Source organism: Aphelocoma coerulescens (assembly GCF_041296385.1).
Source record: "Aphelocoma coerulescens isolate FSJ_1873_10779 chromosome Z unlocalized genomic scaffold, UR_Acoe_1.0 ChrZ, whole genome shotgun sequence".
In the NCBI taxonomy this organism is placed as follows: domain Eukaryota; kingdom Metazoa; phylum Chordata; class Aves; order Passeriformes; family Corvidae; genus Aphelocoma; species Aphelocoma coerulescens.
The window spans coordinates 9,700,130-9,823,534 of record NW_027184085.1 but is presented as its reverse complement, the minus strand read 5'-3'; the positions used below and the strand labels follow the sequence as shown (position 1 = coordinate 9,823,534).

General features: G+C 53.3%; 6 protein-coding genes across 22 annotated transcripts in view; 5 read left to right on the top strand and 1 right to left on the bottom strand.

Moving 5' to 3' along the window:
* Positions 1-3,292: 3,292 nt before the first annotated feature.
* Positions 3,293-42,051, top strand: ATOSB (atos homolog B). 8 transcript variants are annotated; one of them, XM_069002088.1, is made up of 12 exons: positions 3,417-3,485; positions 8,650-8,746; positions 30,277-30,341; positions 32,519-32,611; positions 33,203-33,404; positions 35,038-36,303; positions 37,874-37,932; positions 38,241-38,337; positions 38,766-38,924; positions 39,298-39,366; positions 39,831-40,036; positions 40,261-42,051. In XM_069002088.1, the coding sequence occupies exons 6-12, from the start codon at positions 35,203-35,205 to the stop codon at positions 40,412-40,414; spliced, it is 1,845 nt and encodes a 614-aa protein (XP_068858189.1). In that variant the 5' UTR covers positions 3,417-3,485; positions 8,650-8,746; positions 30,277-30,341; positions 32,519-32,611; positions 33,203-33,404; positions 35,038-35,202; the 3' UTR covers positions 40,415-42,051. The 8 variants fall into 8 exon arrangements, with proteins under 8 accessions (XP_068858191.1, XP_068858188.1, XP_068858193.1 ...); XM_069002087.1 differs by lacking the exons at positions 3,417-3,485; positions 30,277-30,341 and adding an exon at positions 3,308-3,348; XM_069002090.1 differs by lacking the exons at positions 3,417-3,485; positions 8,650-8,746; positions 30,277-30,341 and adding an exon at positions 3,293-3,348.
* A 152-nt stretch (positions 42,052-42,203) lies between these two features.
* STOML2 (stomatin like 2) lies at positions 42,204-49,713 on the top strand. Its single transcript, XM_069000829.1, has 10 exons — positions 42,204-42,309; positions 44,057-44,209; positions 44,486-44,585; positions 45,561-45,619; positions 45,874-45,975; positions 46,603-46,737; positions 47,857-48,001; positions 48,331-48,410; positions 48,612-48,740; positions 49,444-49,713. Exons 1-10 carry the CDS (start codon positions 42,259-42,261, stop codon positions 49,573-49,575), a joined length of 1,086 nt encoding a protein of 361 aa, XP_068856930.1. The 5' UTR covers positions 42,204-42,258; the 3' UTR covers positions 49,576-49,713.
* Positions 49,714-50,335: 622 nt separating this feature from the next.
* Positions 50,336-67,292, top strand: PIGO (phosphatidylinositol glycan anchor biosynthesis class O). Of its 3 annotated transcripts, none has more exons than XM_069000825.1 (11): positions 50,341-50,431; positions 50,858-51,351; positions 53,240-53,383; positions 54,459-54,582; positions 55,556-55,715; positions 56,882-57,055; positions 58,882-60,451; positions 60,954-61,157; positions 61,429-61,631; positions 62,416-62,486; positions 63,085-67,292. In XM_069000825.1, the coding sequence occupies exons 2-11, from the start codon at positions 50,859-50,861 to the stop codon at positions 63,203-63,205; spliced, it is 3,264 nt and encodes a 1,087-aa protein (XP_068856926.1). In that variant the 5' UTR covers positions 50,341-50,431; position 50,858; the 3' UTR covers positions 63,206-67,292. The 3 variants fall into 3 exon arrangements, with proteins under 3 accessions (XP_068856928.1, XP_068856926.1, XP_068856927.1); XM_069000826.1 differs by having other exon boundaries at positions 50,355-50,391; XM_069000827.1 differs by lacking the exons at positions 62,416-62,486; positions 63,085-67,292 and having other exon boundaries at positions 50,336-50,431; positions 61,425-61,561.
* Positions 67,293-67,834: 542 nt separating this feature from the next.
* On the top strand, positions 67,835-78,020 carry FANCG (FA complementation group G). Of its 2 annotated transcripts, XM_069001390.1 has the most exons (14): positions 67,835-67,945; positions 68,045-68,126; positions 69,703-69,834; positions 70,614-70,807; positions 71,416-71,569; positions 72,735-72,865; positions 73,218-73,364; positions 74,149-74,309; positions 74,543-74,609; positions 75,094-75,431; positions 75,585-75,640; positions 76,204-76,341; positions 77,194-77,326; positions 77,609-78,020. In XM_069001390.1, exons 1-14 carry the CDS (start codon positions 67,835-67,837, stop codon positions 77,724-77,726), a joined length of 1,962 nt encoding a protein of 653 aa, XP_068857491.1. In that variant the 3' UTR covers positions 77,727-78,020. The 2 variants fall into 2 exon arrangements, with proteins under 2 accessions (XP_068857491.1, XP_068857492.1); XM_069001391.1 differs by lacking the exons at positions 67,835-67,945; positions 68,045-68,126 and having other exon boundaries at positions 69,752-69,834; positions 70,271-70,807.
* Positions 78,021-79,548: 1,528 nt separating this feature from the next.
* On the top strand, positions 79,549-102,168 carry VCP (valosin containing protein). The gene is made up of 17 exons (XM_069001185.1): positions 79,549-79,641; positions 84,513-84,624; positions 84,999-85,171; positions 86,979-87,121; positions 90,212-90,342; positions 92,021-92,152; positions 92,612-92,714; positions 94,437-94,570; positions 94,824-94,959; positions 95,977-96,089; positions 96,706-96,870; positions 96,978-97,100; positions 98,166-98,378; positions 99,515-99,823; positions 100,680-100,835; positions 101,162-101,316; positions 101,712-102,168. The coding sequence occupies exons 1-17, from the start codon at positions 79,625-79,627 to the stop codon at positions 101,815-101,817; spliced, it is 2,421 nt and encodes an 806-aa protein (XP_068857286.1). The 5' UTR covers positions 79,549-79,624; the 3' UTR covers positions 101,818-102,168.
* A 6,854-nt stretch (positions 102,169-109,022) lies between these two features.
* The window catches only part of DNAJB5 (DnaJ heat shock protein family (Hsp40) member B5), a 15,670-nt gene continuing 1,287 nt past the window's right edge, over positions 109,023-123,405 (bottom strand). Inside the window, exons 1-4 of one of the 7 annotated variants that reach the window (XM_069001423.1) lie at positions 120,967-122,325; positions 117,699-117,943; positions 114,853-115,451; positions 109,023-110,726 (exon numbers count right to left, since the gene is read on the bottom strand). In XM_069001423.1, the coding sequence (XP_068857524.1) occupies positions 110,493-110,726; positions 114,853-115,451; positions 117,699-117,943; positions 120,967-121,034 (1,146 nt within the window). In that variant the 5' untranslated portion in view covers positions 121,035-122,325 and the 3' untranslated portion in view covers positions 109,023-110,492. The other 6 variants (XM_069001424.1, XM_069001426.1, XM_069001429.1 and 3 more) reach the window with 6 other exon arrangements.

Genomic DNA, 123,405 nt, shown 5'->3' with positions numbered 1-123,405 from the left:
GCAACGTGACAGCTGATTTCCACCAGTTTCCTCCAAAGTCCTTTTAAAATTCCCTACAATCTCTCCCTGGCGGAACTACAGGTCTTTCCAGGCTCACTTCTGCACATGAGTCCTTTATTGCTTTACCTACCTACGGACTTGGATCAGGCATGCATAGTGTGGCACAGCCTGCTGTCAGGGGTACATACAGGTGGTGCAGGGGTAGCATCACCCCTGTGGAGGCACATCCTGCCCCATCAGCTTCTTTCTCAAAGGCGTTTTTGCGACTGCAAAACCTGCCCACACCAACAAAACGAGTATGTGCATGGGGATGTCACTCTTCCATGATGAAAACCATTAAATTAAATTAAACTGGGGCAGGAGCCTTGCTTGTGTCAGCTCTTAAGCACCCTGGAGCTTGGCACCTGACGGCCTTTCCGGTGGGAGCAGCCAGCCTGGAAAACAGGCTGAACAGCCCTAGCCCGCTGCCGGCAGGTTGGGGCAGTGCTGGCAGCTCCAGGAGGGAGCTAACCCAGGGATGAACTCACCTCCACTCAGTCACCTCACCAGGGCACCCTTCAAAGGGAAGCCCTGCAGGCAGAAGGGCTCACGAAGGAAGGACATCATTCCACCATGCACTGCTTGGGACACCTCATCTTCCTGGGGAAACACCCTTCTCCCACCCCTCTGGAAGGCGAGCCTCTGGAAGGTGGCCAGCCATGGTGCAGAGCCATGCCTAATGTGCTTAAACCCCCCAGTTTGCCTTCACCAAGCCCTGTAAAGCCTTTTTCAAGCCCCCAGGGCGTGTAAGGAATAGATGAAGCCTACTCCTGGCAAGGGCTAGGATGGGCTGCCCTCTGCAAAGGAGTAGTACAGCTTGTGCAGTAAGTCTACCCCTTCCCCAACCCTCCCAAGCCTCTGGAAGTTTTTCCAGATGCTCTGCGAAGCACCACAGTGTGCGTTACTGTTCCCATCAAATCACCATGGCTGAGGTTCTGCCCCATGGGAAGAGGAGTGGGAGCACCTTCACCCCATCAGACTGCTAAGAGGGACTTTTATGTCCTGCTCCTTAATCCTAATTCTGGAGCAAGAACATGTTTCAAAAATCAGGGGAGGTTGCTAAGGGATGGTGGGCTCAGCAGGGACATCCCTCACAAACCCTCAGCACTCAAAAGCAGGAGGTAAATAACTTGGGATATTATTAATCTTTCACTGCCCACACAATAAACAGAAATGTATTATTCTTGTCAAGGACAAAGGAGCCCATATTTCCCCACTGCCAAGGAGCTGAACCAGCAAATTTTTTGGATTCAGCTCCATGGTGGGTTCAGCCTCGACTGAAGTTGTTCCAGTTGAGTTCCTGTTCAGACCAATAAGGGTTCATTAACTATCTTTTAACTGTGAGCTCATTTCAGCCAGTTCACACTGGAAAACACAGCTTGTGGAAGCAGCTGTGTGATGGAGACTGAGCCTTTTTCAGCCAATGCCTGGTTTCCATGGCCTCCGCTGCCTTCCTGGTTGGACTCCAGAGCTTCTTGCCAGCCCAGCAGAGATGACACATAGGGTCAAAAGCTAAAGTTTGCCCTGGAAGTCTGTAGGAAACCCGCACTGTGAAGGACAAGCAGGCATGTGGGGGAACTGAGCTTCCTCAGCTCTTCCTGACACCAGCACCTGCACACACGAAGTTTGAGGCAGCAGCTCTTAAGTCACCAGGAACACCAGAGGATCGCACGTTCCTGTCATTACACTCAGAAATTAAAATATTCCATATATTAAATACACTTTAGCGGTCCGCAAGCTGAATTTGGGGGCAGCCAGGGGTTATTTAGCAAGAAATCTCCTACAGCAGCAACCTGAGGCCCAGGAGGAGATGAGGTCCTGTGTTGGCAGCTGCTCCGTGGCCACGTAGCAGAACACTGAGCTGCCATCTCTCCCTGCAGAGAGGCACGTGCAGGGCACGGCTGTCAGAGGACCGTCTGTCCTGCTGCCCCTGCTCACTGCTATTCCCAGACAGCACCAGCACAGCTTTATCCATGACGGCACCTCCGAAAATAATGCCCCAGGATCAGCCGCAAGGCGAGGGGGGTGTTGGGACTCGGCAGCCGGTGTGCTGCAGGTTCATACCCAGCTCACTGCATGGTAGCACAGTCAGAAGACGAGATCTTGGTTATATTTATCATTTGACGATACTGGTCCCCACTATTTTTAGAGTGGTGTTGCAGCTGCAGCTCTCTGAGGAGCGGGGTGAGTCAGCTGGGGGACCGATCTTTACCGAGCTTCACCCAAAATCGATGAAGTCAAGGCATCTCTTCCCTGTCCTGAATGGCCTGTGGTCAGCCTGGTGAGCTGCGAGCCGCTTCCCCTCAGGGCAGTGGGTCCTGCTGGGGTCCCCACGAGCGGGTGGTAGAGCCCCGGTGCCCCACGGCTGCTGGGTGTTTTGGTATCTCTGAGCAGCCATGTCCCGGGGGGCAGCTGCCCCCTCGGGCCCGGCATCCACTGTGGGTTCTGGCACAGGCTAGTTCCCAGCCCAGCAGTGTGGGTGGATGGCAGACGGGGCCTGCAGGGCAGCGGCACCACCCGGGGAGTGGGGAACACCAGGGTGACCCCACTCAGGACATGGGGCAAGGGACACCTCGGGGGTGTCACCTGGGGGAGGCCATACTCATGGGGCCAGGGGAAGGCTGTCTTGGGGGCTGGCACATGTCGCACGCGTGGGGCTGGGGGAAGGGTGACTGTGAGGCTGGGACATGCTCTGCCCGTGGGTGTGTGCGCGATGTGGGACACGCCGTGGAGCCGGGGGCACCTATGGGGTGGGACGTGTTGGGGATGAGGGGTGCCTGTGGAGTGGGACACGCCGTGCCCGTGGGGCCTTGCCGTGTCCGTGGGTGGGACACGCCGTGTCCGTGGGGCCGTGCCCGTGGGCGGGACACGCCGTGCCCGTGGGGCCGTGCCCGTGGGCGGGACACGCCGTGCCCGTGGGGCCGTGTCGCAGCCCCGCCGCAGGCCGGGGGTCCCCGCTCAGCCCGCAGGGCCGAGGGGGCGACAGCCCCGCCCCGCGCCGAGAAGGCCCCGCCCCCAGCGCCGCCGCCAGCCAATGAGAAGCCGCTCCGCCTAGGCCCGCCCCTTCCCCGCTGTCATCACACTCCCGCACGTGGAGGGGGCGGGCCGTGGGCGGGGTCTCGGCGCGCTGCTTCGGCTCCCATTGGTCGCGCGGCCCCGCGGCTCGCCCCGCCCCGCGCCCTTCCCCGCCCAGCGCACCAATCAGCGCGCGGGAGGCGGGCGCGGGAGGCGTGTTCGCGGCGGCACCCGGAAGGAGCGGAGGAGCCGCGTACAGTCGGGGCCGCGGCGGCGGCGGCGGAGGGGGCGCTGGTGGGTCCGGCGGGGCCGCGGCGGGCAGGGCCGGGGGGCGCGGGGCACGACCGGGCTCCGGCGGGGACGGGCAGCCCGTGCTGCGTGCGAAGGGGTTCGTGCGCCCCATCTCCGCCGCCATCCCCCACTTCCAGAAGGTTCGGGGGGGGCCGTTGGGACCGGGGGCCCAGACCGCAGGGGCGAGCGGGAGCTGGGGGAGGCGCGACCGGGAGGGGCCGTGATCGGGTAGTACCGAGGAGGCCGTAACCGCGATGGGGGGCTATGAGCGGGGGGGGGGGGGGACCGTGACCGAGATGGGTTCTCTGAGCTGGGGGGATCATGACAGGGATGGGGATCTGTGAGTCTGGGGGATCGTGACCGGGGTGGGGGCTATAGCCGGGGCAGTTGGACCGGAGAGGGGCCTGGCACCGGGGGCGCTGTGGTAGGAGGTGCCGGGGTGGGGAGGGCAGGGGGCAGTGTGACCGCAGAGCGACTTTGGGCGGGGGGAGGGTGCCCGGGGGAACTGAGGCGTCGGGAGGGCTGTGTCTGGCAGAGGCAGGTGTGGGGGGGAGGCGGGAGGGACCGAAGCGGGGTGCAGGGTGTGCTGCGGGGTGTCCCCGATCCTGGCTCCCAATGCCCCGGCAGCTCAGGGAGGCTGCACTGTCCCTGGTCTCGCCCACCAGGGCCACGTCCTCTGCGCTGTGACATGGGCAGGGACAGCCTGTCCGCGGCTCTGCCCGCACGATGGGGCCTCCTCCTTCTTCTCCTCCTCCTCCTCCTCTTCTTCCTCCCGCGGGCATCAGCTCCTGCCCAGCTGGGACGTGGTGGGTTGTTGTCCCCCGGGACGGTCCGCGGCGGTGGGGCCGGGTCCGCCGGGGGCGCGGGAGTCGCGGCTCGGGCGGCACCTGCCCCGGGGGTCCCTCCCAGGCCCGGCGTGGGGCTGCGGGGTGGGCGCCGGGGCGGATGTGAACCCCGGCATCCGCCGCCCTCTGGTGACAGCCAGCCGCGGGCGGAAGGGCCCGTCGGGGACAGTCACCCACCCGAAATCAGCAGCTGCCGACCTAGCGAGGTTTTCAAGCGTTTTGCGGGTTTTATAAAGAAATCACGCAGGCGGCGTGCGCTCGGCAGCCCGGGTGTCATGTTTGGAAAGGTGGCCTGTGGTAGGGAAGGCAGAGGGAATGGCTGCGTGGTGGGTGCTGGGGAGGTGGGCTTGCTCACAGCCCGCCCGTGAACGAGATCCATCAGTGCGAGGGGCAGACACTCACCTCTGGGGTTTCCACTCTCCTTTTATTACTTTTCTTTTAAGGAAGGAGTGTGGAATTTGCAGCTGCTGCGGAAAGTGTATGGTAGAGGAATGTTGTGCGGTGTCTTAGGGTATTTTGAAAGGCATTTGCAATCACTGCCTTTTAAAAAACATCAGACAAGCAGAGATCTGCTTATGGACCTGTCCTCTCCCTGAATTGTGTCTGTTGGCATCAGCAAAAAGGGGAAGTTGGGAAATTGTGGAGTGTAGCAGGCTTGAACCCTGACACAAAGCAGTGTCTTGGCAAGCTTGGTAACACGAGGAGGTGAACAAGGTCCAGCAGGTGACAGAGGAGAAAACTCCCAATGTGATAGTGCTAGAGTTACTTTCGGCAGGGCTGGGCTTTAGGTTGAGGACTGGGAGAATGAAGTCATCCTGTAAAGTCTCGTCACCGCCTTGTTTCACTGCGGCAATTCCCATGGTGCGGGTCTCGGCGTGAGTGAGTGGCGGGGCCCTGGTAGGGACTCTGCATGTCTCAGCATGCAGTCCCCTGTGCTAGGGCAGGGCACTGGGGGGAGTTGGTAGGGCTGAGGGGTCCGGACAGGGGTGGTTCTGAGGGACGCTGCTGCCACAGTGTTTGTTGCCAGGGAGTCAACACTTGCCCTCGCCTGACCTCCAGCCCCTACTCCCATAACGCTTAACTGTAACACTGGATTCCTGCTGACTCCAGTGGGGCCTGGACACGTCCCTTGACATGGAGTCTGGGGTGGTCAGGATGTGTGGGGACAGCAGAGCCCTTGCTGTCACCCAGCTGTACAGCTGTGGCCCTTGGTGAGCTGGGCTTGTGGACCAAGGTCCAGCTGCAGTTGGAGCAGTGCTGGGGCTGTTTCAGCTCTGCCACTTGCCTGCCTTCTTTCTGTTCCTCATGTGAGAAGTTTCTTATCCACTGAAAGAAGGAAAGCTTGCGGGGTCACTTTGCACTGACTGTGGGAACTCTGCTCTTCAGAGGCACAGCTTGCTGAGGAGCTCTCTTGATTCCCTGCTTTTGCAGCAAGTCGTGCAGAGCAGCTCTCCATGCTCTATTTTTCATGTCTGCTCTCTCCAGAAGTGGTCTTTAGGGAACTATAGATAATTTAAATTTTACTGGTAGGGTTGCTCTTTCACTCCTGGTGGCTTATTCCAAATCTGATGAAGGCCACAGCCCCTAAATGCTCCCTTGGCTGGTGGTGCTGAGCTTTCTCAACCCCTCTGCCCTCAGCTGTCTTCTGAGGATACAGAGTAGGAGGAGGAAGTTCCCTCCCTGTGTTCAACGCACCTCTGAGGGCAGAGAAGCACATCTTTGCCCCTGGTCTTCCTTCTTGCTGTCTGCTACCAGCTGCTTGCCCTGGCACATTTCTGCATGACTGTGCTGAGTACCAGAGGCCAGAGATACCCAAACTTTGCTCTCTGAGTCTGAGGGTGATTGAAGGGGATGGTTATTGATCTGAGTCTTCAACATCAAAGGCTCTTGGCTCTTCCCAAGTCCTTTACATGCTCTTACTGCTCTGGGCCTGCCCACATTTGTCCTCTGCTAGACTTGGTTGGCACCATCATGTGCTGTGTGGAAATGTGTCATGCCTGGGGGCCAGGACACTTCCTGATGAAGAACAAGAAAACCTGTTGTTGGTAGGTATGTGACCACAGACATGAAAGAAGAAAGTGAAGCCATATGGTTAGAAAAGTGGTGTCCTCAGCACGCTGTCAATGGAGCTGTAATCAAATTATCAGAGGCTTTGGTAGCTGGAGGAATTAATGAGTCGAGTTTGAGACAGGACAGGTGTGAAGGGCAGCATGGGGGAAATCCTGAAAGGAGACATTTGTATGCTGGCAGATGGTTTGTTGCAGGTTACTTTGTGAGAGGCTTTTGCCTGGTGTCTCTCCACGTTGCATCATTCCCAGGGACCCCCTTCCTCCAGGGAGCTGTGTGGCTCTCTGTGTCCTGGTCATGCCATGTTACATTGTTTCTGAGCCTTCCGTCTTCAGTGCCTGGAACCTCTGCTCCCTGGAGCCTATTTTCTGACCAGCTCAGTTCCTTTGTTTTTTTGATTTTGGTTTTGCTCGTGAGCAGGTGAGCCAGGTGAATATAAACTCCAGAGAACTTGGTCTCACAAAGTTTGAGGCCTGCTTTAAAAATTATTTTCTTTGACAGGGAAGTGTCTCTGTTCATCCTCCCTTTGGCTTTGCCCCTCTCTTTCACAGTCTCCCTTGCTTGGCCTGTGAATGCCCAGCTGCCAATAAACATGTTTTCCCCCTGTTTCTGTCTGCATCTTCAGCTGGTTGTGAATCTTGAATGAAGAGCAGCTGGGCTCACATGCTCTGCATTTCAGAGAGCTTTTTCAGGACCGGCTAGTGGTTTGCAGTCATACTTGCCTGTGGCCTGGACAACCCCCCAGCTAAGCGGCATGATGCTAGAACAATACTTGGATGGGAAACCTTCAAAGGAGTCCTGTGTGCTGCAAAATGGGAAGTTAGTGATTCAGCTGGAAGTGCTTTTTAGTAACGAATGCATGTCCCGGGCCAGGGCTGATGTCAACCCTGTGATTCTTCTTGTTGGAAGTGAACAAAGATGCAAAGCCCTTTATGCAAGAGCTGAGGTGGTAATCCAGATCTGCTGGCCCCGGTCCATTTGGGGTAATTGCATTCTTCCTGGGTAGTGTTTTCAACCCATCCCTGTCAGATACATTGCCATCGCTTCCTGTGCTGCAGCAGTATGTGGGTGGCAGTACTTCAGCCATGTCCAAAGCAATTCTTGTCACGGCTCAGGCTTAGCACCTTTTGAGCCTTCTCTGAAAGTGTGCTAGAGCAGGGACTTGGTGGAGGGTTGTACATATATATATATTTACATACACTCATGCTGCACTTACTGGGGCTTGTTCTGCTTATAAGCTCTCCAAAAAGATAGCCTTTGTGCCTAGCTAGTGAGAATCCAGGTGGGACTTCTCCTGGGATGCCAATGCAGATGTCACTAAGCACAAACTTTCTGGGTGCCCTCAGGACTGTTTTAAGGGCTGGAGTTCCAGTAGGGTAGTGTGGACATGCCCCCCTGCACCATGGTGTAGAGGCTGTGCTGCTGGGGCACTGGCAGCCTGTCTGCCCACAGTGCTCTGCTCCCCGGCACGGTGGCTCTGGTCACAGCAGGGCTGTGCTGTGGTCATGCTGCGGGGTGGTTGTCTGTGTGGATGGTCAGGCTGGGGAGCAGGGACTGCCTCATAGCAGCTTTTGCCCATCATGCCTGAGGCCAGAGGAGGGTCAGACCTGATCCTGGGGAGGCTGATACTGTCCTGGTTTTCAGGATCTGCTATGCACGAGGACCTAGCCCCCACAAAATGTGATCTCCAGTGGTCTGTAATTAAAGCACTGGGAGCCTGGGGAGGAGACTTAAACATCTTTGTGATGGTGTTGGCAGGCCTCTTGGAGATTTCTATTAAGCAATTGTCGTTTTCTCCCTTCCCTGTAGCCTGGGAAACGCTGCGGCGTTGGATTTGTCTTGGTCTGTTTGGGTTGTTGGGAGGGGTGTCTCTCCAGCAGTGGAGTTTGTCCCTCCTTGCCCTGGCTCTGTGTTTCTGTGGGGTGGCTTAGCAGGTGGCCTGTGGAGACCACAGCCAGCACCTGTTCTTGCAGATAAACCATATGCCAGCGCACCCACTCGAGTACCAGCAAAGCCTGTGTGGTGAAGAAACCTACAGCTGCGGGGGTGGACAAGAACAAAGCCAAAGGCACAGAAAGGCCTTTATTTCCCACTGAAATCCAGGAAGCGAGATCGTGGCTGTGACCTTAGCAACTCTCTCTGGAGAACCAACTGTGTGCCCACCCGGAGTCATGCAGGGAACTGGGGTAGCTGGAACCCAGGAGGGAGTCAGGGCTGCAGCTGGAGGGGCAGCCTCAGCACTGGTAAAAGATGTGGTAGGATCTTCGAGCTGGTGGGGTGCTTGGGGTCTGTCACTTCTGTGCATGGGCCACTAACTCACTTGGCTTGGATGAGCAATTACTGCCCACCCAGTGTTCCAGCTGAACTTGTGCCTGTGCACTTGTCTTTCCAGGTGATCCAAGACAGCCAGAACAAGCAACCCTAAGGCCACACTGCGAGTACTGACAGCTGAGAGCTGCCTTCTCTGTCTGCTTCAGCCCTGCACCGAGGTTAGCAACATTCAGGCATCACTGGTTTCCCTTCCCTCATCAGGGCTGTGTGAAGAAACAGGGAACTCCGTGCTCTTCTCCCCTTGGCTCACAGGGATAACTCTGTAAAGTACGTGTCACCGAGGTGAGCTTCTCCCCCAGCCAAGGCTTTTTGGGTGCTCCTGCATTCCACCTGGCTGTCAGCATGGCAAAGGGAATCTGGATGTGTGCAACCAGTGCTGTTAAGACTGTTGAACCCTGCACACAGTTGTCAGGAGCTCAAGGGTGGTGTGTTCTAAACCCTTGGGAACTTGCAGTCTGTGCTGTTTGCCACCCTCCCCCTTCTCCATGCCAGCAGGATTGATGGGAGCATTTTTCAGCTTCAGGTCCCTGCTGTCCTTCACCTGAATCCAGCTGAGACTTTACCCAGAGCTTGTGGCAGACACCCTCATGTTCTCTATTAGAAGCACTTGGGTTTCCCCTGCATTTTCCCAGGACTTTTTAGCTTGGTCTTGGTGTATGAGGCTCAGACTGACAATGAAGTGTTTTAGGAGGACCAGCAGTTTTTGTGTTGCCACTGGCAAGAAATATTACCTGCTCTGAGGTAACCAGCCTGGAGCAGCCTGAGATGGCTGTGGGCTTCCTGCCCTGTCCCTGGATGCTTGTGTGCCTGCCTAGAATCCAGCAGTGCTTGCCCCACCTGCACAGTGTGCTCTTACCTGGAAGGGAGCCCTCATCAGGACTGTGCCTCCGGCAGGGCAGGCTGAACCCTTCTCTCACCCCAGAGCTCAGGTGTGATTTGGCCAGGAGAGATTATATGGGAACGATGTAGTTTAGGATGCATGGCTGCCCAGGCTCTGCAGCTCTTTCTCTGAAGTGTCTGCCAGGGAAGTTGGGACCAGACCAGAGGCAGCTGGAAACTGGGCCTCAGGCCATCTCATCCTGCAGCCTGATGCTGAAGTGGTACCCACAGCAGGTGAGGCAGGGATAGATTTACCTGTGAAGGTGAAAGGAAGGAAGGAAGAAGTCCTTTGCTCATGCTAGTGCTCTGTGCTGCAGATTCCCAATCACACAGTGCAGTGACAGCAGAGTGGCCCCTTTATCCAGCTGGGTTGTGGCATTCACTGATATCTGTTCCATGATGGGATTTTATATCTCTCTTAGTGATGAGAGACATGACAAAGACCATAGAAAAGGTTTTCCCTCAATTCTTCTGGAGCTGCTTGTAGGTCCCAGTCCACTAAGTTCACAGCATCTTCTCAGGGCTCTCCTGCCTTTTAACAAGGGGCATTTTAACACAGGGGTCACCACAGAATCATAGAAAGGCTTGGGTTGGAAAGGACCGTAAAGATCACATTCCAATCCTCCTGCCATGGGGAGGGGAGCCACACACTAGACCAAGTTGCTCAGGGCCCCATTCAGCCTGGCCTTGAACACTTCCAGGGATGGGGCATCCACAGCTTCTCTCAGCAACCTGTGCCAGTGCCTCACCTGCCTCTGGCACAGTATTTGGATCCACTTTTATACCACCCCTCCTTGCTAACCAGTTAGCTTAATATCTTCATGGACAGCAAATCTCCCATTTATGTGTAAAGCAGCAGCTTCTCCTGTTGCTTGGCCACAGCATGAACTTACTCTCTGGTTTGTATCACCTTACCCAGGTGATATCAGTAAGTTTATATTTGGGCTAAATTAACAATGTTGGTTCAGTTTAGTGCAGCTGGCAGTAGTCTGGAAACTGATACAGCTTGCAGACCCATGGACAGACTTGCAGGCTTCCTCTCTTGGGAATGGGATGGTTTCTCTTTGCTGGGAAACCTAACAACTGGGCAAAGTGGAGTTTATATCTTCAACAGAAAGCAGTCAGCCTAATGTCCTTCAGCCTTCCCTCAGTGTGTGTAGGTTGCCCTTGCCCCTGAGTCTGACCAGATGATGTAGCACTACGTCATCTTTCCACTGAAGACCATAAGAAAATCTGCCTTGTCCTTCAGAATAGGGGCTCTGGGTTCCTTGTGGGTATTGGCACTGGAGTTATGCAAGGAATTCCCTATTTGCCCTACCATCGCTGTTGCAAATAGGTTGGGTATTCGAAGATCCTGTGTTGGGACAGCTGGATCCTTGTTCAGTTCTTGCTGCTCCCAAGAATGGAGCAGAGGATCATCTGCTGAGGCTATTTTAGGTTTCTGGACATTGCTGGTGTGTCCTATTTGTGTGCAATCCTACAGCTTCCTGCTAAGATCTGTGTGAGAATCCTGTATCCTCATGTGTGAAGGTTTTGCTTGGGCACGGTGTCCCAGGGATTAGGAAGAACTTTGAATTCCTCACTTACCTCTAAGCCATATCAGCTGTATCTGTGACCCCTTTTTCTACCTTTAGCTCCAAACATCCCTTGGACCTTGCTTTGTGGATGCCCACGTGTTGCCTGGTGGGAAGCAGGCTGCAGCTTTCCAATCTTTTCCTGCCGAAAATGCAGCATCCTTCCTGTTTGCAGTAGTCGATTCCTTTTGTCTCAGATGGGAGCATGCATTGCAGAAAAGTCTTCCACGAAACCTCTAGGTGTGGAAATACTGCAAAGCCCACAGCTGAGTGAGATGAGAGCCTGGCTCTGGCCATCTCTGTATGGCTGTATGGCTACTTGCCGTCTTCCACCACCATCCTCCAGCACAGTGTGGCACAGGATGAGGCCTCCTGGCCTCTCCCTTCTTGGTACACCCAAGACTTTTGGCTTCCCTGCACTTTTTGGTTTCCACCTGCTCAGGTAATTTTTCAGCAGTGCTGAGCATTGCTAAGTTTCGTGTTGAGGCAAGATGTGGCTCTGCAGTTTTGGCCCATCTTTATTTTTAGCTGTGTAAGGCATGGTTGATGGTATCAGAAGGAAGTTGCACGGCCTCCGGAGCTCCATGACTCATCCTGGATCAGGACCGAGGCTTTGAGAGCTTCTGCTATAACCCTCAAGTGATGTAACTCATTGTGGGAGAGGACAGAACGGAGAGACAAGCAGAGCTTTTAGAAGTTCTTTTTTTTTTTTCTTGTCTGCAAAGTTGTTAAATTCACATATTGAAAGATATTGAGAGGTATCACTCCTGAGTGTGGTTCAACAGGGTCCTTTGTCTCTTCCCCTTCTGTCTTGTGCCTCTGTGAGAGGGGTGAAAGGGAGAAGAGCTCTGCTTACCACCCAGGCTGGGTAACTGTTTAGTGGCATGTAACAATGGTGGGGAAGAGTTTTTAGGGCAGGAAACAAAGCAAGATCCTCTCTCTGATTCATGCCACAGTGAGGTTTGGTGCAGCAAAACAGAACTACCTGAAGTGGAAACTCTCTGGAACTGGAGAACAGAGGCTTAGGAGGTGCCTGCCAGGATGCAGCAAGAGGAGTCTGAGACCCCCCCATTCCCATCAGATCTGGTGCTGCTGCGATGTAGAAAGAGCTCCTGGGGCTTTGTGACCTGCAGGCAGCTGTGTTGGGCTGGACTGGGCAGGGAGTGCATGTCACCCCCATGGAGCAGGCACTGTGGGACAGGTGAGGATGTTGAAGCATCCCTGCTTGCCACAGCATAAAGGAGATGCAGTTAAAAAGGCCTCTACTCCCCAAGTCTGGCAGCGTGGCTCTCCTGTGCCTTGCCTTGAGAATAGACAAGGTGGGGTGTGATGCACCTGGGCCCAGAGTAGGGTCCTTGCCCCTGAGGTGAGCAGGGATGATGGGTTGTGGGAGTGGGCTTACACCTCTGTCGCATTTCCTTCCTTGGTGAAGGTGCTGCCTTTTAGGAGCATGTTGAGGCTTTTGGGTGTTTTATGTGTGGGGCAGCAGGGAGAGGACAGCAAGGGGGAAAAGAGGCAGGGGAGCATGCTGGAGGGTACTGCTATGGCAACTTGCCACTGGCAGCATTGCTGACAAGGCAGAAGAGCAGTCAGGCAGATGTGCAAAGTGCCACAGCCCTCAATGCAGCCCAGTCTCAGCTATGCCATGGGCTTGGCACCCCTGGACTCCTGCCTTACAATCTGGCATCTGGAGCTGTTCTCCCCTGGCAGCAGCCTCAGGGTTTGTGGCGAGGGGTGTTTTGTCCATCTTCTCTCCTCTTTTGCCCCTCACTGGGACGTGGGCAGGCCTGCTTGCACACCTGTTTGGTTTGAAGCCCTGAGCTGCAGAGCAGGCCCAGCCAGGAACAAACCAGTCTCTTGATCCCTCTCTCTGTACCATGGAAGAAGGCAAGTCATTCTGCTGCCCTTGCTTATCCTCAGTTAATCAACCTAAGTGGCTCCAGCCATGACTGCACCTTCCCAGGATGCCTGGCCCTGTGCTGTGCTGTCCGCCTTGCACAGCCAGTTTGCCTTGCTCCAGGGTATCTGTACTCTGAGGGAGAGCAGACACTCTTGTGACCCCCTCCGACATGGTTTGAGACCATCCTCTGGGACAGGTAAAGGAGAAGTTAAACATTTTTGAAGCTGCTCTTGGCTAGATCCCTTACCAGATCCTGGTAAGAGAGCTGGCTCCTGTTGGTGAAGGGAGCAGGGAAAATCCTGCACTCACTAGCAGAGGGGATGGGTCAGGAAGCCATCTCCAGCCTGGCTATAATGTGAGTGTGACTGAGACCTGACCTGTCATCCATGATATGCCTAAAGGCCTGGATGTAAGCCAGGGAAAAGGACCTGCTGGCAGCGAGCACAGCTTGCCCGTGTCAACATGGATGGCTGTGTGAGCTGTAAACCTCTCTCATTACACCTCTCAAAGGTCACTGCTGGCAGCAAGCTACAATGCCCTGCCCACAGCTTTGCACCCAGCCCAGAGAGAGAGGGGAACAATGCTCTTGGAGATGTATGGAGGTTAAACGTGTGGGCTTGCCATGGGGTGGCACATGCTGCTCTAGTGCCTGTGGCCAGAGTTGCCTGGGACTAGGATGTTCAGTCAAAAATGGATGGGAAAGGATGCCTCTCTGTGAGCTACCCAAATAGCTCTGCACTCAAAATGTCATAATCCTTGCCTGAGCTGTGACCCCTCCTTTCCAGGATACAAGCCCTCATATATTCCCCTGAAAACCATTTCACCCTTTTCAATGTGTCATAGTGTCCTTCTGCAGTGTAGGGCTACTGTAAGATCTGTATGGACTGCCCACTTCTGTCCAGTGCTGCAGTTCCAGTCATCTTAAAACTCTCAAAGAGGCTAGACTTGTTTGCACAATGTTCCCTGGACTCCAGACCCTGGTGTTCCCAAGGGAGAGCAAACAAGGAGGTGGAAGCTGGAACATGGAGGCTCCGGGAAAGCCGCCCGTGGTAGGCAGCAGTCTGCTTCCTCCCTCTCACTTCCAACAGGTTCCTTCCCCTTTCAGAGGGGAGCAGCTTGCTCTGCACTGGTGGCTGGAGCTTCCTTCCCAGGGAGGAATCCGGGACTCTGACGCTGGTACCTGACACTGAAGGCAGTTTTGGGTCAGCGGCTCAAGCACTGCTTTCCATATATGTGACCTTCAGCACTTGGTGCGAGAGTTGGTGTTACAATATATTATGGGTGCAGGTGATGCCAGAGCATGGTAAGAATCCATTGAGCCACACTGTAGTGCCCTCTGACCTCACTTTCACAGCCTGCGGTTTGTCATCTTTCCTCTGGACAGAGGCCCCAAGATGTGCTATGAAATACCATGGAGTGATGCAGAGCCCAAGCAGATGAGTCTCTGGGTCATATGTGTGTTGGGGTGGGAATTGCTATTTTCTAGGGCAGAGGATGTTTTCTCTTTTATCATTTGTGAAGCACCTTGCCTGCCAAGATTGCTGCCCAAGGCTCAATCTCTTGGGCACTGTGTCCCCATGAGTTACAACCATGTCATCTTTGAAGTGCTGCCCCCTCTTTTTCTGTCTTACCTGTTCCTACTACACAGTTTCAAGCACAAAGGACCAGAAAAGCCCAAAGGTAGTGGGGTCACATATGCTGCTGCTGATTTGGGGAGGAGTTAAGACAGGCAGTCTGGGAATAAGCATTTAGGGAGAGGCAGCCAAGAGAGATTTCCTTCTGGCTGAGCCGTGGTGTTTAAGCTGGGAGAGTACCGTGTTGGTTACGTGCTGCTGTGCTTTGCTGCTGCCATTACCTGAGGCAAGTCCAGGACATGCATGCCTACTTGTAATCAGGTGGGGACACCATCCTGAGCAGTGTCACTCTGGAAAATTGGACAGTGCCCTGTGTGACATCAGGAGCAACCTAAATGCTGCTGCTGTGGGAAGAGTGGTGGGGATTTCAGCAGAGAGGTGACAGATCAGTGGGACCAGGTGGAAACTTTGACTCGGGGGGTGTTTCTACCTGTATTCCCTAAATTGTGAGAAGGTAGCCAAGTCCAGCTGTGCTGCACAGATTGCCCTGCCTGGAAGATGCATGAAGAATGGCTTGCAAGAGCAGACTCTTTGCTCCACTCAGGCCTGGAGAAAATGCCTGGATGCTGTGTACCGGGGTTTGCTTATTGCCAGTCAGCGCTGCTGGAGCTGTCAGGCCAACGATGCCACTCAGCCCTTTCTATACCAGCGTTTGCATTGCTGATGAGATTAGCATAGCTGGGCCAGCAGTGGACAAAGGGCGTAATTCTCAAGATCCTCTCTGCTGTGGCTGCCAGCAAAATAAAGCAGTTATGGCATCAAGTGGGGAGTCTGAGCTTTGCTTTCAATTCATCTTTTTAAAGCAGCAACAGCTAAAAATATAAGCTGTTTTTGAGGAATTAGAATATTCTCAGGCTTTTTTTCTAGGCCTGGTCTGCCAGCCTCTTTCCTAGGCTGACAGTCTGGGCTCTTAAGGTATTTGCAATGATCTGTTCTGGCCATGTGATAAATCTGGAGAAAGAGAACCAAAAAATTGCTGGCATCAATCTGCCACCCTGAAAGTGCTCCTCTTGCTGCTGTGCATGTTCCCTGTACCCAGAGGCTGTTTTGTGGCTTAGATTTGTTGAGAAAACAGACTTACAGCTCTCCTCTTTCTTCTGTGCAGCAATTTCCCTGGCAGCTCAGTAGGAATGATTTATTACAGATTTCAGCTGTTTAATTCTGTTTCCCTACAATATGACAGTGTTGGAGTAACTGAGTAAAATGTGGTGGTGTTTCCGGAGGAAGGCTGCTATCAGAGGCCACCCCTGTAGCAGAGGCTGGAAGCAAGGAGGAACAGTTTACCAGGAAATGCCTGTGTTCATGCACTGGGCACTTTTGGGAAGGAAAAGGCATCTCGCCGTTAAAGCTTCCTTGCTACAGGACTCCAAACATTGCTGGTGAAGCTCTTTGAGCAGCAGTGAGAATGCTGCCCTCCAGAGCCTGGGAAAGGTCTGACCAAAGTGGTGGTCTGGAGAGAAAAGGCAAAATCTGTCCTTAAGTGAACCTTCAAGTGTTATTTTTGGAGTGTGGGTTTCTTTTTTTTTTTTTTTTTTTTTTTTGGTTTGTGGTTTGGGCTTTTTTCGGTACTGAAAAGAAAAGGTATCACTTGTGCAAATCTGTGTAAGGAAAGAGGGAAAGAGAGAATTTCCTTTGGAGTGAGCTGGCCTGAAACTCGATATGTCTCTGATGTGTGCTAACAGAGAAATGAAAAGATAGTACCATAAAGTGATAGGGGATAATGAATTTCATCTAGTATTATGTTGTCCTGGGAGATAGGGCTGGGGCAAGGGTATTGCAATAATGTTATGCTTTGCATGACAATAACAGCAAATACCACCTTAACACACTTCCCTGGGGAGGGGTGAAAGGGTCAGTTTTCAGAGAGTCCCCAGGAAGGTGGAGCGAGGCAATCAAGAAGACAGGAGCCTGGGAAAAGATGCCAGGAGACTTAGAGATGAGCGGTGTGTAATAACTGTGCATTTTTTGCAGCTTGAGTTCTGCTTTCCCATTCCATGTCCCAGCTGAACTGGGCAATGCTGGGCTCTTAGCCTCACTGCAATCTTGAGAAACATACTAAAGAAACCCTAACTTTAATAACATTCATGAGATGTCTGACCCAGAGCCTGAATGGACAAATCTTTAAGTTCTCTGTCTACAAGGCAGATAGATGGGTGGTGGTTTGTTACTGCACCAGTCAGGGATTTTAAAGGGTTCTGCTGTGGGTGAACACTGCTGTAGACCTGGTCCCAGGAAGCTTAACTGGTTAGCAGGCCCTCAAAAGGGTTTCTGTAGGTGTGTGATAAAAACAGAGAGCCTGAGGTCGGTACCTGGAAACTTACCAGCTTCTAGAGCTGGACCAGAGTGTCAAGTCTTTACTCAAACACATGAATCTTTTAAGGTAAACAATGCCACAACTTGTTCTCAATGAAACAACCAGTCCCCTACCAGCCTTTTGAGATGTAGGGCACTCTTCTGATTTATAATGCTCTATCTGGATCTTTAATTTTTAAATTTTTTTTTTTCTGGGCTATGCTAAGTTACTGCATGTCCTGGTCCCCTCTGGTGGCAGAGAGCACGTGAGTCAGTTTGTGGGGCCAGATGTAGCCCAGCAGAGCTAGGTGCAGTCCATATGGCCAAGCAGCAGACTGAGGCCAACTTCTGCTTTAAGAGAGGTGGGAACAGAGGAGGCTCACAATCGGGAAAGCTGATGGATGTAGAACATGTGGGTACCTTTTTATCCCTCCCCATCGCTGGGGTTCTCAGAGGTCTCAGTACCACCTTTGCCCTACTCCACGCTGTGCCAGGGGCTGGGGGCTGCCCACCCACTCTCCTTCCTTGGGGCAGGGCCAGCATGCTGTGACTCAGTTTCCCTGAAGCCTGAGGAGAAGGAGAGGGGTGGAGCGGGACCGGAAAGGGGCAGAGGGGAAGTTACAGCAGCTAGTAGGAAATGGCATTTTGGGGTGCTGCAAGGTGGCCCTACCCAATCTTGTTTGCCAGGGTGGTGTTTTGGGGTACAAGCAGGCTCTGTCTGTCATGGAGCTGGTGTTTCAGGATGTTGCTGGGCAGCTCTGTTCCAGCTGCAAAGCTGGCATTTTTGGCAGCCCTTGCTCCATACTGCCTTTTCTTGTGCCAGGGATCATGCTAGGAAGGGAGAGCTGGCTGTACTTTCCATGTCCTCTGCATTCCCGTGTGCAGGGTGTATAATTATGCATAGTCCCATGGCACTGCTTCCCCTGGCATGTGACTTTGGGCTGCTGGTCAGGATGTGGGTCTGAGCTTATCTCAGACAAGGCAAGAATCAGCGTGCAGGCTGTGTAACAGCCTGATATCCCTCGCTGGCTCTGATTTGCTCCTGGTCATGGAGCAATGGCTGTACCTGGGGACGGGAGCAGAGGAATCCTTGCAAGACTGACAGTGGGGGTGCCCAGTCCCAGCTGCTTCCTTCCTCTTCCCTGTTCCTCTGTGTGACCCCAAAGCTGCGTGCTTGGAGCATGTATTGTAATGAACCTGCTGAACTGAGGGGAGGCAGAGCAAAACCAGGAGACTATAAAGAGGTGTAAGTCCAACCCCTGCCTGTGTTGCTGCAGCAGTGTGAGGTACAGTAGTTTGTAATGATGATGTGCATGGCCAGAGACATCCCTCCCACCCTGTTGTGAGTATCTGATGCATGGCACCAGCAGATTGTCAGTACAGCTCTTTTGTAAGTGGAGGGCAGGTCCAGCTTCCCATGGATGCTGCAAACCGCCTAGCTTCTGTGAAACTCTCTTCATTTGAGGCAGTGCCCTAAGGGTTAAGCCATGGTTGTGGGATAGGGTTTGTAACAGGAACAAAGAGGGCTTTTAAGGTCTGTGTTGGCCTAGGAATAGAGGGAATTGATTGAGCCTTTCCCAGTGTGTTGAATTACAAAGGTCATGGAGACCCTTTTGCTGGGAAGCAGCAGCCTTTGAGCTCCCTGCTGGAAGTGGGGCAGAGAGAAAAGAAATTGTGAAAGTCAGTGAGAGCAACTTAGTGGAGAGCTTTAAGACCAGGTGAAAACTAGAACTGTATCCTGGGATAAATAATTATTGAACACAATGCTGGGTACCTTCTGCCCTGGAATTTTTGGGTGCTTTGGTTTTGTTCTACCTTCTTCCCCCTATTGCATTTACAGCTGCCCCCACACATGGCACCGGAATTTACAGCATCACTGGTGTAGCCAGAACTTGAGCCTCTCCAACCTGCTCGGGGCTGGTGAAGGCAGCAGAGGGTAAAAGGCAGTGGCTGTAAGGGCAGATCTTTCCAAAATGCAGAAGAGGAGACAGGCCCTGGTGCCTACAGGCACATTTTGCCTTGACAGAAGAGGAAGCTTCATATGGGCCCAGGCTAAAACTGGATTTTTCATGGTAGTTGAGCAGGAAAGCCCAATTCTAGCTGGTTTCCAAGCCCCTCTTCTTAATGTTGTCTGTTCAGGATGTCCCATGGGGCACAGCAGCAGAGGGTCCAGGAAAAAGAGCTAGGGAGGGGATGGATGGCAGAAACCTCTGTTTCCCTTCCTGCGGCAAGAGGAAAAGTGGACACAGGTAGTTTCCATCTTAAGCTTTGGATGCATGAGCCATCCAGCTAACCTACCCAAGATAAGTATGCAAAAAAGTGGTTTAGTCCTTAAAACTCTCAGGTTTTAAGTACCAGCTTAGCAGGAATTTGGCCATTCACTGGCACAAGTGTGCTCCATGAGCTGATCTTTCATTTAAAGTAGTTCCACTTCTGGTCTTTATGTTGGATCAGATGACCTCAGATGTGATTTTTGGAGCAAAGGATTGTTTGGGCTCTGCCTGGGAGATGAAAGCTGGTTCGAGGGAATACCCCATGAGGGTCTGTGCAGCCAACACCTAAGTTAGCAGCCTAGAGGCTTCTCTACTTTTTCAAGCACTAGAAGGGCAGGACTGTGGGAGCACAGAGCTGCATGAGGAGGGGGGCTTGTTTTGGAACTCTCACAAACCAAAATATTTGCTCACCTTGGTAGCCAGCCTGTTATCAGAGTCATTCTCTGTGTCTGTCCCAGTAACCAGGAACTGTTTCAGCAGAAGCATCAACTTCATGGCCTCGTTGCTGCTTAGCATTGACATTGAGAAAGCCTGAATTCCTCCATCTATGGTTTCTCCAAATCCTCTCTCTCACCCTGTCCTTTGGTATCACCTGTGCTGCAGAAGCTTGCCACTGACATAAAGATGGGTGGACAGCTGGGCTCCTCTCTGCTGTTAGTTCCCAGGTTGCCGACTCAGCAATTTGAAGACAGCAGGGTCTACTCGCTGTATTTTGGGTGGACACTCTGCCACTCTTTTTGGCCACCCGGGCTGCAGAAGGAGAACATGAGGCACTTGGTTCCCCTTCGTGTGGGAGCGATGGCAGAATCAAGGGCTGCTTGGCTGCCTCTGCTCTGCTCCTTCTCCCAGATGGAGAGGGGTGTTGCAGATGGGATGTTACCCCTCTGTTAGTCACAAAGGAGGGTGTGGCAGGAAAGTCTGGATCAAAAGTCAGTCAGTCTGGTTCAAACTGGATCAGTCCCCAGCTGCTTAACTGGATGTAGGGCAGTTCCTCAGCTTCCTCTGTCCCTGGGGGCTGTGTCAGGGAGCTGATCATGTCCAAGAACTCATATAGGTTGTTGCTGCTCTCTCAGGGGCTCCCAGAGTTTGTAGACAAGCCCATCTTTTCAGTGGTGGCAGGCTGATTTAAGCATGTGCATTTAAATTGCTGGGTCTGTCCTGCTGGTGCCTGCTGAGTTTCATTCAGGAGCTTGCCTAGTTGCTGTGACCTTGGTGACACTGTGATGATGGTGTTGGCCCTGCTGACACATGGTGAGCACTATGGATCTCCCCCCTGCTTCCTTAAAAGAGACCCAAAGTACTGGAGCATCCTGATGAGAGGAGGGGTGGTGTGCAGGGGAAGCTGCTGGAGCTTATAAGGAAGCCATGGGACAAAAACTTATATTTCTTTGTCCTGAGAGAGAGAAGAGGCTCTGATACATGTAGTGAGGATCAAAAATTTAAAAGTCCAGGGAGAAGCAGCAGTTCTGGCATACAATCCTAAGCTTTGGCAGAAAATCGTTCTTTGTGCCTATTAATATGTGACATTCCAGTCCAAAGTGTTGTCCCTCGCTCCCTGGCCAAAGTGTGGTTTACTTTGGCCTTAATTCCTGGGTGTCAGGGTCTTCTGTCCCAGCTGGGGCTGCATGACCCTGCTGAAGATGTATTGCTTGACTGACTTGTTCTCTTGCAGTATCAGCAAGGCTTCTCCTGAGTATCCTGTGTGTGGCTGCAGGTAAAATGTTGCAGCTGGCCAAGTGCTCCTGGGTGGAAGGGACCAGAGCCCCTTGTCAGCATGACTCTGACCCATAGGATGTGGAGAGGAAAGGGTGAGAGAAGAGCCTGTATGATCCTAATGGTTTTCTGTTGTCAATAGGAAATGGATCAGAGGCAGACAGGCAGAGGCACAGGTCTGTGAATGGGTGTGCTGCACAGAGTATCATCTCCTGCTCACACCACAGCTCTCCTGTGCTCAGACACAGGTGGATGTGCAGCCCCTTGCTCTGCTGTCTGGGAGGTGTGCCACAGCTCTCACTGGGCTTGGCACAGCTGCACAGTGCCATCTTCCTCTGTCTGCTCTGGTCTCTCCCAGGAGACTGAGGTTACCTGGACAGCCCTCGGAAATGCTTAGCAGGTGGAAGCAATGTATGTGGCTTAGGAACAGGCCAGGGTATGGAAAAGAGGGGAGGGAAAGGATGTGGGACAAAGCCTGTTTGAGCCTCAACCCCAAGCATTAGGGAATCGCCTGCAGAGGATCTGTGTGTACGTAGATCATGTGCGTGACTTGCACTGTCCACACTCAGGAACTGGCCGAGCCTGTGGGCCCTGCATGCACCGTGGCATTAGCTGATGCCAACTGACCATAGCCATGCTTAGAAGTCATTTTGTGTCTCCCAGGAATCTGTCCACCTGGAGAGTGAAACTGGGAAGGGGCACAGCCTGGGGGGGGGGAATGTTTGACTGTACCCAAAGGCAGCTTAGCTGGCAGACATCTTGCTTGTGGGTCTGAGCTGTGGCAGTGCTGGGTAACCCTCCCACAGCCAGCAGTGGAGGGCTGATAAAGGGAATGGGTTTGCCTGGAAGGCAGCCTCAGAGCCTGGAGGAAGCCCTCCCCTAGCATTACTCCTTATCTTGGCAGTGCTGGCACAGGACAGCACTCCCAGCCTGCCTCTCTGCCCCTTCTCCCCACAATGGACTTGAGCCAGCGGTGTCACCTCTGCCCCTCTGGCTGCTGGGTGCTGCAGGGGGCGAGGGTTCTGGCATGGCCAGGCCAGGCTCCCTGCCCAGTTTGCTGCCTTGCAGAGTCCATGTCATTGCCCATGTTGCACACACACACTCTCACACACTCCCTTCATACACGGGGCTGTGGCAGAGATGAGTTAGTCGGGAGGGGGTGAATCACAGGGGAATGAGTCAGTGGGAAGCAGAAGGCAGGTCCAGGACAGGGCCTTCAGGGAGCCCAAGGGTCTGGCAGCTCATGCTGAGCCCCTGGGAGATGGGCTGAGGGTGCCAGAGGGGAGCTGGGAAAGCTGCAGGGTTTAGCAGGGGGAGGCAATGCCTGTGCCTCGGGAACAGGCCAGGATCTTAGCTACATGCTGAATTCCAGCTGTGAGTATGTTGCTGTCCTGGAAAGGCTTGGGGCATTTGTGGTGCTGAGGCTTTCCCAAAGAGGAGCACTGCAAGGGAGCAGTGTGGGGACCAGGTATGCCTGCCTCCAGTGAATGGGGTGGATCTTCATCCCCACACAGGCAGTGGGGTGTCCAGCCAGTTCTAGGCAAGCTGAGCAGGTCTCTGTATTGATCAGATCCTGCCCAATTGTCTGAGAAAGCAGATGCCGGATGGAAAAATGAGTGATACTTTCTGGGACAGAATGATAAATAGCTCTGGATTGAGTGAAGACAGCATGAAGGAAGAGCTGGGATGCAGATAATACACTGGAGATTTGGGGACATGGTTGGTTGTTGGCTCCAAAACCTCTTGTGTGACCTGGGCTCTGCTGCAGACCCTTGAGGGTATTGCAGGGGTCCCAGATGGCTGCTTCCCTCAGTGAGGAACCTGCTCTGGGCTGTTGAGTTTCCATCTAGCACAGCTGGTCTCTGCTGAGTTGGATTCCTAATTGTCCTGCTCATCACTCCTGAAGACAAGTCCCTCGTGGGCATGGTGGAGGCAGCTTTGGTATCAGAGCTACAGCAGCACAATCAAAGCTCTCTGTGTCTAGGGCCAAGCTTCTTGGAGCAGGTACTTGGGAATTCTGTCTTGGAATAACATAGGTGTATTGCAGCAGGCACTGGTATTGCTACCAACCAGAGCAAGGATCGGATACTTCAACAAAATCAGCCCCCACTGATCTCAGTGTTGAGGTGAGTCTCTTTTTTCAACACCCCCAAGGTATGAAGGTGCAGGTACCTCCCGTCCTTCCTGGTGGCACCCTTGGCTGGGCAGGATGGAGCCCAGCAGGCTCCAACAGTCTGCAGAGATGAGATGGAGCTCTGGCTTCTTGTGTGCTGCAGTGGGCAGAGGCTGAGAGTGGTGGGCTTGTGCTGCCTGGGAGAGGGAAGGCAGTGAAGGAGGCTCTCGCTGCTGCTGCAAACTGTGGGTTTGCGGTGAAGCTGCAGCTTGGCTCTCTTGAGAAGTGCCCAGGGGCAGGATGAGAAGCAATGGCACACGAGGGAAGTTCCAATTAGATGTTAGGAAAAATATTTCTCTGCAAGGCAGTTAGGCTCTGAAGTAGGGCCCAGAGAAGGGAGGCAGTTTCTACACTTAGTGACTTTCAGCTCCTGGCATGGGCAAACCCCAAGCAATTTGCTTGAACTTGGCTCTGCTGTTAGCATGATTTGACCCAAACCCTCTGAGGTCCCTTCCCACTGTTGTTCCTCAGTTCTGCAGTTCTCAGGTTGCTTGGCTATGTCACATGTTATGGACTATTGGATTGGCCAGCTTGAAGGCACATGGAGGGCTTGGGGTCTTGTTCTGTCTGTCCCCTTCTCACTTGGACTCACCTGTATGGTATTAGCAGTGGTGGGAGATGGAGGCACTGCCTTAGGAGTGTTGCTCAGCTCATTCACTTGCCCCAGTCTCCCTTAGCTGGAGCACACATCTCTCTGGAATTCTGCATTATTTCCTCCCCACATGAGCACAAGAAGTCAGTGGGCAGTGAAGCACGGGATGTAAAACATCCTCCTTGCTCTGCAGGAAGCACAGAGCTGTGATATGTAGGGGTTGCTGGTGTTTTTGGAAGGCTCATGAGGATGCTGGCCTCCAGCCCTCCAGATGGAAGGTTTATCTTCCCCATGATGCCTGTCCCAGAGATAGTGGCGATTGGAGGGGAAGTGACTGGTAGCTTTTTTAAAGGTTCCAGCTGCTTGACCATCCTCAGCAGATGGATGCTGAGATGAGCCCAAAGGACTGTCTGGAAAGAATTATTTGCTCCCAGTATTTTCTTGTTTCTTTGCCAGCCTTTTATTCTCATGGCTGCTCTTTTCCTGGTCCTGTCCTTCTGCAAGGCTGGCTGCTGGCAGTCTTACGAGCCTTGTCTTCAGGAACAACTTCACTCTGCGATTTATTGTGTCTCCGAGCTTTGACCTGGTGTCTGATGCTGCAGAAGCCCATGTCTGGAGTGTAAGTGTTCAGAGGGTGTTTACAGTGTTTGGCCCATCCTGTCTGCAAGAGTAATGAACCAGAGCAAAGGGGTCTGCTCATAGCCATGGTGCCTGGGTTAAGCTGACCTGCAGCAGTAGCTACATATGCTTTCTCGTTTGGCAGAGGCTGGGTGGATGTCCAGGCTCCCTTTATGTAGGTTTTCAAGGTCTAGAACATTCTCATAAACCTGTGTTAGTCCCCAGATCCCTTCTGAAGTTGCTCCTTTCAGTCTTTCCCTCAGGCTTGTTGACACTGGGCTGCCATTGCCCTGTGTGCTCTGCTCTCCCTTCCTTGGCAGTCCACTCAATACTGCTCTGGGCATGCTTACTTTAGTTGGATGTCCCTGTCACAGCACCCCCTGTGCATCGAGAGCAGCAGGATCTGGTGGTTTGGGCCAAGAGGTCCCTGAGGTTTGTTCCCAGCTGCAGGAACAAGTGCTGTGTGACAGGGGATGAGCTGGTTTCTGGTAATCCAGGGAGAGCTCTTAGGCCTCTCACAGGCTCTGTCTCCTTAGGAGGGTCAGGTCTAGAAGGACATCTGTGTCCTCAGTGGCATGGATCAACCATCAGGTTGAAGATGTTTTTGACCTAGTTGCCTCTGCTGCCTGTGGGACCCCAGGGGTGGTTCACTCTGTGTGGACCAGGAGGTTTGCAGTTTCACAGGACATAATAGGAGCTGGACTGTGTCTCCTGTGCTGCCCTTCATATGGATATGCCTACAGTCAGAATTCCAGTCCCTGCTGCCCCCACATTTCCCTTCTTAGGGCCTTCTGCTCTCATGTGTTTGTCTTCATTATGTGCAACAGTGTCAGTGTTTAATGACAGCTGTGACAACCCTTTCCTAATTCCAGTGGGGTGTTTCTCTCTCACTTTCAGTCCTACAGGAAAGAGAGGTTTTCCTTTTCTGTGACAAGATGCAGGACACTTAATTCATGGTAGAAATACTCCTTGCCTGCAGTAGCCCTGGTTGTGTCCATCTTAAAATCAAAGATGGACAAAGCCTCACCCTTATGGCCCAAATACCTGCCCAGGACACGCCATCACTCTGGCCTGTGCTAGACTTGAGCCTTTCTAAATCGCAGCTGGAAAAGGATGGATTGGGTAGCTGTGCACAGCTCTGTGTGTGTGTGGTATCTCCTCCCCCTGTGCCACGTACATGTCTAGTACGGGGAGTGGAAAAGATGCTGAATGTCCCCACAGCTGCTGCAGCCTTATCTGCAGGCTGCAGCTTGGTAACCAAGCGGGAGGCCCGAGTGCCTGTGCTCAAGCACCTCCCTTGGAGGGCTCTTACAGTAAAGGAAGTGTATTGCAAGAGGGCTTGTGGTGGGGAGGGGCAGTTCCCACGGGGCAAATGCTGCAGTGCACAATCCTTGCTGCCCTCCCCACTGCAGGCCATTTGCCTACTCCCTCTTCCAACGTGTAGCTTTGACACCCAGACCTGATCAGAGCAATTCAGCATCCCTGGGATTTTCTCCACTGCCCTGAGGTGCCTAGTGACTGTTTGGAGCAGTAGGGAAAGGTGAAGGTGCCGTGGGTCTGTTGGGTGTCAGGGACTCATCAGCTGAGTGTGTGCAAGGACTGGTGGGGCTGTTGGTGTGTGGCAGTCGGGAATGGGAGGAGCCTGGGGTAAGTTAAGGTATGAACTGCAGCAATCAGGAGGCAACAGAGCACAGGTAAGAGCTACGGGCTTGCCTTGGGGGTTCATGGAAACCAGACAGGGTCTGATGGTGGTGGAGGATGGGGTGGGAATGAAAAGGACCACACTTGTGGAGATACAGAGGCCAGGTGCCATGTGAAGGATGTGGGGAAGGGGCAATATTGTGCATCTGGGTTTAAGCAGTGTGAATGGCTATGGGGCATCAGGGTACAGAAGGAGCTGGCTTGGTAAGGAGGCTGTGAATGCCTGTGGCTGTATGCAGTGGTGACCAGAGGGAGAAGAGAGGAGATGGCAGAGCAGGGAGCAGCAGAGGTCCTATCACCTGCTGATTTCTGTGCATATCTTCTCCCAGCTTGCAAAATGTCACCCCACTACCAGAGCTCCCTGTCAGAGACTCCTGTTTCTGTACTCAGCTAATAGTGCTGGAGAAGGGGCTGGGCTGTTCATGCTGCACACGGAGATCATGCTTCCCATGGTGCACAGTCCAGGAAAGGGAGCTGACAGGATGGGAGTTACTGTGTGGTTGTCTTACCACTGGAGCTGAGTTAAATGTGTTAGAGTATGGTTTGCAGGGCTTTTGATGCAGACACAAACTGCAGGGTATTATTCTTCCTCTTGGGAGATCAGATAAAAGGGACTCTTGGTGCTAACATTTGTACATCACTTAGAGTGGTGGGGGCCTCGTCCAGATTGGGCCTGGGGAATGCCTCCCTTGGACAAGCATCCTTATTGAACTTGAAATGTGGCAGTGCATTGATGGTCATGGCCAGAGACCTCAGGTGTCATGCAAGTGCAGACCAGAAGTGGTCCCTGCCCTTGGCCAGATCCCACTTGCCTTCTCAAAGCCATTCTGTGACTGGCTCACAGGCATGTGACTTGGTAATCACACGGTGGAAAATTTTCCATTGGTTTCAGTTGGCACCAGGGTCTGGACTGGAGCAGCCAGTCTGTGTAGTCATCTAGTGGCTGAGGTCCTCCACGCTTGTCCCTCAGGCCACCACTCCTGGAGACGGACAGGAGGGCTGGAAGGGAGCTGGCTGACATGTCCCTGTGCCTGGGTGGCCAGGGGCTTGCTTTCACATTCTTTGTTGCCTCAGGGTGACTACTGAGGCCACTGTGCTTGCCCCAAGTCCAACGCCATTTGGCTCCCCAAGGCTTGCAGGTGCGGTGCTGGCTGCACCTTCTCCTGTGCAGCAGCTATCCCGAGGTGAAAAGACACAGCTTTTTGTGAAGTGGAGCCAGCACAGAGGAATTTGCTGCTAGTGGACAGCTGTTGTCCTGGGCCTGGCTCGTGTCCTCCAGCACTTCTCGCCCGGCACTGCCTCGGGAAGGGGAATAGGAGCTGCCCACCCTCGACTCCCTGTGCCGGGCAAGTGGGTGCCACCTCGGGGTAATGGGGGTGAAAAGCTGCGGTGGAGCCTAGCAGCATCCTGCTGCCTCTGCAGGGATCCTCTTGGGCAGCGGAGAGTTTTCCCCACCCCCAGCTCTGCCGCTGCCTCTTTGTTTTCTGGCAGAAGCCTCTGTGCCTTTTCATTGCCGTTGAGGCGCCGAGCAGGAGCCTACATGTGCCGTGTGTGCGTCTCGCCGGGAATGTGATGCGGGCTGGGAATCCTGCCGGGCCAGGCATCTCCCCTGCAGGGCAGCGGGGGCCAAACAGCAGCTTCAGGGGTCTCCTTTCCAGGGACTGTTCCTCCGGTCGAGTAAGGCTTCGAGGCAGCTGGTCTCCTCCACAAAACCCTCTCTTGCATTGGCAGCGCTTCTGCACCTTGCCACAAGTAGAGTAAGTTGGATGGGAAGGGGCTGGTCCTCAGCTGGGCACTCGGGCTCTCCGCTGTGGTCCCCCCTCGCTCCCGCTGGGAAGGCACCTGAGATTAAAGCAGCGCCAAAGGCTATGGAGCTGGATACAGCGGTGGCTGAGGATTGCTTGTGCTGCGCCTGCCTCTCCATGCATTTGATCTCTCGACTTCCAGCGGGGACTGAATTCCTGTGCTGGATTCTGGGCTCGGCTCTTGTGAAAGGATCCAATTATTTTAGAGCTTTGAGCATCTCCATTTGCTGCCCATATTTGCGGCGCGCTGGCTGGAATTCCAAGTGATTAACGTGGCTGTGACATCCCTCCTAGGGGTGTTATCTTTGCTCGCTGTCCCCCACCGCCCCCCTCTTCCTCCTCCGGCAGCGAGCGAGCGAGACAGGCAGGCAGAGACAAAGGTCTGTCCTCAACCTGGGCTGTCCTCCCCGTAAGCGGCTGCTGCATGGGATTTCCCTGCCCTGCCTGCTGCAGGTTTCCTGGGCTCCCGGTCGAACACTGGAGCTGGGCAGCCGTGGGCTGTATCGCAGAGGTTTGAACCTGCTGGGCTGGGTGGGCAGAGGGTGCTGCCGGCTTTGGAGAGCTGCCCGATTGTCCTGCCGGATTTTAAGCTGCTTTTCATTCTTTGACTGTGCTTTCCTGGGAAGAGGGGCAGCCGTGCGTGGAGGGGAGGTTGGCGAGGAGGGGGTTGGACGTGGGGGAAAGCTTTACACAGGTGACTGTCGCATAGTGGGATCTGCCTGCAGACCCTGTAAGCCCCCCTTCCCAGCCGCAGGCTATTGTCAGCGTCGCCGTCTGCAAGCCAGGCACCTGGGAAAGGTGTGCGGAGGGGGTCCGTGCCAGGACGAGGGGCAGCAGAGGGAGAAGGGGTAAGTCACTGGGCTGGGAGCTCTGCTCCGGCTCCCCCAGCTCCCAGGAGAGGTTTCATTGTGTTATCCTGACTTGGCCGAGCGGAAGGGCTCAGTCCCTGCGGCACCTGCGTGTGGTGCTGGGGCTGGGGAGGCACTGCATGTCGCTGGGCAGACCTCAGCCCTTGAGGAGGCTGCTGCAGCCTGGAGCCCCAGCAAGATGTACTGCAGAGAGGGCTGCTCTGTCCCCGGGGGCTTCTGCACCCCGTCAGTGCCACCTCCCGCGGGATGGGAGGGAGCAGCAGCACCTCACGGACACGGTGCTGCGGGCACAGGGAGGTGTCGGGTCTCTCTCTGTAGAAGCTGTGTCTGGTGGTTTCTAGGAGCTTGCACTCCTGACATGGGCATTAAATACCTCTTGCCCAATCCTTCCCCTCCGGGCTCAGGCTTCCTCTCCATTCCTAGCAGGGGCTAGCACTGAGCGAGGCTCTGCAGCTGCATAAATCTGGCATGGCAGGAGGCCTCCTGAGGACCCCCGAGAGCAGCACTTGCCCTTGCAGTGGGGCAAGGAAGCTCCCTCCCTCTGTTTCCACTCCCCCTCCCTCTCCTTCTTCCTCCCTCTTGTTTCCACCAAGTGTCAGCTCCTTCCTCCACAGCCTGAATTCCAGGATAGTGCCAGAGCCATGGCCAGTGGTCATCTTCCCTTCAAGCATAGTTTGCTCCTCTAGCATCTCACTAGTCGGCTTCTCCCTAGGACTGCCACCTCTGCTACGGTGCTGGAGGTACTCCCCAGCCTCACGTGTCTGTCTCTCTCCTGATGGGTGAGATGCCTGATCTGTCAGACTGCAGGAACCCTTCTCTGGTGGCAGCATTGCTGTTAGTGCTGCCATCCTTCAGGGTTGTGACGGAAACTTTCTGCCTGCTGGCACTTTGCAAGCTCTGCTCTTAGCCTGTGCCAGGGAGCTCCTGGGTTTGTGGTCACACTGGTTAGATTTCCTTCTTTCTCCTTGGGTTCAGATAGGACCTGTGGAGCTGTGATTTATCCTCCAGACAGTCTGTTTCCAGCAGTTTCTGTTGCCTCTTCTCTTGCCTTGTGCTCTGTTCATTCCGAGGATGATTATTTGCCCTCTGGTGATGATGGCCCTTTTCTTTCCTGGCTGTGTGGTTCCTGCTTCACTCACCCCCAGAGTCTCTCCGTAGCAGTTCCCAGGAAAGGGAGCAGGAGAGAAGGCGGCAGCAAAAGCCACTTAGGGGTTGGTTTGGGGTTTTTTTGTCTAAATTTTTTGTCTAAATTGTGCAAAGACCTCTCTTGGCCCTGCCAGCCCCCAGGCTGGTGCTCTGTCCCAGGCAGCAGTGCCCAGGTCAAAGCCTCTTGTCCACTGTCCACGTGTCCCTTCTGACCGGCTGGCAGTGCTGCTCTGGGAAGCCACTGGATCCCCCCTGAACGAGTGTGGCAACTTTGGGCACAGCTCTTGCTCTCTTCCTTACACTGGTGCTGTGCTGCCATCCCTGCCAGGCTCCCAAGGGCTCTGCCTCATGACAGATACCTCCCTGCTCCACACTCATGCCACTTCCTCTCTGGCTGGCGCAGTACAGCTCGAACAGCAACAGATCCCTTTGCAGGCTGCAGCCTGGCATGTGGCACTGCTGCTGCATTGCCCAGCCAGGAACCCGTCCTCACTCGCCATCCTGCTCTGTTTCCTCCAGACTGAGACCATGGTCTGTTAATCCTGGCTTCCCCCTGGATGTGCTAATAGCAATGGAACCAGCAGGTAAGCCAAGTCCCTGACCCAACCCCACCAGGCCTGGCTGTGTTATTCCATGTCAGGCTCTGGTGGTTCGGCATCCCCAAGGAACACAGCCTTTCTGCCCCAGTGCCTGGGACATGCTCCCTCTTTGCAGGTCCTTTGGCACTGGGTATCTCTTGGGTGATGAAGCGTGGTGCCCTTCCCCAGGCAAAGAAATAGAGGAAAGCTGTGCCTGGCATAGCTCCAGATCCAGGTGCTAGGAGGTCTTGGCAAAAGCACAGGGCCCTGCCTGTTTTCCGAGCCATGAGTAGCCTTGGCAGGAGCGGGGCAGAGAGTGGAAGAGCTCTGGCTAGGCTTCCCTCAAGAGGGAAATCTTTTTGAGTCTTGTCTTAGAGAACCAGCATGGGCTGAAACATTGTCAAAAAAAATCAGCATCACACGGGCTTAGGAGGGACCCAACCCTTGGTGCAGGCACACGGAGCCCAATGTGCTGTGTCCAGGGGCTGGTACCTGTGCTGCTCAGCTGAGCTGGTGAGGCCCTGGGCCTGACTCTGTCCCATCCATGTGGCCAGAAGTAGGGCTCTGGCAATACTTATCTCAAGGGGAAGAGAAGGCAGAGGTGACCAGGTGCTTTCTCCCTGTCCCCTGGACTGCAGGAGGCCGTGGTCCCAGTGTTGCTGTCCTGCTCTGGGGGAGGTAGTGGACTCCCATAGTGCTGTCAGAGGCTGAGTTCTACTGTGAGCAGGATGGGCTCTCAGCAGGGAGGAACTGCCATGGGAGGCACTTGGCACTTCCAAGAGAACCTCCCTGGGACACAGCTCCTTGCATCTCAAAGCGGGTGAGAAGCAGTGCTATGCCCCAGCTGTTCCCCATCCCAGGCTGATGGGGATTCCTCCAGAAGGATGTTCAAGGAGATCCTAGGGTCTACTTGGAGACACTTTGGGTGACACTTTCCTGTCCCCACCAGGGGTTTGGCATTTCCAGCATGATGCTTGAAGCAACAGTATCTGGGCTGGCAAAAGATGGTGCAGCCCCTTGTTCTAGGCATGTGTTCTACTGGCTGGTGCTGGCAGCACCTGAGGAGTGGTGCTGAGAGCTCAGCTGGGATGGATTTGTGGTGTTAGCAGCTCACCCTGTCCTGATACATCCATTCTTGTGAAAGGTAGCTGCTGCTGGGGAGAAAATGGCTGTGCCTTCAGAGGGACACAGGGAAGAGAATGAAAGGATGCAGGTGCAACTGTATTTATTCTGGCAAGGACACATGCTTTCATCCACTGAACCAGGCTGATTCTTGCTGTTGGTTGCTGATTTTGCTTCCCAGGGGTTGATTGTGCCACACAAGTCATGGTACAAGTCTCCCTCAGGGATGGAGGAGGGAAACAGCAACCTTCCAGGCAGGCAGAGCATAGCATGCTACCACTTCAGCATCCACCCACAACTGTGGGCATTCACTTGCTTTCCTACCTACTTTGGTGCAGGCCTCATATGGGGAGGAGCCAGAAGGAGCTGGTCTTTACAAAAAGCTTTTGTTGAGGTTTTGGACCTGTGGTTTGTTGTGCTGCAGCACTGATTTGCCCTGCTGCAAGTGCTCCTTGGGTGCTGTTGTATTGAATCTCAACAGGTCCTGTTCTGGCTGGTTGCTGGCAGTGCCCTTCCCCAGCAGCGGCGGTGGCTTTTGAGCTGTCCAGCTCTCAGGGACTGGTCATGACAGCCTGTAATTACAAATCTTATTGGAAATGTAATGAAAGAACAGCCTGTTTTCTGGGGCAGGTGAGGTCAGGCAGCAAGCACAGCTGATGCTGGCTTCCCACATGCAAGCTGGGGGGATGCAGAATTTGCCAGACCAGGATGCCAGAAGGGGATTGCACTTGAGTGTTGCTGCCTCTGGCCCTGCTGTTTCCAGCCTTCAGAGCAGTACTCACTGCTGGCTTGGGGGGCCCAGACAGTGACTTCCCTCTGGATGGGTGCTGCAGTGAGCCCCTGTTTGAGGGATACATGGGGAGGGAGGAGAGGAGGGCATGACCCCCAGGGACAGGCACCATTTCCTCCTTCAGCTGCAGGTGCCTGGGCTAGTGAAGCCCATGAGCTGCCTCTGCCACAGAGGTGCTGAGGTTGCAGGTGCCCAAGGGCTCCTGCCCACTCTGAAGGTGTTGCACCATGAGCTGCTGCATGAGCTGACTCTCCTCCACGCCCTCTTCCAGGCATCAAAGCTGCAGTGCCCGTGGATTATGACCACAGGGGAGCTGTGTTGCGTCTGCAAATCTCCGTTGTGCATCAAGGGCACATCTGAACAGGTGACTGCTGTGCACATGAAAGGATTGCTGTCTTTGTGCTGGGGAAAACTGGTGGGGGGCCATCCTGGCTCAGGGCTGTCAGGCTCCTCATTTCTGCCTTCCCTGAAAGGTATCTCTTATTGGAAGAAAACAATTCCAAGCTCTTCTCCTTATCTGTAGGGCCAGAAAGTGTCCTGTGCTGTGGGTGGAAGGGGGAGGAGGTGAAAATGAGACCAGGAGCTAGCTGGAGGCCCAGAGGTTGCTGCAGTGTCTTGGAAAGCAAGGCATGAAATGGTCGCCAGAAAAAGAGGAATCTCTTCCTTTGCGCAGGGTTTTATAGAGGAAAGCATGCAAACGGGATGTAAAATCAAGCCAGGTATGAGAGTTCACAGCTTAAAATATTTGTGGTTCAAATGGAAATCAAGGTGTTAGCACTGCCTGAGGTGGCTGAGGTGTATGTGGCCTTTGATTTGGGAGGTTGGGAAAGGCTGAGCCAAAATGCTGCCTTCCCTGCCTGTGTGACCCTGCAGACAGGCAGCACCATCCTGCCTTTCTCCCAGGAAGCATCTGAACCACCCCAGCCCTGCATCTCCCCCTTTTCCTTCCCCTCAGGGCCGCTGTGGACACTGAAGAGCTGGAGAGGACGTTGCAGAGGTTCGGAGGCACACCGTGATGGTGGGAGCCATTCCACGGCAGCCACGCCGCTTCTGGGGGGTGCCTGACTGGCAGGTGTCTTCAGCTAATTGTGCCAACGACCGCCTGCTGCGGGGCAGGGAGGTTAATCCGGAGCAAAGCAGGGTCCTGCTGCAGAGGGGTAAGTGAGGGGGACAGCCAGAACAGGCTGCAGTGTCGTGGGCTACACAGAGGGGTTGAGGTTGGTGGGGATATCTGGAGGTTATCTGGACCAGCCGCACCCAAAGCCATGGCCCAGAACTTTGTCCTGATGACTTCTGAGTATTTCCAAGGATGAAGACTCCATAACCTCTCTAGGTAACTGGTTACAGTGCTTGGTCACAGTAAAAGAAAATGGTGTTTTCTGATATTCAGAGGGAACCTCTTATATATATATCTATATATATATCTCTATATATCTATATATATAGATAGATATATATAGATGAGATCTCACTGAGCCTTCTCTTCTCCAGGCTGAACAGTCCCAGCTCTCACAGCCTTTCCTCATAGGACAGATACTCCAGTCCCTTAATCGTTTCTTAGTGTCCCTTCGTTGCACTCTCTCAGGTGTGGCCTCACCAGTGCTGAGCAAAGAGGGAGGATCAGTTCCCTCAACATGCTGTTAATGCTGTACCTGGTGCATTATTGTTTTCCTTTGCTGCAAGGGCACATTGCTGGCTCGTGGACAACTTGGTGCCCTTCAGGGCCTTTTCTGTTGTGCTGCCTTCCAGCCAGTCAGCCCCCAACATATCCTGGTGCATGGTTATACCTTTTATCACTTCTTTTAAACAAAATTCCTGGTCTCGACCACCTTGGCCTTCCATTTTCCCATCCCCATCCCAGCAGGGTCAAAATAGCATATGCAGCCTCACTGTCCAGAGAGCCTTGATCAACTTGGAGAACCAATTTCCCTATTGCTCACTTGCCCCTAAGCCCTTGCTCCACAAGATCAGGCACAGCTGCAAGGACAGGCAAAAGGCAGACCTGCCAGGATGGGCAGTTTTTCCTCAGTCTGCTGGTGACTTTTCCTGCATCTCCTCAGCTCTTGCAGCCATTTCAGTATTTTTCATGCCTGAAAAGAAACAACATATAGACAGGATTCTCACAGCCCTCAAGCTGGACTGAAAATCAAAAGTGAGGTACCAAGCAGCACGGAGGAGGGCAGGCCCTTGGAGCTGGCAGGAGCAGATGGATGGTGACGCTGGTACTTCCCAGCTGCTGACTGAGGTGCTGGAGGTGCCTGGTCCAAGCTGGCAGGGGTAATGGGGATGTTAGGCCAGGTTCCTGTCCCCAGCATGGGACTGGCACCAGCCCTGCCTCATTCAGTGCATGTGGCTGGGACAGGTTGTCTTGGCCAGCGCTGGGAGACGTTGCTGCTGTTGCCCAAAGGGGTGATTACAGGCCTGAGCCCCTGGGACTGGTCTGACCTGCCTGACTCCCGTGCTCCACAACAGCACAAGCGTGTCCCTGGCAGAGGGCAGGCCTCTTCCTCCCTGCTTGTCCAGACTTGTCCCCAGGAGTCTCCTGCCTGTCTGGAGACCTCTCCTTGCCTGAGCTGGGAAGGAAGTGCTGAACCCGCAGGTGGGTGATGCCTCAGGGTTTCCCAGAAAGCCACACCAGCCTGGTTCCTCTTCCTGTCCTTGGAGAGGGAGGTTCAAGTGGGGCTGTGTTAGGTGCTGCCCATGTCCCAGTAGGTCCCTTGCAGCCAGAAGTCTGAATGAGGATGGGGATTCCAGGCTGATCTTCATCCTTCTGCTTTCTTGTTTTTCCAGATGCTGTGCTGCAGAGCACCTCATAGTAGAGGGCTCACACAGAGATCGTGAGTGAGAGAGGATCCAGCTCCCACCCCCTGCCCTTGCACCCTGACCTGTGGCACTTTACAGTCCCCCTCCTGCTGCCGCATGGGCTCCACCCGGAGTCCCAGCAAGTGAGGCTCCATGCGGCACATCCACGCAGAGACGTCCCTACCCCCAGAGCGCAGCACGGACCCCAGCCTGTCCCGGCCCAGCGGGGAGACACCCTTGGAGCCTTCCTCGCAGTGCTGCACCCACCGCAGCATCCTCATGGGCTACAACGAGACAGAAATCAAGCGCCAGAAGGTTTACCAGGTGTCCATCTTCTCCCATCTCTCCAGCTCCTCTGAGAGCACGGAGCAGCGGGCAGGCACCCGGCCAGCTGTCAAGAGAGGATACCCCGAGCAGCGAACTCCGGAGGGGGGGCGAGATCCCAAACGAACTCACTGGGGTGACAGGGGGGTGGACGGGGGCCCTGGGCAGCCTTCCCTGGATGATGATGATACCTTTGAGGATGGTCTGCTGGTGGAGGAGCTCTCGCTCTGTGGCTCTGCCCAGCACTTCTCCCACAGTGGGCTGCGGGTGGTGGAGCACCGCTGTGAGGGCAGCCCTAGCCACAGCCCCAAGGCCAGCAGAGAAGACAAGTCACAAGATGTCTCCTCCTCCTCCTCTTCTTCCTTTTCCTCCTCCTCCTCCTCGTCATCCTGGCCCCGGCACATTGCTTGCAGTACTTTGCACATGAGAGACAGTTGCCCTGTCTCATCAGGGGATCAGCCCATAGACTATGGAGAGAATGGGGAGCCAGCAAGTGGCCACAATGTACTTCACCTTGAATTGCACAGTATTGCACAAACAACCCAGTTGGACCCTGGTGGGAAGAGAGAGAAGCCAGGGAGCAGCCCAGCTCACACCAGGAGGGCTAGTGGAGAAGCGGAAGGGCCAGCAATGGCCAATGGGTGCAGGGAGCCCCCCGCTCCGCAGACAGCGCTCAGCCCCGAGCCCAGCAACCTGAGCTCCCAGGAGATGACGCCCTGTGGGAGCAGCCAGCTCAGCAGCACCTGCCCAGCCAAAAGGAAGTTGCTGCCTGCTGGCGAGGTTATGGCCGACTCCTGCTCTGAGGATGAGAGCCTGTCCCCACCAGCAAGGAAGAAGAGGGTCCTGCCATGCCATCCTGTGCCCACAGCCTGCCGCAGCACTGATGCCAAGGGAGCTCCGTTCTGGAATCACCTGCTTCCTGCAGCCAAGGTGGGCATTGCTCAAGGGGGGAGGCAGGGAATGGCCTGGGGATGCCCAGAGCTCAGGACTGTCCTTTTGGGCAGTGTGGTCCACTGTGGCACCATGCCCCAAGCTGCAGTGCTGGTGTGAGCAAGGCAGCAGCTGACAGCTAGCCCTGGCGCACATGGTCTGTTTTAACCAGCTCTTGACATCTTGTAGTCACTGGATACTGTGGATGCAGCCAGCTTTTTCTCCTGGAGAGCCCTGCTTGGAGAGGAGACAACCTCCCCGTGGCAGTGAGAGCTGGACACATCGTGAAGCCACATTTGGTGTCTCATGGCTCCCTGTTAAGCCATGATATAGCAGCAAGCTTGGGAAGGGTAGTTGGCCTCTGCCTGCCTGATGAGGAGGAAGGCAGATGCATGGGATGGTTTGAACTCCTGGTCATGATGCCCATTAGAGCAAGTGTCTGGTGGCAGGCAGTGGGACTGGACATACTCTGACCAAGGAGCCCAGTGCTGTGTGTAGAGATGCCACTGGCTTTTCTGCCATTTTGGGGCTCTTGTGGCATGTCCCCAAGGTGCCACAAGCTCTCAGCAATGGGGCAGACCTCTGAGGTTTGCAACCACCCTAGCAGCTCAGGAGCTGCCTGCGATTCCTCTTTTCTTACCCTGCTCCATGCCCTTACCTGTCCTGCCAGCTGAGGCTGTAGCAGGCTCGGGCCAGAGCTGGCACGCTCTTCTTTTTCTCTGGGGCATCCCATGGTGTGGGGACACACAGGAACTGATGTCAGAGCTACGCTGGCTTCTTGCTGCATGGAGCTGAGACGCACCATCCATGGGGCACAGCTCAATCCCTGCCAGCCTTTTTCATGACTGTCTCTCAGCCCAGCTGCTGCCAGCACTGTCCTTGCAGAGTGAAGCCCTCCAGCAGCTTCCCTGGGTTTTCCCGCCCGGTCATGCCAGCCAGCTCCATCATCCTTTTGTGTTGTGCTGCCCTTTGTGTGGCTTCCAGAAGGGAAAACCCCTGAAAAGAGGACATCTTTAAAAGGAGGCTGCAGTGTGTCTGTGGCTTTAGCCCCCCACCCCACAGCTGTAGGATCCTAGCTGTGGTTAGGGATGGGAAACGCACCCCTCTGTCTGGTGGCACTGCTGAGGACTTTGCATGAATCACCAGGGGACAGAACTTTTCCCAGGCTGGTCAGGGAGCATCCTTGTAGGTGTCCCAGTCCCTGGGAGGTGCAAGGGGGTGTCACTGTATGGCTCTGTCTATGGGTGTCTTGTCACTGGGGCTGCTCCTAAGACCTGCTTTGTAAGGCGGGAATAGTGTGTTGTACCCTTGGGTACCAACACCCTCATTCCCAGCTGAGCCACTTTGGGGTTTGGGCAGCCCTACGTCCCCATCAGACACCCTAGTCCTCGTGCTGCCCTGCTGGCCACCCCTGCAGAGGCTGCTGATGGCTGCCCATGGACTGGAGCCTGTTCATCTGCTGGGACCCCCATGGGAATGTGGGGCAGGGCAAGGGGCAATGGCCTCTCCCAGGGGTGTGTGGGCCCTGGTTGCTGCCCTAACAGAGTTCTCCATATCCTGTCCCCTCCAGAGCTCTGCAGACTGCACTGCGGTTGGGAGGAGGCTGAAGAGTGGGCTGCGCCTCAAATCGTGAGTGTCCTGGCAGCCCCATGGGATGGACATGAGGGCTCAGGGTGCCTGCTCACCCCAGTACCCTGCAGCCCAATGGGAGGTTCAGGATGGGTCGAGTCCTCTTCCCTGCCCTGGCCCAGGTATCTCTCCTCTTGGACACCACAGACTGGGGGGGGAGGGTTTCTTCCCCTGGGATGTAGGAAAGTGGGTTCAACCTCCAGCAAAGGTACAGGGGACCTGGAGAGGGATCCACATTCCCAGGAACATGAACAACCCAGGGCTGCGTGCTCTTCAGTCCAACACCAATCTTCTCTCCTCACTCCCAGGCGACATCTCCGGACCAGCCTCCGGAGGGGCACCAGGTCTCCCACAGTGCCCTGGGCCACCACCACTGTCAGCCATGCTCTGCTGGGCAACTTTGAGGTAACAGCGCCCATCTGCTGGGGGGAGGTGGGTCCTGGGGGCTCCACACAGGGCTAGCAATGGGTGTGAGAGGCTGAACCTGATGGGAGCCCTGGTGTGGGGCCAGGCTGATTGTCCCCAAAAGGCCTGCTGTGCAGTGGCAACCACACAGCCACCAGCAGCATGACTCAGCCAGCAGATCCTTGGGTGGAACCTGCTCAGATGGCTGCTGTGAGGCTGAGCCGAGGTACTCTCACTGCTTCTCCCTGTTAGATGGTTGGTGTTATGTCACCAGTTCAGGGTGTGTCTGTCTCAGAGCGAGGTCTCTGGGCACATGAGGGCAAGAGGTCACTTGGGTGCAGTGAAGATGGGGATGACTTCACATGGAGCATTGAGGCAGGGGGTGGGGCTGGCGTTTGAGGTTCCCTAATGCTTCCTTCCCCTCTCAGGAGTCCATCCTGAAAGGGCGCTTTGCACCATCGGGGAGGATCGAGGGCTTCACAGCAGAGATCGGTGCCAGTGGCTCGTACTGTCCCCAGCATGTCACCCTGCCCGTCGATGTCACCTACTTCGACATCTCTGAACACAGCGCGCCCTCGCCTTTCCTGGTACATGGATGTGGGGGAGGGGGGCTGTACCCCGGCACCCTGGGGCAGCCCCTCGCTGTAGAGGGTGGCTCAAGCAACCACCTGCTTGTGGAGGTGGCTGGCTGTGCCAGGAGCAATCTTTAACCCAAAAAGCCAAACGGGAAACAAGGGGGAACATACACAGGCCCAGCTGCTTCATGGTTGTTGTTGTCATCACCTCTCTTGTCACCACCTCTCTGTTGCTGCTCCTGGTTTGGAGAGGAACTGAGCTGGGGGTCTTCTTGCTGACTTGTGCCAGGTGTTCCCAGCAAGGGAGTCTCAGGCCCATGCTTGTTCCCAGCTGGGCTCTCCCTCCGCTTTCTCCCTCTCTCACATGCTGTTTATTTTGCCCCAGGGAGTGATTGACTTGGAGGCCTTGGGAAAGAAGGGTTACAGTGTCCCCAAAGCTGGAACCATCCAAGTGGTGAGTCTTTCCCTGGCCTGCAGTAGCAGTGTGGGGGTGGGGCTGGGTGGGCTCTGGTTGCCCTGCTGGGGTGGGCATGCTCCATTATGTTGTTAGGCAGGGCAGCAGCTGGAAGGCTTGTCTTCTGCAGAGGGGGTTACATGGCCGCCAAGACACCACAGCAGAGGGGAGTACAGGGTACCTGGGATGTTGGCAGGGAGACAAGGTGATGGGAGAATCAGGGGAAGGAGAGGTTGGTGAGGTTTTTGGCAGGAAAGTGCATATGTGCAGTGGGAATGGGATGTGATGCAAGGGGAGCAGACCTGTGAAGGTGGATGTAAAGGACTGACCTGTGACACTCAGGCTAAGCCCTCTGGGACTGGTGTGAGGCTTTCTGGATCCTTTGACCAGCAGCTTCTGCTCCCAGATGCCCCATCTCTGCTCTGCATTCTTCCCAGTCTCACTCCCTACCCCTCTGCCCCCAGACCTTATTTAACCCCAACAAGACTGTGGTGAAGATGTTCTTGGTGACGTATGACTTCCAGGACATGCCAGCCAACCACATGACCTTCCTACGCCATCGCATCTTCCTGGTGCCCGTGGGGGAGGAGGAGGGGTCCACGGTGGCCCCCAGTGACCCACTGGGCACCAGCCCACCCCGCAGGGTCCTCTGCTACCTGATGCATCTAAGGTAAAGCATGCCAGGAGGGATGGGCACCTGCCCCCAAGACCACCCCTGTGCTCCTCTCCAACCTGTCCCAAGCCTGCAAGACTGGAGGAGGGACTGGGGAGGAGCAGGGACCAGCTGCTCCTTGACCAGGGTCCAAAGTAGTCAAGGGGGTTGTGCCCTCACTGAGAATGCCCTGCCCTTGCCTGGGAGCCTGAGGTCCCTCTGCCTTGCTCGTCTCCACACAGGTTTCACAGTTCCAAGTCGGGGAAGATCTACCTTCATGACGACATTCGGCTGCTTTTCTCCCGCAAGTCGATCGAAGTGGATTCGGGGATCCCCTATGAACTGAAGTCCTTCACAGAGATGCCCAGGCACCCCTGCTACTCACCCCGGGCCTGACCTTCTTCACCCCCCACCCCCCAGGGCCACTGGGGGAGCCTCCAGCCCAGCACTTAGGGGAGAGATGAGTCAAGGGCCAGCAAGCACTGCTTTGAGATATCACCCACCCTCCTGACCAGCACGGACACCACGCTCTGCAGCAGGGCTGGGATCACCCAGGGGGCTTGACCAAGAGGGGCAGGGGCTGAGGAGCAGTCCTGGCACTCCAGTGACATGCCCAAGCCTTCTGCTGGAACTGCTCCCAGCTTGGAGACTGGGCTGTGGCTGAGGTGGGTGGGTGGGGAGTGAAGAGTTGGACTGGGGCTATGGGTAAGACTACCCACACTAGTCCCGGGTCTGGGAGCAGAAAATGTGGAAGAGTTTGTATTTATTAGTATTTATTGTTACTGGGAGTGCAGAGGAGGCTCGTGCAGAGGATCAGAGGTTCCGTGCTTGTTCTTCCCCCCAGCCCTGCCTGCACCAGGCTGCCTGTGTTGGGGCAGGGCTGTGGGGACTGTGAGGGTGACTCGGGACAGGGACACCTCAGCCCATGGAAGGGAGAGTGACCCACTGCTCACCAGGGTGCAGCTCCCAGGCCAGGGCTGTGTTAAACACCCTGTGACAGGCTGAGCCTTGCTGGCAGCAGCTACGCAGGGCCAGCCCAACTCAAAGCAACTTGGGGAGGCCTGCGCTTATCTTCTGAGTCTTTTAGGGCAAGCCAAACCCCAAGAGGCCTGTGGCTGTCAAGGAAGTGGCCACTGCCAGGTTCCTGAAGGTAAGAGACACAGCTGTCACGTGGATGGGGACCTGGGGCTCTTTGCAGGAATATGGGGATAGCCCTCTGGGCAAGAGCCTCCAGAGCACGTGTGCTGTGGATCTGAGAAGATTGCCAAAAAAAAAAAAAAGGAACCTTGCACTGTCAGCGGGTGGGGGGTGAATCCTATGAAGGAGGCAGCTTTGGGCAGGGGTCTGCTGGCAGCGTGGTCAGGGGCTGGAGGATGGGCAGGAGCCCCAGCTTAGTTCCCTGGGAAACAGGGAAGCAACAGAGGACATCAAACTCCAGGAGCTGGGCTGGATCCTCAGGAGCAGGACTGGGGGGAATCCAGAGAGGGGCAGGGCTGAGGGTAAAACAAGCTTGCACATCCCGTGTCTGTATCACCCCTCTGCCCTCTGAGCGTCTCGGCAAGGCTCCCCCTGCCAGCCCAGGCTGTAGGGAGCCTCAGCCCCTCTGTCAGAGGGAACAAGAGGGTGACAGGCCCGACCCCATCAACTCCCAGCCGTGGGGCCGAGACCCCAGTGCCGGGGCCTCGGTGTGGGCATGGGCCAGGACTGGGGGGTGTGTGGGGCCGAGGTCCTGCTCTCCCCTGCCCGAGGGCGGCCAAGGGGCTCCGGCCCTGCTGCACTGAGAGGTGGAGGCCTGAACTCGTCCATACACTCACACCGGGGGCCTGAATCCCCCAAACCGTGGATCTGAACCCCCCCAAACACCGGGGGCCGCTCCCCCCACTGCCCTGAGCAGCGGGTCCTGGGGGCCGCCATGACACCGGAGTCCCCTCGCCCCCAGGTCACCGGGGCTGCCCCTATCGCCGTGGCCGTGCGGGCTCGCGAAGGCCGTGCCGGTACTTTTCGTGTTCCTTTTTAATTTAATAAACGTCCGTTTGGAGCTCCACAAGGAGCCCGGGGCTGCCGCTCCCGAGCGGGCCGGTGCAGAATCGCGGCGCGGGCGGGAGGGCGGAACCGGGGGCGGCGGCCGAAGGAGCCGGAGGGACCTATCGGGGTGGCGCACCCGGAAGCAGCGCGGCCGCAGGGGCCTTCCGGGAGTGAGGGAGCGGCGCCGGCGCCGAGCGGGGCGGGCGGAGGGGGCGATGCTGTCGCGGGCGGGGATCCGGGCCCGGCCCGGCCTCGGGCTGCTGCAGGTGCGGGGAGTCCAGGGAGAGGGGCGGGCGGGGGGGGGGGAACGGGGAGAGCTCAGGGGGTGCCCACGTGCGGGAGGTCCGGGATAGCGGGTGCTGGAGGGGCCCGGAGAAGGGGACTGGGCTGGGGGCTGGGATAAGGGGGGTGGTGTTGGGGGCCTGGGAGGTGCTGGGGGGGGACTGGGCAGGGATAGGGTCAAGGGGTGTGGGGGGGAGGCAGAGGGTGGATAGGCGGGGGGGGTCGGAGGTGGGGGTTCAGTGGGGTGGGGGTTTCTCGGGTCCGAGGAAGAGGTGAGGGGGACTTGGGCAGGGATGGGGGTACGGGACGGGGGTTAGAGGGGGCCGTGGACAAATGGGTGTCGGGGAATTGAGGAGATTGGGGGTATCTGTGGCGTTGGGGCTCCGGGAAGGTGCCGGGGTGGTGGTGAGGAGCTGAGCAGGAATAGGGCTGTGGGGGCACGGCGGGTGAAAAGGATAAATGGGTATGGGGGGACTGAGGGGGAGTCGGTGTGGTGGTGTTTGAGGTCCGGTGAAGGGCTGGCGGTGTGGGGGCTTGGTGGGGGAGAGCTGGGCAGGGATGGGGGAAGGGGTGCGGCGGAGTGTGCAGTGGACAGACGGGTATGGGGGATTGAGCAGGGGCAGTGGGGGGCAGTGGGATGGTCTTGGGAGTCTGGGGAGAGCCGGACAGGGATAGAGGTGAAGGGCAGGGCAGTGGTGTAGAGGACAGACAGGTATAGGGAGACTGAAAAGGGTGGTCAGTGGGGAGTGTTCGGGGCTGGGGAAGGGCTGAGGTGGGGCAGGGGGATGGACAGGGATAGAGAGAAAGGAGGTGAGGGGGATGGTGCAGTGGACAAATGGGCAGGGGGGCAACTGAGGAGGTGGGGGTTCAGTGGGATGGTGGTGTTGAGGGTTTGGGGAACACCGTGTATGCGGAGGAGCTGGGCAGAGACCGAAGTGTGAGGAGGAGAGGTGCAGAGGACAAGTGGGAGTACAAGGGGGACTGAGAGGGAGGGGTCAGTTGGGGCGTGTTGGGGGTCTGGGGAAGTGCTGGGGTGGTGGTGGTGACCTGGGCAGGGATTGGGGTACAGGGGGGTTGCAGAGGAGGCTGTGGACGAATGGGTATGGGGGGGGCCAGTGGGGGGTGACTGAGCGTGGGAGTGGTGAGGTGGATTTTTGTAGGAGAATTGGATGTGTGGAGCTGTAGAGGTGTGAGCTGGGTTGGGATGTGGGAAGGTCGAGGGAAACTGTGTGAGTGAGAGTCTGGAGAGGAGGGTGGGGGAATGCCTGGACAAAACAGGTCTTTGTGGGGAGCCCAGGAGGCAGTCGAGCTGCAGAAGGACAGGTTGTTAAAAAAAGGGGTGGCCTGGGACTAAGGTGAGTGAGAGAGCTGGGGGGAGTGGGCCTGAACAGGTCATAGGGACTGAGTGGGGAAGAAAACACCCACATGCACATGCCTCATTGTCCTTACGGTGGCAGGGAGGCTTTGTTCCCTCCTCCAGGGTGGATGTAAGAGGAGTGGAGATGTGCAGAAAGCTCTGGCATGGGAGTGAGCCCCCCTGCACCAGTGGAGAAGACTGTCCCTGGGGCCCAGGCCTCATCCCTGTGGGAACACCCTTACAGCATGGGCTTGTTTGGGGCATTGTTTCCTGCCCTGGTCTCCTGGTTGTGAGCCCAGATGGGGTAACAGGTGTGGAGCTGGGCTCTGAGGTGCCAGCAGCTGGCCTCAAACCTGTTCCATCTCCTCCCCCAGCACTCCCAGCAGCTGAAGCGTGCGGCACGGCTGGCCCCAGCTCCGTGCCGCTGGAACTCCGGGCTGCCCGTGAACATCGGGGTGCTCTTTGTGCCGCAGCAGGAGGCCTGGGTGGTGGAGAGGATGGGCAAGTTCCACCGAATCCTCGAGCCTGTAAGGAGCAGCTTTTCTCCCCTTCTGGATTCAGCAGGTTCCTAAAGCTGTAGCGAGGCGCGTCCTTTGCACGAGGATCCGAGGGGTGGTGGGCTTAGTTTCCCAGGCTGAAATCCTTTTGGCTGCCTGTGGATTAATTTTTCTTGGTGGGGTTCAAAGCACTGAGTAACCAAAATGCCCTGTGTGTAAACCGTGTTTGCAGTGTGCGGCATGGGCTTTTGTTGCACAACTCTGTCTAGTCTGGCTATCAGCCATCTAATCCTATCCTTTTCCCAGGGTTTGAACTTTCTCATCCCTCTCCTGGATCGGATTCGTTATGTCCAAAGTCTCAAAGAAATCGTCATTAACGTCCCAGAGCAGTCAGCTGTCACACTGGGTGAGGAACAACTTCTGTGTCCTGCCCCCTTCCTTCCTCTGCATCTGGGGTGAGCAAGGGACGATATGGGGATGAGTGGAATTGTCCCAAGCTCCTGCACTCAGCTCTGTCCCTTGGTACCCAGGCTTGGCCATAAAATCACAGAATGGTTTGGGTTAGAAAGGACCTTAAAGTTCATCTTGTTCCAACCCCTTACCATGGGTAGGGACACCTTCCACTAGGCTGGGTTGCTCACAGCCCCATCCAGCGTGACCTTGAACACTTCCCAGGATGGGGCAGCCACAGCTTCTCTGGGCAACTTGTGCCAGTGCCTCACCACCCTCACAGGAAAGAATTTGTTTCTGACATCTACTCTAAGCCTGCCCTCCATCAGCTTAAGGCCATTCCCCCTTGTCCTGTCCCTCCATGCCCATTTGAAAAGTCCCTCTTAGCTCTCTTTAGGTACTGGTGCTGTGAGTGGGGGCACCTCAGGAGGTCCCATGTGCTCTCTCTGGGATGCAGCTCCCCCTTCTTGCTGAGTTGAATGCACCTGGCCAGAAATACATTTTTCAGGTGCTTTCCTTTATTGAACCACAAAAGAAATTTCTGTTTCTGTAAAAAAAACATTTTAGAACAGGTTAATGGATGTAATGATAATTGACAGCTCTGTTACAGTTCTAGTTTTAAGTGGTTTGTTTTAGTTTTTTCCTCCTTAAGTCTTTATTTATGAGAGCCACAGTGTGAAATGCTTGATTTTCTATCTGGAAAACTGGGACCTGTTGTGTATTAAAACATCACAGTGTTTTCTAGGGAACATAAGGTCCTTTTCACGAAGCCTTTAGATAAGAAGATCTATTTCAGCCAATCCTCCTCTGTGCCATGCTGCTATGCCAGCATGGAAAGGGACGACCCGCCCAGCTGTGCTTTGGAAGAGGGGGTTTCCATGTTTTGTTTTTTATTGCTTCAGTAAACGGGGCTGTTGTTCTTTCCCAACAGATAATGTCACCTTACAGATCGATGGTGTGCTCTACTTGCGGGTTATGGACCCCTACAAGGTACAATCCCTGCCCCTTGGGCAGCTTTTCCTGGCTCTGCCCACTCCCTGCTCCCCAAAATGTGTGTTCCAGCCTCTGTGCCCTGCCCAGCAGGTGGGCTGGATACTCTGACTCCTCCCAAGGCTCCAGACTCCACATTATCAGCAGGAGTGTCTGGCAGGTTTCTTGCTTTAGTGCTGTGTTTGTCTCTTGTGCCTTGTTCACGGTCCCTCTTGGCACCCCTATCCACTCTGTTTTGTGCTTCTGCTCTTCAGGCCAGCTATGGGGTGGAAGATCCTGAGTATGCAGTGACCCAGCTGGCCCAGACCACCATGAGATCTGAACTTGGCAAACTCTCCCTCGACAGAGTCTTTCGGGTGAGCTGGGGAGGTGAATCATGGAGCTGCCAGTGTCTCTCAAAACCCCAGGACAGCCTGCATGGCCAGGCTGATGTGCTTAAAAGCAAAATGCCCTTTGCTTAGAGGGCTTATGGTTTCTGTTTCAGTTGACCTATTGGTGAATCCTTGGAGATGGGTCTTGTTTCGGTTGTTTTTGTAACAGGAGCTATTTTTTGCCCTGCCCTGGGTTATTTGGAAGGGGTGATGGGTGGCACGTGCCCAGACCCAGCTGGTCCAGCCGTGTTTCTCTTGAGTCACTGACTCTTTGCTCAGCCCCAGTGATGAATATCCCTGACCTGGGTCATGGGGTGCTGTAATCCTTGTACTGCATTTGCTTGGAAGAAACTGGAATTGTTGACATTCTGTTGTATCCAGATGTATGCCAGATGTTGTATCCCAGCAGCTTCAGTGTGGGGCACTGCTCTCCCTAGGAGGTGGTGACCCCTTCAAGAGCTGCAGGAAGCACCTGACCCTGCCCGAAACCTGTGGAGATGGGTTTTTCTGGCAGACCTTGGCTTGTGAGGGAGGTGTCTGTTTTCCTCCTGACACCTCTCTTGTGCTCAGCACCTCTTCTCTGCTCTCTGCTGTTTCTTTTGTGCCTCCCAGGAGCGGGAGTCCCTCAATGCCAGCATCGTGGATGCCATCAACCAGGCTTCAGACTGCTGGGGTATCCGGTGTCTGCGCTATGAGATAAAGGACATCCATGTGCCCCCACGCGTGAAGGAATCCATGCAGATGCAGGTGAGGCTCTCTGGGAGGGAGGTCTGGAACAAGAGGGAAGCCTCCTCTTCCTCACTGCATCACAGAGTCACAGAATCAGTGAGGTTGGAAAAGACTTCAGATCAAGTCCAACCTGTGACCAAACAGTACCTTGTCAACCAGACCATAGCACCAAAGTGCCATCTCCAGTCTTTGCTTAAAAACCTCCGTGAACAGCATCTCTACCACCTCTCTGGTAGCCCGTTCCAATGTCTAATCACCCTTTCTGAGATTAAATTCTTCCTAATATCCAACCTAAACCTCCCCTGGTGTTGCTTAAGACTATGTCCTGTCATCCTGTTGCTGATTGCCTGGGAGCAGCCCCCATGTGACTACAACCTCCTTTCAGGTAGTTGCAGGGAGTGCTAAGGTCACCCGAGTCTCCTCTTGTCCAGAGTAAACAACCCAGCTCTCTCAGGGGCTCCTCATCAGTCTTGTGCTCCAGATCCTTCCCCAGCTCCATTGCCCTACTCTGGATGCTCCAGCACCTCAAATATCCCTCTTGAATTGAGGTGCCCAGAACCTGACGCAGGACTTGAGGCATGACCTCACCAGTGCTGAGTACAAGGGGAGGATCACCTCCCTCGTCCTGCTGGCCACACTATTGTTGATACAGGCTATGGTTCATTATTGTTACCTGTGCAGAGTGGGCAGCACCCCCCCCTTACCTCAGGAGGGCACTTTGGCTGCAGACATAAAGCTACTGAATAAATATATCCTGTCATAATTTTTGTGGTGGTGACCCCTGCCTGCTACGTACACACCATGCCAGCTCCCTTTAAAATCCCTACTGGGCTCTGTGGGGAAGCAAATCCCAGAGCTGAAGGTCTCCCCTTGAGAAAAACTGGACACCAGATCTCTGGGCTGGAAGGGGAGGAGGGGGAAGCAGCTGTCCATGTAGGTGTGGACAGGGCTGGGAGGGGTTGCATGGCGTGAGGAGCAGAACCAGCCTTTGCCAGGACCACACAGTGTTCTGTAGCTGCATTCTCATGCTTTGTAAGCCATGCTTCCCCCAGCAGGACAGAGGAGCATGTCCCTGCCCCACAAATGGGATTTCCCCAGCACAGCCATGGCAGGCTGGTGTCTGAGCTGTGCTTGCAGGTGGAGGCAGAGCGACGGAAGCGGGCAACAGTGCTGGAGTCAGAGGGGACAAGGGAGTCAGCTATCAACGTGGCTGAAGGCCAGAAGCAGGCCCAGATCTTGGCATCAGAAGCTGAGAAGGCTGAACAAATCAACAAAGCTGCTGGTAATGCCTTGGGCTAGAACATGTGGGGATCTGTAGCCCTTTGGACTGAGGGGTGGTGCTGCTGGGGAGAGACTGCATCACTGTGGGCCAGGCTTCCTCAGCCACTCTGATCCTTCCCTGCTGGGGCCTCAGGCTGAGCGCCAGCTCATGTTGCTGCCCCGCCCCAGCTGCCGGCAGCAGCAGGAGGCGTGTGCCAGTGTTGCTGTTGGGGAAGAGACAGCCATGCATGCATGAAATTGTCCTGATTCGCTCCCTGAAATGGTCAGGATTCAGTCCTTGTAAGTGCTTTGTCGTGATTCTGATGTGCGCCCTGCTGTGGTTTGTTGCAGGAGAAGCCAATGCCATGCTGGTCAAGGCCAAGGCCAAGGCAGAGGCAATTCAGCTCCTGGCAGCTGCTCTGGCCCAGCAGGTGAGTGATGGCTGCTTGGAGCAGCCACTGCTTTGGTACTGGCGCTGGGGGAGGTAAAACCGTGGGTGAGGTGGCACCTGGCTTTCTCCTGGACACTCCCTGGCACCTTCAGCAGCAGCAGGGAGTGAAGATCTTTGGTGGGCTGGGGATACAGGCAGGGATGAGCTGTTGGTGGCATGTGACCTGTCTCTCTGTTCCCAGCACGGCAACGCTGCTGCCTCCCTGTCGGTGGCAGAGCAGTACGTGAACGCTTTCTCCAAGATTGCCAAAGACTCCAACACTGTCCTGCTGCCCGCCAACACTGGCGATGTCACCAACATGGTCGCACAGGTCAGTGTAGTCCCCTGTGTCCTGGGCTGCATCCAGAGCCCCGTGGGCAGCAGGGGAAGGAGGGAATTCTGCCCCTCTGCTCCGCTCTGCTGAGACCCACCTGGAGCACTGCATCCAGCTCTGGGGTCCCAGCACAGCAGGGACAGGGACCTGCTGGAGCAAGCCCAGAGGAGGCCACCAAGACGATTAAGGGATAGAACACCTCTCCTACAGGGAAAGGCTGAGAGAATTGGGGTTGTTCAACCTGGAGAAGTGAAGGCTTTAGAGAGATGTTGTAGCACCCTCCAGTACCTAAAATGGGCTTACAAGGAAGATGGAGAGATTTTACAAGGGCATGTAATGATAGGATGAGAAGGAATGGCTTTAAACTGAAGAGTAGGTTGAGATTAGATATCAGAAAGAAATTCTTTCCTGTGAGGGTGGTGAGGCACTCAAACAGGTTGCCCAGAGAAGCTGTGGATGCCCCATCCTGGGAAGTGTTCAAGGCCAGGTTGAATGGGGCTGTGAGCAACCTGGTCTGGTGCGGGATGTCCCTGCCCGTGGCATGGGGGTTAGAAAAAAAGGATCTTTAAGGTCCTTTCTAACCCAAGCCATTCTTGCTCTCACCCAAGTGAGTCTTGCTCTGGGGAGGTGAAGAGGGCCCCGTACTGGGGCCTGGCCTTCTCCTCTCCTCCCCTCCCTGGGACTGTCTCATTCCTTCCAGGCCCTGGGGATATACACCACACTGACCAAGCCACAAGCTGTGAAGACCCAAGACGAGATGCCCCAAACCCATGAGGACTCCCAATCTCCTGCTGCGGAGGTGCTGAAGGCAGAACAGGGCAGCTCCAGCTAACAGGGCTGGAAGGATCCCACACCCTCTCCTGAGGCCTGCTGGCAGTCCTGTTCTGCTGTGGGCAGTCGCTCTTCTTCCCTTAGTCCCTATTTTGTATTGGATTTAAATCATGTAATAAATGGTAACAGTGCTGCTGCAGCATGTTCCCTCGTGCTTGGGTGCCTGACCCCAGCGTTCCATGCTGAAGGGGGACCATCCCTCCTCAGCAGGCTCCTGCTGGGATCTCCCAGGGACATGCAGTGACATGCAAGAGTGGCAAATTGGATACTCTGAAAAAATTCTTCTGTGAGGCTGGTGAGCCACTGGCACAGGTTGCCCTGGGAGGTTGTGGGGCTCTGAGCAACCTGGTCGAGTGGAACGTGTCCCTGCCCACAGCAGGGTGTATGGAACTAGATGATCTTCAAGGTGCCTTTCCAACCCGAACCATTCTATGATTCTTTGAATTTGGGGACCCCACTCCTAAGGAAGGATGCCTCGCCCAGCACATCACATCTGGGAATGTGAGCTCCTGTCATCATCCCCTGCTCTGTCATCTCCCAGAAGCTGCCCCTACAGTGCATGACTGTGTGTTCTCTACAGCAGGCTCCTCACAGCGCGCACCACAGGGCGAGGAGCGCCTCTGTCGATTAATTAATTAATCGATTAATTAAAACAACACCTTCGCCGTTACGAGTGTGCCTCGGTGAAGGGAGGCTCGCGGGGACCTCCCAGCCGCCAGAGGGCGCCGCCGCCCCGCGCCGCTCCCCGCGGTGCCGCTCTAGCGCGGCCGGCGCCACGCGCGGCGCTTCCGGGGGCGAGGGGCGCCCGGAGCCGCAGGTGGGACAGAACGGGAGCGGAGCCCCGGGGAGAAAAAAGGGTCTGTGAGGGGCTGGGAGGGCCGGAGGCGAGTCTGGGGCGCGGGGGGCACAAGGGTGGCGCGGGCGTGAGGTGGCGGACCGGGAGTCGGGGGTGCAGGGGAGGGGCTGGGGGTGCGTGAAGGGGGATGGGGGTGTCGGGAAGGGGATGGGGGTGCTGGAGAAGGGCTGGCGGTGCCGAAAAGGCTCTGGGCAGCGCTGGGCAGTCGGGAGGGAGCAGGGCTCGGCTCCCGCTCAGGAGGGCATGCAAGGAGGTGCGTGGGGCAGTTGGGAGGACGCGGAGTGGGACCAAGGCAGATCAGGCTGGTGGGGGCTGCTGCGGGACAGGTGCGAGTGAGAGGTGTTGGGCCGGGGGTGGGTGCTGGGAGGGAGTGGTACCGGCCCAGGTAGAGCCGCGGGGGGCTCAGCCTGCCTGTCCTTCCCTCCAGGATGCAGCGGTGGCCAGTGGTGCTCTTCTTGGCCTGGGTTTGCTTTCTCTTTTTTGCTGGTATCGGGCTCTTCATGAGCGGCTTCCTGCTCAGCCGGATCGAGCTTGCCAGCAGCAGTTCCTGCGCAGACCCACTCGTGCCTCCACCTTGGGAGAGGCAGAGCCTCCCGCCGGGCTCCTGCTGGGCACCGCAGCGCTTTTCCAAGGCCGTGCTTGTCATCATCGACGCCCTTCATTTTGAGTTCGCCCGCTTCGACCCCGCCAAGACCAGCCCGCTGCCCTACGAGAACAAGCTGAGTGTCCTGCACCAGCTGGCCACCTCCCAGCCCCGCCATGCCCGGCTCTACCGCTTCCGAGCTGACCCCCCCACGGCCACCATGCAGCGCATCAAGGGCCTCACCACTGGCTCGCTGCCCACCTTCATCGATGTGGGCAGCAACTTTGCCTCCTACGCCATCCAGGAGGACAACCTGCTGGCACAGCTGGTGCAGAACGGTGGGTTCCTGGCTTTAAGCTCAGGCAGGGGAGTTTCAGGCTAGATACAAAAAAAAAAAATTTTCACAGGCATAGGAGAAAGTTGCCCAGGGAGATGGTGGAGTCACCATCCCTGGAGGTGCTTAAGAGGCTTCCAGATTTCATGCTGGGTGATGTGGTTTAGTGGTTTAGGGTTTATAGTGGTAAGTGGATGATTGGATTGGATAATCTTGAAGGTCTCTTTCAACCTTGATGATTCTGTGACAGGGGCTATTCAGCCTGGAGAAGAGAAGGTTGTGTGGAGACCTTGCAGCAGCCTTCCAGTACCTGAACAGGGGCCTACAGAGAAGCCGGAAAGGGATTCTTCGTCAGGAACTGTAGCGATAGAATGGGGAGTAATGGGTACTAATTGTCAGAGGAGAGATTTAGATTAGATATTAAGAAGAAATTCTTTACTATGAGGGTGGTGAGAGACTGGAACAGCATCCCCAGGGAGGTTGTGGATGCCATCCCTGGCAGTGTTTAAGGCCAGGTTGAACGGGGCTCTGAGAAACCTGGTCCAGTGCGGGATCCCTTCTAACCTGTTAACGTTCTATGATTCTGTGACTCAGTGTGGGCAGGGCAGCAGCCCACTGGAATGGGGCACATGCAAACCTCTGCTCAGTTTAACCTGTATTCAAAACCTGGATTCCTTTCTCCCTGGGAAGGGCACTGCTTACAGCAGCTCCACCCTGTGAGCTAATTGTTTTGCCCTGCTTAATGACAGTTACCTAAGGCAGGTTGTCATGCAGGCAGGGTGTCTCCAGCTTGTGCTGGGAGTGAGAAGTAGCTGTGACCGTTGCTTCATCGTCATCATCTTCAAAGATGACGAGAAAGCAGGTGAAAGTGGCTGCACTGGTGGTTTTTGTCCCAAGGTCACCCCCAGGAGTGCCTTCAGGAAGCCAAGGGCAGTCGGTCATGCCGTGTGAGGCGCATGATGGGGGAGGAGCCAGGTGTGCCAGGTGGTGGCAGGTGTGCCATGGGGGTGTCCCTCAGGCAGCCAGCCTGCCTGGACAGCTGCCTGCACCTGTGAGGCAGTGACCTCACCCCATTTTCATTGTAGTTTGGTGCTGCTGGGGGGTGCTTAGTGCAGCTGTAAAGGTCTTGTTATGGTGGGATAATGGAGTAGAGGGAAGAGGACAGGCCACAGTGGGTTGTTACCCAGAGAGACTTCCTCCCAAGGCTCAGACTGGGCTAAGGCAACATGACTTTGTGTGAGCAAGGTGGGAAAATGCAGTAGATCATCTGAGGCAAAATGCAGCAGTAGATCTAGTACCAGAGCAGCAGCCTTAGAGGAAAGGTTTCCTGCTCCCAGGCTGAAGAGGCCCTGTGGAAACACAGCTGGCTGATGGCAGGCAGAGCAAGCAGAGCAAGGGCAGAGGGAAACATCAGTGCTTTTGCCTTCTCTTTTCCACATCTGAAACACCATCACCATTGTGTTTAAAAGCCAGAGCTCAGGACTCGTATCTTCTACTCTATCACCTGCTGCCTTGCATTTTGCAGTGGGGTCACAGGCCTCTGATGAGGGTTTGTCTGCTTCGTGCTGCACCCCCTGCACCCACCTGTGTTGTGGTGGCCCAAGAGTCTGCAGGGTGACATGTCAGGTCAGTGATAAGTTGTGAGGTTGTGCAGGTGGATTTGGGCAGGGGGGGCACTCAAGGGCCTAAAGACAGGGCTGGTCCCTCCCTGTATTCAGAGTCATTTGCAGTCAGATGGTCGTTTTAATTTTAGGTCAGTTTTGAGTGTGGGTTGGAGAGGAGCCATTGCTCCAGACCCTGACCTGGGTCTGCCCAGGCTCTTGGGATTGTTGTGGTAACAGCACGACTCAGGAGGTCTCCATCTCTCATTGGTTCCTTTCTGTCTGGCTCAGGAAGGAGAGTGGTCTTCATGGGTGATGACACATGGGAAGGACTCTTCCCAAAGAAGTTTTTCCGCTCGTATTTCTTCCCTTCTTTTAACGTAAAGGATCTTCACACTGTGGATGATGGGATCCTGCAGCATCTCTATCCAACTGGTAAGCAGCTCTTTCGCCAGGGCATGGATAAACATTGGCCTAATGTGGGAGTCCAACTGCAAATTTGAGGCAGGGCTGAAGGCTTTTTTTCTGTTGCAAAGCAGCACTGGGCAGTTACATGCTGCTGCCCAAGGATTACAGTGCTCTAGCTGGATTTCCACGGATAAGCCAGTTCTTGGAGTCCACAGACCATTTCTGTAGATACCTTTCCTCTGTCTGGGACAGAGTCCAGGTTGTTGGGATCAGGTTAGACTTCTACCTCTGTCTTAAAAATACCCTGGCATGCTGGAGACAGAGGAGCAGCTTAACTTTGACATGTGGCTGCCCAGGCAGGCACACAGTGCTCTGGGAACACAAGTTAGGAGGCTGAGACACAGCACTGCTCTGAGCAAAAGCATTGGTGCTTCCTAGTCATGGGAAGAAGATGAGGCATGAGATTGTGAATTTTAGGTGATTTCCACCTCCCTGAGGTACTGGGACTAAGGGAAATGTTCTTTCATTTTTCTGTATGTGAATCTAAGTGTGCCTTGTGTGAGAGCTGCAGTTCATCATTTAACTTCAAATATGTTGGTTTTCATGTGTCAAAGCCCTGAAGCAGTGGGGAGAGGCCAGAGTAACTTCCTAACTAGGGACTGTGTTGGTGTGTCATGCCCTTGTCCTGGATGGGATGCACAGGGGCACATTGATGGGTCCAACCTAAAATATCTTCAGGGAAAGATGGGAGTTCTGGGTTCTCCTTTTTCTGAGCACACCTTTGTTTTAGCTCAGTTTGTGGCAGTTTTGAGGTAAGTTCAGGATGACTGGGGTGACATTGTACTGTTCCCTTCCTGAGGAGCGATGAGAAAAAACTAGGGATGCTTGCTAGGCTTTGAGATCCCTGTGCCATTACACCCAGGAACCCGTGGCCAAGAGTGTGCCTTGCTTAAAACCTGCATTGATTTCCTTGAGAGCTGGCAGTGACAGTGGCAGGAAGGGAAGAAACCGTAGTGTCCAGGGGCAACCAGGAAGTTCTGGCAGGAAGATCCAGGCTTAGAATTCTAGCCTGGTGTGTGATAAGTTTGCTTTTGTTCCACAGTGGACAGTGGTGAATGGGATGTGCTGATTGCTCACTTCCTGGGCGTCGACCACTGTGGGCACAAACATGGACCTGACCATCCCGAGATGGCGAAGAAGCTCACCCAGATGAATGAAATGCTCAGGTGATTAGGGTGGGGTTGCTAGCTGGCCTCTTACTTCAGCTGGACTGCTGGGATCTTCCTGGGGAACTTAGAGACACTGAGGGCAACATGGGATGCTTTACTGAGCCTGTTAACATGGAAAACAGCTTTGGCCAGCTGGAACCCCAGCTATAGGCAGCGTTGCTTGCAGAGATGCGCGTTGAGAGGTTTGGTTTCAGAGGTAAGGCTGCCTTCAGGTCTCAGAGCCTTGGTTCTCTACCAAAACGTGAGATGATAGTGCAGCTGGAATACAACTGAGCCTCACTCCTTCCATCTTTAACATGGAGATTGTCCCACTAAGGTCTGGCTAATGTTTGAGAAGCAGATGGAGGACCCTGGCTAGGGAATGAATGCAGCATTTACCACACAGACCCATGAGTTGCACCTTTGAGCCAGAGGGCAGGATGGGATCCAGAAATTTCAGTCATGCAGATCTGTATCAGCCCAAAATGCTGCAGCTTTTGATTCTTAGGAGTGCTCTAAGTTTTGCTGCTAGAAGGAGCTGGTAACTTGCCCTGCTGTATCTGAGAGCACAGTCTATATTGTGTCATACCTACAGCATCCTTCAGGGACTAATCCCTCCTTTTTTCCTTTGAAGTGGGAGATGGCTCACACAACATGATACATGACCCAAATAGAGGCAGCCTAAAATTTGGTTCTTGTCAGGGGCATTTCTTACGAATTGTGTTTTGTCAAGACCCCTGAAGGCACTGTTCAGTGGGGACCCAGGCAAGATCAGTCCACTCTGTCTTAGGACTCTGGATTTTCAGTTTGGCTTTAAATCACCAATTTAAAACACCCTGGTCCCTAGCTTGTTACAGTTCTGCATCAGCATTTAGTTTTGCTCACACCTTTTTGTGGGCTTCACCTCTGTGGTGCAGGCAGATGTCCCCTCCCACCTCGGCTAGTTGAGCCCTTGTCCAGGGAGAAGTTGACTTCCTTATCTCAATGACAGGTCCTTGGTGGATCACCTGGGGAATGACACTCTTCTTCTGGTGGCTGGGGACCATGGCATGACAGAAACTGGAGACCATGGTGGCGACAGTGAGAAGGAAGTCAATGCAGCACTGTTTGTGTACAGCAGGACACCCCTGTTTGGTAGTGGCCCTCCAGAGGTGAGAAGCTGACTCTTAGCTATCACTGCCCAAGGTGGTATCCAGGCTGAAAACTACATCCTGGGATTACAGAGAGTGACAGGGATTGTTTAGACTGGGAAGGATGATCAGTCTGTCGTAGAATCATAGAAGGAGCTGAGGTGGAAGGGATCCATTAGGATCATCAAGTCCGACTCCTGGCCCTGCATAGGACACCCCAAGGGTCACACTATATTCCTGAGAGCATTGTCCAAACACTTCTTGAACTCTGTCAGGCTGGTGCAGTGACCACTGCCCTGGGGAGCCTGTTCAGTGCCAACCATCCTCTGGATGAAGAACCTTTTCCTACTATCCAACCTAAATCTCTCCTGGCACAACTTCAGGCCACTCCCTCAGGTCCTGTCACTGGTCACCACAGAGAAGAGATCAGTGCCTGACCCTCTTCTTCCCCTTGTTAGGATGTTGAAGGCCACAGTGAGGTCTCCCCTCAGTCTCTTCTTCTCCTGGCTGAACAGACCGAGTGACCTCAGGCACTCCTCACACAGCTTCCCCTCCAGACCCTTCATCAACCTCCTGGCTGTCATTTGGATGGTCCCAAATAGCTTAATGTCTTTCTTATATTGTGGCACCCAAAACTGCCCCCAGCACTCGAGGTGAGGCTGCCCCAGCTCAGAGCAGAGTGGGACAATCCCCTCCCTTGCCCGGCTGGCGATGCTGTGCCTGATGCCCCCAGGACACGCTTGGCCCTCCTGGTTGCCAGGGCATTGCTGACTCACAGTCACTTGCCATCAACCAGGACCTCCAGGTCCCTTTCTGTGGCACTGCTTTCCAGCCTTTTCACCTTGAGTGAGAGGAATGGGGAGTTTGTCACCATGTCCTGAGAGAACAGTGGAAGGGCTGACACAGGATGTGGAGGACTGAAGTGTTTGGAACTCACGTTCAGGCCACTACAGCTGTGAGGGGTGCTTGTGTGGGGCCAGATGAGCTGTTAGACAGCACCTTCCCCATCAACCTGCAGTTCCCAGCAGGCATGTTTCCCATCACAGGACCCTTGCGGGGAGCAGAGCTGTGCCTCTGCCTGGATTCACCTTTGAACGGGGATGTCTTCCCCACTGTCCTTTCACATGAGTGAAAAGCTGCATTTCTGTGTTCTCTCTGAATTTCTGATTCCTCCCCTGTCTCTCCAGGAGCCTGAGACCATTCCCCAAGTGAACCTGGTGCCCACTATGGCCCTGCTGCTGGGTGTGCCCATCCCCTACAGTAACATTGGGGAGGTGATGGCCGAGCTGTTCTCTGGGGATGGCGACACTGTGTCTGCAGCCTTGCAGCAGCTCTCGGTCTATCACATCAATGCCAAGCAGGTATGGGCTCTGGTAGGCCTCCTATTGAACTAGAGAGGAGAAGGAATGGGTTTTTAACTGCAAACCTCTTTTGTTAGGTGGAGGTGGGGTGATGACATGCTGTTATCTTCATGGGGAGCTTATTTTGAAGCATTACATCCTTGCAGTGTTTGCTCCAGTAAAAGACAGCCCCATTTTCCCCAAAGAGAAATGAGAGCCACCTGTTTAGTGCTGTGGTGTGGAAAATACTGTCTGGGAAGGTGGAGGAGGGTTGGATCTAGATGGTCAGAAGTGGATTAGGTAATAGGGGACACTGGTTCCTCAAGTCTGAGGATGACCAGAGGCAAGTCTCATGATTGGAGATTTGAGAGTAAAAGTGGAGGTTTTGATCCTGCTTCAGTTTTGAAGGAGAAACAGTGTTAACAAAAAGCTATTCTAGATTAGTGAAAGAAGGAAAACAGTAATGAAGGACTAAATAAAAGAAATTACATGTAACAGGTAATACTAAAGTAGGATACTGAAGCAGCAATTTACATAAAGTGCAACAAAATACAGAAGCCCAGCAGCAGAATGACAAAATTTGAATGAGAGTCTCTACACCGGCTATAAAAGAAGCCTAGGCAATGTAGCAGGCTAAGTGAGAGCCTCTATGAGTGATGTGAGGGCCATCTGTTGTGGCTCTGGTCATGCTACAGAGACAGATTTGCCACGAGCATTGCAAGGCATGTATCTCAGCTAAGGGCCAGTCTGCCTTTGAGGGACTCTGCATTGCTGGCAGCACAGGAATAACTCCTCCAGTGCCCAAACAGCTCCTTGGAGTGCCAGTTGGACAGTGAGGAGCTGGAGAGAATGATTGCTGATGGGAAGACAGAATTATTCAGCTCTGTATTCACAGAGCAGCAGAGTCCAGTGACATTTAAAGATCATACTGTATGTTACTGTGCATTAATCACTGAGGATATCAATCATCATCTGTTAGGAACTAGTGTTATCCAGTCATGCCTGTTTAAATGTTTGCACTCATTGTTTGAGGAGGTTTCTGGCTTGATAACAGTGGTGTTGAAGAAGCTGTGGCATTCCAGGGGGGGCCATGAGAGAGCCAGTGGATGTGTCTACCATCCATGGGCAGAGCCAGACTGATTCTGACTGTGCTCTGAGGCAAATGGAAGGTGTGTGAAGTTACGGGTGCATTTCAGGACTGGAGCAGATCTACCCTGCTAAGCAGATGGATATATGTGCAGGTGCTCTGCCCTGCTAATGCCCCTGTAAGACTTCTTCTATGACTTTAGGATTGTAGCTGCCTCTGTTAATGTCCTCTTGAAGCAGAAAGCAAAAAGAATGAGCTTTCCTTAACCTATGGTGCAGTCTATTAATGTGCTAGTATTGAATAAAGGGAAGCAGCTTGGTTTGACCCACTGTAAGCTTTTTAATTTGATGTTTTTCCTCAGACAAAACTATAAACTCAAAATGGGGTGCAGATTAACAAGTCATGAACAGAAATGACTTGGACTTCTGGAGGACATTTGCCTTATTGCTGCCAAAGACTCTATAAAAGCCCATACTGATGCACAGCATTACCAGAGGTGTAGCTGCAGGAATCACTGTGACTGTCAGGGTGGATGGATCACTTGAGAGGGATGTCACTTGGCCAGAGGGATTGAATTTTCTGATGGTGACATCCTGGATTTGTGTGACCAGCCCTGGGTGATGAGGCTGGGGACAGGTCTGCCCTAGCAGGGCTTGGTCGACTGGGGTTGTTTCCATTCTGAAAGGACGGTGTGAAGTAGTGAATCCCATTCCCAGTGTTCCCTGTGCTGCTGTCTGATCCCTTGTCCCCTCTCCTGCAGGTGAATCGCTTCCTGCAGTCCTACTCACTGGTGGCTCAGGACCTGCCAGCAGAGCAGCTCCAGCACCTGCAGGAACTCTTCTCCAGTGCTGTGGAGGAGCACACACAGCTGCTGGCCCAGGTGCAGGGGACGACAGTGGTGCCTGCAGAGCTGGAGTCCAGGCTGGGAAGCCTCATCGGTCGCTTCCAGCGCTACTTACGGGAGGCACGGGCTGTGTGCACCCAGTCCTGGGCCCGCTTCCACCCCCTGCGTATGGTGGGGGGCTGCATTCTTATTGCCTCCTCCTGCTTGCTCTGCTACATGGTGTCAGAGCTTGCCACGTCCTCGCACTCTTTCTGTCGCAGCTGCCTCCTGTACCCGCTGCCGTGGGTCCTTGTGGGGGCTCTGCTTGGGCTGGCCCACGTTTTCACCCAGAGGGGGCTGGATCTGCTCCTGGTGTCGTCATGGGCAGCCGCTGCTTCTCAGCTGGGTTTTTTCTGGCACTGGTGGGGCCAGCATCCCAAGAGAGCCCGTTTGGCAGGCAGTCAGCCACCCTTGGCCAGCAGTGGCCTGAGGCAGAGGCTGCGAGCATGGCTGGGGCTGGCCTTCCCCATGGGCATTCTGTTCTTCCGCTGCGGAGCTATGTTTTCTGACAGCTTTGTTGTGGCTGAGGCACGGGTGGCCCCGTTCCTGCTGGCCTCGCTGGTGATGTTGTTAGTAGGGAAGCTCCACTGGGATGGTCGCCTGACTGTGCCAGAAAGTCCCAAGCAGCAGCTCCTTGGCTTTTCTTCTTACCGGAGAGAGATCTGGTACCTGCTGTGCCTCGTGGCCATGCTCCTGGTCTGTGTGCGCCTCTCCAGTTTCTTCCACCAGTGCCGCGAAGAAATTCCTCAGTGCCGGCCCTCCGTTTTCCTCTCCCCGCTTGCCAGCCTGAGAAACACACGGGCCAAGAACCTCTTCTACCTCCTGTGCGTGGCCTTGCTGGCTGGGCTGGTGTACGCAGTGCAGAGCTGGCTGAGGCACTATGGCAACCTGAACAGCTCGGACCCCCTCGTGCTCTTTGTGCGCTGGGGTTTCCCACTGGTGGTCCTCTGCATTGCCTGCTACTGGGCCGTTGCCTCCAGTGCTGATGACTCTCTTGGCAAACTGCAGGAGCTGGTGCAGGTGGCAGTTGTTGTCTTTCCCCGGGCTGTCTATGGACTAGCATCTGTGGGATTGCTGCTCCTGCTGTGCAATCCCATGACAGTGTTTGCAAAGGACACACGGGAGTTGGCGGGATCCATCGTCACTCCCTATCTGGGGGTTCCCAGCTCCGAAGTCGACTTCCGCCATGTCATCCCTCAGATCTACAAGAGGATGCAGGAGTCTCAGAGGAGCCGGCTGGAGCGGGGTAGCTGCAGGGCCACTGTTGCAGCATATGGGCTGGGCAGCGTGTACTCAGCAGCCCTGGTCATAGCCCTCACCCTCCTGGGCTTCCTCTTGATGCTTCTGCACAGTGAGCGGCTCAGCTTCGCCTTCCTGCTCCTCTTTGTGGAGGCCTTCGTGCTGCTGCACATCCACACGTGTGCCAGAGGCCTTGCTGGAGATGCTGGTGAGTCCAGGCTCAATAGAGCAACCACTGGATTTGTGATCTGGGCCTCACCTGCAGTGACCTTGCCTTAATTCCAGTGGGAGAAGCAGGGTCCAGTTTCTAGTCTTGGGAAATACTGATGCACTGATCCTCAGGATACTATTAGCTTTTTTAGAGCTGCCTAAATTCTCTAGATGTGCATGTGTTGTGGGTGGAGGAGAAGTGTCTTGGGTCAAGGAAAGGAGCTCTACACCTACCTCTTCTGCCCAGGGTATGAACAGTCACCAAACCTCTCAGGTGCTGACAGAGTCCAGTGGCAGGGCTACTGGCACCAGCAGAGGGGATGCTGGCCCCTTGCTGTATCTGTGGGGGGAGCTGGACTGTTTCCTGTATCTGAAAAGAGCCAACATGGAAGGGAAACCTGAGAAAAAAGGTCAATAGTCTTTTTTTGACCATGGATCTGTCTTGTTCCTTCATGCTGATATCCCCACCCCCTGCCTCTGCTTTTGTCTTTATCTCTCAGAGCCATTTTCAGTGCCCTGGTATGCAGTCATCTCCTGGCTCCTTGCTGCTTCCCAGTTCTTCTATTCCACAGGCCACCAGCCCATCTTCCCAGCCATCCACTGGAATGCAGCCTTTGTCGGCTTCCACCTTGACCACAGCACGAACCTCCTGCCTGCTGTCCTGGTGGGCGCCAATACCTTCGCCTCCCATATCCTCTTTGCAGGTAAATCAATTTCTTCCTGGGCTGTGGAGCCTGAGCAGACACAGCTCACTGCAGCACCTTGTCTGGGACTCTGCAGGTTGAGCATGAGGTGATAAAGGCTCCAGCACCAGCTGAGCAGCAGCATCCTCACTGTTCCCCTTGTGGTACCACAGCAGCCTGCCCTGGAGCTGAGGTGTATGCTTCCTGCACATCCAGGGCCGGATGGCAGAGCCTAGACTCCTCCTCACCTCCTGGGCTCCAGTAACTTCATGTGCCTTTGTCCTTGAGGTAGTTGGCTGCCCTCTGCTCCTGCTGTGGCCCTTTGTGTGTGAGATGACCAACTCACAGAGGAAGAAGCCCAAGAGGGAGTCCCGGGAGGAGTTGCAGGAGGTGGAGGAGCGCATGATGGAGATGAGGCTGCGGGAGTCTCCAGAGAAGTTCTCCACTGCTCTGTTACGGCTGGGATTGAAGTACCTCTTTGTTCTTGGGGCACAGGTACGGGCAGAGGCAGGGTGCCTGTGGGAAAGGCTGTCTAGGAGGAAATTGGTGTGCTGTGAGAACTGTGGAGCACTCTGATGAGAGAAAGGGGTCAGCCAGGACACAGACAGGTGGGGGGTGGTGTGTCTGGTTGCAGGTGGAAGAGCAGGTCCCTTTTCAGCCATGCCATTTGCTGTGTGCTTTGGGAAGGGCTCCAGCATGGAAGCTGCCGTACGGATTAGGACACTTTTCACACCCATATGCCCAGAGTGGTAATGTCTTGTTCAGGAGCTGCATGGTTGTGATCCTACTCCCTGTCTTCCTTACCATTCCTGTCTCACACCAGCTCTGGCTTTCGTATGTGCTGTGATGATATAGGGAGCTAAACACCAGGAACTTTAATCCTGTGAGAGAAGTGAATAGCTTTCTGGGATTTATCCCTTCAAATCATTCTCCCATGTGGTCCATCCAGAGACAGTGCAGGGGAGGGGGCAAGCCCTGCAGCAGGAGAGCAGGAGTGCCCCTCTCAGTGAAATGGCAGGTCAGGTTAGCCACAGTGTGAGCCCTCCTCTGTGCTGCCCCAGCCTGGCCTCGGGAGGGCCTGCACGTACCCCCTGCTGCTTGTGGTTCCTGACTTGAGGACATCATGGAAGGGAGTCCTCTTTAGGATGCTCATTCCTGGTGTGTGCCATGCCAGCCTCTCAGGCATGTGCAGTTTAGTACCACCTTCAGATGTGAACCTAGTGCCCAGGAGGTCTCTCCAGAGTCACCTGTAACTTGTTTTTCCTGATCTTCCCCACAGCTTCTGGCCTGTGTTTGTGCAGCTATGATCCTCAGGAGACACCTCATGGTCTGGAAGGTCTTTGCCCCAAAGTAAGTCCCAGGAGTTGCTCTGATGCTGGGTTAGGACTTAAATCCCTGACATCTTGACTAGAGTTTACAGACAGTAATGTTGGAAGAGACCCTGTGATTGATCTTCTGACTCATTACCTAGTAGTGGTTGTAGGAATGTCCCTAACTAATTCCTGTTTGAAATTCAGAAGCTAGACTTAAGCTAGAGCCTAGAAGTTTCTCCTCATCTTAATTTCCAAGGACAAACAGAGCCCACCTGGAAGCTGAGAATATTGTAGGTCAGAGAGCCAAAGGTAAGGATACCAGACCAGAAGTGATAAACCCAGAAATGCTGAACCAGAAAACCTTTGAATTAGTTGGTGTGAGGGGTGGTCTCAGCCTCTGAGGAATTCAAAATCCCACCTGAATCAACAGGTCCTGAGCAGCCTTTGAACCAGAGAAGTGCTTGGCTTACAGGTTTCAGGCAGCAACTGCTGGGGAGTAAATGTAATTCAGGTTTTAGGATGTGAGATGGTACCAGCCTCTCATTGTCAGGAAAATCAGTCAGCTGGAGGGTAGCAGCCTGTCTTTGTAGTCATGCTGGCTGTTGTATCCTTAACTGCCTCTGTTGTGCCTGCAGATTCCTCTTTGAGTCGCTGGGCTTCGTGGTGAGCAGCATCTGCCTCTTGCTGGGGATCTCGCTGGTGATGCGTGTGGACTGTGCTGTCAGCACCTGGTTCAGCCAGCTTCGGCTCAGGTAGCCTTGGAGACCTGGGGAGCCTGACCTGCTCGTCAGCCCAGGCTGCGGCTGTCTCCTTGCCTCCCTCGGGTTGGGAGGGATACATGAGCCGCCAGCAACGAGTGCCTGCCACAGCAGTCAGGGATTATCCCCGGCTCCCTGCCTCTGTGCTGAACAAAAGGACTGGAGCCAGCTGTTCTGGCTCACGGGGATGGTGTTTCTCAGCAGGGGAGGAGGTCAGAGCTCTCGCTGGGCCTTTGCTGGCAGCAGGTGAACTCTGCTGCCGGAGCCCAAGAAGCTAGAGTGCTGAAATGCTCCTCTGGTGAAACACCAGCAGGGGTCTTGCTGCTACTTTCCTGACAACTGTTGCAATGTGCAGCTGGTAGGCTTCAGTGGCCAGCAGGGTGTCACCTTGACTGTGCAAAGACAGTGACTCATGGAATGGGACCTGCTGAGGAGGGGAGAGGAGGTTGGAAGGGGAAGGAATGTCCCACAACTACCACTTGTTTTCACGTGCTTGGTTTTCATGCAGGAATCACACTGTGCATGGTTCCATGCAGATGGGTTCCTGGAGCCTCGGTGGCAGCTACTCCCTCTGTAAAGTCAGTCAGTTGCTCTGTAGTGAGCCCTCTCTTGCCCTACACTCAATCCCATTTTCCTGGTTCTCCTCAGCCCTGTGAAGTGCAGTGGGGAGCACTCTGGGCTGCCTTGTACAGCAGGCTTAGCTTGGGGCAGTGGTAGCAGGGACAACTGTGTGCGTGACCAAGAAACTCTCCACTTCTGTGCTCAGCCTGTCAGGGTCCCTGTGGGCTGGGTGGTAGCAGCCAAGGCTCCTGATCTTTCCTGAGTCTGTGCTGCTGGATGCTGGCAGTTGACTGTGAACAGTTAAGATGCAGGAGGATGCAGTGACAGAATATGGACTCACCCATACTGGGCCTGGCCAGCAGGAAAGGGGAACCTGGAGTAGCTGTCCCAGCTGCAGGAGTAGCCTTGGTGTGAGCTCCAGCCTGGGAACAGCTACTTGAAAGTCTTGAGAAGGCACCAGTTCTTTTGGGAGATGGTTTAACTCACTGGTGCCTGTGTATGTGCTGGGTGCTATGGACCAGATGCAGTCAATCACATCCATGATCCCATGTTTGGTGCTTGTCTCCGTGTTGGCCTTGGCATTCTCTGTTAGATTTCATGCCACAAGTGAGCTATGCCAAACATGCCCTTGACTGCTCACTGTCGGGAGACATGGTGTTTCTTTATGGGCAGAAGTAGAGGATGGTGACCATGGTGCCTGGCCACAGCCCAGCTCAGTTCCTCCTGCAGTTTCATTTGAGCTGGGATTCATTACTGCCCTGAACCACTGTGTGGCATTACTTGGTGCTATGAAACCTTTTGTCTCTTTCCTCTCTGGATAGAGCCAAGGACTGCTTGCCTGGGATTTCTGCAATCCCATTAATTTTTAACTCATGCACCATGACGGCCCCTGTTTGAGTTCCTTGCTGCAGACTGTTAGCATAACTCCAGGCTCTTCCTCTCCTCTGCCCTGCAGAATCCCAAGGAAAATGTCTTGTCACCTCTCTCATTATTTCATTTCTTGGCATTTTTCCCAAGTGCTCAGTTGCTCTGGCTCTTGAGGGCAAGTGGAATTTTGTATTTTACCCCTGCAAAATGCCTGCTCAGGTGATAGGATGCAGTTCCAAGGAGACTAAAACTGTTCTAATATTAGGTTTTCATTGCCTGGCCTGCTCTTGAGCTGCTGGCTGTGCTGTGCTACCTCAGCCTCTCATCTCCTCTGCTCTGTGGTCCTGCTCAGTTTCACCTGACACAACCAGGGACTGGTTTGTAGCTGGCATCACACCCTGGCCTGCCTCAGTGCCTGGATGCATAACACCAGTGCTAGGACAAGGAAGGGGTAGCAGCAAACAGTGGGGGAAGCTGGAAGCTACAGGAATGCATCAGCCCACAGATAAAATGGGCTTAGGCAGTCACACCCTTAAAAATAGGTTATTTGCTGAAAGTGACTCCCTGGTGGCCATAATGCTTCTGGAGGAACGAGGAGTGCATCGATACAGGGAGGAGGAAGGAGGTGGGGGTAGCAGATACCCAGTAAATTTTCATTAAATGTGATGTTAATCTGGATAACACACGTTGCTAAACCCCGAGGCTGGAGCTCAGCTAGGTCTTGTTGTAACCTCATAACCTGGTCAGGAACTTTCTGCCTGACTGTATTTGTGCTGGCAGAAGTCCCTGTGGTCACTGGTAGTGTAGGACTGACTCCTGACATCCCCACAGCTGCCATCCAGGCCCCTTGGCTTCCATCTCTGGGACTGGTTCCTCTTTCACTGGTCACTCCAGTGCAGCTGAGCCTTCCCATGCTCACTGTTCATGGTTGGAACACTCACAAGGGGCTTGGGCATCCTCTCCTCACCCCTCCATGTCACCCCTCTGTTGTGTGTGGGCTCATGGTCCTGGGAGACCAGGGAGAGCAGAGGGAACAGCAGAGCTGTAGCGTCATCAAAGGACACACACTTAATCTCACCAGAGACAAACAAAACTTGCAGTAGAAGAGCTGCAAGTGCATTCTTGTCACTGCAGAGATGCCACGGAGTGCTGGCTGCTCGGACACGGCAGACTGGCTGCTACACCAAAGATTTCAGATTCACGAAGATGAGTTTTCCACGGGCTGGAGATGCTCTTGCTTCTTTTCACTGACTGTTTTAGCCTTTGTCAGCCTTCCTCAGCTGCCCTCAAGCTGATTGTTTGGCTGCCATTTTCCTGAGCATGCTGGGGATTAGAGAGTTAATTCCAGTCCAGGGCTTGGTGGCCTTGGAAGCAGATCATGCTGCTGATGCTAGAGCAGACAGGGCTGTTTGCTCATTTAAAACCCCAAGAGGGGATTGCCTCCTGGTCCAAACCAAGCCTCTTTGGGAAATGTGGTGTGCTGGGGAGTAGGTTTTGCCCCACATCCCTCCAGAGAGGTTGTTGCAGGGCCCCACTTGTCTCTCCTGGACAAGTTATTCCAAGTGGTTTATTTCTGGTCCCTGTGTCCCTCGTTGAGTGTCACAGTGGACAGAGTGCTCAGCTGAGCAGTTTTCATCCTGCACTCCACAATCTTTCTGTGCTTTGGGCTTAGCAAGTGTTGTGCATGTGTTTTTTGGGGAGAGCCATTGGGAAAATTTCCTGGCTCAGGTCCATGGTGTGTCCCATGGTCCTGGCACAGAACAAGAATTCAGTTGTGTCTCTTTTTTGCTGCCTAGAAAACAGTGACCAAAACCTGCAGCCACTGTGAAGGGTTGTGAGTGTTGAAAGCATCCCTCAGCTCTGGTCCATGGGGCTAACACAGATCCCAAGAGATGGCACTGTTTTGAGGAGCCCAGGGCTTGCTCTAGCTCTGTTCCCGCAGCCATTCCTCTGTCCCATCTCTCTCTGGTTTTCCCTCAACTCTTCAGGCTGCTTTTTTATGCCAAGGCACAGTCCCAGTCTTCAGTGTGCATGTCCCCCCTTCCCCTCAGGAAACAGCAGTGCCAGTGTGTGGGGAGCAGGGCTGGGGAGCGCTGCTCTCTCCTCCGAACCCTGACTCAGTGCACCACGTGGCTTGGAGCAAGATTGTTGTTTTATTTTTTATTAACCTCTGTGTGCCTCAGTCCCTCATATGGGGAAAAAAAAAGGGGATGGACCCAGTTGTGGAAAGCAACCTGGGAGCTCTGCATGCAGCATGGTGCTACACTTTCCTGGGTATCTACATATCTGGCTGCCAATGCTTTCATTCACATCCAGCAGCTACACCTGGAAGGTGGAAGCAAAGCTCAAGTCTCTGCTGGCAAGCAGAGCCTTTTTACTTTCAAAGACTCCTCCAAAACAGGCAAGTTGGCAGTGCTGGTTCACCTGGCAGCCGTGGTCCTTGAGATTGGTGTCCTGCATCCAGCAGCGCTGGGTATGGCACGACTGACCCAGGAAGGCAGCCAGGGAGGGGTCACTCGGTTATTAAATTGAGTAATTAATTAATTAATCGGGAGTGGGGTGAGGTGTGAGTGGAAATTTGCTTTGCAAGGGTGGCACAGGGCTCTGGGCGGCTGTGAAAATGATGTCTGCAAATAAAACTGTGAGAGCCAAGGAGAGTTGTGTTGTGTCCTCCTTCCATCTCTTTCCCCAACCTGTCCAGGATCTCCTTCGTGGGGAACCCTCATCTACAGCTTCTTCCTGAGGGGAAGTGGAAGGTTAGGCACTGATCTCTTCTCTGTGGAAACCACTGACAGGACCCGAGGAAATGGCCTGAACCTGTGTCAGAGGAGGTTTAGGTTGAACTGGGGTCCAGGACTCTGGAGGTTCAGGAAAAGGCTCTTCTTCAAGAGAGTGGTTGGGCACTGGAACAGGCTCCCCAGATTAGGGGTCACAGCCGCAAGCCTGCCGGAGTTCACGAAGCGTTTGGACAGCGCACGTGGTGTGATTCTTGTGGGGTCCTGCACAGAGCCCGGAGTTGGCGATCTGATCTGTCCCTTCCAACTCGGGATATTCTGTAACCGGTTCGCCTTGCGATGAGGTTTGTCCCTCCGCGGCCGCCCCCTTCCCGGCGCGCGCGCCCTTGGCCCCGCGCTTCCCTGTTGCTGTGGTGACGGCCGTCCCCGCCAATCGGCGGCGAGGGCGGGAAAGCGGGCTGGCGATGGCGGCAGCCATGAAGCGGCGGCGCGGGACAGAGCCGGGGCCGGAGCCGGAGCGGGACTGCCTGCGGGCCTGGGCCGCCCACAGCCGGGTGCTAGTCGGGCGATGGACGGTGCGGCACGTCCCCTTCCCTCCCCTTCCTTCCCCGAGCCGCGGGGCTGCCGCCGGTGCCGGTCCTCGGCCGGGCCGGCTGTAAGTGCGTCCCTTGCAGACGGCGCGGTGCGGCGGAGAGGCGCGGCAGGCGCGGCGGCAGCAGCGAGACGAGTTCGGGGAACTGCTCCGGCGCATCCGCGGTGAGTGGCGGCCGCCGTGCCCCGCCTTCACCCCCCGCTGCTGTCCCGGGCCTGAAGCGTGTGGGCGCGGAAGCACCGGGTCTCGAACACCTCTGTTTACCGGGGGGCAGCTCCGGTATCCCGGACCCGGAAACAAACCCGTGAAGGGGGCGGGGTGAAACGGTCTCCACTGCTCCGTGCTGAACGGGGCGTGCAAAGGAGTTAATCATAGAATCATCAGGCTTGAGAGGCACCTCTGAAGATCATCCACTCCAACCCCCCTGCCTAGGCAGGGCCACCTGGAGCGGTGACACAGGAACACACCCAGGTGGGGTTTGAATGCCTCCAGAGAGGGAGACTCCAGGGTTGGTGCCCTGTAACAACAGGGTACCAGAGACTCCCTGAGCAACTGTTCCAGTGCTCTGCCACCCTCAGCATAAAGAAGTTCTTCCTCAAGTTGAGGTGGAGCTTCTTGTGTTTTAGTTTATGGCCATTGCTTCTCGGAATGCAGCTCCAGTATCCCTTTGCTGGAAACAAGCCAGGGTGATATGATCCCTGTTGCCCTATGCTGACCTGGGCCAGCAAAAAGGTTACTGTCTAGCCCCAGCCTCCACCCTAACTTGCTGGGCAGAGCTTTGGGGTTTCTGTAAAAAGAGTGAGGCAGCCTTTGCCCTGGAAAGTCAGGGAAGAGGCTCCCTGATACAAGTGTGGTGCAGAGAAAGCCCCATATGAGGCAGCCTGATTTCCAGTTTTCTCAGCTTCTCAGTGCAAGAGAGACACGGAGCTCCTGGAGAGGGTCCAGCAGAAGGAAACAAGGATAATTAGAGGACTGGAGTATCTATCTTATGAGGAAAGGCTGAGTGAGCTGGGCATGTTCAGTCTGGAGCAGAGGTGACTGAGAGGGGACCTCATCGATGTCTGTCAGTGTTTGCAGGGAGAGGTCAGAGGATGGAGCAGGCTCTGCTCAGGGGTGCCCAGCAGTAGGACATGAGGCAACGGGCAGAAACTGAAGCATGGAAAGTTCCACCTGAACACAAAGAATAACTTTACCCTGTGGGTGACTGCGCATTGGAACAAATTTCCCAGAGAGACCGTGAAGTCTCCCTCTCTGGAGATACTCAAGAACCATTTGGATGCAGTCCTGTGCCATGTGCTCTAGGATGGCCCTGCTTGAGCAGGGAGGTTGGACAAGACGAGCCACTCTGGTCCCTTCCAGCCTTACCCATTCTGTGATCTTGTGATAAGGAGAGAGAGACACAGTGTGTGAAAGGGTGAATGTGTACTGGAACAGAGCAGGCTATTGATGGTCTTTTGAGAGAGCTGAAAGGCCTAAGTCCTGAAGGACTGCAGCATTTGGATAGCTGGGGAATAGATGTCTAAAGCAGTGTTGGCACCTGGAATGCTGAGACGTGCTGTCTGTCTGGGCACTGCAGTTCCCAAGTGGCTAAATCACACCACAATCCCTAAAACATTCTTGCCAAGCCACTTTTCTTGTCACCAAGCGAGGTATTGCCACCTGAGCATGGATGGCTGTTTATTCTTAGTTTATTCTCAAGTGTTTATTCTAAATTTCTTGTTGGGTTGGCTGTGCCCACAGGGCTGCCGGCTGCCCTCCCTGCCCTGCCTCTGGAACTCACTGTCCTCTACAACTCCCTGCTTTTCACTGTGGGAGCATCTGACTCTGCCATCAAAAGAGAAGCAGAGGGAATACACGAGGGACTCCTCAGGGGTAAGGATGTGGTTCTTTGTACAGCGAGTTGTTGGGATGAGGAGAGTGTTCTCTGTGCTCTGGAGATTCTTGGTGACTGGCTGGAGGTGCAGAAACTATGAGCAGACACTCCTGGCTCTGCCAGGAAAGGCCAGAGATGGGGGAGACTGTGAGCAGACACACCTGGCTCCACCTGGAAACTGTGGGCAGGCATGCCTGGCTCTGCTTGGAAGTGCTGGAGATGCAGGGAACTGTGAGGAAACATCCAGGCCCTGCCTGTAAGGGCTAGAGGTGGAGTGGCTTGTGGCCAGGGACAATGTGCAGCTGCCTGCCTGCTGCTGCCTGCAGGGATGGGCTGGAAGTTTCAAGGGAAACAAGGGTTTTTAAGTCTCTAGCAAAGTTTTAGTGACAGTATAAAATAAGTGTTTTCTTTAATAATGGTTTGCTGTCTTCAAAGGAAACTCACTGAAAGAAGCTGCAGTTCAGAGGTGGATCTGCAGTTTTGGCACATGCTTACCTGAGGGCAAATGACTTCACGAGGGCTCAGCAGAGCTGGAGTCTAGCTCTGAGTCTGCTGTGTGTTGTCTCCTGAGCGTGCTGCTGTCAGCTCCTCTCTTTCAGAGCTTGTTTTCCATTCTGCTGAGGCCAGGCCAGCCCTACAACCCCATTTCTACCATCACTACGAGGAACCCGTGCTTGCTTGAGGCTTTCTCTCCCTCTCTCAGCCAGGGTGTCTGTTATGGGGCCCCAACCCACTACCTCACATCTGCAGATCTTTTTGCTTGGGTTTTTTTTTTCAGTTCTGGAGGCTTGTGGGGCCTGCAGACAGGATCTTGGCACGGAGGAGCTGTGGCAAAAGGTACTGCAGGAGGTAACCGTGGAGGAGCTGCAGGCACCTCTGCACCGTCTGGGGGCTCTGCAAGCAGCCTGGTGGCTGGCAGCTGGCCGTCTGGGAAGTGTTGCTGGCCTCTTCCAGCTCCTGAGCACTGCTGAGGTAACTGGGCACAGGCAGATGCTGGCAGAGCTGGCATAAATACCATGTTTGTCATAAAACTCACTCTGCAAAATGTTGTTGTGGCACTTTGACACCTGAACCCATCAGTGCTGCCCAGTCAGCATGACTAATCCTCCCCCTGGCATTCCCAGCATAGCCTAATGGCCCTGAGAGCGTTAATGGATCCCAGAATATTCTGCCTGTTGGGGCCCTGGACCTCTGTGTTTGAGACAGGAGACTTGGGCGGGCTGGAAGAAGGCTGCAGATGGACTTGCAGAATCTGTAGGGAACAGCAGTGGGATGCAGAACCTTCCCTGCTGATTGTGAGGCTGCTGCTGGGTCCCATCCATCAGCACCTGTTGGATCTGCCATGCCAGGAGGCCCTGGAGGTGCACCCCCCTCTGAGGTGGGGAGGTGCTGCCCCAGGCCAGGCAGGAATCACTGCAGTAAGGGGGCTGTAGCTGAAGTGAGTAGATGGTAGGACATTGCTCCCCAGTGCAGGGAGTGGTATTGTGTGGTTTGGTGGGACGTGTTTCTCTGTGCCCTTGGACCAGTGTTTCCTGCTTCCCTTCAGCATTCCCTGCTCTCTCTCCTCTGTGCCTTCACAGGAGCCGGGAAGATCTCACTGCAGTGAGGGGCAGAACAAGCTCCTCTCCCTGATCAAGGCATGGCAGGTCCCTCCTGAGGGGGCCTCCCTGCCCCTTGTACAGAGTGCCAAGGACTTGAAGGAGATCCTCTGCACCACAGCAGCCTTCCTGCAAGGTTTGTGGGGGGCAGGTACTCATGCCAGCACAGTCTCCTGCTCTGTCCCAGGACCACTTTCCCTGCCCTTATCCTGGTTTCTCTTCCCAAGCAAACTGGCCCTTGGGGTTTTCTGGGCTGTTCCTTTGGAAGAGGGCCTGGGCTGAGTCTCTGAGTCTCAGCTTTTACATTCCATATTCAAAGAGCTTCCCTGCTTTTTCCCTAGCCCATCCTTTTTCTGCACTATCACAGAGCTCCTCTGCCTGTCTGTGACTTTAGGGAGGTATTTGGGCCCTGTTGTGAACCTTAAAGCAGAAGGCTGGCAGGGGATTTATGAAGATCTTCCTTTCTTCTGTCTGTCTTCCGGAACGTGCCTTGTTGCAAACACGTTTTTCCTGTCAGATTATGGTGCTGCAAGAGCCACGAAAAGCTGTTGTGAGGCTTTGTAGCCTGGTGTCACAGCAGGCAGTGGATCTCATCTGACCGCTGTGTCCCACCCTGCCTGTTTTCTCTCCTTTACTGTTTTGACAACCCCAGCAGCTCCAGGGACAGCCAGCGCTGCCTCATTGTGCTTGGGCTCATACAGGGCCTTCCTGCCAGGAGACAGGGCAGGAGCTCTGGCCCACAGAACTGGAGCCAAAATACTCTAGGGTTTGCACCAGCAGTTCCAGCAGGGAGGTAGCAGATGTGAGTGTGATGCTGGTATGTAAGAGCAGCCTCAGGGAAGCCTGAAGAGAAGATTGAAGGAAAAGCAAATAACCACTTGTGATAAATATTAATGAATTGATATCCCAAAGCATCCTGCTGGGAAGTGACCCAGATGTGCTGGAAAGATTCTGAGGTTCTCTGTGTGCTTCCCCATCTGCTACTGTCATTTTGGATGGATGTGGAGGTGAACCTGCCCAGCACATACCCCTGTCCTTGTTCTGGGCCAAAGCAGGCATCTTGGTTTCTGGACTTGGAAGCTGCTGTTATTTCTGCTGGACATTTCCATTGAGTGGCTTGTTCTTTTGCAAAACCATTAAAGCAAAGATGGCAGCTTGGCACTATCCTGCTGTGCATCGCTGCATTTGGAGGGGATCAGGCAGGTCCCTATAGCTCTGGGAAGAAAAGGCCACCACACTTGTTTGGGGCCAGATGGGACAGGAAGGTGAGCCACTGAGCCAAGATGCTGGGTCTGTCCTAGGGCTGCAGGAGCTGGAGGCTGGGAACTTCCCCACCGCCCTTTCCCTCCTTCAGGAAGCTGCAGGAGGATTCTGCTCCAAGAAGATCCTGGCCCAGATCTACACCTGCCTTGGCTGCTGCGCTCAGCGAATGGTAATGACAGCACAGAGGGGAAGGGCAGCTTAGAGCTGTGGGGTGAGCAGGCTCAGGCTGATGTCCACACTGCCTTTGCATGGCCCAAGGCCTCTGCAGGGAGGGAAGGCTTTGAGCAGAAGCTGCCCTTGTGGCCCCAGCTTCCTTGGACAGGCTGCAAAATCCATGCAAAGATTTTGGCTGAGTGCAAAGTGTCACTGCAGAGAGAGAAGCTCAAAAACCAGCCTGAGGAGGGCTGCCTTTGGCTGAAGTGCTGCCCTTGCTTAGTGGGGATCTCTTGGGGAAGCAGAGCAAGAATCTGGATCCCATCAAAGAGTAAAGAAATCAGCAAGATGTCTTCCCATCCACCTAGGGCAAGCCTCAGACAGCCCTTCAGCACCTGAAACGGGCCCTCCAGATAGATTTCCAGTGCCTTCCTGCCCTGTCCCACGCGGCAGCAGTGTACCACGAACTGGGAGAGACTGATGTGGAGCTGCAGGCCCTGACCCTACTCTACGAGGTTTGTCTGGTTCCTGTACTTCTGGGATGAGTTTTGCCCAGCAGAGCCTGCACAGAACTTCAAGCAGGCTTCTTCCTTCTGGGGGGCTGTTTCACCCTGGAAGGGGCCCCCAAAATAGCATGGTGCTGCCTTCAGCAAGTGGGCAGGAAGGAGCCCAGCAAGATCTGAAATTCCTGCTCAGCACCACATTGGGATGTGGCAAGACCTTGAGTCCTAGTTCATGTTCTTGGTGGCTTGGGAGGAGAGGTTATACTCTCAGGTCAGAAAGTATCAATCTCCTAATAAAATATGCAGTAGTAAAGAGGCCTTTAAGGGCAGATTTTGGCTGCAGTGAGGCAGTGTGCATTAGCTGTGTGAACCTGCCTGGGAGAGCAGGTCAGAGCAGTAGACCCTGAATTATCTCTTCAGCTGTTTGCAAACTGTCAGATACATACATAGCTATGGAGAGGGAACGCTCTCCTTACAAATGGTCTAACTAGGTCTGTGCTGCAATGGGACGTGGTGTTCCAGGCAGCTCAAAGCACCTTGAACTAAAAATGTGAGGTGATCTGGGTGACCTTGCAGATCTCCTGGTGCCACATGGAGATCAGAAGTCTGCCTGCCCCCGTGTGATCCTGATGGCTCTTCCTGGAAGCGGCTGTGAGAACAATGTAGCTGTGCTTGTGAAGTGCAGCACTTCTGCTTGCCCGGGTGCATCTCCAGATATCAGAAGTGACAAATGATTGCAGCTGCCCGAGACTTGACCAGTGTGGTATTGATCATATTTTCTGTTCCTGTTTCACAGGCTCTGGGAAAAAACCCTCCAGCAGCTGCTTCCTCTAGTCCCTATTTCCTAATGCAAACAGAGCTGCTTGTCCACACACCAGTACTCGCTTCTCTCCTTCGCCATCACCACCCCTCTGAAGTGAAGTACCTGCTGGCACAGCGGTGTCTCCAGGATGGGAGGTAACAGTGCCTCTGCTCTGCTTGCAACATGCCGCTTGTTTGGGCTCTGCAGTTTTCCTTGTTCTCCTGGAAATGGTCCAGTTCAGTACTGCTGTCATAGGTCTGCTCAGAGCATGGATATTGTGAACAGGGCGAGTGTGGTGCAGGGGGAGAGACTGCGGGCTGGCAGTCCAGGTTTCACCTGGCTGATGGCACTTCTGCTCCTTCCACCACATGTCCTGTTCCTGTTGCAGGGTGGCTGATGCAGTGGAACATTACCTGGATTTTCTGTCTCTCCTTCAGGGGGGGCTGCAGCAGCAGGTAGGTGTCCTGGTGAGGAGCTCCCTTGGTGACTTGGAGGATGAGGGTTGGAGGGATCCAAACCCAATCCCAAGGGCTAGGTCCAGGCATCAGCCCTGGACTCCAGACTTCAGTGTCTAGTTTGAGATGTGAAGGAAATGAGTTGGGGGCTGGCACCCCTGAACTGTGGCACGTCTGCCTTTGGATTCACACCAGAGAGCACTCACCACTGCTGTTGGGAGAGACAGCTTCCCCTTCCCTGTGGGATGTATCTGTCACCCTGATTTTGGATGTCCTTCACTTCCAGAGTAGGAATTTGTTGCCTTGACTCTGCTGAGTTATGAGCGCTTCACACCTTCTGCCTGCTCCACCAGGCTCCAGTTACTGTGGGAGTGGTCTTGAGCTTTGCTGGGCAGCAGCTCCAGGTTCCCAGTGTGCATGGAGTCATTCTGCTTGGCTGAGAACTCTGTAGTTCTGCAGCACTGACATCACTTTTGCTCCCCAGGTGCCCCTGGATGGTAGCTCAGCTGTGCCCAGGATCCCAGAGGTGTTTCTGGAAGCAGCATCTGCCTTGGGGCAAGCTGGGAGGCACCAGGATGCCATAACCGTGTGTGAGGAGGTCATCAGCCGGACGACTGACCTCATTCCACGGGTGTTACGAGTGGAGGCGAGGCTGGAGCAGCCGGAGTGCTCATCGCCAGGGGCAGAACCGGCGGGTGAACTCCTGTCCCAGAAGAAGGAGAGTCTGTGCTGCCTTGCCTGGAGAGCAGCTGGATGCTTGCACCAGGGCTGGGCATGGGCCAAGCTAGGCGAGAGCAAGGAGGCTGTAACACAGTTCAGCAGGTGATGAAGCCTTGCTGGGAGAAGGGCCCTCCCCAGCAGGCAGCAATGGGTGGCGGGGCCAGGGCAGGGCACGGCACTGGGACTGCCCTGACAACTTGACACTCCTGACAGCCCAGGAGCAGCTCCAAAGCTCCTCTTTCCTCCCACCCACAGGTGCCTCAATGACCTCCTGCGTCTCCAGCTTCATGGGTCTGGTGTCAAACCAACAGGTAGGACACTGCACAGGTGGGACCTGTGTGGGGCCGAGGCTGGGTCAGGGTCTGTGTGCTTGGCAGCAGCAGATACAGGAGCAACGTGGTGGGCCCAGCATCACTCTGGCAAGAGGCAGTTGTCCCAGGGTGCAAAGCTCTGGGCCGTGCTGAATTCTCTGAAGACACTGGCTGCATTGTTGGGAGCAGAGCTTGGCCTTGACTCTGCCTCCTTCTTCATTGTCTTGGTAGCAGTTAAATGGGCTGTGAACTGGAAAGTTTCTCCAATCCAGTTTTTGGGGAAAAGATATGTGCAGAGGGGCAGCCAAAGGCCAGGCTGCTGCTGAGGTCACTGTTCACCACAGCCATGTACCATTCTGGGCTCTTGACATTCTTCACTCTCCCCCTCTGCTGCCTCCCAACCTCTTCCTACCTGGCAGAGAGGCTGAGCTTTGCCATCTGTCTGCAGAGCTGGAAGATGAGCAGCCCAAGTAAATGTTTGGCCTATCCTGACTGCTAATCTGGCTCAGCCTGCTGGGACAAGTAGGATGCTATCTTCAGGTGTGTGTGTCTTCCTGTGACAGAGAATCTCCCAGCTGAAGTGGAGGTGCTCCAGAAGATCAGGTTGCTCTCTCTCATCGGGCGAGGAACACAGTTCTTGGAGCTGGGGAAGCACAAAGAAGCCCTGTTGGATTTCCAGCACGGTTTGCAGGTCTCACCAGGTAAGGGGCTCATTTTGATGAGGAACACAGGGGATTTCCCCAAGTTTGTCCTGGGCTGCTTTGCTGTCTTCAGCAGGAAGTTCTTACACTTTAGACCACATTTATTCAGGTGTCACAGACAACAGTAGGGCCACTAGCAAGGTTGCATACTACAGATGCTTCTGTGAGGCCTGGTTGGCTCAGTGCCCTGGAGAAACAGACCAAAACTATTGTCAGAGGAGTCTATCAGAACCCTGACAACAACCTGTGCTGTCAGACAGCTTGGAAATTTCCTTCCTCAACCCCAGCCTGGTACAGCCAACTCTGTCCCACACAGGTCTGCTTTTCCAGAACAGAGGAGCTGGAGTTGTGCTTCATCTCAGGAAGCAGCATGTCCATGCCTAGCAGTACAGAGGCCTTCGAGGGGAGCATTCATGTCTTGAGCTCAGCCAAGGCATGGCTAGTGCTGCTCACAGGGCTGCTCTCTCCTGTTCAGTGCTCTGCCTGTGCTGACATGCTGCAAAGGTGTGAGCTTCAGCAGGATCTGCCAGACCTGCTGGTCCCAGTCCTGACCATGGCTGCCTCCCTTTGAGGGTGCAGACGTGCCTGCAAGGAAACCCCCAGTCTGTGTCCAAGGAGAGGTGTGGCAGGCTGTGCTGCAGGGCTGATACCATCTGCCTTGGCTGCTAGCCCCGGGGTTAATTAGAGCCTGTGACACAGCCAGGGCAGCCTCCTCCCCATTATACCACCTCTCTTCACACTCATTGCCCATGTCTGGCTTCTAAGCTTCTTTTGTAATATCCTGCAACCCACAGCCATGCTGAGGACCTGCTCTTCCCCTGCTAAACGCTGATCCTTCTTCCTGGCTTGCAGGTGACCCAGCTGCTACCTCCTACCTGGTGCAGGCCTTGTGGAAGCTGAACCGAAAGCAGGAGGCAGCTGCTCAGTGGCAGAAGTTGTCCCAGAGCTCCCCTGAAGAGGATGGGCAGCAGCAAGGGCAGGGAAGGTGTGTAGAGGGATGGGTGGGATCTCACGTCCAGCAGTGCAAACTGTCTGTCAGGCTGTGAGGCCAGTTTAGGTGTCTGAGGAGCTTCCCCTGATGACTGCTCTGAAGGGCCACAGGCTGTAGCTCTGCTGGGCCTCCCTGGGGCACAGAAGAGCTGACATGGAGCCAGATGGGGAGGGCAGAGGCTGCAGGTAGAGCAGAGGGATCTGCAGAACAAATGTCTTAAGGCATGGCAAAGGAATGCTGCAGTCCTCACTGCTGCCATGTTCCCTTCTCTTTCAGGCCCCTCCCTTTGTATCTGGTTTCATGTCTGGAGCAGGCTATGTTCCCTCACAGTGAACCTCTTGCCAGAAGCATCCAGGATTACCTCGGAACAGCAGCCCAGGACACCTCAAGCTAACCTGGTCATGCCCCCCGTACCTGCTGAGGTCTCCCTGCACTTGGCTGGCACAAGGCCTTTAAGGACTCCTTCAAGACTTAGAATTACTCTATGATGAAGCTGGATTCCCAAAGGACTGAAAGAGAATAGATCTTCTTTTCTAATAGAAAACTCAGCTTTGGGTTTTTTCCATGCCCTTTTTCCAGAGCAAAATATTGCAGTCATGGCCTTGACTCTGCCTGGAGCTACTACATGGCTGTGCCCTGGATGTGTGAGAGATCAAGGGCAGAGATACCCTCATCCATCCATCCTTTGTGGCCGCTGCACGGCAGGGCTGGCTCTGCAACTCGGGCTCCAGGGAGCTGGTGGTCTGTCCTACCTGTGCTTTGTGTACTGTTTTTTTTTGCTCAGTTACTGTGGTTTGGAGCCCAGAGAAGTGGTTTTGTTTGAAGCATGCAGCTGTGAAGCCTGAATTTCACGATGCTGCACTAGCCAGAGACGACAGCAGGGTCCAGACCCGTGCCTGTGTGTCCCCTCTGTCCCTGAGGGTCTGTGCCAATGCCGTAGCTCCAGGCCCCTCGGTGACAGTGAGCAGGGAACTGAAGGAGCACGTGTCCCTGGTGTCTGGTGGAGCTATTTTTGGATGAAGAAGGTCCCCTGACCACATGACCTGAGCCTTTGGCAAGCCTTGCTTCCCACAAGTGGGAAGGGGTGTTTGAGGGCTGCAAGGCAAAGAAAGAGTGGGGGGAGAGGAAGGAGGGCACAACAGAGCTCGGGAGGAGTGCAAGGTAGGACCTGCTGCAGCCTCCTGTGAATGCTGGAGGGACAGAGCGGGGCTTTGCATGGGCTTTGTCCTGCATTTCCTTTAGGAAAACACGGGCATATCCTGGGCTGCATCCAGAGCCCCGTGGGCAGCAGGGGAGGGAGGGGATTCTGCCCCTCTGCTCCGCTCTGCTGAGACCCACCTGGAGCACAGCATCCAGCTCTGGGGTCCCAGCACAGCAGGGACAGGGACCTGCTGGAGCCAGTACAGAATCTCTCCTATGAGAAAAGGCTGAGAGAATTGGGGTTGTTCAGCCTGGAGAAGGCCACAAGGATACTGTCCATGCCTTCAAGGGAGTGGAGAGCAGGAGAGCGAGTTTTAACAATGACATAAAGTGACTGTTGTAAACCAACAGAGGGCAGGGTTAGATGAGATATCAGGAAGAAATGCTTCCCTGTGAGGGTGATGAGGCCCTGCACAGGCTGCCCAGAGAAGCTGTGGCTGCCCCATCCCTGGGAGTGTTGGAGGCCAGGCTGGAAGGGGCCTTGAGCAGCCCGGTGTGGGGCAGGGGTGGGGCCGGATGCTCTGTGAGGGGCCTCCAGCCCGGGCCATTCCCTGACCACGAGCAGGAGCCCGCCCGGCCTGAGTGGCGGGAACAGCCGCGCCTGCGCGCCCCGCCCCGTCTGATTGGCCCTGCCCCCGGGCGTTGCCCAATCAGCGGTGGCTGTGGGGGCGGGACTTCCTGTCCGCATGGTCCCGTCGGTGGCTCTTCGCCATTGGCCGAGGCGGAGCTGTCGCTCGGCCGCAGAGCCGCGTTGCGATTGGCTGAAGGGAGGGGCGCTTGGCTGGTGGCGATTGGCCAGAGCACACCGAGCGGCGGGGCTCGGGCTGAGCCTCCCGTCTTTTTATTTCGCCGCCACCCATTGGCCGAGGCGGCCGCCGGGCGGAATTTCTGATTGGCCGGCGCACGCTGTTGCTAGGCAGGCGAGGCGGCGTGGGCGGGGCTCTGCTCGCCGATGAGTCGGCGCTGAGGCTCAGCCAGCGCGGACGCCCCGAACCCTCCGCCCGCCGCCCGCGACCCCCGCGACCCTCCGGACCCCCCGCCCGCCCCGAGGAGCCGCCGTCCGCCGCCCCTCGCCCCCCTCCCCGCAGCGCCATGGCCTCGGGATCTGAGTAAGTGCGGGCCCCGCCGCCTCCCCGCGGCCTAGGCCCCGCCGCGGCCTGGGCCCGGTCCGGCCCGCCCGCCTCACCCGGGGCGGCCCGCGGGCCCCAGGCGGGAGAAGGAGGCGCCGGGACGGGGATGAGCCGCTTCCCGCCTGAGGCCCCGCCACGGCCGGGCCTCGCCGGGAAGTGTCGAGTCATGGCGGGGGGGTGAGGCCGGGCCGGGCCGGGCCTCCCGCCGTGCCAGCGCCGGGCCTAGGGCCGCCCGCCCGCCTGGTCCTGAACTGCGGAGGGCTTTGTTTTCTAGACCCGTCCCGGGCTCCTCCTGCTCGCAGCGGTCCTCAGGCCGGGGCTGGCGAGTGACTTGGCGCTAGCCGAGGCAGACATGTTGTGCCGGGCATGGCCGAGGCGATCGGCGGTGTTTCCGTCTCGGGTGTCTTGCCTCACTCTTCTTGCCTCTACTCAGTTACAGGCTGAGGATCATCTTCCGTGCTCCTCGGAAATGAGTAACAGTGTCTGCACGCAGCCCACGTGCATTTTGAGCGGAGCAAAATAGAATCCAAAGATAAATGTTCCCAGTCCAAGAATACTCGAAGTGACTTTTTGACCTCGCTAGAGGCACTTTTGGTCCCTTTGGTGCCTTTTGATGTTATTTGAGTATGTTTTCCTCTTCTTTTGCGACTCGTGGAATCTAAACCTGCTTGTCCCAGCCGGGTCAGTTCCAGGGAGATGTGCCAGGAATTCCGTGTCTGCAGTGGAGGTGACATTCCCAGACCCCAGTTGTGCAGCTGTGCGAGTTAACAGTGTTTTTAAAAAGGGATTTCTACTTTAGCAAAGTTCTTCTCACCCACGTAGGAAACAGCAAAAGTTAGTTTGCAGCTGGAACACGGTTACTTTTTAGATGCCATTTTTTGTCACAGCTGCTGGCAGCCATCTTGCTGAACCGAGCCTCAGCATGGCAAGAAACATTCCAAAAGCTAAGGGAGTGTGGTTTCTAAAGGGATTCCTGTTTTCCTCTCCCAGCCTGTCTGAAACAGTGTTGAAAACTTGGCTTCTCCACAATGGGTCTAAACTCCCCCCTATAGTTGTCCTGTTTTAGTAAGTGGCTGCAGTCACCACATACCTCAGACACTTCACCTAGGGATAAAAACATTTTCTGATTTTTTTTTTTTTCTTTAATACCTACCTGGTAAAAGCAGTCCAGTCTGTAAGTCAGATGTTCAGATTGGTAAGAAATTGCTCATGGGTTTTATCTGGGAAGTGGTTTCACAAGGGTGGTGGTAAAAAGCTGCACCAGTGTGCGGAAGACATGGCTGATTTCACTTTCGTTACTGCAGCTGGAATAATTCTGGGAAGTGACTTTTTGTTTATTTTTTGCACAGACTTGAAGGAACAGCTTGTTTCCTTACTTTAAGTGGAGCTTTGGAGTATGCTTGTCATTTTCAGAAGGATCATTAGTTGGTAATTACTTTCTGCTCTGGCTGTTCATACCCTCCCCTGTGATGCCTCTGGCCATTATCACTTGCTGAACAAGGGGAGCTCTGACACAGAGAGGAACCACGGAGTGGTGTAATTAAGTCCATGAAGCTGTGTCGGGGAGGTTTAGGTTGAATATCAGGAAAAAATTCTGAAGGTGGTCAGTCACTGAAGCAGGCTCCCCAGGGAAGTGGTCACATCACCAAGCCTGACAGAGTTCAGGAAGCATTGGGACAATGGTCTCAGACACAGGTTGTGATTCTTGGGGCTGCCTTATGCCAGGCCAGGAGCTGGACTTGATAATCCTGATGGGTCCTTTCTAGCTCAGGATATTCTGTGATTCTGAAAGTTGTAGAAAGTCCCCTCGTTGTCCCATGTGTGAAATGGAGCTGTTGAACTGCTTTAATGAGAGAGAAAAGGAGGCTGAGGCAACCTGTTATGGTTGGCCTTTAGGGCTAGTACATATTTGCTTCAGTTTTATAGATGTCTTGCACTTTATATGCTGGCTTGGCCATTTGCTGTACTGGTGATTGTCTCCTCACTTCTGGCTTCTGTCTAGGGGCAGCTTAATGCAGACCTTGAATTTCCTTTTAATTCCGAAACAGCTCTGAAGCTACGTTTTGTGTTCAGTTTGTCTCTTTTATAGGTCAGGGAAAGAAAGGGGCGAGAGGGAAGGTATGTGAGGGAGCTGACAAAAGGAGTGGGTCAGGGAGGTGATTTGGAGGGTTTACACCTTGCTCTCTGGCCAGAAGCTCATTGAGGAGCTTTAAAATTACCTGGGTTAGCTTTCTGTCCCTGTCCTTTCCTGAAGTTTCCCAGCAGGAGTCGGAAAGCTAGCAGGACAGAGTCCCAACCCATGCCTTAGGCTTTCCTCTTTGGTATTTTCTGTTCCTGCTCTCCTTCCCACAGATGTTGGGGTTTGTCTGAGCAGGGTTGAGGTGCACAGATCTCTTCTTCCCTGTTATTTCAGCTGCAGTGCGAGCAGCCCCTGGAGAGATGCAATGAGGGCAAATGATGATGGTAACAGTATCATCAATTGCTGCTGAAAGATGGGTAGTGCTTGTCTGTCCAAAGCCTTGCCCTTGTCTGCAGGAGGACAGCTCTTCATTTCCGTGAATAGCTGACATGTAATTTTGTAGCACCTTTGTTTTTTCCTCTGCAGAGCTGTCAGGTCAGAACACTGAAGCTGACCCTGCGTGTTTAGCTCCTTGGATGCTCTTTCTTGGATACTTTTATTCCCTTTTTAATGCCTCTGAGCTTTTCGATCCTTCTAAGTGTATCTGGTATTGATCCAGCCTTCAGTTCTTAGGGAACTGTAGGTTCAGTTCTTCCATACTAAAACTTTTTTCTCTTACTTCAGCAGAACCAAGTGGATTCTTGCTGTGTTCTTCAGCACTGCTGTATGTCAGGAGTTATCTGAACTTTCTCTCCAGTTTTTTACAGCTTTTGCATTGTAGGCAGTGTTGATTGAAACTTGTTACCCAGTTCCTTTATCATTTATTTCTCATTTTGTGTCCCAGGCTGGTTTTCAGGCTGGATAGCAGTCCTTGCATCCCAAGGGACAAACACTTAGTTTCAGTAACAGTTCATGTAGCCAAAGTCTGGCAGTGGTTTCTTATGAAAAGGCCTTCGTGCAGAGGGATGAGTTACAGTCACATTCTGAATAACCCAAATACGAGTGTTGTGTCTCTCTGGTGTCTCTTAGCTGAAATCTTGAAATCTACTTGCTGGATTAGTTTCCAGTGGGAGGAGGCAAAGTCCTTAGAAGTAGGTTATTGGTTTTATGTACTGTTTAACTGTAATCTGCCCTGATAATGTATGTTCAGTTTTCTTACTGCTCTCTCAGTTTTTGTGGAAATCACAGACTTTTTAGGATTTGCAACAAGACCACATTTTTAGATTGAATACGGCATTTACAAGCCCTTTCCAGGATGTATCCATCAGCCTTTATTGGGTCCCTTTTTGCTCAGAGAATAGGTCTGCAGTGTCTTACCTCTTGCACTCTTTAATAAAGAGAGGAAAAAAAGGTAAGTTTCATAGTGCTGGCAGTCCAGGAAAGAACCTGTTTTACAGCTTGTTTTGTTCACTTAAAATAATGTTGCCTGTCTTTGCAACATGTTTTCCGCGCTACCACGGTTTAAGGGAAGCTTGAGAAACTTTTGGAAGCAAGCTGGCTGCCCTCACAGGCTTGTTTGGTATTGTTTCCCCATTTACATGTCAGAGAAAGGAGCCAACACTACATAGCCTGACTTGGAAAAGCCTCTGTCTTGAGGGCAGGAGGGACCTGGGTAACATCACACCATAGGTATGTCACCACTCTCTGATGGACTCTTAAAAATGCAGTGAACATGCCAAGTGCTGCCATTTCCACTCAAGGTTTGGTTTCTTCTGGTCATTCTGTCTCTAAAAGGGTGAGATGGAGCCAAAGTTATGACTGCCAGCATTGTCAGCAAAGCTCCCTACTATTTGCCAGTGCTTGCTTAGGACAAAGGAAGACTTTATTTTTCTTTATTTTCTTTCAGAATCAAGTCAGACTGTGCAAAGTTTTCTTTTCTTACCTTGGACACTGGCACAACCACATACTTGGAGAAAGTAGTCAGGTGCCCAGTGTGGGAAGCTACAGTACTCCACCCCTGTTGTGTGTGGCTAATGTACAGCTTCCAAGAGCTCCTCAAGAATAAGTTGGTTCAAATTCCTTTTATAACATAGAGTGAATTATTTGCTGTATTAGATTTTGAAGGAGAACAGTTAATCTGCCCTTCTTCCATTGCCCTGACATTTTTCTTGCTCCATTTTGTCAAGGCAAATGAATGATTTCTTGTATTTCTTGTGGCTTTGTTGGCCAGAGCTGCTGTGACTCCTGTGAAGGTATTATGGAATAGTGCTAAAAAAATCCCAACACAAAATCATTTTCTATGACCGCTTGAATATTTCTATGTCTTGCTTGGTTTAACAAACAGGCCTCGACAGGCTAAACTCTTACAACTCTTCCTGTCAGGGTTACTGCAGCATTGTCCTTTAATTCCCCTATTTATCTGGGATTTGACACCAAATAGACTTGAACTTCTGTTATGTTGGCAGCAGTTACATGTGATTTCAGATGAGTCTGACTAATTCATTGAGGCAAAACATCTTACAGTCAGCAACATCTCACTGACCACTTCTTTTCATAGATAGCTTCATAGCTGTATTCAGTGGAAGCTCATAGTTTTTTTTTCTGACAGAAAACGTTGTCTCTTGAACTCCTGCTACTGGTCTCTGGGAAGTAATGTTCTCCTTTGTTCTACAAAAAAGTATAGTTTATGAAAGATGAGACAACAAAGAGATTTGTAGGAAGTGGAGATGAAACGGGGCGGCTGGACAGGGCCAGTATCACTCAGACTCTTAAGCTGTGTTTTCTCTCCCAGCTCTAAAGCCGATGACTTGTCGACTGCTATTCTGAAGCAGAAGAACAGGCCCAATCGGTTAATTGTTGATGAAGCCATCAATGAAGACAACAGTGTTGTGTCACTGTCCCAGGTGCGTCATCTGTAGAGGCAAAGCGTTTAATCTGCAAGCTGTTGCTGTCTGTTAACTTGAAATGTAACTTTGCAACATGAGTACAAGTGTTTGCGTCAGGAGCTACAGCTGTTACCACGGAGGGAGGGTTGTCTTGTTTTCTGACACTCCTCCATGATAAAATGTTTCTTCGAGTCTCAGTTTGTAGGATTCAGTTGAGCTTGTGCCCTTCCTCCAGTTTCAGGATTAGCTCTATACCACTGTAGTGAGAGTCTCTGTCCTCTGGATTTAGTATATCACTTCCAAGATGTAATTTCCAAAGTCAAATAACTCTCCTTCAAATGCTCGAATTCCTATTTTTTCAAAAGCTTGTTCTAACATTTTGCTGTTTGCAGGCAAAGATGGATGAACTGCAGCTGTTCAGAGGAGACACTGTCCTGCTCAAAGGAAAGAAGAGGAGAGAAGCAGTCTGCATTGTTCTGTCAGATGATACCTGCTCAGATGAGAAGATTCGCATGAATAGGGTTGTTCGCAACAACCTGAGAGTGCGCCTGGGTGATGTGATCAGGTGAGGACACAGTGTTACCAGTGGAAGACAGTAGCAACATCACACATTATCTCATAGTATCTGAGCTGCCCTATTGCAAAAACAAGTTAAAACCTGTTAGAAATGAGTGCCAGAAAAAAATGGAACAGCCAAATATCAAGATTAAAAATCCCTCAAGGATATTTATATTCCAATTTTTGTTGTAAAAATAATTTTAAATTTAGGAATGCTGAAAAAATGTTGCAGAAATTTTGTTGTGCAGCACTTGCAGGAAGTAGAATCATAGAATTGTTTGGGTTGGAAGGGACCTTAAAAGCAGTAGGAAAACTTTGAAGTATGGATCTTTGCTTAGAGGAGACAAGTCCTATTCTGTGATGGGAATGGGTAGAAGGGTAGCATGTGAGCATTTCCTGAACATAAAAATGGTAGTTTACAGGTTTAAATATGACAGGGCTATCAGCTCCTCCTCCTGAGCATTGTCCTGATACGGAACATCCCACACGTTCTGAGAAAATAAGAGCTTGGGTTCTGACACCAGACTTTCTGAAGTGGTATCTATAATAATTTTTGAATGCAAAATGTGTTTCATACAAACTTGGTAGATTAGAAGAAAAGAGGCTGTTCCACCCATCCCTCTACCATTAAAAATGCAAGTTTTAAACACCACTATAGTTGGTTCAGAATGGTGCTTTGTGTCTTTGGATTTAAAATAGAGGTGAATTCTTACTTTAACTTAATGTGAGATTCCTGTTGGAGTCTCTTCTAGCATGACAGCCCATGCTCTCCTCTTTGTTAGCACTATGTCTGTAGTGGTTCTCAGCCTCCCAAATGTGTTTCCAGTTGTCTTGACTCACTGTGAGGTCAGGGAATTTTCACACCACTTGCCCTCAAAGTTTTCCTTGCCAATCTTTAAGTGCTTATAGTGTTACTGTGTCCTGGTTTCTGCCAAAGTCCAGATTCATGTGCTAATCATTTGCTGATTGTGGTCTGTCAGATGTTTTCCTTCTGGGACAGTGTGTCTTTTCCTTTACCCTTTTGCTATGTCCTCTCTGTAAAGCATGTGGTAAAAGAATCTGTTAGGAGTCTCTAACAAAAGTCACATACAAAAAGCTGCCTGCTCAGCTGCAGTTCCATGCAGGCTTTTCTTAGCTGGCGAGGCCAGTTTCTGCCATGGCTGGATACTTTGAGCTGTCGCTACAGTAGGCTGTTGTGCTACACTGCAAAATAATAACTGTGTTTAAAAAGGGGGAAGGGACCCTCAGTCTTTAACTTGATTATCAGCCCCTACAAAGTGGGACTGACAGACACTTGGCTGCCAAGGTGTTTACCCCTGGTTGGTACTGCGAGAGCCTTTGCTTGGAATCAGGTTTGTCAGCAGTAGGGACTCTGGGGACTGTAGTGGGAGAGAGGAAGGAACAAAGAGTTTTCCCCAGCTCACTTTTCCTTGCAGCTGGTTCTGCAGTAGCTTGTTGAAATAAAAGCTACCTCATGACTCTCACAGGCCTTTAGGCTGCATTAGAGATGTGTGAATGTGGTGAGGGGGTCTGCAGAAGAGCAGAAGGGTAGGAGGAAACTATGAAACTCTCCAGTGGTCTTGGACAGGGCTGAAAGCAGTGAAGGCAAGTGTGTGTTGTGAAGACCAGCTCTGGGTATGATTTTTGCCTTGTCAGCACTGAAATATTCTTGTGTCAGTAAGAAGTCTTGCCAGGGCTTTTGATGGTCTTTGGATGTTCTTTTGTGGGAAGGGGCATATCTTTTCTTTTCCAGGTGTAACACTGAGGTGCAAGTCCAGCATGATGTGGCTAACTGGGGTTTTCTTCTGTTGCAGCATCCAGCCTTGCCCAGATGTGAAATATGGCAAACGTATCCACGTGCTGCCAATTGATGACACGGTAGAAGGGATCACAGGGAATCTGTTTGAGGTCTATCTCAAGCCCTACTTCCTGGAAGCTTACAGACCTATCAGGAAAGGTAATGCCTGTCATTGAAGTCCTCATGGCAGCAAGTGTGATCTAGTCCTGAGACTGAATACAGAGAATTTCTATAAGCTTGCACAGATCTCTGTAAAGCATTAGACCAGCATTTAGAGACCAGTAGAAAGATATTTTGCTAGCGTTGATTTAAGTTTTCCCTAATCTTCAGAAGGAGTGATTGCTGCTGCTGGCTGGCAGAGCAATTTGGTAGTCCTGCATTTTTTAGCTACATGAGATGGGAGAGCATCAAAAAGGCTTAGGTGGAACTTGGGAGAAAATCTCGTTAAACTAAGTTGCTAGCACGTGATGTAATTGGTGAGTTGTCTGCATATTAATCAACTGGTTGGGTGTACATTGTGCTTATCCAGTCTCATCAGAGTCCATCCTTCATTAATGTGGTAATTGAAGGGGAGTCAGGTTCAGCTCCCCACATCTGGAGTGGTAGAGTTGGGTGCTATGCGGTGCTGAATGTGGTGACGTGCATATACCTGCCATAGAAGTGATCATATGCAGCATTATATAACAATTAACATAATACAATTTAATTAACTTCCTACTCTCACCTAAAATCGAATCACCTTGAGCCATACACTGGACTTCTCCATCCTCCCACATCACCCATGAAGTGCACCCAGGTCCTTGAGGAAAAGCAGAACCATGGGTGGGTTTGCCTTTGCCTGAGGCAGCAGTGACCCAGACTGTTTATCCCAGCATATTACGTGCATTACAGAAACTTTGTCTACTTCTACAGTATGTAAAATGTTGGCTGGGGAGGGGCAGTCACCAGGTGGCTTTTGCTAAATGTGTGTCCCAAAGTTTGCTGGTCCCACCACACTTTGCTCTCAGTGTAGTCATGAACAGTCCATTGCATCATTTGGTTTTCCAGAGGCTGATGTGCGACAGGAACGCAATACACCATCTCAGTGCCATGCTTTGCCTCTCCCTGGCATTGGAGTAGCCTCAGTGTCTGAAGTTTTGTCATCAGAGCCAAAGACCGTTTCTTCCTCTTAGGTTACGGAATAACGTGGAATAGGCTTCCGGTGTGCTGGGCCAGGTGCCAGCACATTGCAGTGATTTGTGTCTCTGGATCTGACAGCATGACCTTTTTCCCCATATTTACTAGTTTTTCAGTATTCTACACTTGTTCAGGAGTGAAACTCCAAAATGTTGTAGGTAGTCACTGGACAGCCTGGACACTTTCCCATACTATTCCACACACTTTGCCACTCATAACTGTTGGTCCTCTAGACATATCCCATCACATAACCTTAAACAAGACCTGAACCACATTCAGCAACATGCTGTTTCACAGCACCAAGCTTGCCAGAATTCCAGAAGTATTTGGACAACACCCTCAGGCATGTGGTGGGATCCTTGTAGCTGTCCTGTGCAGGACCAGGAGTTGGACTCAGTGATCCCCTTGGTTCCCTTTCAACTCAGGATATTCTGTGATAAGAACCAGGCTGGCTTCAGGTGTACTGAAAGGATATTAAAAATCTTTTAAATGCTCAAATGCTACTGTAACCAGCTTGGTGAAGGAAGACCTTGGGAGGGAGATGTAGGAAAGGTGCAGTTACCAGTAGTTCCTGGTGGGTGGCTCCCGAAGTACAGAGTGGATGGCAGTGCTCAGTTCACTCATCAGATTTGTCTCGGGACCAGTGATTCCATCGCATCCATAACCCCTGCTGCAAGGAGAAACACAAAGATAACCTTAGCCCAGGCATCAAGACAATAAACCTCACCACAGGGGACACCTACACCGAGTGAGGCGTTAAAAAACGTGCCCTGAGAACAAGCACGAATAAACATAGTCACCAGCTACTGTTATATACTGGATGCTTATAACAGAATTGGTTTAACATGCTCTGCTCAGATCTGTTATTATGCCAACCCTTTGTCCCCATGCTGGGTGCCAGAAAGGACTGTTGTCCTTTGACCCCAGCATGTGACTAAATATCACACAGCCACTCATTCCCCACCCAGCTGTGGGATGGGGAGCAGATCTGTAAAAACTCAACTCGTTGAGTTGAGATAAGAACATTTTAGAAATTGAAACAAATTAAAATATAATAGTAGCAGTAATGGAAAAGAGGGTGGATGGAACCCAAAGAGACACCTGGGACAGTTGCTCACCACCTGCTGACAAATGCCCAGCCTGTCCCTCATCAGTGTGTGATGTCTCACAGTGAAATCCCCCTAGTTTATACACTAGACATGGTGTTCTGTGGCATGGATAATCCTTTGGCCAGTTTGGGTCAGCTCTCCTGGCCATGCTCCCTCCTGGCTTCTCGTGCACCTGCTCACGGGCAGACCATGGGAAACCAAACAGTGCTTGAGTAAGGGTAAGCACTGCTGAGCAACAACTGAAACCATCAGCGTGTTATCAACATGATTCTCATCCTGAATCCAAATCACAGCACTGAAACAGCTACTAGGGAGAAAATGAACTCTATCCCAGCTGAAACCAATACAAGTATATCAGCTGGCACCCTGACTAAATTCACTTTGTTAGAGTAATTTAAGGAATAACTGGGAGGCTGAGTAGAAAACCAAATGTACTTTTGGGATTGTGTTCATAGCACTTCTGCTGTAACGTAGATGAAAGTACACTATATAGACACAAGTTGAAGTTATCCAGGTCTGTAGCCCAGTGCAGCCAGGAGTTGTAGTGCAGTTTTATATATTACTCTGCTTCTGGAGACGAACAGTTACAACTAGTAGCAACTAGTTATAATGAATTCAAAATAAATTTTTATTATGTTAAGGCTTTTTGCATGTTCTAGAAATGTTAAATTGAAACGGAATGGGAAAAAAATGTGATTTCTTGCCTTTGTGTTTTGTATTTGGGCAGGGTGTTCTTTTCTATTTGCTGGTTTTTACTGGATGAAATTGGAGAATTGAAACAGTGCTCAGGCTGTCTCAGTGGATGCAGCTCCTGAGTTTAACATGCAAAGCAGTGTTATAAATGCCACGGTGTCTGCTGGTGTGACCCACTTCCTTGAACTCTGGGGCTGCTGGTTGTGCAGGGGTTGACATTTTGCAGGTGTGGGTTGCAACAGGCCGCTGACTGATGTGTGGGGTTTTGCAGGTGACATCTTCTTGGTGCGTGGAGGGATGCGTGCAGTGGAGTTCAAAGTGGTGGAGACAGATCCAAGCCCGTACTGCATAGTGGCTCCGGACACAGTGATCCATTGTGAGGGAGAGCCCATCAAACGAGAGGTGAGTAGGACCCTGCCGAGTGGTTCTCCTCTGTCCAGAGTCTGTTTCTGGGACAGTGCTGGAGTGCAGCAGTGTTTGCAGTTCCTGTTTTGACATTTTGTCTACTGACTGTAATGGTTAGAAACTCCAGTTTCAGGGGGTGAGCTTCTGCTAGAGGTAGTAAGAGAAAGGTACTTCCAGTGTCTTCCTCATATGCTGAAAGCAGCAGGGGGTAGATCTGCTGATGAGATGCCATGCTTTGGCAGCAGCTGCTTTGCATCTGCCTGCAGGTATCTCACACTGTGCTTGGATGCATCTTCTAATTCCAGTGTTCCCTTGATTCATAGCAGAGGGAGCTTCCAATGCTGCTAGATTTCATGCCGTGTAAAAAGAAAGTAACAGGCACTTTTTCTGAGAGAAATTTGAAATCCCCAAATGGTTGACGTTAAAAAAAATAAGAATTCCCCAGTCCATTAAGGTGTCTAGCCCTGAGTGTTGCAACCTTGTGGCTGCCTGCAGGGCTTGTCTGACAGGTCTTGGCTACCTGACTGTTACAGAGTAGGGGATCTCAGGGAAATGAGCTAAGGTGGGTGCATACTTCATAGAATAAGTACCTTTTTCTCCCTGCAAATAGAGTGAGTGCTGGTTTGTTGTTAGCTGCCTTCTGAAGAACTCACCTCTGTGACCCTTGTGAGACTGCACCTGGGCAATCCATGAATCCAATTTGGCCTCTTCAGGCCACAGCAGAGATAGATATGAGTAAGTTCAGCCAAGACCACAAAAATTACTAGGAGCTGGAGGTCCGGAATGAATGAGGAGGAACTGGGATCAGGGGATGATGCATCCTGGAGAAGGGAAGGCAGAGGGACAGACCTGATGGGAAGGGGTAGATGACCAGGGTCTTCTGAGAGCTGTGCCCAGGGACAGGACTGGAGGCACTGGCATGAACTGGATCAAGGGAAATTACCAGTAGATACTAGGAAAAATGTTTCTCCCAATCCTGGAAGCAGAGCCCAGAGAGGGCAGAAATCTCCAATCTTGAGATCTTCAGTGCTTGTTAGGTTGAGCCCCTGAGTGACCTGATTGAGGTAGGTGAGGCTTAAACTGAGCGCCTCTGAGATTCCAGGCTGTGTTATTATTTTAGTGTGGCCTAAATAACTGAGGCCAGTAGAGGTTTGGACAGCTGAATGAATGGATGCTATGAAGGAAGAGTTGGTTACAACTAATCTTATCTATTTGTCTGGACCTTAACATTCTGTGCTAATTGGAGTCAGTGTCAAAAGGTAACACTGCACCTCAGTAACTGGCAGAGAGAGTGTGCCAGATAGTTAGACATAGCATTTACTCTAAGGAGTAGGTATGTTTTATACTGATACTGTCTCTTGTTACTTCGATTAGCCCCACCAAAGAGTCACAGAGCTTGTTTTGTGCTAGAGTCTGTAGGGAGCCTGGCAGCAGAGGCTGTCATTCCAGAGGGTGGGCTTCAGTGAAGTCTGAGTACGTGCAGGCAGTTCTCTTTTTATGTCTGGGAAGACAAAGCTAAGAAACAGTTATAGAAGACATCAGGAAGACTTGAAAGAGAGAATCTCAAGACAGGCAAGAAATGTCTAAAAAGCCATATTCCTGGCTCCTGTAGACTGGGAGGGGTTGTTGAAGTATTGTTTTCACTCAAATGTTTGATGTATTTCCTCCTGGGTAGGATGAAGAGGAGTCGCTGAATGAAGTGGGCTATGATGACATTGGTGGCTGCCGGAAGCAGCTGGCTCAAATCAAAGAGATGGTGGAGCTTCCCCTCCGACACCCTGCTCTCTTCAAGGCCATAGGGGTGAAGGTATGTCCCCGAATGTGGGTGGATAAGTGGGCTTACCCTGGGAAGTGTCTCTCCACGACAGAGCTTTAGGAGATACTGGAGAGGGGAAGAAATAATTTGTGGTGTGGGGTTTTGGTTTGGTTTTTTTTAATACTAGTGTTTGGAAAGTATTTGCTTATGTGTTCTGGACACAGACTGAAGCACTGGCAGCTTGTAAAGCAGAGTGATGCTTTGAATCAGTGCTGCCAGTTACTGGCAAGGTTTTTATTGTGTGTTATGTGAAGTAGTAAGGGTGTTGATAGCAATGCTGGGATGGCAGCTGTTGCATGAGTTTGCATCACAGTTTCAGACTGGCATTATCAAATGCTTACAAATTCACTGTGAAGCTGCTTAAGCAGTCAGATACTCACCACCTAAGTCCCTTGCCTTTGTTTAAGCAGTCAGATACTCACCACCTAAGTCCCTTGCCTTTGTCCTCAGCCTCCACGTGGGATCCTGCTGTATGGTCCTCCTGGCACTGGTAAAACACTGATTGCCCGAGCGGTGGCCAATGAAACGGGAGCTTTCTTCTTCCTGATCAACGGTAAGCTTTGTGTCTGCTTTGGCCCCAGATCTGCTGTGTGCTCATTCGTCCATCTTATGGTAAGGAATGGTGTTAAGTAGACTTGTAGAGCCCCATTGTCTTCTTGACATCCTTCCTTACTTCTTTCAAGCATGCCTCTGGGGATACTTGGAAGCCCTTTGTGTGAAAGTATCTGTCGTGGCACTTCCCTGAAGCTTGATTTCGTTGTAGCAGAGTGCTTGGAAGATTGTGCTGGGACATGGGGATTTGGAGTCTGTCGGTCCACTTACATTGGTGAGGGCAGAGCTGGTAGGCTGGCTTTGTTCCCACCCTGTTCCATTCAGAAGAGAAGCTGCTATGGATTCCTCTTTCCCCTCAAGTAAAGCACAAAGACCTCTTTTGTTTCACAGTACATTATCTGGAAGGAACTTCACTGAAAACTATAATGAGATCCTTTAGACTTAGCTACAAGTGACAGAACTCCTATTGATAACACTCACCTGTAGCAGTTGAGGTGGCTACTGGTTGATATCTAGTAAGGGCCAGATTCTGAATTTTCCACACGGCTTTTCTGTCCCATTTTAATCAGTGCTGGAATAACAGAATAGTTTTACTGAAGGAAAATGCAGCTTTTCTTCTCTGATTTCAATCATGTGACAGTGACAGCAAAGAGCAGTATAACACAGCACAGCAGTGACCAGCAGTAGGGTTGGTGACTTGCTTTTATCTCTAGATAGTGGAAGTAAATGGGCTGGTTTTAGCCATATGTCACCACTGTCATATACTTCCTCAAGTGTGTGGAAACTATCACTGAATGCTAATGCACCAGCCATTTCTTTATATGGTTGTACATCTACTGCATAATAAAAATAACACTGTCAGAGTTAGCGATGCATTCGCTGCCTGCTGGCCCCAATCCTGAGCTGTAGGCAGGGCTGATGTGAACTGGTGAGTTACCTGTAATGAAATACTTGGAGCACCTGCCCACACCTGTGTCTCTGCAGCTGGCAGCTTTGTGTGCCTGAGGGTCAGGTTTCTTTTTATTGGATCCTTTAGAAGCATATTTTCTCTTCACTACATCTGCCATCAGCATGATAGCAAAATCTGTAAAAACAGAATAAATCTGTAAACCTGCACTAGTGTTCAGCAGTTGTAGATGTCAGGGGAATGCTGTCCATCCATTTGGGATCAGTGTGCTTACACACTTTTATTTTGTATTTAACCTTTGAGAGGAGATGGGAGTTGTGTTTTTGTTTGTTTGTGGTTGGTTGTTTTGATTTTTTAAACTAATTTTTAGGATCATACAGAGGTAAATGTATACCTGTATAATGTAAGCTAGAGATGGCTTCATAGAGCTTTTCCTTCCCTATCCTGGTAATTCATCACCTTATAATTTGATTGCTTCTCTTGCAAGCTAGGACTGGCATTAACTGTGTGTGGTGGCACATTACAGAGAAGCTCACCAAGTGTGAAATAGGGTAAGGAAAGAGGCAGCTAAAGGTAGCTCATTGACTAGTGCTGCATTCTCTTAGAGTAAAGTGGAAACACCAAAATAATGATAGAAAGTAATTCTGCATGCTGGTCTTGCCTTTCAGCTGCAGATTTAGTGAATTTGATGGATAGTATTTGCTTTGGCTTGAAATATAGCTTGTCCCATGTGAATGTTGTACTAAAAAAATTCAGCTGCATATTTTTGAGACTAGCTGCCTCTCTTCTGAATGCCACAGTGCCACTATTTTTTAGGTCCTGAGATCATGAGCAAGCTGGCTGGTGAATCTGAGAGCAACCTGAGGAAAGCCTTTGAAGAAGCAGAGAAGAATGCTCCTGCGATCATCTTCATTGATGAACTGGATGCCATTGCTCCTAAGAGAGAGAAGGTAAAGAGAGCCTGTAGGAGGTAAATTAGTATGTCCTTTCTTGGTAGCAGCTGGCAGGAGTCTCTGCATTTGACTACAGGGTAAAGCAGCATTTCCTTAATACCCGAATTGAGTTGGACATGAGGTGGGTCAGATGCAGTTCACGACGTTTGTTACCGTCCTGTGGCTGCTGTGTCTGCCAGCTGTGATGCAGTGCTGGCTCCCATGCTCCTTGTAGAGCTGTTGGTCTCAGCGCCGCTTTCTCTCCCCACAGACACACGGGGAGGTGGAACGTCGCATCGTGTCCCAGCTGCTGACCCTCATGGACGGGCTGAAGCAGAGGGCACATGTGATCGTGATGGCAGCCACCAACAGACCCAACAGCATTGACCCAGCGCTCCGGCGATTTGGTAACCGCCACTGCCCTCTCTTCCCCATGTGTGACACACTTTGTGACAGGCCATGCTTCAGGGGCCCCAGATTGAGCAGAAATTCATGCTGAACATTTTCTGTGTGTTACATAAACTATTGACTTGTCTCCAGCTCCTTGCTAGAAATTAATTTCCAGGTTTGCAGCCTTTGATGTTGTTTTCTGTGCCATGTAAGGTGAGAGCATGTAGAAATAAAATATTAGTTTGAAGTGGGAAAAGTGTGCTAGCCTCTATTAGGTGAAGTTGTTTCAGGACATAGTTTAGGAGGAAATGCCTAAGAGGATGTTCATGCATTAGATTGCAGAAGGCTGTGAGTTACTTGATTTGTCTTTCTTCTATTAATGGCATGTACAGTAGTTTCTGAGACTCAGGTTTTCAAAACATGGCACTGTGAATGAATGTCTGGTGTATGACCAGCTGGTACAGTCTGTAATAGCAAACCTGTCGAGTGTATGGGGAAAATGGCCTCTTAAATGTGTAGTGAGACATTTGAAAGCACAGCTGTGACTGGAGGAAAAATAGAGGTGTGCATAGTGAATATTGCAGTGATACCCTGTTTTCCTCAAGTGTTTCACCACTTGGGTACTGCTCTGAAAATTCTAAAAAATTATATCTCTCAGTATTTCTGGACTCTTGTGGACAAGGACACAAAGGTAGAAATAATCAAAAATGTCTTACGGTATGTTGGTTCAGTGAAGCCTATTTTCCCAAAAATGAGGCTCAGAAAAAGTTACTAAATTATCCATTTTCTGTGCTGTATAATCCCCAGCTCTTAATGTTAGTCTCACAGTAGTCTCACCCTAAATGCCTAATGCCTTTCATCCTTCTCTGATCTATCTCTTCTATTGTGCTGATAAATGCTGCAGGCAAACCCAAAACTCTGGCATTTTCTGAAATTTTGTGGAAAAAATTACTTTGTTCAGTCAGAGGAAGGCAGCAGGTGCAGCTCCTCTGGCGTGCAGAATCAACAGCTCAACGTGTGTTTGTGCTCCCCAGGTCGTTTTGACAGAGAGGTAGATATTGGTATCCCAGATGCTACCGGGCGCCTGGAAATCCTGCAGATCCACACAAAAAATATGAAACTGGCTGATGATGTGGATCTGGAACAGGTGAGTGCTGTTAGGAAAGCTTGTCTCCTTCTCAGTGCTCTGTTCTGTAGTGGAACAGTTGTTAAGGCTTGATTGTACAAGTGCAGTGGCTCAATTAGGACAGCATGAAACTGCATGAATGTGTGATCTCTGGGGTTCCTTCTGACCAGTTTACCAGTAACCAAAAGTCCTCACTCACTAGTTAACAATGGCATAGCTAAGTGAAACAAATACGTGTCATTCCAATCTGGAAGTGCCTTGCCACTGTCGTCCTGCGTGTGTTTGCCATGGCATTGCCTTTAAAAGCACAGCAGGCCTGAAACAGCTCCCACACACCTGACTGAACATTGTGGTGTCACTAGACACCACCTGTAAGCTGGATGGTTTCTGTCATCTCTGTCCTGAATGAAGTTCTGCAGTCCTCAGGGTTACCTTTCTGCACACCATTCGAATTCCAGATGCAGATTGGATCTGCAGTAGGCAGTAGAAAGCACAGTGTCTTTCCCTGAGTGGCAGCACTTGTCTTGAATGTGCAGCAAAGCCCTGGTGTTGCTGCCCTCCCTTCCCGGTGAGGGACCAGAGTGTGTGTTGCCCTTGCTTGTATCCCTGTGAGTCATGGTCAGTGCTCTGCTTTCAGGTGGCAAACGAGACCCATGGCCATGTTGGTGCTGACTTGGCTGCTCTCTGCTCAGAAGCTGCTCTTCAGGCTATCAGAAAGAAGATGGATCTCATAGACCTGGAAGATGAAACCATCGATGCTGAAGTGATGAACTCTCTGGCTGTGACCATGGATGACTTCAGGGTAATGCAGGAGTGCCCCTCGTTCTTCTGGGTGCAGTTAATTGCTTCTCTGAAGCAAGGGAAAGTAACATGCTAGAATTCATATAATACCATTTCTTCTAACAACAGTGGGCTCTGAGCCAGAGCAACCCTTCTGCTCTTCGGGAGACTGTGGTGGAGGTGCCACAAGTTACCTGGGAAGATATTGGTGGCCTAGAAGATGTGAAGAGAGAACTCCAGGAGCTTGTACAGGTAAGGCTTTACAACAGATTTTTTGCTTAGCCAGCTTAAAAAATAATTATAATAATAAAATCCAGAATATCTCCTGTCTGGGCTGCAGAGTAAATGCAGAGGCTTTATGGTATCTACTTGTAATGGACTATAAATACCATGCTGTTCCATCTTAGTGAACTTGGGGAGGAAGGTGCTGGGAAGCAGCATCAGGTTTTCCTGAGCTGAATCTACAGTGACATTTTATGTGGGTGTTGTGCAACGTGCAGAAACAGCCACAGTTCTGCCTCATAAGTGGAGACCAGCAGTGGGACCACTGCTGAGAATCATCTTACATGGTAGCTTTATCCAGGCAGGCAGTGGACGAAGATGCTAATACAGAGGGCTTCTGAAGGGCTCCCCATCAGCCTTAGCACAGGGAGACTGTGAGGTGAGAAGTAATTGTGAAGCCCTCTACAAAAGGAAAGATCGGGACAAAATGTTACAAACGGTCTATGGAAACTCCAGGTGTCTGCACTGGCATGGTTTGGGTTTGATACATTCCTGCTTTAGCTAGCTCTGTAGAAACATCCTGTCTGTGAATAAAAGAATCTAAATTTTCAGTCTAATTTTGTGATGTTAAAATCATCACCTGTCTTGTATCTGACCTCGTTGCTGAGGATAAAGGCTCGCATCAGACACCTTGCCTGTCTCTGGAGAGCAGAACAAATGGGTTAGGTAATGAGCTGTTCCCTTTTGCTTCTGCTGGGCAGAGTGAAGCTGAGGTTAAGTGTGCTGGAAAGTACTGAACTGGTACTTAGTTCCTAGAGGTAAATAGGTTGTTCTAGGCACCGTTCCAAACCAGTGTCTGCTTAAAAACTGCAGTGGCACTAGGCAGGATCTTGTGTTTAACCCACCAGAAATCTCAGGTAGTGCTTCTGGTAGAAGCAAGAAGAAGAACTGACTCAGAGAAAGGTGTCCTTTCCCATGGCAGAGGAATTGGATTGTATGATCTTTTGAAGATCCCTTCCTACCCAAACCATTCTGTGCTTCCAAGGTAGTCTGTTCTGGCTCATCATGGGAGGTTTTTGTTTTGTTCTCCTTCAGTATCCTGTGGAGCACCCAGACAAGTTCCTCAAATTTGGCATGACCCCATCAAAAGGTGTTCTGTTCTATGGGCCACCTGGTTGTGGTAAGACACTGCTGGCCAAAGCCATTGCCAACGAATGCCAGGCAAACTTCATTTCCATCAAGGGGCCGGAACTGCTCACCATGTGGTTTGGTGAGTCTGAAGCCAACGTGCGCGAGATCTTTGACAAGGTAAGTGTTTCTCCTACTCCCTGTGCTGTCTTTGTCTCCACTGCATCTGTCTTACTGGTTCTTGTTTGTGTTTTCTCCACTTGCACTGAGAGCAGGAGCTGCTTTCCTGGGGGAATTAATCCTCTTCAGCAACATAACTCTTAAAATGGTTTTCTGTGACTGCAGTTGGCGTCTGTTGTTAGAGGTTGATAAATTCCCCAGAGCCTTTGGCAGAGGCTATGGTTAGGATGGCACATGTGTGCTCCACATCCCTGGAAACTTAGATTAACACCTCATTAACTGTCACCATCTACAGATTTGCAGAATCTCATGTGAGGTTTTGTCATGCAATATACACAGTTTAGAAAGGAGCTCACTTCTGCTCAGTTGTCCCATAGTGTCTGCATGGATTATCTTGTGAATCCTTGCCCTTGTGGTCAGGGACGGTGCTATTAGAACAGAGTTGTCAGGAGAGTAGAGAGGAATTTAAGTGGGAGGGAACCTCAGAGACTGTCTAGTTCAGCTGTTTGTCCAGAGCAGGGAGATAACTTTGAAATTTCATAAGCTCAGTGCATTGAGTTCTGGACATGGGTGAAGGGTGGAGAATCCCTGACCTCTCTGGGCTTGTTTGCTGGTGTTGGAGAGCTCCTATTGTGAACAATTTTTTTCCTTATTTCTCGCTGGGATTTTCTCAGCAGCTGTTTGTGCCTGTGGTGCTCCCTCCTTTCACTGCGCACTGTGAAAAAAGATCCAGCTCCCTATAACTATACATTAGGTAGCTGAACGCAACAATTGGATTTCTCCCTTCCACTGGATATATCTCACCTACTTGTGTGCCTGAATGCCCAGCTGACATCCTCAGGTCTTGCAGGGAGAGTTCTAGTCCAGCAAAATGGCTGAATTTTTCACTCTGGACATTGGAGTTGCTACTTTTCTGCCTGGTTCACAATGTTCCCACTGTGGGGAAATCCAGGAGAATTTGATGGAGGGGTTGTGTGGCAGGGGATTGTTCTGGAGCAGCTCTTCCAAGCTCTTCTTGTGAAGAGCTTCTGGTACTCCTGAGCTGTGTTAATGGTAAGGAAAGCTTATAATGAAGTCAGTGTGCTCCTTGTTGGGCAGTATTAGCATGGAATAATGGTGCCCACTGCTGTTTGCAGGCTCGCCAAGCAGCCCCGTGTGTGCTGTTCTTTGATGAGCTGGACTCCATCGCCAAGGCCCGAGGTGGGAATATCGGCGACGGCGGCGGTGCTGCAGATCGTGTCATCAACCAGATCCTGACTGAGATGGATGGCATGTCCACTAAGAAAAACGTCTTCATCATCGGTGCCACCAACAGGCCAGACATCATTGACCCAGCCATCCTGCGCCCCGGCCGCCTGGATCAGCTCATCTACATCCCCCTGCCTGACGAGAAGTCACGGGTTGCGATCCTTAAGGCCAATCTGAGGAAATCACCAGTTGCCAAGGTAGGATCTGTGCCCTGACCATTTCTGGCTTGGGTTTGCTGTGTGCTGCTCGTGTTCCTCACAGGCTGTGGACAGCACAGAGGTCTGGAGGCTCATCTGTATAGTAGGATAGAAGAGGAAGCTGGAGCTCTGAGGTTAGGTGTCAGCAAAGCTGGAAATCAGTCTGCAAGCGCAGCAAGACTGTCTCAAAGTGGGGTTCTGCTCACAGTGCAGGGTCAGAAAAGCCTTTTTTGGTGAGGTGGAAAAGATTCTTACGCTCTGGGAAAAAAATAAGTGTAGAACACACAGATGGGAAATAGGAATTGAAGAGGAATCATTGCAGTGAGTTGTTGCTGAACCCTGTCATGGGCAAGAGCTGTGTCCCTTGCCTGGGAAGAGGCAATAATGCAGCTGAGAGTTAATCAAAGAAAAGCAGACATGAAGTGAGAGCCCAAGCTTGCCTATTTAGGTGCTGCTGAGAAGGAAAGTTTCAAAGGAGGTTGCAGTAATACCCTCTCAATTGAGGGGGAAGAGAGGAGGAGGTCGGCTGTCTTGGTCTGCCTGTGCCCCATCTCTATTCCCAGTGTGATGGTGTTTTGTTTGATTCCTCATGCTGAGACCTGAGCAAGTCATATCCTAAATCTGTAAGTGCAGAGGCATTTACAGCCACTTTGTGGATTCTTGGTGGGTGTGAGGAGCATAGCCTGCTTTCATGTGTGGTTAACTTTTCCTGAAAAAGAGAATCTTAACAGCTGATCTTTCCAAAATTGGCCATAGTTAAGGGAGCACCTTGATACCCTGGGATCTGACGACACCTCTCTGTCACTTGAGGATGTGAGGTGTAAAGGAAAGGCCTCTCTTCTGTATTTTTCTCTAGGATGTCGACCTGGATTTCCTGGCTAAGATGACCAATGGCTTCTCGGGGGCTGACCTGACAGAAATTTGCCAGCGTGCCTGCAAACTGGCCATTCGCGAATCCATCGAGAGTGAGATCAGGCGAGAGCGTGAGAGGCAGACCAACCCTTCTGCCATGGTGAGTGGGACACTGAGCTCTCCCTACCCACATGTGTGAGGTGTGATGTGTTCCTCTGTCATCCTCGGGGATGAGTGGGCTCTTGTGCAGAGCGGGGAGCTGGAGCACTTTGTTCTCATCTTGTGGGAGGTTGAGGACCCTCCTGGGATGCCTCATGGTCAGCATTGCTCAGGAGGTGCCTGCTGCAGCCCTGACTCATGCACACCTTTCCAGCCCCCGCCTTGGAGGGTGTTGGGAGCCTCCTGGCCTGGAGGGAAGCTGTGAGCAGCTGTTGGGCCTGTGGAGCTTGGGCACACAGCTCACCTGGTCCCTCTGTCCCACTGCAGGAGGTGGAGGAGGACGACCCGGTTCCTGAGATCCGCAGGGATCACTTTGAGGAGGCCATGCGCTTTGCTCGCCGCTCTGTCAGCGACAATGACATCAGGAAATACGAGATGTTTGCACAGACCCTACAGCAAAGCCGTGGCTTTGGCAGCTTCAGGTACCTTTGGGATGGGAGGGGTGGGCAGTGTGGCTCAGCCAGGCCTGAGCACAGCACTGAGGCAGCTTTCTGCTGGGTTCTGGGCGTCAAACATCTTTTCTACTGCACATTCCCATTCAACCCAGCACGTAGAGCACCACTGCACAGTGTGGCAGGTGTAGGCTGTGCTGCAGGTCGGTTGTAGCTGTTCTATTAGTGCTCCTGAAGTCCTTTTTTTCCTTTAACTCAAGTGACAGCCAGCAGCCATGAGCCCTTAGACCTTCCCTAATGCTTCATCCCATTCCTCTTTGCCCATCCTAGTTGTCACTGGGGGTTGGCGCAGAGGGAGGGGATGGTGCTGAGCTGCCAGCAGGCTTTTCAACAGCATCTCTTCTGTCCTGCACTGCTGCACGCAGGTTCCCGTCAGGCAACCAGGGCGGCGCCGGTCCGAGCCAAGGCACAGGAGGTGGCAGCGGGGGCAACGTGTACAGCGAAGACAATGACGACGATCTCTACGGTTAACTCGCTGTCCTCGGTGGACCAAACTCCACATCAGGCCACGTTGTACAGGGAAAAATCCAGTGTTCAGTGGACTCTTGGCTTCTTCATTCCTCAGTCAGAACAGTGTAGCTGCACGTCAGACTTTGTACAGGGAATGTTTTCTGCAAACACAAATCCAGACCGGTGTTCAGTTGGGAGGCAGACAGTGAATTAACAAGGAGGGGAACTGACTAATTTCTGAGAAATTTCTGTTCTAGTTTATGTGGCAGAATCAGCAGCTTTAGCAAAGGGTACAACGCTAGCCTGTATTAAAAAAACAAAACCCCACAAAAAAGAATAAAAAAAAATTAATAAAAATCCCACAAAACTCTAGCCAGACCCCAGCAGTTCTTTTGTGTGGTGATGGCCCTGTCTAAACCCATGTTTCTGGCGTGCTGTCTGAGCACTCCTTGCTCCAGTGGAGCCTATCCGTGTGTGTATTCCCCTGCTGTGGACAGGGCTGCTCTTTACGCTTAACGCCTCTCAGCTCTGTTAGTGGAAGAAATGGGTTTGGCAGGGTCTCTGCCCTGCCCTGGCTTGGCAGCAAGAGCCTGGCAGCAGGTACCTGGTGTTGCTTCTCCGAGGCTGGCCATGAGCTGTCAGGTCTCCTGCTGCTGTGGCTTTGCAGTGAAGGACCTCTCCAACAATCCCCATCTTATCCAGGCATGAGGGGCACTTGGGGTGTCTCTGGGGTTCTGGCACAGTGTGACACCACTGTGGCTGGGGAGAGAGGAGCTTCAACACATTTCATGTGTCCCAGTGGCTTTCTGATGGTTGTCTTGGATCTCTGGTGCCAGCTGGCCTTGTGTTGAGACCCACTCAGTAGCTGGGTTCCTGATCATGGTTTTTCTTCCTTTTCACCTGTTCTGACTCCCCGCCTTGCTGCTTCGTTTTTTTTCCCTTCTGTGAGCTGAAGAATGTGCTACTGCTGTACTTGGTTGCTTTATGTCAGGGAAGCCCTGGGTCCTAGGGAGCAGCAGCGGACAAGAGGCTGGGTATGGCTGAGCCCTCAGCCTGAGGGGGGCAATGGCTTTAGGATGCACAGAGCAGCTTTTAGGGAATGCAGGAACTGGGGGTTTCTGCAAGGAAGGTAAAATGCAGTTTGTGTGACAGAATGTTTCCCTGGGCCTTTGGGGCTGAGCCACGAGGAGGAGGGCAGGAGTTTTGTGGGGCTGGGCTGTAGGGTTTCTGTCCCAAAGCCTGGCCTATCTTGGAGGGCTCCATCAAGCCATTTGTATTTAAGGGGAGAGGATTTAATGGCAGAAGGATGGAACTGGGCGGGAGAAGGGGCTTGTGCGGAGCCGTGGGGATAAGCACAATGAAATTGGGAACGCTGCGTTTAAATAGCACAACCTCCTGTGGGGGAGGAGGCGGTGCAGGCCCCGGGGGGCCGGGCTGGCAGCTCACCTGCGCTGTCCTACTTGGGAGCTGTCTGCCGGCACCGCTGTCCTGTCCTCACACCACCTCTGCTGGGAAATCGCTCCTGCCGGCTCTGGCAGGGACACTATTGGCGGCAGGGACACTACTGGCAGCGGGGCTGAGGCTGGGAGGGCCGGTGCTTCCCCTGCCTCACTCCAGCCCGTTTTTGGGTTAAATATCACCTCTCTGGTCTAGGATTGATTCTCCTTTCTGAGCTCTGCAGGGACACAAATACCGGCTTTGCTTTGGCCGTGGGGGAACTAAACCCAGGTGCTTTCTGCCACCCAGGAAAGGAGCTCTCCAGGACTCCCCAAAGTCTTCCACAGCTTGAACAGGGGGTTCTTCCTCTCTGCCAGTGTGAGAACATCACCATCCAGCAAGTGAGGGGCAGATCCATCCTGGCATCCCTGTCTGCTGTGGAGGCTGGGGTGATGAGGGCATGGGATGGTGGGGTGCATGTCCCTGCTCCTGGCAGCCCATATAGTCCCCACTGCCTCTCCTAGTTGCAAATGCTAATTAAATCCAGCAGAGCGGCTGGAAAACCTCCTCCTTTCTTCCCTGCCATTTGTGGGACATGGTTCCTGGTGGGGGGACAGCACCCACAGGATTTCCAAGAGCATCTACCCCTGCTCCAAGGCTGTGTAAACCTGCTGGGGGGCCTGAGGGTGTCCCCAAGATCAGCACTCACAGCCCTCCCTGTGAACCTCAGCAGCCCCAGGTGAGCAGTTGGTATCGCGGCCTGCGTTTGTCCCCAGCCCTGCCCCTTTCCAGGACCCCTCCAGCAGAGACCCTGGTCACTGCCAGGGCAAGAGCCTTTCTGTAGCACCCTCCTCCCCTGCCCAGATCCTTGCTGGGGGAACTGGGCGGCTCCCAAAGACGATGAGGGGAGGAAGATGCTGCTGGCTCAGGCTTGCCCTGGCTGGTGTGGGATTAATGATGGGAAAGCTGAGGACATCCCCTTTCTTTGCCAACATGATCAGCAGCTTCCTGTACCCCCTTGGGTTTCACCTGTGGCTCCAGAGTCCCTTCACCCCCTACAGCCAGGCCCCATGGGGACCATTGGACTTGATGGGAGCCACAGTCCTGCCACACGGTGTAGGATGGCAGACCCCTCTCAGGCTGCAGTATTGGGGTTAGAGGCTGGTCCCTGATCCAAGAGACTGGGACCCTCCTGCACCACCCCAAAACCCTCTAGGCCCAGCAGGTGCTCCTGTCAGCAGAGGGCCAGGGGTGACCGCTCTCAGCAGGTCCCCATCCTTCTCCAGGCCAGGCATGGATGTGCTGTGGGCATCCCTGCTCCACTGGCATCACTGGCCCCCAGGACATCCCTTCCTCTTGAGCCCCCTAGCCCATGTGCATCCTCTCCCCATGGCTATCCTTGTCCCAAGGGCATCCCTCCTCCACGGGCACCCCCTGCACTATGGATGTGCCCTCCCCATTGACATTTCCTGCCCCATGGGTATCACTTCCCTATGGATGTTCCTACTCCAAGGGGAAGAAGGATGTTCCCCTTCTACGGAAGTTTGAACCCAGTACCTCTCAGCTGCTCATTCCCACCCCACCCGCCACAACCCTCCATTTAATACACTGCCCTGATGCTCTGTGGCATGGATAATCCTTTGGCCAGTTTGGGTCAGCTCTCCTGGCCATGCTCCCTCTTGGTTTCTTGTGCACCTGCTCACTGGCAGAACACAGAACACTGAAGAGTTCCTTTGTTCCCTCCAGCAATATGAATGGGTTCCGCCCTGTGTAGCTCCATGACTTTAAGGTGCCCTGTGTGGGATAGAGGATAGAAGCAGGGCCCTTCTAGTCCTGGTCATAGGATTTGCCACTCACTTCTTGTAGAAATGGATTAGGATGTCTTATAGAATCACAGAACATCATGAGTTGGAATGGACACATCATGAACATCGAGTCCAGCTCCTGGTGCTGCACAGGACAGCCCAAGGGTCACACCCTGTGCCTGAGAGCATTGTCCAAACACATCTTGAGCTCTCAGGCTTGGTGCTGTGACCGCTTCCCTGGGGAGCCTGTGCCAGTGCCCAACAACCCCTCTGTGTGAAAAACCTTTTCAACCTCAATCTCCCCTTCACAGAGCTTCACAGCTTCATTCTTGCCATAGGATCAGGAATACCATCAGCCTTTGGACTCTGCCTGGGAAACTACCCACTGGAGACTGGGCAGTGAATATTCTGGAAGAACCCCCATTTTTGATTGTTTTCCTTTGCAATTCCCATACCTGTGTCTCTATGGTCAAGGTAGGTTTTCCTTCCCACATTCTTGTCTCGTCTCCATGTTCTCACAGGTAAAATCACCAGGTACCCCATCCCCTCCCTCTTCCCTAAAAGGATGCCTGCTGTTACCAGTCTGGGGGAATGGAGGGCTTCCGAAGATGGAAGGCAGGAAGGAATTACAGATGTGGATGCCCCATCCCTAGAAACGTCCAAGGTCAGGCTTGATGGGGCTTTGAGCAACCTGGTCAAGTGGAAGGTGTCCCTACCCATGCCAGGGGGCTGGAATGAGATGAGCTTTAAGGTCCCTTCCAACCAAACCCATTCTATGACTGATTCTGTGAAAGAAGGGAGATGTAGAAAAATACTTCTCCCATCGTTCGACTCTCCGAGGAAAAAGGCCAAAGGTGCAGTTATGAACAGTTCCCAACAGATGGCTCCCGAAATACAGAGGGGATGGCAGTGTTGAGTGGTTGTATCAGATTTGTCTCACAAACGGAGATTTCTGCTGTACCAATGGATCCGTGGACTGAAGCCAATTTTATGAGATTCAACCAGGACAAGGGCCGGGTCCTGTCCTTGGATTACAAAAACCTCCTGCAGCTCCAGGCTGGGACAGAGTGGCTGGAAAATTCCTGGGTGGGAAAGGACCTGCTGTTTTTCAGTGGCTGAACATGAGCTGGAGTGTGCCCAGGTGGCCAAGAAGGCCAAGGACATCCTGCATGCATCAGCAATGGTGTGGCCAGCAGGACCAGGGCAGTGACTGTCCCCCTGTGCTGGGCACTGGTGAGGCCACACTCCAAGTGCTGTGCCCAGTTCTTGGCCCCCCACAGTACAGAAGACACTGAGGTGCTGGAGCGTGTCCAGAGAAGGGGAACAGAGCTGGGGAAGAGTCTGGAACACAAATCCTGTGAGGAGCAGCTGAGGGAGCTGGAGGTGTTTATCCTGGAGAAAAGGAGGCTCAGTGGGAACCTGATCACTCTCTACAGCGACCCGATAGGAGGCTGTAGCCAGGTGGGGATCGGTCTCTTCTCCCAGTGAAATCCCCATAGTATTTAAAAGATGTGCATCATAGAATCACAGAATGTTTGGGTTGGAAAAGGCTTCTAAGATTATAGAGTCCAACAATTAACCCAGCACTGCTAAGTCCACCACTAAACCATGTTCCTAAGCACCAGATCTGCACATCTTTGTGGAAAATTTCAGGGATGGTGTAGATGTGGCACTTAGAGGCACCTATAAACCACTAGTGCAAAGAAAAACCCACCCAGGCCCCACGGAGGATCAATGCCACCACAAGGGACACACACCGAGCAAGGTGCTCCTGTGAGCACATGCACAGGAATTCTTCAGTGCAAACAAAACAACCTTGTGACCAGAAACTATTAAACTAATACAGCAAATGCTTATGACAAGCCTTGTCTAACACAGTCTGCTCAGATCTGATGTTACTCCATCCTCTGCGCCCATGTTGGGCACCAGAAAGGACTTTTGAGGTTTCACAAGTGCCATGCAGCCACTCACTCATTCTCCCCATTTTATACACTAGACATGGTGTTCTGTGGCATGGATAATCCTTTGGCCAGTTTGGGTCAGCTCTCCTGGCCATGCTCCCTCCTGGCTTCTCGTGCACCTGCTCACGGGCAGACCATGGGAAACCAAACAGTGCTTGAGTAAGGGTAAGCACTGCTGAGCAACAACTGAAACCATCAGCGTGTTATCAACATGATTCTCATCCTGAATCCAAATCACAGCACTGAAACAGCTACTAGGGAGAAAATGAACTCTATCCCAGCTGAAACCACCACTTATTCCATACCATTTACATCATGCCAGGTCCCCCAGTTCCCAATACCCCATCACCTTTCCTGTCTTCTGATATCAGTCTTTTGATCCCTTCCACTGCCTGAAGGGAGCCTATAAGAAGGATGGGGAGAGGTTTTTGACAAGGGCATGTAGTGACAAGACAAAGAGTAATCACTTCAAACTGAAAGAGATTGGATACCAGAAAGAAATTCTTTACTGTCAGGGTGTGAAGCACTGGCATAAGTTGCCCAGAAAATTTGTGCATAACCCATCACTGGCAGTGTTCAAGGCCAGGCTGGATGGCACTTTGAGCAACCTGGTCGAGTGGAAGGTCTCCCTGTCCATGGCAGAGGGGAGAATGAGAGGAGGTTTAAGGTCCCTTCCAACCCAAATCATTCTTTGATTCTGTGGTGACACCATTCCCCCTGTCTATGGACCACCCTCCTTACAAAAGTCCCTTGAGGCCATTTAGTCCATGATTTGGGTTTCATTTGTCCTAAGAGTCTTTTGGGGCAGGAATGACAGTGTGTGGTGGTGTCACATGTAGAAACCAGTTCTGATTCCATCACTGCTGGGCTTGGCTGGTTTCATCAAAGCTCATCCTTCATGAATGTGGCAATCAAAGGAGAGTTGGGTCCAGATCCCCAAATTTGGAGAGGTGAGGTGCCCAGTGAGGGTGATGGGCATATAGTGGCCATGGAAACTATATGCAGTGTTATGCAGCAATTAACTGCAATTAAACCATACAGTTTAATTCATTGACTACTCTCACCCAAAATGAAATCCTCTTGAGCCACACACCGAACTTGAGAGACAGGCACAAGGCCCATGGGTTTTGCTCTCATCTCCTGTCTTTGTGCATTGCTCCTGATGGGAGCATTGTGCAAACACTCCCTGGCATCAGCAGGACTTTCCATGGGTGCCAATAATGCCTCTGGCTCTCAACGTGCCCCAGCGCCCTTCTGAGATGGGCACTGCTCTTTCCAGCCTCCCCCTGCAGCCCTTCACTGACCATCCCACTGCCCATGTTAGCCACGTCCCAGAGCCCCAAGGGGGCAGAGCCCCTCACCATCACCCTCTGCTCCCAGTCCTTGGCAGTGTGGTCAGCACAACCGAGGCCATGCACGAGGGGAGCAGCCATTCAGGACCGAGCAGGTCATGTATTCATTCCCATCCCCTCGTTAGCAGGCCCTGAAGGTTCTGTGCACCAGGGACCAGAACAAATACATTTCCTCTTCCTCTCCCTGCCAGCCACAAGGGCACCTGGCCAGGCTGGTGGTGGCAATGACCCTGGCACAGAGCCCTCTGCCCGCTGTCTACTGGAGCCCAGCCTGGCACCTCCCATCACAACACACCCCAAGGAAGTGTATTTTTCAAAATACTTCTTTATTTCTCTCAATACTGACATTACAAAAAAAAAAAAAAAAAGAAAAAAAAAAAAAAAGAAAATTACAAAAAACCCCACTATAAAACATTCAGGTCTCGTTGAAACCGAGAAAAACAAATCAGCTTGCGTCTGCGCGCTGGCCTGTCTTCTCGCTCACGGCGTCCACCACATTTCTCCACATTGAACTCCACAGGGACCAGTGGAGGGAACCAGTGGCCTCCCCTCGCTGGCCAAAGCGGGCGATTGATTCAGCAGCGCCTCACGGGTCTCCTCGCCCCACAGGGTAACACTGCACAGCTGTACCCCCAGCCCCACAGACACCCCCCGCACAGCCCCTGCCCCAAGGGACCCCCCACTTCAAGTCAGTGAATTCTCTTTTTTTTTTTTAAGAAATTAAAAAAAAAAAAAAAAAAGGATTCCTGGAGTGGAGGGGAATATTTTGGCAGGGGTTTTCTCGGTGGTGCTGTGGTCAAAAAAGAGCTGTACAAAGCCAGGTCGAACGCGCCTCCTGCTCCATAGCAGCCCTTTCCTGGGAAAAAAAAACTGGCCTGAGGCAGAGTGGGCCGAGAAAGGTAAGAAATATAAAAATTCTCCTGATGGAAATCCAAATGTTTTAAAAAAATACAGTATTTGAAAATGGAGCCACTAAACAGACTGCCTCATGCACCTCCCAGCTCCGCCCTGATGTCCAGAAACACCTCCTGAATGAATTGTCCCTGTAGAAAAATATATACACACGCCTCTCTCTTCTTATTAGAATCCCTAATTTGACCTGAAACACTAGTGAAACCCACAGCTCTGCTCACGCTTGGCTCTGCTTTTGCACCCAGATTAGTGCTACACGCACACACAACCCCACTCCAGGGGTTTGCTGTTCGTGTGGCTGAATCATCCCCCTTTCAAAAAAAGCCTGGGTGCGTCAGGCCAGTATCCCCAATACAGGCAGAGAAAAACCCTTACGAAGTTTATCTAATAAGCTCTATATATATGTATTTAAAAAATAAAAGCAGCAATGCAAACTCAACACATCTGAAAAAAGAAAGCTCCACCCTGGGCTTTCCCCCCTCCTCCTGCTGGCTGGGGCCCTGTGGGCAGCAGGTGCAGGCAAGTGCTGCCCACGGGCACTGGGGACATCCCCGGGCAGGGGCAGGAGGCTGGATGGACCATCCCCACGTGCTCCGTTGTTTGGCACAGCCGAGGCTCGGTGTAGGCTTGGCACAGGAGAGCGGACCACGGTTGGACTTGGTACCGTGGCCCCAGGTGAGAAATTGTCCGGCTACTGGGGGGGCCACCGCAGGCAGGAGTGATTGGCACCGCGGTTCAGCCGGGACCCCAAACAGCAGCAAGTATCAAAGAGGGGAAGAGAAAAACCAGCAGCGGGGATGCCAGATCCTGCGGAGTCCTATTTACACTGCGCCGGACCCCGACAAGTCCAGCTTCTTGTGGGAAGAGTGGCCTGAAAAGCAGGTGACATAAAAAACCCACAACACAACGCACCTCCCCGGGCAAAGGGCCCACGGCTCTCGCTCACGCGAGGCAGAAAAGATGGACCTCTGGGGACAAAGAAAAGGTGTGGCAGCTGGGAGAGCTGTGGCAGACAGGAGTCTCCCCATTGTTGGAGTAAAAAACCGGCCAAGAAGGATGGATAGGGGGTGGGTTGGGTGGGTTTTTTGAGGGAGAAAAGTAGTGTGAGGGGTTGGATTTTTTTTTTTTTTTGCATTTTAAAAGTGCTGTGGCACCTTGGCTCTGTGTGGGCCAGGTGCTGCGGCACATGCGTTTGGAGTATTGCTGCTTCGGAGGAGAGTCCCTGGGCTCTAGGAGCATGGGAGGTGCTGCTTGAGGATCTGTCTCGTCTGGGGAGCTATTCTGTCCGGGAAGCGGATTTTGAACTCCACGATCAAGTCTCCCCGCTGGCTGGGGGCCTTGGGGAAGGGCAGCCCCTCCCCACGTAGTCTCTTCACTGTCCCCGGCTTGATGATGTCATTGCAGGGAAGTGGGATCACCCGTCCATCGATGGTGGGAATGTTCACGGTGCAGCCGCACAAGGCCTGAGGGAGGAAGAGGGGACAGGCCATCAGACAGAGTGACCCCCCAAAGCATCCCAACAACCACATCCTGTCTCCCCACTGGCTGCTCCCTGGGTTGAACTGCCCAGCTCCCTTTGGATGCTGCCCAAGAGCATCGGGTGATGCTCACCGGTGCAAGCACAGCTCTCTGCTGGTACCAGCCTGGTCCAACCACCATGAACGGGGCTGCAGGAGACGTGCAGGAGAGGGGTGCCCCAGGAGAGGGGTGCCCCAGCCCTCATGGGGGGGGAAGGACTCTCCTTCCTACCTCCTGGGCTGCCCAGAAGGCACCACCAGCAAGCGCCCAGCCACCCACAGCAACAGCACAGGCTAAATTTAGCCCTTTTCCAGCCTCGTCTCCCAGCCTCAGGCAGCCGAAAATCCAGCCGAGATCATGGGATGCCGCCACAGCCCATCAGCTGTCACCCTCCGGAGCACGGCAGCTCTGCCCGGTGCTGGGGTTATCTATAGCACAGCCCATGTCCCATCCCTGTCACCGACAGCCCCCACAAGACTATGCTGGCATGGGACAATGCTGTGGCTGTGGCACTGAGCTTCCCTGGGAGCTGGGGTGCTGGAGGGGCTGGTTCCCATCTCCCATCCCACTGCACAGCCAGGAGCTGGTGGGGGGGTGCCACCCTGCTGCACCCCAGCCCCCGGCAGCAGCCGCACACCGGCCTGCATTGGCGAGCCACGTGACACGGGAATGCAGCAAGAAAATCCTTGTGTCCTTAAATAACTCAGACAGCTCTGTCGTACATGTGGGCAGGATCGTCTCCAGGCTTTCGGCAAGGGCTGAGCAAGAGGACTGCAGAACGATGCTTCTGGAAGGGGGCAGGGGATGGGGGGGTTGCTGAGCTACAGCCTCGAGCTTCCATGTGGGGGCTGGCACAGGTTTGTCCCTCTGAACTGGGTCCTGGGGGTCCCAGCCCTCCCAAAGCACCTTGCAAGAAGAGTGGAGGAAGAGGCAAGTGCTGTTTCTGGTGTAGGTGGGGGAATGTTCTGCATTCCCCTCCCCAGAAAAAGCCTCCAGAGGCAGAGCAGGAACAGGCACAGGGAGAAACATCTCATGCTGGCCACTGGCTCTGAGATGATGGATGGGGCTTCTGCAGCTGAACCAAGGCTTTGAACCAGAGGGTTTGCAGTGGGATCTGTGCCAGAGCTGGTTGGGGGTCTCTGGTGAGGGGAGAACAAGAGAGAAGGTCCTGTCTCCTTGCATGGCTCATCTGCACAGGACTCCTCCTGGAGAGGGTGTCCTCCAGGGATGAAGTCTTTAGCCTGCTGGAGGACGCCATCATCAGCTCTGTGTGAGCAGCAGGTGCTTGGCTGATCTCCAGCAGGTTGGGGGGTAAACAAAGGACAATCTTCCCACATCAAGGAGTTTCTGCTGTGCACTCAGGCAAGGATGCCAAAGCCCTCCTGCTCGCTGGTGCCCAGTGCTGTGTGCCATGGCTGCATGTGCCCACGTGTCCCAAGAAAAGGACACCTCCAGCCACAAAACAGAAAGGAGAACAAGAACTCCCTATAGGAACACGTGGACGGGGAAAGCAGACAGAGATGTGAGCAGAAGCGGGCGGTAACAGCGAAGGCAGACAGGATCTTAATGTTTCCTTCCCAGAGCCAAGACGCAAGAATCCGAGGCAATCGCTCCTCCACCGTATGTCCCTGTTTTTCATTCTTCTTGCTCAACTTTGCTGGCATTTGGGAAAACAGTTGCTGAAGTAACACCAGTAACTGCGGGAGCTACCCCGCATCCTAGAAAGAGGCTTGGTTCATCCCTGGGGATGAAATCACCCTGGGTTTGAGTGCTGTGCTGTGTGAGAAGAGCTTTATCTAGGTCGGCATTGGGTCCACCTCCGCTCGCAGCGGAGCCACCAGGGAGGATGTCGGCATTGGCCGTGTCCCAGCCGGGATGAGCTGAGCTGCAGGTGCTTCGAGGAAGGTAATGCCGGGTAAAGGATGCAAAGCAGGATGGTGCTGAGGGCAGGGATTAGGCAGCAGCCGGGCGGGCATGACGCCCTGCCGGCAGCACTGCCTCCCAGCAGAGGCAGCTGCTGACGGAGCCCTGAGCCTCCTCCCTCCTGCAGCTCCCCACTGTGGCACACACCTCTGATTTTAAGAAGGAAGACAACAAATCCCTGGAAAAGCACTCCTACATCTTTGATTCTGCAGCAGACAGGTGGCAAAAAGCCTGCACTGCCCTGGCCAGGCACCAAACAGGGCTGGGACTTGAGGGCTGGGAGGGCCCTCCAGCACAGCTGAAAGTGGGGCGAAGCACCCATCACATGCCAGCTTTCCTGATGGCACTATGTTCTCTCATGGCAGTGGCATGAGAGAACTAACTCAGGCTAGAAGAGGCAGCCTTGCAAGGAGGAAGGTGCAAGGAGAGCACCCAGAGGCTGAGGAGATGGAGCAGTTGTGTTCTGTCACATATTGAGGTAGTAGCATACAGAATTGGAGAGCTCCCAGCACCTGATCGTGCTCCAGAGCACTTAAGGAACTTCTTTTCCTGGAAGACAAATGCAGCAGAGTATCACACTGCCCTGGCAAGCAGCAGGCTGCGGATGACAGCCAGACCAGCATCCATGAGGATGCCCAGCATGTTGGGTTTGTGGTGGGGGAGGTCAGAGACCAGAAATTCCAGCTGAAAGAGATGAGGAATTTGTCTGGACCAGCAATTTTCCGCTTTGTGACTGCATTGTGCAAACCCACTGCCAGCTTGCAGGCCTTGCTCATGGAGCTCACAGGTGTCCAACACTCCTGGTGCAACAGTACATGGAGCTGGAGCAGGTTTCTCTGATTGCTGCTCAAAGGTCAACTCCAGGCACAAGTCCCTCCAGCCTGAGCAGTGCACAACCTTCGGCTAACATGGTCTGGGCATCAGCACAGTCAGCTCAGGGTTAACTTTACTGATAAGAGGAATGAACAGAAGGAAATATCTGAGATATGGCATGCACAGCTCCATAAATAAGGCAGTCTCTCCCAAGTATTTCTGGATCAGCCAGGAGAACCAGCTATTGCAGGAATAAACCTCTGCACTTTGCACTGTGAGGGAAACTCTACTCCTGAGTCTGCAGGTTAAGTGGAGCTGAGCTTGCTTCAGGAGTGCCTAGCTCTGCCTGGCCCACATGCTTTTTGCCACCAGTACACCCAGTCACAGCCCGAGCTGGGATGTAGAGCCACTGCAGAACTCTCCTGACTCGCTGGCACACTTCACAAGATCACGTTTCCCTACCTCAGGTCTGGCCCATTGAGCTTATTTCTATTAAACGCATTTGAGAACATAAATCTGCCTTCAGGAAGGAAAAAAAAAAAATCAGCTCATTAAGAAGACAGACAGCGTCTACCGTCTGAAAGGAACAGCAAATGGCAGCTGCCAAAAACGTCAATGTTAAATGCAGCTGCCAGCTGGGATTTATTAAAAGGTAGTTTTACAGCAGCGGTGGCGAACAGCACATCTTGTACTGAGGTAATCTCCCCTTTCCTCTCCCACCTTCGTGCAGATTGCTGGATGATCCGATGCATCCAGCCCCACCGTGACCTCCAGGATTGGCAGCCCGGAAGTGCTGAGTTTTACTCATTGCCTGGGTATTTACTTTGTTTGGTTCTTTATCTCGGAATCAAGGAAAACAGCTGAAGCACTGCTCAGGGAGGGCAAAGGATCACTTTCCTCCACGTGATCCCACTCTCTGCCTACAGGGAGAGGCACCTGGTGCAACCCCAGGCAGTAACTAAGCCACAGCAGGCTCAGGTACAGGAAAAGCAGGAATCAGATGGATGCCAGCCAACCTGGCTTTTCCCTTGTTCCTACAGAGGATGTTCCACATGTGAATACCCTACGCTAAAATGGAAAAACAAGACATATGGAGAAGGGAGAAAATGAATAAATACCACCTGTATTGGCACAAGAAGTGAGGTGTGTTCAGCAGGGACTGCAGCATCCGTGTCCCACATCCAGCACTGAGGTCAAAAACCTCCAAAACCAAGACCAAGTTGGCTTCTGCAGTTCCTTTCTTGTGACCTACCTGGTCCTTCCTATCCAGAGTTGTCCCAAATGCCATGAACCAGTGCCACCTCCCATCCCATGGGATTTACCAGCCGTACCCACCTCTTTAAGACTGATGTTTGCCGTGTAGATCACATTCGTCCCGTCCCTCTTGAAGTGCGAATGAGGCTTGTCCTTGAGGATGAAGACAATGTCTGCAGGGATGTTGTCTGGAGTGGCATCCCCTTCTTTGGGGAATGTGATTTTGGTTCCCTCCTTCCAACCCCGCTTGATGACAATGTTTAGGATCTTGTCCTCAGTCCGCATGGTCCGGCCATCAGCATTGAGCCTTCTGCGAGTGATCTTCATCCTCTTGGTGGATCCATGGTAGATCTCTTCCAGGGACACCTTGAGCTCATGGATGACAGGTGGGTCTTGGACCTTCCTCCGTGTGTGCAGGGACTCCTGGTGCCGCCGGTGAACCCCATTAATGCCATTGAAGCCAAACCGGCCAAAGGCACTGAAAGGGTCGTCGTCGTCATCCATATCCATGTCTTCCTGGTCAAAGCCATTGAACATCCGGGAGCGGCTGCTGGCAAAGAAGATGTCGAAAGGGTTGGAGCCTCCGAAGAAGGATGCAAAGGTGGCATGGGGGTCTCCATGGAAGGTGTAGTGGAAGGTGTTCCCTGAGCCACCTGAAGAGCCACCTCCAGTTTTGAGGCCTGGAAGAGAAGGGGGAAGAGGAGACATGAATGCTCCCTGTGGGGGAATGCTCTGCTGGGACTGCATTGCCCAAGTGGGAGAATGACCTCTGCCACCTCCAGGCAGTTCTTCCACCCTCTCCTTTGGTGTGCAGATCACCACCTCCAGCCCAACCACTGTGAGGGCACCATCTCCACCCATGACACACAGTCCTACCCCTACACCCTGCAAGCTCAGAAACCATTCAGGTTTTGTTCCCTCTATCCCTACTGAAGGACCTCTTTGGTTCTCTCCACCCAATTCACCTAATTTTAATTTAAAACATATCCCGATCAGCCCATCTCCATTTTTCCCCATGAGCAGGCTCCTTCCTGTCACACTTTCCTTGTCTCTGAGACTGGATATTAGGAAAAATTTCTTCACAGAAAAGTTGGTAAGGTATTGGAACAGGCTGCCCAGCAAAGTGATGGAGTCACCATCCTTGGAAATATTCAAAAGGTGTGTGGATGTGGCACTTGGGGACATGGGTTTGTGGTGAACATGGCAGTGCATCATTAAATGATCTTACAGATCTTTTCCACCTTCAGTGATTCTATAGGCAGGTGGAAGTGAGCAGACCTCCAGGTCAGCATGCAGCTCCCTGCATATTGGCTGTAAAATGCCAGGTAAGCTCCAGGTTTGGATCATCTGGCAACCCTTCCCATGGGAAACTCTGCTGCCAGGTCCCAGACTGAGCCTTACGTCACTGCAACTCCTCCCAGGTCCCAAGGAGTCAAGGCACATGACAAGTGCCCCCCAAAGAGGTCACACATGCTATGCAAGGCTATTTTTGACCAGGAGGGTTGGGAAGGGTTAAGCCAAGCCTAGCTCAGGGACTATTTTCAGGACACACCAGTGACAGTGAAGGACTTTTTCTGACAGGCTGTCCTTTGTCCCAGTCCCCCACGCCCCTTCCACAGCAGGACAAGTTTGGGGGTCTCTTCTGAGTGCTGAAGTCAGTATTCTGAGTGGGTTGAAGGGGCTTTTGTGCTTCACCTTGCCTACACAGAACATGGGACCCAGGAGCTCCTCAAAATACTGACCTCCGTTGCTCAAACAAATGGGAAACAAAAGGTGTGTGGGGGGTCATGGACCATGAGAGATTCAACTCTGATGGGGCATGGGGGAAGATGGTCTTTAACTTGATGGGGCAGCAGGGGGGACACTCTTACCCTCTTCCTTAATTCACTCGTATTTTAGATGCCTGCAGGCTATGGGGATTTTGCCAAATCCCCAGTGAGCCCCATTCCTAATAGACTGTACAGCCAGGAGGTTTCACCTTTAATCCCATGACGCCAGCCTGAGCGGGGTCCAATTTCATTGAGGCCTCCCGGGAAAAGCTGGTTTCCCACTTGAGACAGTCTCTTCTCATTTTACAGGGCGGCAAATCACTGTGCCTGGTGCATCCATCATAGCCCTGACATAACTAATGGGTCAACAATTAACCCACTGCTGCTTAATCCTGCCGGTGGCTTGTGAGGGGATGCACCTGCCTGAGAGAGGAGCTGCCTCTTCCACCCAGCAGCCTGCTCCTGCCAGACCTCCTGCTCTTTTAAGCACCCAAGTCCTGGGCTGATTAATGCAGATGCTATTCGGCACTCTCCTCGAATGGGGTTGCGCTCTTCCATCTTCGACTAATAAGGCCGCCTGCGTTGGAGCGGCTCTCCTCCTCCTCCTCCTCCTCCTCCTCCTCCGTGCCAACCACCAGACAACAGCAGCCTCTTGGTTTCAAAACAAGGGCCTATTACTTAAATTGGGAAAAGCTTTGAATCCTGTAGGTCAGCCTGTACCAGGGAGGACAATGGGACCAGTGCCCAAGTGCAGGGGGAATGTGGGCAGAAGCAGTGAGTCTCTGCTGTGTTATTTAGGTCATTTAAAGAGCTGCTAACGAACTACCCCAAGTATGACCCAGGAGGTGAGCTCCTTTCACTTCCATTTCTCAGCTGGCACCTGGAGTTTTGAGGCAGAGAACACGGAGAGCCCAGCCACCCCAGGAAGCAAGGTGACAAATTGCTGGAAAAGTGAAGCTGCCTGGGGAGGACCAGGATAAGAGGTGATTTCTGACACCTGTGGAGCATTCACTCTCTCTGATTCTTTGGAAACCATTCCCATTTCAGGAATAGGCATGAAACACTGAACCACCTCTTTGTGAAAACCCTCCCTTCACCTCTGAAACTGATTTGGACTCCACATCCCTGCCTCCCAGTGGGCAGTGCTTATCCCCTTACCTTCCTCTCCATACTGGTCGTACACAGCTCGTTTCTTGGGGTCACTCAGGACATCGTAAGCCTCTGCAATCTCCTTGAACTTCTCCTCAGCGTTGGGGTCTTTATTCTTATCGGGGTGATATTTCAGGGCCATTTTCCGATAAGCCTTCTTGATTTCATCTTCATTGGCGCCACTCTGGATACCCAAAATCTTGTAATAGTCCTTCCCCATGACGGCAACGCTGCCGGGAGCCGAATACTTATTCCTGAAAGGAGAAAGACAGCTCTTCGTAAGGTGAATATCACAGTGGAGCAGTTGGGAACGGGACCAGTACACACTTGTCACGGAGCCGATGCTCCCTGTGTCCCAAGGGCCAGCAGCACCAGAGCTGGCTCAAGTCCACGCTTCCCAACAGAGGTCAGAGCCCTGGTGCCAGAGTATGTCCCAGCTCTGGTTTTACCCCGCTAAGCCCCACGGCAGGGATGGACAGACTCATCTCTGAGGCTGACAGGGAGAGAGAGCCCAAGTCGGGGCACGGCGCTATTATAGGGGCTACGCCACTGCTAACGTCAGGCCAGGACCACGTCCCTGTCCGTCCCCCCCTGCCTGAGTCAGGAGGGCTGAGCTATGTCCAAATGTAGCTGCCTGCCTGTGTCCACCCCCTTACCTTGTTCTCTCCCAGCTGGGGACCTGAGACCCAAGTCAGGGTGATGACAGCAGGTTTTGGAGGCTGAAAGCAGTGGCAGGGACCACGCTGTACCTTCACCTTAAAGGAACTTCAAACATTTTGTTCCTGAAAGCAATTGGCATTCAGCTGATAAGCGCCTCCGGCTGTCAGAGCCATAATTTGTATTTAGCGGAGAGAGAACGGAGCCGTTAGACAGAAACATCTTGTGATGGTGGGAGGGCTTTTTTCTTTTTTTGTTTAAAAAAAACCCAACACTTTCTAGCCTGACTTGCACTCCCTGAGAGCCTCCAACTGGATCTTGCAGTAAGCCAGGAACTCAGGGCTCACTCGCTCCATCGCGCGGAGGCCGAGGCCATGCCCATGCCTATACTAAGGCATGGAAAACCCGGTGGCTGTAATTCATCCCCCAGTCACCGCTGGAGTCACAGCCACCCAGGGAGCAGCCAGGAGAGATAGCAGGGCTGCTCCTCCAGAAAAAAGCTAACAAGTCCCATGCTTCTCCACAGATGTTTCCCACTGCTCCTCGGCTTTTGGCTATCTGACAGCAAACACTTGATACCCCGAACCTCAGGGTCTGGCCTGGCCCCTCTCACACTCAGTGCTGACCCTGCTCCCCAGGTGCTGCCCCAGCAGACCTGCACTCCCACTGCTCATATCGTGCTCCCTGCTACAATCCAGGTTTCCCCCATCCTTGCTCCAAATACACCTGAGCCACCTCAACTCACTGTGCCCCGCCAGCAGATGGATTTTGGCATAGGGTGTGAGCCTTGGCCCTTTTCTTCACCATCATACAAGCTACCACATGTTCTCCCCATCCTTATTCTATCCATGACCTCCCACTGGAAGTCACAGAGGGACCCCCCAACCACCACAGCTCAATCAAGGGTGGCTATGCTCTGCTAGGATCCATGCCTGGGTGCTACACTGAGCCCCTGGCAGTCACATCAAGCATCCAACACTTGCCTTGGGCTATGCCTTGGGCAATGACCACCTCCAGGGGCTTGGAAATCGGCCCCACATTTGGCCACCTCCTTCCAAACCACCAACTTCTGCTCTTTTTTTGCTCCAGCCATGAAGCAGGTGCTTTGCTGTAGATGGGGAGGGGGGCTAAGGTACCCCTGAAGGACCCAGTGAGGGGAGATACAGGCATCTGCAAACACTGTACAGCAGCTCAGGGGGCACAGAATAGGTGGGAGGAGGTCCCTGGGGGCATAAAGAGCATCTGACAGCATCTCCTGTGGCAGCTCCCGGATGCCAGCACATTTCTGTACCAGCTCCTACATGCAGAGATGCCAGCAGCACCCAGCCCACGCAGGTGCTGGGGGATGCTCTGCCCCCAGCCCACACCCACCTCCCCATTTATCCTCCCTAAGTGGCGGGGGGGCTGCAGGAGACCCTGGGGTGAGCAACAGGCAGGAGAGCCAAGAGCTATCCTGTCCATTCTCCCCACCAAGGGTCAACCCAACACCCTGCTTCCCACAGCTACCCCCAGGGGAGGGCAGGGGCTCCCTGAGACCAGTACTGGGACCAGGATTTGGCCCTGTCTGGAGGTTGCCAACCCTCCCACAGCGAGAGCAAACCAAGCTGTGCTAAAGACTACCCCATCACACCCTAGCTCCAGCAACACAGAGGTGACAAACCTTTAACTGTCGCTGCCCAGGGACCACAGTATCCGGCTCCGACCCCACGCAGCCCAACCTGACAGCACCGCTGGGACCCCCTCACCTGGCCAAAACCCCACAGCGCTTCCCATGCAAACACATCCCGTCCTGGCAAAACGCTGCCCCCACCCACAAGATCTCTGGTCTTGCCCAGCAAGAGATCTTTGGCCGGGGTGGGAACGCCTGATGAGGATCTCTGACCTGACCGGGGACCCCTTCGGCTGGCTGGGAGCCGAGGGGAGGGGGGAATTTCTGTACCGAAATGCATCCCGGTGCCGCGGTTTACCGTGCCAGAGAGGACCAGGTGCCGGCGGGTGACCCGGTGGGTTAAGGCACGCTCCAGAGGCTCAGCTCACATGCACAACGGTGGTAAAACACGACTCTGTCCCCGCAGAGCCTCCCTCCTTCCCTCCCACCTCTCTGGGATCAGCTGCGCCTTGCCACCGATCCTCTCCCCCTTCTGCTCAGTCATCCTCTCCTGCCTTCCCATTTAACCCCCTCGGGAGCGGTGGGGGGTTTCAGGCAGGCAAAGGCATTTCTGCATTGCCCTTGCAAACTGGATGCCTCCAGATAAGCCACGGCCACCCTGCCTTGGAGAAAACCACAGGCATTCCCATGCCCTGCTGAACCAGCCCAGCCTCCATCCTCCTCTTGCAACCACACCAAAAGAAAAAAAAAATTAAATAAAGAATAAATCTTTGTTCCGGCCCCGCACATGACATCAGCCCGAGCAACTGCTGGGCGAGCGCGCCAGCTGAATAGCGATCGTTTGACATAATCCCTCCGCTCGGCAGTCATCTAAGGGAACAAACCCACCCTGGCAACGGCACAAGGTTTTTTTTTTGTTCCATCTCGGGGTGCAAGGTCACCGCGGGATTCCAGAGACAGGCACTGATGGTTTAATGAGGACACAAGGTCGAGAGACAGAAACCCACTTACCGAAACTTTACGAACACATTCATAGTCCAAGCTGTCATTTTTAAAGGCTCTAGTTTTATTTTAAACATCGCGGCTGTCCGCAGGCGGCGGCAGGTGCTGTGTGCCCGGCCGGGAGGCACTGGAGGGCGGGAGGAGGGTGGCGGAGCGAAAGGTGCCGGCTCGTGCCGGGGATGCCGCCGCCGCCAAGGGATGCTCTGCTGGCGAGTCCCCCCCTCCACCTCCTCCGGCACACCCAAAGGGCTGCTCCTCGCCAGCCCGGCAGCCGTGGTTGCCTCTGACCTCGCTCCCAGGTTGGCTCCGAAACGGCTCCTCCAGTCAACGTGGTGCTGCCGGGGAGCTGTCGTCCTTTGTGTGCTTCCCAGCCACGCACGGAGAGACCCTTCAATGGAGTCACTTGCCGTGCTGTAATTTTCCTTTTAATTGGTTTCTCGACGCTTTCTCGTTAAACTGACAGATTAAGACACTTCTGCTTAATCCGTCAGCTCTGGCATTCCTCTTCCCTGCTGCCGCAAGGCACCCAGCCGCCCGGTACCGTCACGTCCCCCACGCAGCCCCCGCCGAGGAGCGCAGGGAGCGCAGCCAGGAGCCCCCCGGTGTCCCCAGAAACGACTCTGCTGACGCCCAGGGCTGAGCACCCGCCAGGCGAATCGGGTAGGGAGAAAAGTAGGGCGGCGTTGATATGGAAAAAAGTCACGTTAACCAATGTGCACCTCCCCAGCTTTTCCCGTTCGGATGCATGGGGGTCCCTGTATCCCCCTCACCAGGCGCCGGCACCGGTCCCGCGGCAGAAGGGATCTGAGTGCCGCACTCCCGCCCGGCGTCCGGCGCTCCCCGTGGCGGCAGGGCAGCGGGATGGGGACGGTGCGTCCCCCGAGCCCACGGCGCAAAACCTACTTCTGAGAAGTCACCTTCAGGCGCGCTAAGGAAAGCCAATGCCACCGCGTTCCCCCGTCTGTCACCGTCACTTGCGGGCCACAGAGAGCATCCTCTCCGGATGCCCTACACCGAAATTGGGCAGCCGTACTGGGAACATCACCAGGCAGCTCCTGCATCCCACCCGCGGCAAGCGAAACGCCGGGCGGGCGACAGCCCCTATCCCGCTGCGGCCCCAGGGGCTGGGGTCCCGCCGAGCTCCGAGCCAGCTGGGTTCGGCGAGGCGCGGGTGCCGAGGCAGCGCATACCTCTCGGCGCGGCTCCAGAAGAGCAGGATGGCCGGCATGGCAGCGTATCCCGGGTTCAGTCAGGGAGCTGGTGGGGATCTTGTCGCGCCGGGGCAGGCAGAGCCACCCGTGCCCGTGCTGGATGGCAGCCGCAGGCAACCAGGCAGCAATGTCATGACTACCCGCAATGAATCATCCCCTCCCCGAGCCCCCACACGCACCGCCCGCCTCCCCCTCCCCACCGACAGCCCCACTGGGGTGCCGGCACCTGCGTGGGGATGGGGTTAACCCTCCCCTCGCTGCCTCTTGCCAGCACAGCCCCCGCTGCCAGCCCCGCCGGCGGCCGCCTCCTGCGTGGGCACGGATCAGGACCCCCGCTCAGAATCTCCCCAGAGAGGGTCCCCCATTTCCATACCCACAAAGTGCTGCTGGGGATGGTGTCAAATACCACTTGCTATCACCCCTGACAGGGTCCCCAATTTCCAGACCTATCTGGTGCTGGCTCCTGGGTGGAGATGCGGTCAAGTCCCTCACAGAGTCTCCCCAGGTAGGTTCCCCTCTTTTCAGCCACACTTGGCTGCTCACAGTTGTGTGGAGATAGGGTCAAGCCCCTCCATGCTGCCTCCCCGCATAGGGCGCCCCATTTCCAGACTTAGCAGGATGCTCACAATGCCATGGGGATGGGGTTAAGCCCCCTCATTGCACAGATCAACACCCCGTGCCTGCTGCCCAGCCCCACTGCGGGGCTAAGAACTTCATGGGGATGGGATTTATCCCCCTCTCAAGCCCACAGGCACTATCATTTTTAGGGGCTGTCACATACATGGGGGTTCACCCACACGTTGTGCCCAGTACACAGACCCACGGGGTCCAGGCGTGACCCCCTGCCATGATCAAGCCCCACTGGGACCCACTGTCTGCCCCAAGAGGAAAGAGATTAACCCTTCCCTCCCGGCCAGCCCTCCCAGGAGACACTGTCACCTCGACTGGGGACAGGGGTTAACCCCTTCCATACTGGTCCCTCTAAACCTGTTACTGTTACCTGGGTGGGAGGTTACCAACTTTCTCACCAGCCAGTTCAGCCCCACTGGGATACATAGGTACCCCCAGTATGGAGGTGGAGGAGTGTTGACCCCTTCTTGGTCACACCACATAGCTCAAACAGGGCACATTATTCCCTCCAAAGTGAAACAGGAGAGAGGGATTAACCCTAACCTCACCACCCTCTCCAGCCCCACAGGGCTGTATTGTAGCCCCATGGCAGGGGTATTAATCTCTC

What these genes read in the sequence shown, in the direction of transcription:
- ATOSB (XM_069002090.1), top strand. Translation starts at nt 35,203, where the DNA reads ATGCGGCACATCCACGCAGAGACGTCCCTACCCCCAGAGCGCAGCACG. An exon ending in ACCTGCTTCCTGCAGCCAAG is followed by an intron (nt 36,304 to 37,873) that starts GTGGGCATTGCT and finishes TGTCCCCTCCAG; the next exon opens with AGCTCTGCAGACTGCACTGC. An exon ending in GCGCGCCCTCGCCTTTCCTG is followed by an intron (nt 38,925 to 39,297) that starts GTACATGGATGT and finishes ATTTTGCCCCAG; the next exon opens with GGAGTGATTGACTTGGAGGC.
- STOML2 (XM_069000829.1), top strand. Translation starts at nt 42,259, where the DNA reads ATGCTGTCGCGGGCGGGGATCCGGGCCCGGCCCGGCCTCGGGCTGCTG. An exon ending in GGGTTATGGACCCCTACAAG is followed by an intron (nt 45,620 to 45,873) that starts GTACAATCCCTG and finishes TCTGCTCTTCAG; the next exon opens with GCCAGCTATGGGGTGGAAGA. An exon ending in TCACCAACATGGTCGCACAG is followed by an intron (nt 48,741 to 49,443) that starts GTCAGTGTAGTC and finishes CATTCCTTCCAG; the next exon opens with GCCCTGGGGATATACACCAC.
- PIGO (XM_069000825.1), top strand. Translation starts at nt 50,859, where the DNA reads ATGCAGCGGTGGCCAGTGGTGCTCTTCTTGGCCTGGGTTTGCTTTCTC. An exon ending in TTGGTAGTGGCCCTCCAGAG is followed by an intron (nt 55,716 to 56,881) that starts GTGAGAAGCTGA and finishes CTGTCTCTCCAG; the next exon opens with GAGCCTGAGACCATTCCCCA. An exon ending in TCTTTGTTCTTGGGGCACAG is followed by an intron (nt 61,632 to 62,415) that starts GTACGGGCAGAG and finishes TCTTCCCCACAG; the next exon opens with CTTCTGGCCTGTGTTTGTGC.
- FANCG (XM_069001390.1), top strand. Translation starts at nt 67,835, where the DNA reads ATGGCGGCAGCCATGAAGCGGCGGCGCGGGACAGAGCCGGGGCCGGAG. An exon ending in CACAGCAGCCTTCCTGCAAG is followed by an intron (nt 71,570 to 72,734) that starts GTTTGTGGGGGG and finishes GGTCTGTCCTAG; the next exon opens with GGCTGCAGGAGCTGGAGGCT. An exon ending in CAGCAGCAAGGGCAGGGAAG is followed by an intron (nt 77,327 to 77,608) that starts GTGTGTAGAGGG and finishes CTTCTCTTTCAG; the next exon opens with GCCCCTCCCTTTGTATCTGG.
- VCP (XM_069001185.1), top strand. An exon ending in TTGCTCCTAAGAGAGAGAAG is followed by an intron (nt 94,571 to 94,823) that starts GTAAAGAGAGCC and finishes CTCTCCCCACAG; the next exon opens with ACACACGGGGAGGTGGAACG. An exon ending in GGAAATCACCAGTTGCCAAG is followed by an intron (nt 99,824 to 100,679) that starts GTAGGATCTGTG and finishes ATTTTTCTCTAG; the next exon opens with GATGTCGACCTGGATTTCCT.